Source organism: Peromyscus maniculatus, chromosome 7 (genome assembly GCF_049852395.1).
Source record: "Peromyscus maniculatus bairdii isolate BWxNUB_F1_BW_parent chromosome 7, HU_Pman_BW_mat_3.1, whole genome shotgun sequence".
Taxonomy (NCBI): Eukaryota; Metazoa; Chordata; class Mammalia; order Rodentia; family Cricetidae; genus Peromyscus; species Peromyscus maniculatus.
The window spans coordinates 51,067,573-51,182,995 of record NC_134858.1 but is presented as its reverse complement, the minus strand read 5'-3'; the positions used below and the strand labels follow the sequence as shown (position 1 = coordinate 51,182,995).

Here is a 115,423-nt window from a genome sequence, read left to right as displayed (position 1 = left end):
GAGGGGAGAAAGTGGACATACTTGATTTGTTCCTAATTTTAAAAGAAATGCTTTGAGTTTCTTCTTGGGCCCCTCCTTCTTCCTTCCTTCATAATTCTTCAGTCACACTGAGATTAAACAAAACTGAGAAGAGCCCATTAGCTTGGACTTAATTTGATTTTCAGTTTAGCTGTAATTTGTGGAGAAAGTTGAGAACAGCAAGTTCACCTACTGCAAGTTGGTTTAAGTAAGCTCCCAAACAGCACAGACGTCCAGGTATCACCAGGTACGGACTGCAAAAAACAGAGGTGCAAGGTTAGAACCATTTAAAAATGCATTAGGAGAGGCCCCAAGGAAGGGAAGACTGGACACTTAGGGAGGGACTTTGCTTTTATCTACTGCTGAAGTCTTTGGTGTCTCAGAAGAGACTCTGTGGGACTAAGAGCCAATCTGTGAGCGGAGGCATCATGCCAACCGCCTGGTGCTGGAGACACTTAGAGTCCATGATGAAGCTGGTCCGCAGCTATTAGAACAAGTACAAACTAGATTCAGCAGCTGCTGCTGAAGTGAAGAAGTGTTGCTATGGGATACGGGAGCAAACAACAGAAGAAGACTGTCTCCTCCCCGCTCGAGCCCTGCAAACGCCCTAACCGTAGAGATGGACAGGAAACCTGCCAGGGCAGACCCGTGGCTCTGGAGTTCTAATCTCAATGCCACACAACAGTGCTGAAGAGTGGCTTTGGATCTCGAAACTAATGCATTGGATGACATAGATGCACATCCACGTATATAGAGTCACCCAGTGCAGTTCATAAATGACATATTGTGTGGATAGCTAATATAAATAAACTTAAAAGTCGGGCTCTGTATGCTGTGTTCTGAGTTATTCTGTATGTTATCAATAACTAAATAGTATCAGAACATTTCTCCTTTTTTTTTTTTTTTTTTTTTTAAGTTTTTCGAGACAGGGTTTCTCTGTGTAGCTTTGCGCCTTTCCTGGAACTCACTCTGTAGACCAGGCTGGCCTCGAACTCACAGAGATCTACCTGCCTCTGCCTCCCGAGTGCTGGGATTAAAGGCGTGCGCCACCACTGCCCAGCAAATTTCTCCCTTTTAATCTTGGTCTTTGACTTACATATTAATAGATTAGTTTATACATTTTTATCTATGATAAAGTTTTCTAAGGTAATTTTTGTTGATTGAATGAAAACAGCTCACTGCTTTTGGGCTTTTGAAAGTCTCTGGTATAGTCACAAAACTGCCTCAAGACTCAGCAGAATAATAAAAACCTTACGGGATTCAAGTTTTTCAAATTTATGAACAAAATTTAATTTTTTTTTTCTTTAAAATACCCAGGGGAGAATTATTGCAGGAAGATAGCAAAGCAGAACTGAAAAAAGGAGGAGTCTGGCTAATTTTCCCATCACACAGATCACTGAGAAGAGGGAAAAGAAAGTGAATAAAACACTTAGTTCACTGCCACAGACATCCACTGACACACACACATGTACACATATGACAGAGAGCCACTAACACACACATATACACTTAACACAGCAATCCACTAACACACATGCACACACACATAACACACACACATACACACATAGACAGCCACAAACACACACATACATTTAGCACAGCAATCCACTAGCACACATGACACACACATAACACACACACACACATGCACACACATGTAACACACACATGCACACACGTGTAACACACACATGCACACACACATAACACATACATATGCACACATAGACATCCACTAACACACACACATACACTTAACACAGCAATCCACTAACACACATGCACACACACATAACACATACACATGCACACATAGATAGCCACAAACACACACACATACATTTAACACAGCAATCCACTAGCACACATGCACACACACATAACTCACACATGTCACACATGTAACATACATATGCACACATAGACAGCCACTAACACACACATATACATTTAACGCAGCAATTCACTAACACATACATGCACACACATACGCACATAAGACAGGCATCCACTAACACACATGCACACACATATACAAACAGAGACAGACACATAACACAGACACACACAAACATATACACATAATACAGACATACACAAACACAAACACACATAGACACACACACACACACTTGAACATACAAACACTTTGTAGAGGGAAGATAAAGATTTGTATCTAATTTACATATCCTTTATTTAATTTAATCAGTGCATTTACCATTAAGAAATAAAAGGCTATCACTTAAGTTATGACTTACTCATGCTTATAAAATATGTTACTTCAGAAATGTTAAAAAAAAAAAAACAACTCAAGACTTCTTGCCTAGGAGTCTATGACGTATAGTATGAAATAAAACCACAAGTTAGGTATGTGGGTTAGTAATGGCATTTGGTTACAAGTGTTTTACACTAAGTGGGGAAAGAATGCTTTGAGATTCCAAAGTCCAACTCCTCAGATACAGGGATTTTTAAAAAAATAACCTACTCTGGCCTCAAGCTTGCAGTGAGCCTTCTGCCTTGGCCTCCTGGGTGCTGGAATTATGGATGTGAGCCACTCTACCCAGGAGCACTAGTATGTAGTTCTTTAATTGATGTTAAGGAATTACTTTCTAACGGTAAGTTCCATTAGTTTTTGTCCTTCAAGATGAGGACATGGAAACATTAGCAGTGACAGAAATGCATTGGAAAATGTGAAGGGGAGAAGGAGAGAACCTTTGGCCTGGGGTACAGTCATGGCACCCCTGGAAGGAGAGTGGCTGCCCAACACCTAACTACAACACCGTTTCGAGAAAGGCTGAGCAAAGAGTGGAAACGACCCAAGATCACATTGTGGTGAGCAGAAGCCCTGAGTGAACTATATGATCACAGACATGTCAAGGACATGGGTCCAATGCCTTAGACCATGGGAAAGGCAAAGCCTTCCCCTGGTCCCTGTGTGGATATTGATAGTATGTGAAGAAATGTCAACCACAGTTTCCTCCTCCTGGGTGTTTACAGCATGGAACTCTTCCCCAACAGAAATTCCTACTAAGGTGAGCTAAATCTGCCTCCTCCTTCAGCTGTGTGCAGTAAACTCATGAGCTTGCTCAGCTGTATGTAATAAACAGGCTGGATTTCAGGCCTGGTTTTGGTGTGTCTCCATCAGAGCACATGGCCCGTCCTAGCTTTTCCTCTCTTTCTTTCTTTCTTTCTTTTTTTTTTTTTTTTTGATTTTTTGAGACAGGGTTTCTCTGTGTAGCCAGGCTGGCCTCACAAAGATCTGCCTGCCTCTGCCTCCCAAGTGCTGGGATTAAAGGTGTGCACCACCACCGCCCGGCCCAATCCTAGCTTTTCTATATGTCTGTCTGTTGTTTCTTCATTGTCCTGGTTAGGTTAATCCCTGAGCTGTGAAGGTCATGGCAGATGGAGCCAAAGTAGGGACACCTGACTGTGGGGAACTCACGTTGGTCAGGCAGAGGAGGGCTCCAGTGAGAAGCCAGCACACGAAGGTGAATGGGGAGTGCAAGTCTATGTGTGGGAACACAACATGGGACCAGGAGAATCTGTAGACAAGAACTTATATATTCATGCTTGAAGATTTTGAGGAACCTAGTAGGTAAAAAGCGTCATCACTCCATCAGTTAATTCTTAGACTGTGTTCAGGAGATATGCCCTTGGTTTCCCAAAGAAAGGATAGTAAGTTTGGCTATTTGGGAGAGGATAGGAGAAGAGTTAGGGGGTGGCTATTACGTTGAAGGACCCAAACATGCTTGCATTCTCACTTTTGGTTTAGGGAGTCACATGTGTGATTCCATAGATTTCTGGCCATTTCCATACCAAAGGGGAGTCTCTGCCTCATTGAATTGTGGGGGAGTCTGGCTTTGTAGGCCTGGCCACTTACATTACTAGGAACTGACCTCTTGTCCCTGACACAAATAGCGACAGGGATGGGTTCACATCTGAGACTCTAGTGCAACCTGCGGAGATAGAAAGGCACATTTGATGCACAGGTCATGCTCTCCCTGCCCTGCCTCATGCCTCAGATGCTGATATGGAGGAAAGTGATTCTGAGAACGAGATCACCCGACCCATGCCACAATTTCGCCTTGGGGCTGCACCACTGAGAGACTGTGGGGGAAATGCTCTCACTCCTCTGCCTAAGGAGAGAGACCTGCAGGAAGGAAGGTGCTAATGGTTTTCACTGCTTTTCCATGTTTGAGCAACCTGATCTGCAGAGTCCAAACTACATGGTATGCTATCGTGAGACTGTGCCTTTCAGCCCTTAAATGAGACCCAACAAGTCTGTACAGCCCATGGGCCTAAGGCTCCATAAACCTAAGGACCTATTCAGAGTGTCCTCAGTGACAATTCATGGATGGCCTCTTTCTGATTGGCTAAGCATAGCAAAATCTTGGCTCAACCCAAGGCATGACCTTTCATTTAGAACTGAGTTACAGAATTATATTGGGAGCAGGAACAACAACAACCATGGAGTTACTATAACCAAAGACATGCTCCTGTGTACAGGACCTTATGAAGTGACCAGCAGCCAATTACACTAACCTTTGTGAGCCTGCCGAGTTAACCTGTTAACATATTTAAGGCATGGAGAGAACTGCCCACCAAAAGGCAAACAATTCCATGGATAACTGAGATTCACCAGGGCCCAGAAGAATTGTACAGACTTTGTGGCCTGGCTCTTACAAGGGCACGTCACAGATGTCCTGAGGCAGGGGAGGTGCTCATAAAACAGCTGGCTTTTGAAGATGCTAACGAGACTTGTAAAGAGGCACTTAGGGGATTGTATCAGCACTCACATTTACAAGAGATGACTAGTGTGTGTGCAGACATAGGTCCTTGCTACCTTCAAGGCATTGCTCTCCAGCAGCCCTTGAGGAAGAAGTTACATGCCTTGGGGAGAAAGGGCACCTGTCAGACATGTGGGAAAATGGAACATTTTGCTTGTGATTACCACACGGATTTAAAATTAAAAAAAAAAAAAAAAAACAAGCAGGCCCCAGTACCATCTGGATGACCTGCATGGCCCCTTGGGTTTATGCCCACAATGTCAGAGAAGAGTCCACTGGGTTAATGAATTCCATTCACAGACAGCTAGACATGAGCAACCTCTGACAGGGCTGGCAATGGGCCTGCCCTAGCGCCATCAAATTGCCAAGGCTATTGTCTGGGTGAGGTCCTGTGAACCAACAGAGCAGATGATGAGCCTCAGCCACCATAGTCCATCATCAACCAGCTCTCACCAGCAACCTCAGGCAGTGGAGGATTGTACCTCATTTCTACCACATGTCTTAAACTAACCTCTAACATGGGACCCCAAGCCATCCCTACTGGCACAGTAGAACTCATTTTAGGAAGAAGCAACCAGATCCTGTGAGGACTACAGCTCCACTCAGGGATAATAGATAAAGATTATACATGAGAAATTAAAGTTCTGACTCAGTTGCCCCAAACTTAGTTTGATAGTATACATGAATTAAAAATGGCTCCATTAATGATATTCCCCAATGTTAAACAGGAGAAGGTGCTCCTGGCTCATCTCCATAATTTTTTTAACCTAATCTACCTGCACATTGCTTCCAATGGAAGATTCTTCTCTGGAGTATGGAAAACAGCCCTACTATGCACAAGGAATCTGTCGAAGCTATCAAGCCCATGTATGACAAAACCCTAAGGCTTGTATTACTACTATATGGATGGTATTCTAATCAGTCATCCTGACTTCTGAACTGGCAGCCCTCTGTGTCCACCTCAAAAATAGCTTTTAGACCCATGGTCTTCAAATTACTCCAGAAAAAGGTTCAAAAGACATCTCTAATCCAATAGCTAGGTATAATTATAGAGGAATATTCTCTATGCCCTCAAAATCAAGAAATTTACAAAGATTGTCTCAAAACTCTTAGTGATTCTAAAAACCGCTGGGAGATGATTATTGGCTCAGACTCTCACTTAAGCCTACTACCCAGAAACTTTCTGCATCCTTCCAAATCTTAAAAGGGAATGAATGCCAACCTCTTTTCCATGCCATTTCATTTCTGAAGCTAGGGGTGGCTTTAGCTGAAGTGGAAGCAGCTCTGACCCCTAGTGGGCTACTCCGGCAACTGCAGTGCATTTTAGAAGGGTGGCATTTGGGACATTCCACCTCCAGGCTTCGAAACTCTTACTATGATTTGGAGGTAAAATTAATCTTGAAGGGGTGCAAATGCACAGTAGAAATTCTTGGTAGAGACACAGAAATAATTATTCCCATATTCAGAAGATCAACCACGTCAGCCTTGGCAGCAGTCCACTGGCTAGCAATAATCAACTGATTACCCTGCCCAGCTTGATTTTCATTTTCCACCATCCAGGATGTTACATTTTGCATCCACTCACAGGCTTATTTTTGCCAAGGTAACACAGTCTCAAGCCCTCGTTTGGGTTAACTGTCTTTATGGATGCTTCTTTCTGCCAAAGACGAGTCTGCCTACCACATTTCCTCGGGGTCTGAAGTGCAATGCATTCTACACTTCAGCCAAACAAGCAGAACTCTTTGCAGTTCGAATGAGTTTAGAGATGTTCGCTTTTCCCCATCAATGTTAACGGTAACTGCTCTTGTGTAGTAGGAGTGACGCAAGCCTTGGAGACAGCCAGTATTGGTTGGACCCCAGATCAAGAGTTACACCGTCTTTTCCATAGGACCCGGGAACTCTTGTGTTGTCTCTAGAATCCTCACTGTGTTGTCATATTCGGTCACACTCAAGTCCCCCCGGCCATCGGCTGAAGGTTGTGTACAAGCTGATGCAGGACGCACAGCATGTGTGCTGCTCTGCAGTCTGTCTTGATAAAAGCCCATGAGAGTCATGCTCTGCCCCATCAAAACGCCTCCTCTTTGTGAAAGGAATTTGCTATTTCCCAGGAAGAAGCTGGGCAGATAGTTAAGCAATGTACCCACTGCGTTCCTTTTTGGCCTGTCATGGATGACGGCCTTAACCCTGGAGGGTTACTTCCCAATGCTCTCTGGCAGACAGATGTTATTCATGTCTCGTCTTCTGGGAGAGTGCAATCTGTACATGTTTCCATTGATACTTATTCTCATTTTGTTTATGCTTCTGCACACATGGAGGAGGCTGTAAAAATGTATCATTGCCCATTGCCTTGCTCCAGTTGATGTTATGGGGTTGTCCACAGCACCTCAAGACAGACACCACCACTTCTTATACTTCTTCTGCATTTAAAAACATTTGTGCCCAACATAAAATAGCTCATAACATGGGCATTCTTGAGCAGATGCAAGAAGGGCCTTAGAATAATGTTGTGGATCCACAGGTATCAGCTGGGGCCGTTGATTACACCCCCTGCAGCAGAAGAGCTGAAAAAAGTGCTTTTTATAGCCATCTCAATATGTAAAAATAAACTAGTCCAATCCTCGGTTGTGAGATTCATTCTGAAGGTAAGAGACGAGGCTTGTAAACTAGTTATTCTCAGCTCTGCCATTTCGCCACCACACAAATCTATATTGTGATCAGCAACGGATGAAACTCCAGCTGAAAATGAAAGACATTTATATTGTAAGACTGTAACTGCGGGTACAGATGATGTGGAAGCAGCGTTTACAAGTTTGCCAATGATTCTGAATTGAGTAAGATAATGAGATCACTGAATTTGTACCCAGAACAACTTCGCCATTTCATGACTGTGCTGGGCTCACATGATGACTGCACCTGGACACAAATCAATGGTAAATGATTCCCAGAACAAAGCACTCCAGAAAGGCATGTGTGGTAAACAGTGTTCACAATAGGCCATCCAAAATAATTCTAACATTGGGGCACAGAGTTGAAGCATCGAAATTCTAATTACACATTGAAAATGTCTCTTGTAGGGGAAGGGAGCTTCTAGCTGATTACAAATGTATTGTTTTGGAAGATTCAGTTGGGCTTGGAAACAAAACTTAATGTCTTGGTTTATAAGAACAAGTGCCACCATTCCTTGAATCTTCATGAATCAAACTCCCAAGTCTATTGTAGTGAGAAATCCTACTAGGTGAGATTCAGGGACTTCTGAAACTCTTTCACAGATATCTGTTAGGGAATTAGCTTGGTGTAGCAGTAGGGTAGCGGGTACAGTTAGCATTAGAGGTCAATTTATGGTCGTGTTTTTTAACTAATTTTAGTGTACAGGCTAGATATAGAGTTAAAGTTAGGGTTCTGAGTAGGGTTTGGTTAGGGTTAGTGTCAGGGTTAGGCTGTGAGTATTTTTTAATGTTAGTCCTGGGATTAGGTTAGAGCTAGGTTTAGTATTAGGGTTTGGGCCAGGCAGTGGTGGCTCATGCCTTTAATCCCAGTGCTTGGGAGGCAGAGGCAGGTGAATCTCTGAGTTCAAGGCAGCCTGATCTACAGAGCGAGTTCCAGGATGGCCAGGGCTACATAGAGAAACCCTGTCTCAGACGACCACACACACACACACACACACACACACACACACACACACACACACACACACACACACACACATAGCCACCATGGTATTAGGATTTGGGTTGGTGGCATTGCCAGGGTAAAGATTATGCACAAGATTGGGTTAGAGATTGGTACAAAGTTAATGTAAGAGCTATAGTTAGTGTGAGTACTAGGGTTAAGTTTAGGTTTAAGCCTAATTTTAGGGTTCTGGCTGGAGGTATGGTTGCAAGTTGGTTTAAGTCTAGGGATATAATTAGAGGTAATATCTGAGCTAGGGTTGATTTTTCTGTGATAACTAAGGTTTGGGTTAATAGTGAAGTTAGCTATCGGGTTAGACACTATATAACACTATGGGGTAGTGTTAGGTTTATGGTTAGGGCTAGGACTGGGCTATGATTAGAAGTAGGTTAGGGCTAGGGTAGAATTAGGACTATGTTTTGGGTTAGGTTTAGTGTTAAGTCTAGAGCTAGAGCCAATGCATGGATTAGGTGTATAGCTTTAGTATTATGGTTAAGTGTAGTTGTGTTTTTTTGTTTTTGTTTTTTGGGTTTTTTGTTTATTTGTTTGTTTTACTCTTTGTGGGCCACCACCCAGCTCCCAGATAACTACACAGAGACTTACTCTTACATATGAATGCCTGGCCTTAGCTTGGCTTGTTTCTAGCCAGCTTTTCTAATTTAATTGAAATTATCCCATTTCTCTTTAACTACATTTTGCCTCTGGGCTTTTTACCTTTATTTTTATATTTTTCTTTCCTTCTTACTCCATGGCTGGCTGGGTGGCTGGGTGGTTGGCCCCTGGTGTCCTCCTCTCTTTCTTTTATCACTTCTAACTCTTCTATCTTCCTCCTCTTCTTCTCTCAAATCTAGATTTCTCCTTTTTATTCTCTCTGCCTGCCAGCCCCACCTACCTTTCCTCCTGCCTCGCTATTGGCCATTCAGCTCTTTATTAGACCATCAGGTATTTTAGACAGGCGAAGTAACACAGCTTCATGGAGTTAAACAAATGCAACATAAAAGAATGCAGTACATCTTTGCATCATTAAACATATTCCACGCATAAACAAATGTAACACATCTGTAACTAGAGTTTTCCTGCCTTGCCCACAGTCAGAACAAATCTCTGTCACCCGCCAGTCCCACAGCTGCTCAGACCCAACCAAGTAAACACAGAGACTTATATTGCTTACAAACTGTATGGCCGTGGCAGGCTTCTTGCTAACTGTTCTTATAGCTTAAATTAATCCATTTCCATAAATCTATACCTTGCCATGTGGCTCGTAGCTTACCGGCATCTTCACATGCTGCTTGTCATGGCGGTGGCTGACAGTGTCTCCTGCCTCAGCCTTCCACTTCCCAGAATTCTCTTCTCTGTTAATCCCGCCTATACTTCCTGCCTGGTCACTGGCCAATCAGTGTTTTATTTGTTGATCAATCAAAGCACATACAGACCATCCCACAGCATACATCTTAAATTAATATTCTACAATAGTTAAGGTTATGTATACAGCTAGTGTTAGGGTCAAGTCATGACTATAGTGACCATTATAGTTAGGGTTTTGATTTGTGCTAGTGTTAAGGTTCATAGTAGGTCAGTGTTTGCAGTTCTGTTCAGTATTGGCTAATGTAAGTTGGCTCTAGGATTAGGATTGATGTTAGATCTGAACTTACAAACAGAGCTTTGTGTGAATTAAGTTTAGGTTTGGAGTAATGATTAACAGATCAGGGGTGAGACTTAGGACTTGGGTCGGGGAAGAGTTTGGGGGAGCATTAAGGTAAAGGATACAGTTAGTGTTAGAAATAGTTTATGGTTTTTTGAACCTAGTTTTAGTAATATGGCTAGATGAAGCATTAAGGTTTTGGATACAGTCTGATTGGAGTTACTGAAGGGTAATGTTTGTGCTAGAGTTAGTGTTAGGGTGATACTCAGGGTTATGGTTAGGGTCAGGGTTACGGTTAGGGTGATACTGGGTTAGGGTTGGGGTTAAGGTTAGAAGTTAAGGTTAGGGTTAGGGATTAGGGTTAGGCTAGGATTTAGGGTTAGGGTTAGGGATTTGGATTAGGAGTTAGGGTTAGAGGTTAGGATTAGGGGTTAAGGGTTAGAGTTAGGGCTAAGATTATGGTTAGGTTAGGGGTTAAGGTTAGGGTTAGGGATTAGGGTTAGGTTAGGATTTAGTGTTAGGGTTAGGGATTTGGATTAGGAGTTAGGGTTAGAGGTTAGGATTAGGGGTTAAGGGTTAGAGTTAGGGCTAAGATTATGGTTAGGTTAGGGGTTAAGTTTATGGGTTAGTGCTAGGGTTTTTGGTTATGGGTAGGGATTACAGTTAGGTTAGGGATTAATGTTAGTTGTTAGGGTTAGGTTAAGGGTTAGGTTTAGGGCTAGTTGTTAGGGTTTAGGGTTCAGGTTAGGTTAGGGGTTATGGTTTGGGCTAGGGCTTATGGTTAGGTTTTAGAATTGGGGTTATGTTTAGGGGTTAGGGTTAGGCTTTTAGGCTTAGGGTTAGGGGCTAGTGTTAGTGGTTAGGATTAGGGTTGATGTTAGTGGTTAGGGTTGAGGATTAGGGTTAAGGGTTAATTTAGGGCTGTGGGTTAGGTTAGGGGTTAGGGTGATACTGGGTTAGGCTTAAGGTTAAAATCAAGCTTGTCTTAATGAGAAGAAACCATGTCATTATTTCTAATGTTAGAGTTAGATTCACACTCTGGTTTCAGGTTAGAGCTTGATTTTCATTGGTAGTATATTAGTCCTGTGTTTATGGTTAGAATTTGTTTTATATTTTTGTTTTTAATTGGGTTTTGTGTTGTTGCAATACATGATTTGTTTAAGGCTAATGCTAGTATTAGGGTTTTGCTTGGACATGGTTATGGTTAGGGATACTAGCGTTAGTGTTACAGATAGAAAAGATGTTATGTTTATATCTAGATTAATGTTAGTATTAAAGGTGTTAGGGTTAGAGATAGAAAAGATGTTATGTTTATAGTTAGATCAATGTTAGTATTAAAGGTGTTAGGGTTAGGGTTAGAGATAGAAAAGATGTTATGTTTATATCTAGACTGATGTTAGAATTAAAGGTAAGGTTAGTGTTATAGTTGCACTTAGGTTGGCATTAGGACTGGACATTTTTAGGTAGATTCTAAAATTAATGTTAGAGTTAAAAGTAGGCTAAGATTAAGGACACCATTGGTGCTGTTTCTAAGGTTTGGGTTAGAGTTTATGCATATTTAGGATTAATTTAAAGTTAGATTTGTCTTTAGGGTTATTGTTAATTCTGGGGTTAGGTATAGTGCTCTCTTAGGGTTAGGTTTGGGATGTGTGGAAGATCTGGGGTTGTTAAGCTTAAGGTTCGTGTTATGCCTGGAATAGTTTTAGGACTAGGAACAGTTTTAGGTTTATTTCTAAGATTATTATTAGAGTTAGAGGTAGGTTAGGCTGTGGGTTATGGCTAAGGACGGTATTGCTATTATTTTCAAGGTTAGGGTTAATTAATCATAGGGTTATGGTTAGGAGTTGGTTTTTCATTAGGCTTAGTGTTAATACTGGGTTTATGAATAGAGTTGGTTTAGGTTTAAGTTCAGGCTTGGTAGCAGGGCCCTGGTTTGGATTATTGACAGGGGCTGGTTAGATCTTAGTATAAAGTAAGTGATAAAACTAGTATAGTATACAGTTAGTGATGGAAACTAGTGTAGTAGACAGTGATGGAACTAGTGTAGTATACAGTTTGTGATAGAACTAGTGTAGTAGACAGTTAGTGATGGAACTAGTGTAGTAGTTAGTGATGGAACTAGTGTAGTATAAGTTAGTGATAGAACTAGTGTAGTAGACAGTGATGAAACTAGTGTAGTAGACAGTTTGTGATAGAACTAGTATAAGTTAGTGATAGAACTAGTGTAGTATACAGTTAGTGGTGGAACTAGTGTAGTAGACAGTTAGTGATGGAACTAGTGATAAGGGTAGTTTAAGACTGAGATTTAGGGTTCAGGCTGGAGGTTGTCTTACACTTCCTTTTAGGTCTAGGGATACATTTAGGTCTAGTATATATGGTTAAATTTAAGGTGAGAACTAAAGTTGCGTTTGGTATTCAAGTTAGTGTAGGGTTAGAGCTAGGATTAGAGATAGGGTTTGGGGTAGGTTTAGAATTAGGACGACTGTTAGTATTCCTTTTGTGGTTAAGAGTTGGACCCAGGGGCTGGAGAGATGGCTCAGAGGTTAAGAGCACTGGCTGTTCTTCCAGAGGTCCTGAGTTCAATTTCCAGCAACCACATGGTGACTCACAACCATCTGTAATGAGGTCTGGTGCCCTCTTCTGGCCTGAAGGGACACATGCAAGCAGAACACTGTGTACATAAATAAATAAATAAATAAATAAACAAACAAACAAACAAACAAATAAATCTTAAAAAAAAAGAGTTGGACCCAGTGTTTGTGGCAGGTGTAGGGGTTTGTTTCGGGGTAAAGTTAAGATCATGGATATGTTTAGTGTTAGATCAGGATTGCTGAGGGCAATGTAGAAAAGACAGACAGACATCTGCTGATGCCAGGGTGTCATTGCTCAAGTCAACTTTCCTGTCCAGAGCTTCTCGGTCCACCTGAGGCTCTAGGTCACCAACCCTTCACTGGGGCTGGGTTAGACTATGGTTATGTTTAGCTCTTATGTTAGGATGACGACTAACTCTGACTCTAGGTTTAGGGTGAGCTGGGCTGCAGTTGTAGTTACAGTTAGTTGTAGGCTTGAGGCAATGTTAGAGCTAGAGTTAGGTTTCGGGCTAGACGTAAACCTACAAACAGAGCCCTGTAAGGTTAGGGTAAGGTTTGGAATTGTGATTAGTTTTGAAGCGAGGACTAGAAATAGTACTCCGTGTAGCACTAGGTCAAGGCTATAGTTACCATTAGAGGTTGCATTATGATTAGTTTGTGAAGGATTTAGGTTTCGATTTTGGATGTTGGCTCCTGCCTGATTGGGATGAAGGAAGGGTTTGGGTCAAGGTTAGTGTTAGACAGGATTAGGGTTAGGATTGGGGTTATCGCTTGGGTTACGGCTATGCCTATGGTTAGTGTTAGGGCTAGTGATACTTTCTTATTTGTAAGGTTATTGTTAGAGTGAAAGGTAGGGTTTTGGTTGCAGTTGGAGCTGAGGAGAGTATTGGTCCTGTTTCTAAGGTTAGTTTTCTAGTTAGGCTTGGAGTTAAGGGGGGGAGCTAGGTTTGTGCTTAACATCTGTGCTGATCCTGGAGTTACCCACTGCCGCCAGCTGCCACTTAGGGGCTGGTACTGAAAGTCGGTCTCCGGGAGAGGAGCTATTACTTACTCTTAATTCCTGAGCCATCTCTTCAGCCCCATGAAACTGGATTTTTTTCAAAGTCATTCTACAGCCTGAGTTTTTCAACATTAAGGTATTTGGTCCTCTGAATTTTGTTCTTATGTATTTTGCAAAGATGCCAACCACCCTTTATTTTCTTTTCCATGGATGTTGGATGGCATGAAAATATTTAATATTCCCTGAGTTGGGTGTGGTGGCTATGCCTTTAATGTCAGCACTCATGAGGCACATGTGGGGAGATAGGTGAATCGAGGCCAGCCTGGTCTACATAGCAACAGCTAGGTGAGTCCTCCTTGCACAGATCCTGCCTCAAAAGTGAAAACAAAGCAACAATAAAAATCTTCCTATATTTCTCTTACTGGTTGGAGATTCTCTTAGTCTGTCTAGACAAGGGATCTTCAACCTTCCCAATACTGTGACCCTTTAACACAGTTCCTCATGCTGTGGTGACCCACAACCATAAAATTATTTTTGTTGCTACTTCATAACTGTAATTTTGCTACTGTTATGAATCATAATGTAAACATCTGACATGCAGGATAATTGATATGTGACCCCTGTGAAAGAATTGTTTGACGCCCCCCTCATCCCGCCAAAGGGTTGCAACTCACAGGTTGGGAACCACTGGTCTAGACACGTGTGCCAGGACCACAGTCTGGCATCGTGTGGGCGTGGACTGTGGTGTGGAACCGCACAGATTCGATTCTGTAGGAACAGAGCGTGACCCACTCTTGCTCCCGTCTCCTCTCAGTCTGGCTCTCATTGGATTCTGCTGCCTGTGTCAAAACGTCAGCAATATTTCTCTGATGTTTATTGTATGTGGCTGGGTGGGGAAGCTGTGTGTGAGATACTTATTGGTTGTATAATGGGGAGTGGGTGGCATGCATGTCCCAGAGAGCATGGAGAGGTCAGAGGACAAACTGTCAGTTGTTTCTTCACACACACACACACACACACACACACACACACACACACACACACACTTTCCACAAGGAAAGGGTGGAGCTGTCCATCCTGTATGAGTTTGAAGTTCTGTGAATGGCAGAACTTGGCTAACCAGAAGAGGGAGACAGACATCATCTGCATACATAGAAAACCTTGGGCTTCCCAAGGCTACATAGTGTGACCTGTGAAACAATTTTTAAAAACCTATGTAAATAGAACACAAATCATTTGGTACACTTGAGTAAGGCAAATGGGTTGAGCAGTAAGCTGATACCAGATTGGCTAGTGTACAGTTCTTTGATCTTAGAATGCGTTTAAGAACAGCCTGGTGCTGTGGGATGGTCTTTCTGTATGCTGTGAATATGTGTTGCTATTATTGGTTAATAAAGAAGCTTTTGGGCCTATGGCAACACAGGATATAGCCAGGCGGGAAATCCAAGGGAGATACAGGGAGAAGAAAGGAGGAGTCGGGGAGACGCTGCAAGCTGCCAGGGGAGCAAGATGTAATAGAACACAGGTAAAGCCACGAGACACGTGGCAATATCGATGAATAGAAATGGGTTAATTTAAGATGTAATAGCTAGCTAGCAATAAGCCTGAGCCATAGACCAAACAGTTTGTAATTAATAGTAAGCCTCTGAGTGATTCTTTTGTAAAAATAGCTGCAGCCCAGGTGGGACTGGGCAGGACTGAGAAACTTTAGTTTACAGCCTGGTCTACAGATTAGCCTCCAGGATACATAGTGAGACCTTGTTTTTAAAATTAAAAATTATGAGAAGGACAGGACCCAACCTCCTCCCAGCAGACATTGAAGGAAATGGAAGACAGTTTTATCAGGAGCTGGTATTTGCATGATAGAGATGATGAGATGGACCCGTGGATGGAAGAAGCTTGTGGAACCAGAAGGCAAGAGAATCAGCAAAGGGAAACATGTATCAGTTTTTAAAGACAGTTTAGTGGTGGCGAATCAGCAGCGCTCAGGAAACCAAGAGACTCTGTCAGACATTCTCCACAACTGAGGATTCCGAGTTACCTTACAAAGGCATGCAACTTCTGTTTTCCCCAACACTACCTACCGAATTAGCTGTGTTCCCTGCAACCTGAAATGTGTGCGCTTGATTTTGTGTATAAAGTTTAATTTTTTTATTGAAACAATTTTCTCAAATTAGTGCATGCCAAGTGTAACGTTACATATCTTTAATCCCAGCACTAGGGAGTCAGAGGCAGGGGGGACCCTGTGAGCTGCAGCTTGCTGCTCTACACACGAAGACCTGTCTCAAAAATAAAAACTAAAGTAAACCAAACACATGGATGGGCCTCTAAATTGTGACTTCTTATGAAACACTATAACCCTGCTGAGCTCTACAATAGGCGTTTTCTTGTTAGAATCAGTGCAGACCCTAATAATGGGACAGAGCAATGGAGACCCAGGCATCAGCATTAAAGACACCAGAAGCCGTGACAATTATGATGTTCTTATTTTACAGACGCTGAAACAACATTTTAATTACCTTCTTGAAAAGGAGCTAATTAAAGCAAAGATAATATGCTTAGGTCATTTTCTAGGTGTTGTATAAAAACACTTTGGGGTAGGCAAGATGGCTGTGTGGATAAAGGCGCGCGCGCACACACACACACATACATACACACACACACACACACACACACACACACACACATGCTTTTCTAAATAAATCAATAAATAAATACATACGTAAGCAACAAATAGACAAATACTTGTAGGTATGAGGGGGAAAGAATACAGAATGATGTACTGGAATGTTTCTTCCAACATGAAACCCACCAATCAGAATGGAGTAAAATCATTTTCGTTCAAGGTCAATGACATTACCAAATATCAGGCACCTAGGGTGCTGTTTAAAATTTACCGTTCTTCTCTCTCTATGAGACACAGTGATACTCTGTAGACCAGGCTTGCCTGAAAATCACAGAAAGTCACAGTTTAAAGAAAATTTAAGGCTCCGAAGAATCAACAAAAGAGAAAGAAAGGACATGAGGGAGGAAGGGAGGAAAGGAAAAGAAAAAGAAAAGAGCTAGGGCTTGATGGGCCGCGTACTCCATCCCATCCTAAGGGAACTGGTGCCATCTAGTGTCCATGACACGCAGTAACTGCAAGTCATGTTTCTGATTGCTGGTTCAATGCCTAGCAGGGGTAGATAGGGAGGCCCTCTTATAGAAATGAATGCATAATGCAGAGATAAATAAACAAGAAAAACCCAGAAAAATCACAGCATGCAGATGCTGGAGGGGAAGCAGCAAAGAGGAGATTAATTCAGTACGGCCACGTTGGGAAGACGGTCTAGAGATCCTGTCAGGCCTCCCCTCCCCCCAAGTAACTTTCAGTAGTAATGTAAAGGTTAAAGAGACAGTAACACTTGCTTATTTAATAACTGACAATGATAATAATTGGAAATGATTGTGAGAGGATCACTCCTTTCCTGGCAGCGCTCAGGAGGAAGTCCTGGGGCAGGCAATGAGACAATGTGTCTGAAGTCCCAAGGGGAGGGGAGGCAGGACAGTCAGCAGGGCTTACTGGCCTCCAGAGAAAACTAAATCGTATCAAGTTAAAAATGAAGTACAATCAAATAAGCTAAAACAAACTTAAGTGTAGAGTTTCCTTTAAGAGGCTGGGTTTTAGAAGCCAGCATGGAGGCTTCTCTTCCCCCCTCCCCACCCCCCAACAAGAAAGTAAAGCTTAATGGAAGGCAAGAGCTATGACTATCCAAGCAGTACTGTCCAGCTGTGGCTCTGCCATCTTGTGCTTCCTGCAGTCTCCGGCACAGGGTCAAGGTGTTATGAATGGGTGATGGCCTTGAGCCTCTGGTCATTCTGCATCTGCCTCTCAACTGCTGGTACAATAGGCAGGTGCCACCAGGTCCTGTTTTCTCTCATTCAAGTCTGAGATAATAGAATTCCATATCACAAGACTCATTTGTCTATATTCCAGTATCCATGTAGTTGATAGGCCACGGTGGGTTAAGGAGACCTACTGTGGCATGGATCTTAAAAAGTCTTATTAATAAAAACAAACCCAGGAGCCAGATATTGGGGTGCATGCTGAAAGATCAGAGAAGCAGAACAAACCACAGCCACCTCACCTCACCAATTCCTCAGCTGACCCTGTTTCCTCAGACTGGAGGCTTCTGAGTCCTCATCCAAATGGATCTCAGCTGAACTGCTGCTCAAAAAGCCTAAAAGCTTAACCAACTCTAGTTCCTGGTTTTCATGCCTTATATACCTTTCTGTTTCCTGCCATCACTTCCTGGGATTAAAGGCGTGTGTCACCATGCGTGACTCTTTCTAGTGTGGCTTTGAACTCACAGAGATCCGGATGGATCTCTGCCTCCAGAATGCTAGGATTAAAGGTGTGTGTGCCACCATTTTCTGGCCTCTATGTCTAGTGGCTGTTCTGTTCTATGACCCCAGATAAGTTTATTAAGGTGCACAATATATTGGGGAACACAATATCACTACAACCTACAGCATAATTTAAGGAGTTTCAGGGCCTGGAGAGAGAGAGAGAGAGAGAGAGAGAGAGAGAGAGAGAGAGAGAGAGAGAGAGAGAGAGAGAGAGAAGAATGAGTGCATGTCAAGAAGGACACAGACAACACCAGGCACACATGCATGCACACCAAACACAAAAGAAAAGGAAAACACAGACTACAGCTACCACTCTCCCATGCCCACCACAAACAAGATGTTGACACCCTGTTACTGAGGACATAAGGCACTTGGGTTGCAGGGATGGAGAAATACACTTTGAAGTGATGTAAAACTCCCTCCCTTCTGCTGGCCCTCCTGCCCCTGAGAAGGTTGATCCTGGCAGCTCTCCATTTGTAACTTTTCCTTGTGGGTTATGCCAGGAGTCCCCTTCTCTAGCCTGGGCACTCGGTAGAGACAAAGGTCAGAGAGGAAGCGACAGCAATCACACCCATTGTTCTATGTGCTGCAGTAAGAGTTCAGACGCCTGCCACAGTCAGAGAGGAGAAGGCAGGCTGATCTCCACTGAGATGCATCCTGGCCCTCAGGCAGGCAGGAGGAGCAGGTAGGTGCCCTAGGAACAGATAATAATTATTTGTTAGAAATGAGGATAATTATACTAACAATAAATTAAGAATAATCATGAGGTATAGTGACTCATTCCTTTTTTTATTTTTATTTTTATGGGGCTGGGTATTTTGTCTGTATTTATGTCTGAGCACTGGGTTCCCAATGGCCCTCACAGGACTTCAATGGACATCAGGGCCCCTACAACTGGAGATTAAACAACCCATTCATTACTGCATAATGAACAGGTCAAGAAATAAATCAAAAATACAGAAATGGAAGGAGAGCTTTCAAACTCCTTCTGTGAAGCTTTTATGGCCAGTTTCAGGCTAATAAAAACCAGGTGAAGACACAGCAAGGAAGGAAGGAAGGAAGGAAGGAAGGAAGGAAGGAAGGAAGGAAGGAAGGAAGGAAGGAAGGAAGGAAGGAAGGAAGGAAGGGTGAGTGAGAGTCCTGGTGATCATAGACTTTAAAATGCTCAGTAAAATGCTTGAAAACCAAATCTGATATACATCAAATAGATTGTCCACCATGACTGAGTTGGCTTTATCTCAGAGATGCAAGGATGATTCATCACATGCAAGTCATGAACCACATGAACCATAAATGTAATGAACCACATAAGTGATCTGAAAGGGGGGGGGGGACACATGATCATTTCCATGCAGAAAAGGCCTCCCATGAAATCCTACATGTCTTTGTAATAAAAGCCCCAGAGAGGGGAAGGCTAGAGGGAACTTTTTTCTACACATTAAATCTGTAGATGGGAAACCTGAGCCCTACATCAGCCCAGATGGAGAAAAGCTTGAAGCAATGCTCCTGAAATCAGAAATCAGACAGAGTTGTCTGCTTTTCAGGACTCTGCTCAAAGCACTAGAGGGAGCAGTGAGACAAGGGAAGAAAAGTCAAGGACCACAAGTAGGAAAGGAAGAAATGGAGCATCCCTGTTTGCAGATGATGTACATGGAAGAGAGCCTGAGTCTCCTGCCAGAGAACTACAAATGATATAATTTATACAAATTTATAACCTGTCATCAGGGTGACAGGTTATAAATTCAACAGGCTAAACTCCAGAACCTGTCTATGCACCAAAAACAAACACAGGGAAGGAGATCATGAACAAACTCCCTTTTGTAATAACCTGAAAGAAATTTAAATATCTAGGAATAAACCTAACCCAAGAGGTGAAAGACCTCTACAAAGAAAACTTTAAAGTTTCTGAAGAGAGAACTAGAGAAAGATGCTGGGAAATGGAAGGGCATATTCTGCTCTTGGATCAGTGGAGTTAATAGCGTGACTGACGGACCTACATGAAGGCATGATTAGATTCAGTGCAATTCCAATCAAAAGCCCCATCTTGTTCTTTACAGCTAAAGGAAACTAACCAAAAATTATGTGGAACAACAAGACCCCAGTTAGCCAAAGCAACCACTTCAAACTTCAAGTTATAGCACAGGCCCTTGGTCATTAAAATGATATGTTCCTGGCACAAAAACAGATATATAGACAGGTGGAGCCATATCCAAGACCCCAACATGAATATGTGTAAGTATACCATATTCCACCTACTATTCCATACAGATGTCAAAAACACGCACTGGAGAAAAGACATTGTTTTCTGCAATGGTGTTGGGGAAACTGGATGCCCACATGTAGAAGATGAAATTGGATTCGTATCAATCATCAGACATAAAACTAATTCTAAATGGATAAAAGACATAAGTGTGGAACTGAGACACTGTTAGAAGAAACAGGGCAATATCTACAGGTATGGGAAAGGACCTTCTGAAGAGGACTCCATCTGCCCTGTAACACAGGCCAAGGATTTACAGATGGAGCATATAAAACAAAAAATTTCATACAGCTAAAAAGATGACCTATCAAGGTCCTCCTCCTCCTCCTCTTCTCCTCCTCCCTCCTCCCTCCTCCTTCCCTATGTAGCTCAATAGGACCTGTCAGGTCCAAAGGAAAGTCAGGACCAATGGCTAACTGTGGTGCCTTAGCACACCCAAGTGTCTGCTGGCCTCCAGGCTCTCGGCACCTGTGGCTGCTCTCAGCTCCTCTCCCTCTTCCCCTCCCCCACTAAACTTCCAGCTTTCTTTTCCCCCAGCGGCTCATTCCTATACAACCCTGACGTTTTGGCCAGGCACCCTCTTGGCACTCTTCTTGGTTCTCTTTGCCCACCCCCCCTTGGTCCTCCCTCCTCTCCTTCCTCTCCCCTTCCTCCACCTCCTCCTTCTAAATTAATTTAACTTTCTTTCATGTGCGTGGTCTTTGTAGATGTTTGCAGTTCCTTTGGAGGCCAGATGAGGGCATCAGACCCTCTGGACCGGCAGTTACAGACCCCTGCCAGCAGCCACTTAGGGTCTGGAAGCAAACCCAGGTCCTCTGGAAGCACAGCTAATGCTCTGAATCCCTGAGCCTTCTCTCCAGCCCATAAAACTGAATGTTCTCAATTCTACAGCCTGAGTTTTTCCACATGTAAATGTATGATCCTTGAAGTTAACTCTTGTGAATGTTATGAAGTAAGATGCCAATCACCCTTTATTCTCTTCTGGGTGGTTATTGGTTGGTTCAACTATATAATATTAACTTCAGCATTCAGAAGGCACATGCCAGGAGATTGGTGAGGTCCAGGCCAGTTATGGTGACCCAGACCCTGCCTCAAAAATCAAAACAGGGGTTGGGGATTTAGCTCAGTGGTAGAGTGCTTGCCTAGCAAGCACAAGGCCCTGGGTTCGATCCTCAGCTCAAAAAAAAAAAAAATCAAAACAACACAAAACACACTTCCTTGTGTTTCTGTTTCTAATTGAAGAGGCCTTTAGTCTGTCTAGACACGTGTGCCAGGACCACAGTTTGGCATCGTGTGGACGTGGACTGTGGTGTGGAACCGCACAGATTCGATTCTGTAGGAACAGAGTATGACCCGCTCTTGCGCCCGTCTCCTCTCAGTCTGGCTCTCACTGGGATTCTGCTGCCTGTGTCAAAACGTCAGCAATGTTTCTCTGATGTTTATTGTATGTGGCTGGGCGGGGAAGCCGTGTGTGAGATACTTATTGGTTATTTAATGGGGAGTGGGTGACATGTATGTCCCAGTGAGCATGGAGAGGTCTGAGGACAAACTGTAAGCTGGTTCTCTCATTTATTATCTATAATTCCAGCTCCAGTGGGTCCAACACGTTCTTCTGGCCTCCGAAGTCTGTCTCTCTGTTTCTGCCTGTCTCATTCTCTTTCTGTCTCTGTCTCTCTTACACAAACACACGCACAATCTTTTTTAAAAAGTTCAGACATGAATTGGTGTGTACACATATGTACATGTGTATGTGTGCACACATATGTGCTGTGTAAATGTGTATTTAGTTGTACATGTGATCATTCTTTTGCATGCCTGTATTCATATGTGACTGGGTGCATGGTATATTGCATATCTGTTCATATGTGCATGTCCATGTGTATCATATGTGTGTTCATATACATGTGTGAATGTTTTTGTACTCATGTATATAGGTATGTGAATTTATATGGAAATTTATGCATGTATATATGTGTGCATTTATATGTGCATGTTTCTATTCATATGTATGTGTATTTGTAATCATGTATTCATTTCTATGTTTGTACTTTCATATGTACATTTATTTTCATATGTCCATGTGTGTTTTTATATGTGTGTGCATATGTGTGTGCATGTGAATGTCTGGGTTAATATGTGCATGTGTGTGTTCATATATAAATGTATGTGTATGTGTTAATATGTTTAGGTGCAAGTTTGATTTCGTATGTGCATGCCCATGTGTGTGTTCATAAGTGCATTTGTGTGTTCACATGTGAATATATATGTGTGCACACATATGTACTTGAAGAAGTTCATATTCATATGTACATGTGTGCATTCATACGTTCATGTTTGTATATGTGCGTGGTCATGTGTGCATAACTATGTTATATGTGCATGTGGGTCATGTGTTTGCATCCATAAGTACTTGTGTGTGTGTGTGTGTGTGTGTGTGTGTGTCCCTGTTTGTAGAAATCTGGGCTCTTACGTCATTACTGGGTTGGGAGTCTCGGCTCCTCTCTGCCTCTGTCCCTCGTCTAGATGTCCAATGGGGACAGTAACAGACTTACCTCCTGGGCTGTTATGAAGATGGAATTAGATGCTGTGGAATGTTTGGGATGCGGCCTGCCGTGAGGTAGGCTCTGTGGATGTTTGATGTTAATTTTTAAATGCGTCACTTGAAGGTTCTTCCCCGTCTCTGTCACCTACATCATGTTCCCTCAAGTGAACTGTCTCCGTCCCTTGAGACCTTACCATGCCTACCACAGCCTCATACATAAATGGTACAGAGAGGCGAGCGTTTGGGGACAGCTGGCTTCTCTCTGTGGTGTGCCTATCAAATGCTCTCACTATCGCGCTAACACTGACCTGGCTTCACGTTGGCAAAGGAAGGAAATAATGCAGAGAAGGCCTGCTTAGAAGGTTCCACCTGGGGCAACATCTAAACTTTATTATTTCATTTCAGTATGAAGCAAGTGAGTCTCAGCTGATACTTCTGGAGAACGAGGTTCGTACCCTGTGTGTTTCTTAATTAGCAACACACACCAGAATCACCTGGGGGAGTTTGCACACGACACAGGCCTGGGTCCACACCTCAAGGATTCTGATTCAAGGCATCCAGGTGGTGTTTGGAACACATTTATCCAGATAATTCTGAATCCAATCTCCTGGTCCAACCTTTCCTGTTTCCTTTCTACCCATTAAAAAAGAAAACAAAAAACAAACAAATAAATAAAAACCCTGCTTCAACCGGAATATGCCCTATCCAGTTTTGATGGCACTTTCATATAACTAGGTGTAGCATTAATAGACATTTCTTCTCCAGTTTTCTACTCACAAAAGAAAACCCTCTCTTGTTTGAATATCCCATGTGACTATGGTGATGCTCTGTGAGGACTGAGTGGCCAGAAGACTTTCCAGCGAATGTCCTGCGGTCTGGATGAGAGCAGCACCAGGAACCCTGGAGTTGTGTTCCGGGACTGACTTCTCTGACGGCAGACGATGCTGCACCAGGATGCTGAGCACGTGGTGGTGTTGCTGCTGCTGCAGTATTTAATTTGCTCCTGGATGCTTGCTCACAACTTGTAAATTGTAGGGTAGCTGTCTGCCTTCCCATTAGAGGGACTCAAGTCACTCAGAACTTTAGATGGGAGATAAGAGCAGGGGAAGAACAGGAAAGTGCAATTCAATTCTATCCATGTAAATGAGTCGTGCTTTTAATATTTTTACTTTTTTAAGATTTTTTTTAACTTTTATTTATGTGTCTGAGTACCCACAGAGCTCTGGCAGAAGAGCGGGTCAAATCCCTGGAAGCTGGAGCTACAGTCAGTTGCCTGATGTGGGAGGGAACTGAACTCAGGTCCTCTGGAGGAGCAGTGTGTGTTCCTAACCACTGAGCCATCTCTCTCAGCCTAAACCACGCTTTTCAGTTCCACAGAAGGATAGAAATTGTAAACAAACAAACCAAAGCCAGATGTTCCTAATGCTCCAAAGCTCCCTGTACCTTCACTGAATACTTTCCTGCCTCTCTAAACACTGTTGACTGGGAACGTAGCTCAGTGGCAGAGCAGTAACCTAGTATAGATGAGGTCCTGGATTCAATCCCAGCACTGCAAATAATAATCATAATTATACCTCAAAATAAATTGTCGCCGATTCTGCAATCTGTTGTCCTTTCTATATGTGCTCTAAGGAAATCATGGCTGAGTGATCTATCAAATTAAAAAAAAGGAGGGAATATGTAAACATTATGTAACACACACACAGGATATATATATATCCCTGAGCTCCAACTGTTTCAGAAACTGAATAGAAATCTTCCCTAGAAACCAGTCTCATTTATAGCAAGCTCTTGAAAACTGCCTGTTGAGTTGAAGTAAAGAATGTTCACAGCGCTGAGCTCCTGACGCTGTCCTTCAGAGGTGCTTCATAGAAGAAATGCTCTTTCCACAGGACAAAAGAAAAGAACAAGTACTCTAAGCTCAGCTCTTATGTGGGATTCCAAGAGCTGAAAGGTCAGACTTCCAAAAGTGCATCACTCCAGGCTATTCAGTATTGTAATTAATACATTTAAATAAGATGCGAAGCCACTGACTTTTACAGGAACCACAGAACGGCACTGTGGGGAGCACAGGATGCTGCCACAGCAGACATGAAGCTACAGTTGACCCGCTTTTGAGTGGAGAATTGCCATTGTGTGTAGGAAATGCCTGTACATACTTAAGGTCATAGACATTCACTCCAAGGGATTCCATCAGAAAAATGATCTAATCTCCAGTCCACAGCTTTCTCTTTTGCTTGAAGTTGATCTCTTTCTATTTATCTTTTTCTATTAGACTATGAACCCTTTGAGGGCACATTCCATGTGTTCATCTGCATGTTCTTAGTGGCCACCAGAGCCAAGCATATAGCACCCCAAAGCGCGGAACAGCAGCAGGATGTTAAAGTAATCCTCTCTTGTTTAGTTTTAGAATTAAGTTACTAGTAATGTATATATATGTGTGTGTGTATCAGATGTGTACATTATAAAGATAGATGTGCATGAGTGTGTGTGTGTGTGTGTGTGTGTGTGTGTGTGTGTGTGTGTGTGTTCCTAGGGATCCAACCCAGTACTCAGGAGGCAGAGGCAGACAGATCTCTGTAGGTTTAAGGCCCTCTGGTCTACATAGAGAGTTATAGTCCAGCCAATGCTATACAGTGAGACCCTGGCTTAAGAGAGAGAGAGAGAGAGAGAGAGAGAGAGAGAGAGAGAGAGAGAGAGAGAGAGAGAGAGATGTCATCTGGAACACAGACAATGAAACAAAATATTTGAAATCCGAATAGTCTCAGGACGTTCTAGACAGAGGAGCACCTGTCCATGGATTGGCTGTGTCGTTCACTCACCCTGCCCTCTTCCCCATCACTTACTCATCTGCATGTCTGTCTCTCATTGTCTAATACTTAGTTAGTGTATGCTACCAACCCATAGTTCCGAAAATATGGATAAGTATGTTACTTTGACTTATTAAAATAATTAAGGCTGGGCTGGAGGTCATTTGGTGATTAAAATCACTTGCTTCTCTCCCGAAGGACCCAGACTTGGTTCCCAGCACCCACATGGTAAATCACAACCATCTCTAACTCAAGTTCCAGTGGGTCAGGTGCCCTTATCCGGCCTCCTCGAGCAACTAGCACACGTTCAGCGCATATGCATGCATGTAGGTAAAATACCCATACCCATGCGTGCACACACACACACACACACACACACACACACACACACACCAAGGCTAGCATGATGGCTCAGCAGGTAAAGGCATCTGCTTCGAAGACTCAAGATGTAAGTTTAATTCTTGAAGCAAGTTGTCCTCTGACTTCTACATGGGTGCCATGGCCAATGCATTTCTGTACACACACACACACACACACACACACACACACACACACACACACCACTCATCAGCAGCAGCAGCATAAAGTGAGACTTAAATACAAAAATTGTATCTTTCTGGTCTTAGTATAATATTTTGTAGCTCATATGAGGTGGTCTTTTAATTACATTTGCAGACATACTTTAAAACCTTTATGAAATTTTGAACAAAAACCCAAATCAAATTTTCTCTCCACCTAAACAACTCCCATGGCAAAAAATGTATATTCTTATCCCATTTCATGTCTTCCTACCTCAAGCTGACAAGAAAAAAGAAATTCAAGGCCCCAATATCTATAACAAACTTGGCCTTCAATGTTTCCTCACCTAAAAGGAAATTAATTACATAGATATTCAAAAGAATCAGAAATCTTCTGTTTCAATTTTTTTTTAAAAAAATGAAAAACTCCTGATTCTGCCTAAGTCGAAGGCTGCCATCTCAGTACTTGGACTGTAGGGCCAAAATGATGGAGAGTTTGAGGCCTCCTCAGACTGCAGAGGAAGACTTTATCTCAAAAATAAACAAGCCGGGTATGAACCATGCTCTAATCCTGCTGAGGCAGGAGGATTGTTTTGAGTTCAAGTCCAGCCTGTGATGCATAGTGAGTTCCTGGCCAGGCTGGGCCACAGGGTGAAATCTTGTTTCAAACAAACAAACACACATAGTACTTCTCTTCCCACAGACACACTGGCAGGCTTTACATTGATTGTGAAGCAAAGAAGGCCTTCAACATGGAGGCAAACGATACAATACTGCACTGGTTATTTTAACTTCCTGTCTTTGCTCAATACCTGCACAAAATGTATAGCTGTATAAATATTAATCTTATATTTAAAAATATTTAGAGAGAATCAACATTCCCCCCCCCCAAAAAAAAAAAGAAGTCATAACATCGTTTGGAATAAACTGCCAAGTGAAGGAATGTATATGTGTTAGTCTCCTTCAGGAATGCTCTTCCAGTATTTTATATGACCACATATGTAATTTTGCATGAGGTTTTGTTGTAACTTTTCTTTGTTCTGAACTAAATGTCCGTCAGAATTCTCCCAAGAAAGCTGACTCAATTTTTCATAATATCTATGTCGTGGGACCATATAGATTGATCTCTAAAGCCAACAAAGTTTATTGTGACAGAAAACACAAGGGAGCTGGGGAAGGACATGATGTTCATGAAGACAGTATGTGACAGCAGGATTATTGAGACTATTCGGGTATCCATTCCTGAAAAAGGACCAGCTATGGTATTTTGTGTTACTGATTACTGACTCTCTTCCACAACTCCTCTTTTTCCTGTCTTCCAAATGGATAACTGTTTTCTTCCCAGGTGTGAGATCTACCTTTTCTCTAGGGTGGAGAGTTCTTCCCCAGTGTATTAGAAAGGAACCATTTCTTTCCATGTTGATCACATCCTACTTAAGTCTCTGACTGGAGTAAATGAAGAGCCCAATGTCCTTCAAACCTGACCATCTGGGGCTCCAGGACTATCCTTGATGATACTTACAGATATTCACAGACACACTAAGTCCAGCCACCACTTAAGCTTTGTACCCAGAGCTCCGCCAGTCTGTAAAATCCACTACTGCAAAGCACGGTGACCTTCTTCTATTCACTTACCAACATTACACAACTGAGAAACTTAGACAAGACCCAAAACATTTGAAATCCATTGATTTCCTTTTTACTAAGAAAATTCATCAATGAATTCTCTCCCGATTCCTAGTTCTCCGAGTCACAATACAGGCTAGCCTGAGACTCAACAAATGGGCCTTGGCATCCACCCCGCCTACACAGTGATCCAGATGAGACATTCCTCCTTGCTTGTTGCTCAATCTAATCTTGCTAAAGAAAGAAGCCTTGGGTGGGGAACGTTCTTAGTCAAATAAATTCCTGAAGAGAATGTTCAGTCAGTGATGGCATCCAGGAAGTGTATCCATTATCCCAGAGAGACCTGAGCTCTGCATCCCTAAGGTGAATCAACAGGATCCTGAGTAGATGCCAGAGCCCAGCAGCCTCCAGTTCTTCCCCTTCCTCTTCAGCTCTCCAGCTGTGACTCTGGTACAGTCCTCCTCTGTGGATTCTTTATGCGTTGTTTATAAATGATAAAGCGTACGATCTCAATCTCTTTGCTGTTGATTGCATGTTAATCTTCTGAGCAGATTTTTTTTTTTCTTTTTGAGACAAGGTCTAACTATGTAATCCTAGCTGGCTTGGAACTCCTTATGTAGACCAAGCTGTCCTCAAACTCATGGAGACATTTGCCTGCTTCTGCCTCCCAAGTGCTAAGATTAAAGGTGTGCATCAATCACTGCACTTGGCTTCATCTTTTTTAATCCAAAAGCAACTCATAACCCGAAGCAAAACCATGTAGATGTGGCTAATTGGAAATTCATAGTCCAGGCAAAGGACAAATTAAGTTGCATGATGGTGAATTCATCCCAGGGTTAGTAGGAAGACCCCTTAAAAAGAAATATGGTCTGAGGAACCAGCATTCCTGTAGTTGGTAAACTCACTAAGGATCCACTGCATATCAGTCATCTGCTAAATTCCATAATAAAAAGATGAATAAGACCTTACTCTGGAGGTGTCCACATTATACAGTGTCAAGGTGATTAGTCATTAATCACCGTGGATACCCATATACAAACATGCTTCAGGAATGCTGGTTCTCAGGCTCAGACGACAACAGGATCAGGATGAAATACTGAAATCATCCAGACAGCAGGAAGATACAAAGAATCAGATATATGTTGTAGAGTAACTATTGCCATAAATACAAGACATAGGTGGTGTGAGAAGTCTGGGGGTTAAAAGTGATACAGGAGTCTGGAAGATGTGTGGGACTCAGGAGATCTGGGAATCTAGGTTGTCTTTGGCCATTTGGCAAACACTGTCACTTAAATTAGATGATAGATATAATAGTGTGGAGACTGAATGCTCCGTCTCCCCCCACCACACACCTCCTACTCATCCCTTGGTGATGACAGGTTCTTTCTACAAATAATTTGCAATTAGAACAATTTTAGCCAATGGAATCAAGTGAAAGGAGCAAAAATCGATGGTGCAAAAACAAACTAGCAGGGATCCATAGAGTTTGGCCAGCCTTGGGTCGTTATTAATACTTTTATCCATTGTTTTCGAGGAGTCAAGTCTCTGTAGAGTCGTGACCACTTGGCTTCTGTCCTTGGTGATGATTTCTATTTTAGGTATTTACTGCCTGTTTGTTTGTTTGTTTGTTGTTGTTGTTGTTGTTGGACTCGCTATGTAGACCAGGCTAGCCTCAAACTCAGGAAACCCACCTGCTTCTGCCTCCCAAGTGCTACCATTACAGATTGTGAGTTCTCCGAGGAGGAAAACCTTGTCTGTCTTGATTGTTACTTTCCCGGCACATTGTTTCAGTGCCCGCACAAAATAATTGGCTCCGCTGTTTTACCTTCTTTTAGAGCAGTCGCTGACTGTGGTAAGCACTGTTACAGTGGTGTGCATGCGTGATCTCTGACAACCGGGACAGCATTGATCACAGTGAGTAGGTCTTCGTGAAGTGGAACAGGAAGATAAACGTATACCACAAGGAACAGAACACCACGAGCAAAAACAAAGCCTTATGAAGAACAGTCAATTTCAAAGGCCATGCTGTTTCTCTGGGTTATCCAGAAACTCTTATCTATGAAGATATTCTTCATAAAACAGAAATGCAACTGAGAGAAAAGGGATGGGGTGGGTGTTTAGGAGTTAGGCAGTGTTTCCCAAATAACTGCAAGCCAGGGTGTATATAATTCATCCCATTATAATTAAGCCTGGGATAAGGTGTTGTTTCTGAAGCCCTGGTTGAAATACAGGTATGGACCTGGGAAGACTGGCCTGAGCTTTCAGTTACACCTAATTAAAGAGCTGGTTCTTTGACAACTTGACCTGACCTGTCCAAAAATCAGGAGAGGCAGGGGATGCCTGGGAGGCAGAGCACAAGGAAAGCAAGTGAAGGTTGTGTTATCTGGAGTGGGGGGAGGTTGACGATGAGCTAAAAACAAACTTTGACTTCTGGGCAATCCTCCGCGGAGTGGAGAAATACGCCTTGTCCTAGATTCTTGAGGAATCCCATTGACAGGCCTCCCCAGGTTCACAGCCCTGGACTTCTTTAGGGGTGGTCGACTCCTGGGCAATGAAACTGGGCCACTGCGGGCAACTCCGCAGTTTTAACCCCTTCCTCCCAGATTCAGTCTCGGGCCCTGCTCTCATTCCTCCCCGCCGCGCCCGCGCCCGGGGTTTCCGGGACTGAGCATGCTCAGTAGCCGCCCGCGTCTAGCTCCCAGGGAAACCTCTGCACGCCCTCCCCAGCTGCTCTCGGTCGCCTCCTCGCCGCCGGCCGCCCAGGGTGCATCCCGGCTTGCAGGGCTCCACGCGACCCAGATTCCCGCCCCTCCCCCGCCCCTCCCGCGCCCGCAGCCAGTGCGGCAGCCGCGGCCGCCTCTGTCCAGCTTCCGAGCGGGGACCAGCCAGGGTGGTCACGGTCGCCAGCGCGTAGCCGGAGCGAAGTCGGAGATGGAGATCACACTGGCGCTCTCCCGGAGCTGCTGAGCCCACCGCTGTCCCTGTCCCGGTGAGTCGCGACCCTAGGGGAGGCGAGGGGCGAATGCCCTTGGAGAAGAGAGAGAGGCGGCTGCTGAGCTGTGTAGGGTACCGCAGAAATGCTCGGGGGTTGGGGGACGGTGAAGGGACGTGAATGAAAGTGCGCACTACCTGGGTGCAGGAGCGCCGGGGTCACCCAAGACTATAAATCCTCTTTCTCACCCTGCGCCGGGAAATTAACACCCGCGGCGCTGCGGGTCAGCGCTGGAAGCTGTTTGCGTCCCGGGGGCGCGGGTCGCCTAGCGACTGAACGCCACTGCAGGTGCCTAGGGAGGGATCCTAAGCGGGGACAAAGGGCGGCCTGACTGGGACAAGTGGAGGGGTCCTGGCCCCCGGGGAGCCCTCTGTCCTGCCGGTCAGGCCCCAGGGCGGTGCCAGGCGGCAGAGGGGCAGCGCTGTAGACCGGAGGTCTCGGAGCCTCCACCCCGAGCCAGGTCCGCCAGGCTGGCGCGCTGCATCTCCTCCCACTGTGGGAAACTCCACTCTTGGAGCATCTCCGGGGCAGGTGCAGTTGAACAGGCGGGCGGAGAACAACAGCCCCGGGAGCTGTGAAAGCCAGAACAGTGGAGTGAGGCATGCTGTTTTTCCAAGTGGCTTTATTTCCAAGTGTGGGCACCGACTACTCCCCCTCTTGGTGTGTCTGCTCAACCTCTAAGTGGCGAGTCCGGTAACACACCTTATGAATATTTCAGAAACGACCTCACAGACTCGCTTGCTTCAGATCAAGTTTAATGAATATGTGTGGGAGCCTTTCTGCCCCGCACACACACAGATGGAAGCCTCAGTCACTGCTTGGAGCTTTCCAAATTTCATCTCTTCCTCCCCGCTAAACCGTGAAAAAAAGACGTCACAAATCCCCGCGAGCTCTAGATTGGTGTCATAAAACTGAGGCTGTCATTTGGAGAGACCGATTTTAGGCAGGCTTTCCGCCTTTGTTCTGCGTCTCAGCAACGTGCGTGTGCGTGTTGTGTGGGTCGCTTGACAACCGTCCTTAACTGGTATTACCAATATGGTGGAAAGCAGGTAGCATGCCCACATTGGGATAAACGTCATAATTTCTTGTTGTCTTATGACAACACGGAGTAACAGCGGTCTTAGTCATTCTCTCCCTAGAAGTTTCCTTTTGAGGTCAATCTAGTTGAAATGTTGCCAAAGGCACACATTCTTATTATTCCTCACTATTGGGAGATACTCCTTCCTGACCTCTCTCTTATGGGAAAAACGAATGCGAACGCTTTCTCTGTAAGACGTCACTGTCAAGAACAGCAGCAGCATGTTTTATAGCAGGGAACTTCCTGGGTTGTAGCAGACTTACACTTCGAGCTATATACCTCTCATTGTACCATTCAATTAACCAATAAACTGACATACTGTGTAGCTGTCAGTACTCCAAGATGGTACTCGTTTGCAGACAAAGTCAGTCAGCGCCCCCTCACCCGCCCCCCCATGTGAGAGACAGGTAGGTAATCTTGACCCATCTCTAATGAATTCTTTTGTTGACCAAAAGCTCAAGATTCCCTGTGAAGAGTAATGAGGCAATAATTCTCTCTTGCAAGTCCGCTCCTATAAGGAAGAGGCTGAGGTGCTTCAGTTTACAGATGTTGCACATTTAGGAAAGGCTTTTCCAACAAAGACTACCGCAGTGGCATCACGGGCTCCACCTTTGCCTGCCAGACTGCTTCTCCCAGTCTGAGGACAGTGAGTGCTGCTGGGCTCGATTAATGAAGGAAAACAGCACCGAAATGGAATTTTGCTCATTTTCTCCATTGTGTCTTGCTGATTCGACTAAAAATATGTGAATGTTAGCTTTTTAAGAGATTGTTGAAGACAGCATTAGAGTATCTTCTGAGCTAAAAACTGTTGATGGTATTATAAAGGAATTCTATGGAATTAACAAAATAAGGGAAATATTATGTAACAAGCAACATTTCCTAAAGCATGTCAGCAAATCGCTCAGGAATAAACCCAGCTGTGTTCACAGATGTAAAATCTGGCTAGTTGAGAAGTTTGCAGAGCTCAGACACAAACTTCCAGGTGTGTCGAGGAAGCAGACCCCATGTCCTCCAAGAATCTTTTAAAAACATTTTTAGAATTGTTGTATTTAGCAAATTAAAATTCAAGCTGCCTCACTAAGTTTGAATTTCAAATAAACAGCAAACACTTAATTTAAATATGTCATGTGTGATATTTGGACTTATACTTTAAAAAATTATTAGTTGTTTCTCTGAAATTTAGTTTGGACTGGGCAGACTCCTCCCGCCCCCTCGGAAACCCATAATGGAAACGTTTCTTTCCTCCTTTTTTGGGTCGCCTATGGGTTGAGAAAACAAAGTGGAACAGAAGTCATATGCTGCTCTGCAGACAATCTGGGGCAAGCTCAGCTCTTGAGCTATTGAGAATAACTCAGGCCTGAAAGTGAGGATTCTCGGTTCCGCACATATTTATTGAATAGTTCTACTTGTTGGGCTCTGAGGGAGTTTGCCAAAAATCCAAAGATGAGAAGAAGCGGGGGCTGGAGATGGATTTACATCAACCAATGTAGGGCCTGCTTTGTCGGAAGTGTGGGGCATGTATTTGTCGGGAGGAGCGGGGTAATGTAAGAGCCTGGAGGAAGACACAGGATTCTGCTAGGTGTCTCCGTCAAGGAATGAGACAGTCAGCTCCCCAGCAGTGTTGACTGGGCTGGCCTCAGATGTGAGAACGAATTCTTATCATGGGAGAAGAGGTGTAAAGAAATTGTCATGGGAACAGAATGAAGCTAGAAGTTTCAGAATTTTTAGCTGATAGCCTCAGTTAGAAAAAGAGAACAGCCCTATCATGTCCTGAAGTACTCCTCCTCATCTTCCAACTTTTCCATTGCCCCCCCCCCCAAAAGAAAGACTTTGAAATAGTTGCTGATGGGAATGAAGAGGGCTCTGAGATGAGGCAAGTGTAGAGACTGGCAAGTGGCTGTTAGGCAAAGGGATCTCTACATTAAAAAAAAAAGCTTTAAAAACTGTTTTGAATGTATGAAGGTGTTTTGCCTGTAGGTCTGTGCAGCATGTGTGTACTTGGTGCCCTTGGAGGCCAGAAGAGGGCAATGGATCCTCCAGAACTGGAATCTCAGATGGTTGTGAGCTGTCACGTGGGTGCTGGGAACTGAACCTGGGTCCTCTGAAAGAGCAGCCAGTGCTCTTGACCAGTGAGCCATCTCTCCAGGCCCTCCCGTTGCATTTTACAAAGCAGGTCACCTGCCTTTGATTAACATCATGGGGTGCTTTTCACTACTCCACTGCCCTCCTGGTCTCTTCGGATAAAAAGCCGCCACACAGTATCGGAGTACACTGTTTCTTTACATTTTTACTTTTATATAAGTGCAGATACTTAAATGTCTCATATGAGGTGCCGATCAATATTCGGTTTCTTTTGGTACACTTTCTTGAAATAAGAGAAGCGTATGTTTAAGTTTCAGCAAATCTGTTGCTCCAAGTGGGAAAAGACATTACATTGCTATCACTTCGTTTCGGCTGAGTTGTCTTGAAGGAGGCAGATGCTGGTGATGGAAAGAAAGCATATTTTACAGAAATAGCACCGTGTGAAAATGACCATATGCTTGTAGTATCAGAGAGTACCTACTTGGTGTTCGGAAGGAAATTAATTCCCAAACAATACTGCAGCGAACACAACTGTGTCTGCAGAGATGCTGGAAGTATCGCTGAGGATCAGTGGAGGGTGCTGCCCGGAAGTTGAAGGTTAAACCCATGAAAGTCCTGTAGAGACCATCACTTGCCTTTTCCTGATTCTAGTTGGCAAAACTGCAATGCCCCGTAATAGAATGCCAATCTAGATTACCCTTCTGTCAAGAAACCTATCTATCTTAGCAATCATCTTTCAGAAGAGCCTCAAATGTTTAATTATCCATATGTGTGGCTAATTTTTACTTTAGTTTTTCTTTTTTTTAAAAAAAAAAAAAGGTGTTGGGGAGTGTACCTAAGGTTTTATGGGTGCCAGGCAAGCACTCTAGTACTGAGCTGTATTACATCCCGGGGGGGGGGCATTTTTTTTTTGAGACAGTCTCACTAAGTTATTCAGTATGGCCTTGAACTTTCTCTGTAGTCAAGGAAGGTCCAGAACCTGTGATCCTCCTGCCTCAGCTTCTTGAGTCACTGGGATCAACAGGTCTGACCCTTGAGGCCCAGCTCATATTCTTCTATAAATTGTCAAAAATCCTAAGAACTACCCTACACTGAAGTCTAGTGAAATAGTCTTATCAAATAAACGATCATCCACTAAGATAGAGCAGAAAACAGTTTAGTTCAGGAACTTATGCCAGTCCTTTTTGCAGAAGGTCAAACATCTTCTTGCCTTATAATTCTGAGCTTATGTGAGAGGAAAAAAAACTGACCAAGGAACATAATGAAATCATTTAAGTTCAAGGCAATTAGAGCCTAGGTCTTGTTTTCATCGAGGTTTCACATGGACGCACACAGCTTTATTACAGGAAAGCTTTGCTGCAATGGTCCCCAGTGACAACTCATGTGGACTATCACCCAGAGAGCTTCGGGTGATGCCAGATGCTCATTCTCTAAGTCCTTAGTAAACATCCTGGATCCAAACATTCTGCTTACAGGATGTCCTTGCATCCCATGAGCACGTAACCTTCCAGCCCCTCATGCTGACAGTGGGCAAATAGCATCATACCTTACTTCAGTTTCTCTGCTGTAAAGTGGAAGGCACGAGAGTTAAAAAATAATGATATGATGCCAGCCCTGATGTCTGTATCTACAAAATAAACCGAGGCCTTGCTGTGGTTTCAATAGATGAATAGTTTTGTTCTTAAAGAAATGAGAAACTTATATAAAGTGAATATACTCTATATGATGTTTCCCATGCTGTTGAAACAATTACACAGATTGGATTTTTTTTTTAATTTTTACATTTTGGAGGTGAAGCAGTTTGGTTGTTGATTAAGAAGAATTTATTAAGCTGCTTTTAAAGATCAGTCTCAGCTGGAGGTGGTGGTGCGTGCACCTTTAGTCCCAGCATTTAGGAGGCAGAAGCAGGCAAATCTCCATTTGTTCATGACCAGCCTAGTGTACATAATGAGTTTCTGTCCAGGCAGGGACCCTACTTCTAAAAAAAATCAGTCTCAAGCAGAGAAACAAAGAAAGAAAGGAAGGAAGGAAGGAAGGAAGGAAGGAAGGAAGGAAGGAAGAAAGAAAGAAAGAAAGAAAGAAAGAAAGAAAGAAAGAAAGAAAGAAAGAAAGAAAGAAAGAAAGAAAGAAAGATCACCCCTGCAGTTGAGATAGCTCAGACAGTGAAGCCACTCACCTTCAAGCCTGATGACCTGACTTTGACCCTGGGAAGATGAGAACCCACTCCAACAGGCTGTCCTCTGTGCTCCACATACTCTATGGTGCAGACCTGCACGTGCGCACGCACGCACGCGCGTGCGCACACACACACACACACACACACACACACACACACACACACACACCCCACAAACTAAAGAAATAATAAGTGTAATTTTAAAGACCAGTCACAAGCAAGCTAATGATGCAGATTGGGAGTTCCTCACATACTCTTGCAATGAAGTTTCCATTTTAATTATTAAGCTGAACTTATTAATTAAAAGTCTGATGTAAGAGCTGATTTAAGTCACTGTACCCCTCCTTCCTATTTTCCCGTGTGCAACGAGGTGGTAGAAAGCTGACTTTTTAACAATATGTGTGTCTGTGTATACATGTGAGTGCCAGTGTCCTCCAAGGCCAGGAGAGGACGTCAGATCTCCTGGAGCTAAAGACTGTTTGTGTGACCCTTGAGATGGGTCAAAGAATTGAACCATGGTCCTCTGGAAGAGTAGTATGTGCCATGGACCATCTCTCCAGCCATCTCTCCAGCCCCTGCCATATGTTTTGAAGGTTTTATTCATGATGAAGCTAATCATTTATTTATCTCATAGATGTTTTGATTTTTTGTTTTAGTTTAACAGAGATCATCAATGACATGAATTCTGTTCCCTACATCTTTTTTTTCTCCACCAACTGGCACTGTCAATATTTGAAGTGTAAACCATTTATTGTATACTTTTCTTGTAAATGAAGCAGAGAGCTATCCTATCAAAATCTGAAAGATAAATTTTCTAAAAGTTGTATAGTGTAGTAGACCCTTTACTTTTTGTTGGTTTGTTTTGAGAAAGGGTCTCTCTATTATTAAGGAACTCTGGCTGTCCTGGAACTCACTATGTAGACCAAACCGGCCTCTAACTCACAGAGTTTCCCCTACCTCTGCCTTCCAAGTGCTAGAATTAAAGGCATGAGCCACCATGCCCAACTTTGACCCCTATATTTTGTTTTCTTTTGTTTTGTTTTTCAAGACAGGGTTTCTCTGTGTAGCTTTGTGCCTTTCCTGGAAATCGCTTTGGAGACTAGGCTGGCCTCGAACTCACAGAGATCCACCTGGCTCTGCATCCTGAATGCTGGGATTAAAGGCGTGTGCCACCACTGCCCAGCGACCCCTATATTTTTAACATAATATTTTATTTATTCTTTGAGAATTTCACACAAGCATACAATAGGTTTTGATAATCCACCTTTCCTCCTTCCTCCAACCTCTACCAAACCCCACCAACACATCCTCTCCCAAGTTCATTCTCTCTCTCTCTCTCTCTCTCTCTCTCTCTCTCTCTCTCTCTCTCTCTCTCTCTTTCTCTCTCTCTCTCACTCACTTGTTAATAATCCACTGAATCAAATTAGTGCTATGCATTTGCCCATGGATAGGGGGCCATCCCCTGGAGCATGGGCAGCCAATCAGTGGCTATACCCCAAAAGAAAAATTATTCTGTCTCCTCCAGTAGTCATTAACTGCCAGTAGCTCCTTAGCTAGAGATGAGGCCATCTGAGCTCTGCCCATATGCATCCTGGAATTTTGACTGTCTTGATCCGGTGTAGGCGCTGTGAGTTCAGGAGCGTAGTGATGATGGCATGTCTAGAAGACAGTGTTTTACAACTCTCTTCCCCATCCTCCAGCGACTGCATCCTTTCTGCTCTCCCCTCCATGATATTTCCTGAGTCTGGAGAGGGGAGCAGTTGATACAGCTGTCTGATTAGGCCCGAGCACCCACAAGCACTTAGTCCCAGCACTTGGACCAGTTTTGAGTCTCTATGTTAACTGATGCCCAATACAAAAAGAAGCTCCTCTGACCAAGGTTGAGAGCGGCACTAATCAATGGGCATAACGTAAATATTTAGAATGCAGTTAGATAACATGACCACTTAGCAACACAACAGTGATGGATTCCTCCTGTGGCCTACGACCCTCTCAGAGACAGGCGTGAAATCCCTCTTGTGAGCAGGCCTAAAGTCCAATTAGAAAGCGGTTGGTTAGCTGCAGAAGAATCACACTACTATTGTACCAGCAGCACATCTTGCCTGGCAGGTTGGTTTTGTACTATGCAGGATCCAGTGCTGGGTAGGACTAGTGTCTCCTGAGCTCTTGTGGTGGCTTGCAAAACACCTTCTAGCACTACAAAAGCTGGCCAGCAGGGAAGAAATTAACTGGTCAGGTCCAGATTGATTTCTCTAGATCCTGCAACTAATGTGGGACACTTAGGTTTTAGTTTTAAAGTGTCTTAAACCTAAAGGGCCATTTAAATTAGCTTTAAAAGATGTAAGCAGTTATTTTTAGTTATGAAGCTTAATCATAGGTTCTCCTAAAGTGATAAACACTCATTAAAACTGTGTTAATTGAGATGCATATTACATGTATCATTAGTCATAATTTTAAAAGCCTTTATTAAAATGCCTAATGTGGAATGCCTTCATATTCTATCCTGTGTATAATGTGTGCATGGCCCAATGTGTGAACACAATAAATAAGATCAAGATTTGACAATACAGATGATTGTGTCTTAGCTGTCCTAGACAGTACCAGATGTTTCCTCCACTATTCCTTTAAATGATAGCGCATCTAGAAACATATAATAGATTCATAAAAAAATACATGTACATTTAGAATCCTTCTGGAACACAGCTTATCAGTGGGGCCCTTGAATAATCTCAGAATATAATACAGAATTGAAATCTGAGATGTGGTCTCGTGTGAACCAACTATGTTGAGAGAATGCGGAAGCCAGCATAGAAGGTGGGTTTTGCTGGTTTTCTTTAGAATTCTTTATTAGCCATAATATTTTTAACAACTTTATTAATGATCCAAATCTACATAGGTCATCACAAACATCTCAAAAAATAGAGAACTTGGATAATAATCGGGATTCAAGTTGATATTCCTTGGCCCAGAAAAAAAAATCAAGAGTAAGATTATGTTTTTAAAGGGATGGCTGTGAGGTTCATTTAGGACCTAAAATCAATTCCCAAGACCAGAATGTGGAAGTACCAGTTTTTCTACTGTTGGATTATGTAAACATTTTTTTCCTTGAATATGAACAGAAGAACTTCTGGTTGGATTCATCAACGATCTAAGCTCAAATCAAAGAGGTCAGAAACAAAACATTCATCACACTATCTGTAAAGTGGCACACTTGAGACCACCTGTGGGAGTGTAAGAAGAATGATTTCCCCGAGTACAACTTTGGCTCAGACGACCTAAAAATCACCACCTAAATGTGATTGTAGACTTTAAATTGAGTTCCTAGGTGTTTACACATGGATCTGCCACTGTCCAATTCAATTTAATAAACTATATGTAACAGATAACTAGTGTACTTCTGTCCTTTGTTTTAAAATGAATGTATAACTTCATTATTTTATACTTAATTATTGCCTAGGCAACTAACAATCACAAACTAATCGCTTAAAAGTCAAATAAGTGCATCTGTTCTGCGACTACCACTGGGTTATTTCCAGAATATTCTTTAATTACATAAGCTCATATTTGAAATTGTTCTTTCTGAATGATGATCACACTAGGCATGTGTCTTAAGTTGTACATCTAATTGAGCATGACAGTAGGGGTGCTGTCTCTGGCCTCACTCTGCATCATGTTTTGGCTTTCAGAGACATCTGTTTATACTATAGGATGGACATTTGTTACTCTTTTTTTAAACACTGCCTTCAAAATTCCTGTCCTCTGTTGGGGACTGTATTCATTGTTGTACACAGAAACAGAACCAACAGGAAAGAGGCACATTTGTGCACACACATCCACCCGGTGTGTGTGTGTGTGTGTGTGTGTGTGTGTGTGTGTGTGTGTGCGTGAAGAGACTTATTACAAAAGATGGGCTCTTTTAATTGTGTCCATAATCTGTTGTCTGCAAACTAAAGACCCAGAAAAGTTGTTGTGATTCTACCAAAGAGCCAGAAGACACCAGTTCCTCCTCCCACCTCTGCCCCGTTCAGGCCCACTGCAGACTGGATAGTGCTGGCCACACTGGGAAGGGAAATACATGTTATCCAGTCCAGGGGTTCAAACACTGATCTTACCCAGAAACTACATTCAGACATACCCAGAAATAATGTACCTGGGACTCCTTGGGCCAGTGAAGTTGACATGTGAAATCAACCATCACAAGACTGCCCTGCGTTACAAAACAGATCCGCTTCCCACAACACGCGTGCAAAGTGCCAGAGGTTCCTTTTTTTCACACACCTTTGAATCTGAGACCTGTTCCTGGCATCCAAATTCCATTGCGGGGTTCCAGCCATTAAAGCCCCTCTACCAACGCCAGACAGTGCCGAAGCAGTACCAGCCTGGATCTGGTGGTGGCGGTAGAGGTTTCTTTCCTCTGGGGCTTCTATGTCACGTGTTAAGCTTTTTCTTTCTTTCTTTCCTTCCTTCCTTCCTCCCTCCCTCCCTTCTTTCCTTCCTTTCTTTCTTTCTGGCTCTACAGCCTTGGTCCAAACCTAATTTCCTTTCTCACCTGGAAATCTGGGGATTACTTTCATGACAAATGCATTTTCTACTTAAATAGGAGAGAGAGTTTGTTTGGTTTGAGGTTTGGTTTTTTGAGACAGTAGCCCAGACTGGCCTTGAGCTCTTGGAGATCTTCCTGCCTTAGTCTCTGAAATGTTGGGGTTCTGGGAATGATCCATTATGGCCCACTAGTTTCTGTTTCTGCAGTAGCAAGCCCTGCTTAGCACAGGACTAATCCCAGGCTAATGGAGGGGCAGTCATCAGCCACTGAGTGCACAACATTCTGAAAGGCGCGAGATGGGGAGATGTTTATTTGTTCTCTTGGTGTTTGTGAGACAAGTCACCTTGCCTGGCCTAAGCTAGTGGTCTGGGGACCCCAATGGCAAACCTAGGTGGAGATATGTGAACCTAGGAGTATAATGATTTTAAAGATTGCTTTAGGGTGAAATGGGGGGTTGGTGTAAGAAAGGATACTTGTCAGGACAAAAAATATTATGTTTCAACTAGTTTAAGAGGCAACATTTTTTAACATGTAAAGTTTAGAAGTGTCTAGAGTGTATCATGTCTTAATCACCATTCTGTTCCAGGTCAGCCCATCTATATTTCACTGAACCTAGGATGTCATTGATAAAAACTATCATATTCTGAGTAAAAAGCTCAATAAGGAACTGGGGAGGTGGCTCAGTCTGTAAAGTGCTTACCACGCAACCATGAGGACCTGAGCCTGATCCCCATGGGGAAAGCCAGGTGCAGGGGCATGTGCTGTAGTCCCAGAGCAGAGGGATGAGATAAGAGGGCGTCTGGGGCCAGTCTTGCCAAATCAGTGAGATCTAGGTTCAGTGAGAAACCCTAGCTCAGGAAATAAGGCAGTGAGCAATAGAGAACGCCTCTGACTCCCATGGCCACCTGCACTGATGTACATACACACGTTCCAGCCACAAACAGGCACAAGTACCCAGACACACACACACACACACACACACACACACACACACACACACACACTATATATATATATATCCCACACACATATATCACACACACACACTCATCCATAGACACACACATACCCATACATACACACACACACACACACACACACACACACACACACACACTACACAAAACTAGAAAAAGGTAAGAAAGTAAATACATGAAATAAAAGGTTTGTTTACACCAGGGTGATAATTTCACATTACTTAAGACATCATAATAGTAAGACTTGGCACTCCAGTCCCTGAGAGCCCATCTTTCTTCACTCCAGATATGTGTTTCTCAGGAAAGCACATTTACTTTTAATGTGAGAAACTGTGGCCACATTTTTCCTGCGTTTTACAGTGGTTTTTATCTAGCATTTTGATTTTCAAAACTAAAATATTGAGGACATTTTGTGTCAAATGAACCATTACTTTTTAAATTTTCCATAGTCATTTAAAGGTCAGAGGCGTAGCTCATCAACTGTGCTCGCCCACCGTTCCCTGCCTGGAAAGGCAGACAACCATGGGCTTTTGAAGCAGGTCAGAAGTAAACTGATGGGCAGCCTTGACTTCTACGGTGAACATGGACTGCTGCCATTGATGAAAATCACAAAATCACCCCCGATGAGTGTTCATGTCTGAGGAGGGGAAAAGGCTTCCTGCTTGTCATGTTAGGGCATGTCAGCGGGTCGGTTTTAAAGATAATTGCTGAGGAAGAAGAAAGGAGAGACTCTGGGACGTGGCCTCGGGGAGATGGTTATCCGTGAGCGTTACATCTCTAGTGGGATATGCTGGGTGGCATGTGTGAACGGTAACTGTACAATCTCAAAGACTTTTTCATTCTCCGGGTGGTCATTTTTCATATTGCTAGTTTTCTGTCATCGTGTGAATACCTTAAACCCAAAATTACATTTTAACCATACTTCAAATGCTCACAGCCTTAGGAATTTTTTTTCTTTTCTTCCCCCCTTTTCCCCATTCCATCTCATCCCTCCATCATCTTACTGATTCCTTCCATTTTCTGTCTTTTTATTCAATTTGATATTTTATTGCATTGTATCTTTTTGGGTTTTGTTTTTTGTTTGTTTTTAGTCTTTTGAGACAGGGTTTCTCTGTGTAACAGTCCTGCCTGTCCTGGAACTCACTCTGTAGACCAGGCTGGCCTCAAACTCACAGAGATCTGCCCACCTCTGCCTCCTGAGTGCTGGAATTAAAAGCGTGCACCACCACGCACAAGTCTCTCATCTTTCTTTATATAGATTTGTTACTTCTTAGGACTTGCTCAAATATAAAGCAGGTTGAAAATATAGACATTATCTGAATTTGCTAATTGTGTTAGTTAAGGATTCCTATTACTGTGAGGAGACACCATGACCAGGGCAACTCTTACAAAGAACATTTAATGGAGGTGACAGTTTGCAGTTTCAGAGGTTCTGTCCATTACAATCATGAAGGGGAGCATAGCGGCGTCCAGGTAGACACGGTGCTGGATCCAAGAGTGCTACATCTTGCAGGCAACAGGAAGTCAACTGACTGTCACACTGAGTGAAGCTTGAGGAAAAAAAAAAAAAAAAACCTCAAAGCTCGTCCCCACAGTGACACACTTCCTCCAACAAAGCCACGCCTCCTAATAGTGCCATTCCCTTTGGGGGCCATTTTCTTTGGAACCACCACACTAATTTAGACCTATCTGCTCACCCAACATAAGGCCGATTCATGGCCCATTTGATCTGAAAGGACCGATGAGAGCACCTGTCTTCGGTTTGTGGCTCTGCCCAGGCAGAGTCCGGCAGTTCAAGAAGTTGTTTTTACCCAGCTCCTTTACCCACAATCTGTGCCCTCGGTTAGTGTCCTGTGTTCCTTGATGGCATGCTCATTTGGGGTAGGGTTTTTCTTTTCTAATGAATTGGAAATCATCTGAAGATAGGCATACATGCAAAGCATAATAAAGGATTAATGTGAGCTGAGTTCGTCTGACCTTTAAACTCCATCAGCTTCAGTTATTTGTTAGTGTGAGCCTTTTCTAGAGTGCTCATGTTTTCCTTCTGTTTTGCCTTCTCCATGCAAATATATCATCACTGAGGAAGGGGTGGGTGAAAAAGAAACACATCTATTTCTTTTTTAAAATATTTATTTTGTATTCACTTTGTTATGCATGTATATCTGTGCACCACATGTGTGCAGTGCCTCTGGAGGCCAAAAGAGGGCCTTGGGCCAGGCAGTGGTGGTGCACACCTTTAATCCCAGCACTCGGGAGGCAGAGGCAGGTGGATCTCTGTGAGTTTGAGGCCAGACTGGTCTACAAAGCGAGTTCCAGGACAGCTAGGGTTATTTCACAAAGAAACCCTGTCTCAAAAAATAAAAATTAAAATAAAATAAAAAAGAGGGTGTTGGGTCCCCTGGGGCTGGCACTACACAAGATTGTCAGGCTGAGCCACCATGTGGGTGCTGGGAGCCCAAGCCGGTCCTCTGGAAGGGCAGCCAGTGCTCCTAACCACTGAGCCATCCCTCTGGGCCCCCTTACATCTATTTCTAGTAGATTCCCAAGTCTCCACCTGCCTGAGGAATGTCATCTCTAGTCTTATTTCATTACATTCTACAAGGGCCACAAGCATCATAAGATAAGGTCAGAGGTGCCTGGAAGGCGGTCGGTCTCCCGGGTAGCTCCCCAAGGATGCCATGAAGCTTGGGGTACAGGTGCAGACTCACACCTTAATGGCTTCCTAGCTTTGCACTTTAGTGTCAGTTAGATGGGAGTTTTCATTCTCTTTTCCATGTCTGTCTGGAATTTTTGTTCCAGTGGCTTCTAGGGGGAGCACAGAAGAGAGCCGAGAGCCACTGCCTCCTGAATCTCAACTCTGCCTCGTGCTAACCACAGACCTTCCTCGGAAGATCCCTTAACCTCTCTAGCTCAGTGTCCCCCAAAAGGAGACAAACTTAATGACTCACTTCAGGAAGTGGCTAGGATTGAGTTTATATAAACAAAACCCACTGGTTGTTGCCCAACTCTTAGCAGCGCGTATATAAATATTAGCAGTTATTAATCCCACCAAACCTTAAACTGAGATTTAATTCTTCAGGTTGAATTTTATTTTTGTTATTTATTTATTTATTTGTTTGTTTATTTTGGTTTTTTTTTGAGACAGGGGTTCTTTGTGTAACAGAGCCCTGACTGTCCCGGAACTCACTTTGTAGAGCAGGCTGGTCTCGAACCCACAGAGACTGCCTGCCTCTGCCTCCTGAGTGCTGGGATTAGAACTTTATTTTTAAATGTACTCTATACAACTTTTTAAAATACTGGGATAATCACAAGTTGGACAGATGTTAAAAGGAAATAGCACTCACCTTGTGGGTTGCTTTTTTTTTTTTTTTTTTTTTTTTGAGCTGAGGATCGAACCCAGGGCCTTGTGCTTGCTAGGCAAGCACTCTACCACTGAGCTAAATCCCCAACCCACTGGGTTGCTTTTTATGTATGTGTAAGCATCACGTGCCCACAAACATTTTGGTTGTTAGAGGATACAGTCAGTTAAATTTTAAAGACTGTACAGGAAGTAGCTTCTCTCTCTCTCTCTCTCTCTCTCTCTCTCTCTCTCTCTCTCTCTCTCTCTCTCTCTCTCTCTCTTTCGTAGAGTAAGATTTTGAAGAAAGGAGCTTTGCTTCCTCTAGTGGAGGAGTCTCTAACTCATTCCCTGGGGTGTTCAAGGGCTGGATGGAAGAGATGGGGTTACACTGTGGTACTTTATAAAGAACCTCCGGGAGCTTCATGCTCAAAGAAGGCAGGGCAAGTCCACTGATGTTGGGAATGAGGAGCCTTTCAGAAGTCTTGGACCACTCATCGCTATCCCTTCCTTCCCAGCTGGAAAAAGAGGGAAGAGGCAGATAACAGCACAGCCCCATACCGAAGTGCCAACTCCTCTCAGGGTGTTTGATCAGCAAGCCCAATCATTTGATCTTCCCCTTTGGATCCGTTCATCTCTGTACACATGGAGACAAATCACTGCCATGCCCTACCATGCTTAACAAGCCTGGTTTATAATCGTATTCTTTATTGTAGGGAAGGTAAGAGCTATGTTTTTTTTTTTCTTCCAGGTGGGACATTTAGAGTTTGTTTTACTAGCGTTATTATCGATTGATGTTTTAAAAGTGCATTTTCCTAAGAAAAAGATAGCATTCCCTGACAAATGGAACAGTGAGTTTTCAACATACCAGGCATCATACAGTTTAGGATCCTGGGCAGGTGGTGGATAAAAAGACGGCTTAGTGGATAGGAGTGCTTGCTGCTCAGCATCAGGACCAGAGTCCAGATGCCTTGTACCCACATGCTGTGCTCTTGCTGGGCATAGATGCAGGCACCTGAAGCTCCAACATTGGTTGGGGCAGAGATGGGAGGATTTCTGGGGCTTGTTTCCAGGGAATAAGTAAGAGAGTCATAGAGCAGAATTTGGCATTTGGCATTCTCCTTTGGCCTTCAGGCAAGCACATGGGTGTGACACACACACACACATTTGAAAAATTTTTTCTTTAAGTTTTGGAACACTATTAAGGATGCAGAAGACAACAGAAAATTCTGGTGTCCACCCCTGAGTTACCTCCATCTAGAGGGAAAGTCAAGGTAAGGGACAGTGCACAGAATGACTTTTCTCTTTCTATGTTCTCCTTGAAAGAGGTGGCAGTAACATCTAGCCAGAAAACTGGTGAGCTTTTTCTGTGTCAGCGAGTAAAGTAGCTATAACCAAGCAGGGAACTGACATCTAATCACTAAACTTAGTAGCCTGATGTGCACAGACACTCGAGATGTCTGTTGTGACAGTGGTGACGGCGAGGAGACACCCAGAAAGTGCGAACTTGGCCACAAAAGAGGACTATGGCACTTGGCACCCTGGCAGAAAAGCAGCCAAAGGATACTCCCTGTCAACAGCAGCTCAGAGCGTCATCGATCCTGCCCCATCACGTCCGGCCGTTGTTGATGTTTCTTTTGTGGGGGTGTGTGTACATAAATTAGATCTAATTGCTGTGTTTTCCTTCTATTTGGAGGGCAGATGACTAGAACGGATGACTCTTGTTTCCGTCACTTTTGTCCACCAATAAGTGGACCCAGCTGATTCTGTCTGATAAATGCTCCTCACCTATTCGCTTCTCTCTCGTATCACCGTCATTGCCTCAACGCGGGTCACCAAAACCAGAACTCATTTTAACAGTTTCTCAAGTGACCCTTGACAAAATCATCTTTTACTTTAGTTGAAGACATGATAATGATGGCAAGGTAATAACGCCATGGGTGCTCAGGTCCTGGGTGTCCATTATGCACCTGTAAGTATACAAAGCATCTGCATGCTTTGCTCCATTCAGTCCTTGGAACTACCTTGCAAAGTAACTACAATTGCCCTTCCCACTGAACCCTACACAGATTAAGCAACTTGACTAAAGCTATCAGCTGGCTAGTTGTAGATTCAAGCTATGAACTTCCTCTCCAAAAGTTTCGCTCATGACCACCAGTACCCTCCCTACCACATTGGCGACTTTTCCTGTGGAGAGTAAGTCTTCCTCATAGTTCCAAACTGTGTTGCACTATCCAGTGCAGTGCTGGCCACATCCACACTTGAGAAGTTTCTTCCCCAGGGGTAAATTCAGGGACTATGGTGTCAGCACAGAAAGGTTTTGCTTTAGCACTTCTTTAGTGTTAGTGTTGCATTGTTTCATTTTTCCTGTGTTGTTATGAGTTGACGTCTATATATTTTCATTTTATCTTATAAAGTTTTATTAGTTCTTTGAGAATTGCAGACAATGTGTTTTGATTGCATCCACCCCTCTCTCAGTGTCTCCCTGATCCAACCCTCTTCCCTCACCACCCATCTTGGTGTCCAGCCAAGAGTTTGTGACTAGACAGGTAGTCTCTAGGGCAGAACTTACTATTATTCTGCTAACTGGACATAAAAGGGTTTTTTGTTTGTTTAGATAAACCAAATTTGTAGCCCCATGAAATTGAACTGCTTGAGGATAAAATTGTCTGTTAAGTCTGACAGCATATTCCTGGCTATAATTCATTCTTTACCATCTCTGTCTTATGAGAAGTCCAATTTAGTTTCATCCTCATGAAGAACAGTTGTCATGGATATGGATTGTGTATCTGGCTTGTTTAGTAATTCCTCCTGGACTATGGTACTAATTATATTCTAAGTGTTTATCTAGAATTTTGACTGATCTCTTAACCTTCAAATCCATCTGTCTCCATACCATCACTTGGCCCTAAAAACTTAGAATGTCCTAGATTCCCAAGTCCAGTTCTCCAAAGTTCTGTATCTCAGTGAACTCTCTATCCAGTTGCCATCCACAAACAGGGACGTGTGTTGGGCTCCTCCTTTTCCTTCACCAACCCCAACAACAACAACTGGTCAGATCACAAAAATCCTGCCAACTCCACCTGCTAAGTATCTCTCAAATTCTTCACCCTGTATCTCCATCCACTGCCTTCCTATACCACTGTCAGGATCATCACAGCAAGCTTGTTGGTTTCACCACCTGTAATTTCACCCCAGTACAACTCATTCTTTGTACTACAATCAGAGTATGTTTTTAAATTTCACTGTGATTTTATGTGTATGAATGGTTTACATGCATGCATTCTGTGCACCATTTGCATGCCCCATGTACACATCAGCTCCCCTAGAACTGGAGTTACAGATGGTTCCAAGCCACCACGTGGGTGCTGGGAATCAAATCCAGGTCCTCTGGAAGAGTAGCCAACGCCCTTAATCACAAGCCATCTCTCCAGCCCCTGGAGTATTTTTTAACCAATAATAAAGCTGTGCTACATACCAACTTGAAAACTTGCATTAGTTCTCACTGCTCATGTGAGATGCTTCAAAGCCTTCCGACACGACCTTATTCACCTTTTCACCTCCTGCTGCCTTCTCCCTGAGGGCTGCCTTCCATCACAGGAACATCCTCTCTAGACACATTGTGCCTTCTTTCACTTCTGAGGTGTTGCGTGTGCTCTTTGGGGAGCCCCCAACCTCCTACATTTCAGCTGGTCGTCTCTCTTACTTGGTGTCTCAGGAGACATTTCCCCTTGTAGTTCTGTGCCTATCTGCTTTCCTGTGTCAGCCTGTCACTCAAGATTGTTAGGTCTGAAGGATGCAGCCACGCCCCTCTAATTCACCCTGTATCCTTATTGCCTAACTCTGTGTCTAAGGTATAAGAAGCATTACATCTCCCTAAACACACGAGTTTAGAATGATATTTGTTTACAGAGACATCACAAAAGCAGTGCAGATAGTTCCTTTATACTACCACCCAGTTTCCAGTGTTAATATCTTGCATTGGTGCAATATACTTGCCACAGCTAACAGATATGTGTTGGTATCTCATTATTAACCCAAGTCCATTCCATATTTTCTCTTTTAAATAGTATTTTATAGGTGTTTTCAGTTTTGTTTTATTATTATTACTCTCTGGGTATGTGCATGGTGTGTGTGTGTGTGTGTGTGTGTGTGTGTGTGTGTGTGTGTGTGTGTGTGTGTGTAAATGCAAGCATGCACATGCCACCCTCGTGTGTGTGGAGGTCAGAGGACAGCTTCCAGGGGTTTGTTCTCTCCTTCCATCATGGGTTCAAGTAACTGAGTTCAGGTCACCATGCACAGCCAGTGCCTTCACCCACTGAACTATGACACTCAGGACTGTTCTCTCGTCACATGTCCTTAGCTTTTACCGCATATCCATCCCTTTTCTGCTTCAGGACCCTGCCTAGGACACCTCCTTTAATGGACCAATCTAGGCACACGCCTCTTGGCTTCCATACTTCTTGGGACTTTCCTTATGTCTAATTACCTTAAGCGTTTTGAGAAGTCTAGTTATGTATTCTACGGCATGTCCTCCCTCTGGGGTTTGTCTGATGCTTCTCTCCTGATTGCACTGGGGTGATAGCATTGAGGGGAACCACGGGAACAAGTATCATTTACATGTGGCTCTGTGCTGTCCGTGCGACTTCTCGCTGGTGGCATTTGCCTCTAGCCCCTGACCTGTGCTTGTCAAGTTTCTCTGTATAACTTCCTCCTTTCTCTGTCTTTTTATACTATATCAGGAAGACACTAGATCTAGCCTTCCTTTAAGAGGTAAGAGTTATGTAGCCTCCTCCTTGTGTTTACTGATTCAGTCATCCAGTACTGACAGAGTACTGATACAGAACCTTGGATCTTCATTATCCATGGGTTCTGATTCAATACTGCTTTATTTTGTCACCCAGATTGTTCCTTCTTTGGCCATTGGGGGCTCTTTCCATGTTTATCTGTTGTTTATTTTGTTTGTCTTAAACATGTCCCTTTCTGGTACAACATGATGTTTCTCATTATGTCCCAGCCTTAGACTGACCATTTCTCAAAGACTCCCTGGCTCCTTTCAAAGGTGAGTAGTGAGAAAACGTAAGACCTCTTGAGGTACTACATAATTCAATTAAAGATTTGATTCATTTAGAAGCCACATATGTGCAAAGAATGATGTAGTAGTCCCACCATCCAAAATGAACAAGTATTTTTAATTTTGCTTCTGACATAGTTTATGAAAAAAAAAAAAAACCACTTAAAAGGTTAAAGGTCATTTCTCTCCTCTCTATCTTGGCAAAAGCGATCAACCACAGTCTCCATGCGTAAATTTTCAAACATGTAGACTCTGCACTGTAGAGAGTACTTGCAGAAGCAAATACATGTTAAGGTGAAGACTGGACTTTAATTGCGCTGTGTCTCTGACTTTTGGGCTGGGACTCTTCCCTCCTCCACTGCGGCACTCACTCCTCCTGAAGCTGGGCTTCCCCCTTGCCCCTCCTTCAGGGCTGTCTTCTCTCTGCTCTCATTTGCAGCCAAGTCTGTCTCATCCATCTCACCCATCCTCGATTCTCCATAGGCTGCCCCATGTGTCATCCTTCCCAGAAGAAAGAGGATTGTCTTACTTAGGGTTTCTATTGCTGTGAAGAGACACCATGGCCATGGCAACTCTTATAAATAAAGGAAAGCATTTAAGTGGGGTGGCCTGCTTACAGTTTCAGAGGTTCAGTCCATTATCATCATGGTGGGAAGCATGGCAGCATGCAGGCAGACATGGTCCTTACATCTTGATCCAAAGGCAACAGGAAGTGAACTGACTCACTGGGTGTGGCTTGAGCATATATGAGACCTCAAAGCCCGCCTCCACAGTGACATGCTTCCTCCAACAAGACCACACCTACTCCCACAAGGTCACACCTCCTAGTAGTGTCACTCCCTTTGGGGGGCCATTTTCTTTCAAAGCACCACAGAGAATGTGCTAGATGTTGTAGGCTTTGTGAAGCAAACATTTTGAGACTTTTAAAGATTAAATTGGTTGTTTGACAATTTTATATGTGCCTATAGTGCATTCTAATTAGTTTCACACTCACCCTCTCCTTCTCCCCTGTCAACCCACTTCCTCCCTCCGAATCCCTTTCTCACATTCATGGCTTCCTATCTTATTTTGTTACCCACTGACTTTAACCAGGGTGTCTGTTGGGACTTGGTGGCCTCACCAATGGATACACAACCAAAAACAATGACTTCTCCTCTCCTAGAATCCATCAGCAGTCCAATAGTTCAGTGTTGCCGGGTGTGGATCCCCCCCCCCCACTCATAACTGACTGTTGACAGGACCAGTCCTGCACAGGCCAAGTGCATGTGACCACACCTGCTGTGCATCCGTCCGTGACTGTCATGGCCACGTCATGTCCAGAAGATGGCGTTTCACAGTCTTTCGCCCTGTCTTCTGCTCTTACATTCTTTCTACTCCCTCCTCTACTGTATCCACTCCCTGAGCCTTAGAGAAGCTTGAACTGCAAAGAGCTGTGTACTGTGAACTGTTACTTCTCTATTCATTGTGGGGGGGGGGGGGCGCGGACCAAAAACTTGAACTTGGCACTTGGCACATCACTTATTTGTTCAGAGTTCCTGACTCTTAAACAACTATTTAAAATCTTCTTTTAGCATATACTAGTTGTACTGATTCTGAGCTTAGCAATAATATCAGTTCCCTCCAGTTCTTTCTGAATTGTGCTTGTGGAAGGCTGAGGCTGCCAGGCTGGAGGCCATGGGATATCCATCCGGAAATCATGATAGTAATTTTTATGGTTCTTTATTTTATTTTTCTTATATGTATTGGCCCTCAAAATGTAGAAAAAAGGAGAAAAGGCTTATTATTGAAGCTCATAAGACCATCTGCAGCAAATGACTTCAAATGGAAAGTTAACTGTCCAGCTGTAAGGCGAAAGGCTGCGGCTTTCATCTCCAGCCCTTGAATCCCCTTTGTGGGTGGCCCTAGGAATGGTGTTCTGGGCATGGGGCATAGTGTCTTACTCCAGCAAAGCAGATGGTTTTTGGAAATCCTGGTAACTCTAATTTTTCCCCCGTAGCCCACATTTACTTTGGCAAAAGAAAATTTGGAAGCAGTTGCTTGAAGACAGTTGGCATCACATCTGGAGAGTCCACAGCAGCACAATGAAGCACTTCCTGAGGTAAGTGACTGAGGCTCCCTGGGTGAGCCCTCTCAAGTGGAGAAACTCCCTTGCCAGTTAGAAAGCTGTTTCCTCTGCTCCTCAGTTGTGGTCCCGAGACAGGGTCGTTGGACTTGCATTTTGAATGAGGGTAACCTGTGCATGAGGCTCCTCTCTTACCCTGTCCACACTTTGGTGTTGAGAGAGCACTTGGAGATGACAGGCGAGCCTGAGCCCAAGCGCATGAATGCTCTTCACAACCTTGGAGACTTGGGTCCCTAAGAATGATATGCAGCCGCCTGAAAGTTGAGAACTATGAATCAGCTATTAAGGGATCGATTAATGCAGTTTGTGTAAAATCATTGTTCTGAGAGAAAGAATTTTAAATCTCTAAAATGTGGGGCTTGGCTGACACACCAGTGCACACCAGTGCACACCAGTGCCTCTCCCTGCTCACAGTTGCTGTTGGCTTGTTCCTGCTGTCCAGTGATGTCTCTGCAACGTCTAGTGACAGCTCTACACTGACATGCAGGGTACCTGTGATAGGTTCTCTGGACAGTCCTGCTGTTCGGAAACCACTGGCTGGACCTCATGACTAACTCCAAGATTACTAATTACCATCAGCTTTCTATTAATGAAATATATTGAACATACTAAAATATGACAAATAAAGTCAGTATGAGTGTTAGAAAGGTCAACACGTTTTCCAACGTGATCTTCTTTCCCTCGAGATAACGACCTCTGTCTGTGACTCATTCCTTGTCCTGCTCTGGTCACCCTCTAACCAAGTTGTAGGTGGGCTTGCTTCTTTGAGGAAATTATTTGACTCTGTCGGGGGCAGTCTAAGGCTCTCTTCTCCCCTCGGGTTTTGTTTCCATCGTTGTTTCTGGAGGCCTAAGTAGGGGAGTGAGGGATTCACTGTGCTTTGGTATGGTCACTGGTGACTACCGGGTGATCGTGCAAACTATCTGGAGGCCACAGTTAAACCATTTCCAGATGCCAGAGTTTGTTGTTGAACAAAATATTCACTAACCTGTTTATCTCAGCTATGTGAAAAAAATAGTACTTGAAGTATCACTAGTGCATTTATTTGACCCGATATGTTTTTGGTTGCTATGGTTATTAACCCACCTATTTATACAAACAAGGAAAACTGGTATTTATGACTATCTCCTGAACACAAATGTGGATCCTTTAGCTGTAGACTCATGCTAACAGGAAGCTTCCATGTGATATTAAGCTTAGCATTCAGGAGCTTCCTGCGTCACAGGGGTTATGTGATGTGACAGTGAGGTTTGTGTCAAGCCTGTACTGATGAACTTTTTCTACAGTGTCTCAATGTGTTTCAGAAAAACTTGATCCCAAACACACACATGCACAAAGCACGTACACACACACACACACACACACACACACACACACACACACAGTTTCCATTGATTATTTTGAAATAACAAAAGGAGATTCATTACCCATTCTTAGTTGATTATTGATTTTTTGCTTTAGATTTTGTTTTTAATACTTTTAACTGTTATATTGTTTCAGTTCATTTCATATTAATATATATGGAATGTGAACAGGTAGAGATGAAGAGATTTACAAACTCTATGTTAGGTTATATGACTGTTTATTCCCCCAAATAGTCCATTCTCATAGCTGTTGGGCAACTTCGGAAATCCTTTCATTTCAACCAAAAAGAAGGTCACATAAACACAGCCTGAATGAATCAGGTATTGATTCCTGAACATTCCACATTATGTCGAATGAGGAGCTGACTAAGGAGAATTCCAGCATTATTTAAAAGGCCACAGAGAGATTAATCTGTCAACTCCTGAAATGTTCTGGAATGAAATGCTCCATTCCTAGACCAGAAGAAACTAAATGAACTTTGAGGAATCCAGATCGTAAGAAAGGATGAATTTTAACTCACATTTAAAGTATGTGACATCAGCTTAGTCCTTTTCTTCCTAACTGCCTCAACCCAGGCAATTTATAAGAAAGGGTTTATTTAGCTTATGATTCTGGAAGGTCCAAGATTGAGGGAGTGCATCTGGAAAGGACCTTCTTGCTGTCAGAGACCCTGAAGAATCTCAAGACTTCACAAAGGCCTATGTGGTGAGGGGGCACTTGAAAGACACCCAAACCAGATTACATAACAGCCCCACTCCAAGATCATAAATGGATTGATCCACCAACCCATAAATGGACTCACCCATGAGGGTGGCACATCCCTGGCCTAGTCATTTCTGAAAGGCGTCCCCGGCCCCACCCCTAACACTTTACAATGGAGGTCAGTTTGAGCCTGCGTTCTGCACAGGGCAGTCAAAGCATGGCCGTGGCTGCCTCTTGCGCTGCTGCCCTCGAGTACAGCAACTGTGGAGCTATTCAGAGCATAACAGAATAGAGAAAATGTCTTATGTATGTTTTTTAATACACCAGGGATAACAAATAATTGCTGCAGAGTGAGTACACCCAGCTAGAGGATATGTTGTCATTGGATGCAGTTGTGGACTATTGACTAGGTACCTCTCCATGGTCACTCAATCAGACGTTAGCCACAGTTGCATAAGAAGAAAGCAAAGGATACAGTGAATGGGAAAATGTGCCTCTGAGATCTCAAAAAGAGGTCAGTGTGTTTTATACTCCAAGTGAAACCAAGGCTTAGGGTTTAGTTTTTATAATATGCCTTATTTATTTTAATTCAATTGATAGATTCAGTAATAAGGGGCTCAAGACTCACACTGAAGATCTTTTCCCTCACTAGAATTTCATTATTTTGAGATCAGATTTTTTAAAAGTCATCAGAACATTATTTTGAAAACTTCTGATGAAGGGAATTTTAAAGTCACCCTTCACAAATAATCGCCAGTGACTTTTCCCAGCCTTGGTGTCTCCCTTGTCCACTGTGAACCTTCCTGTGTGTGTTTGTCCTGTGGTAAATAAGGAAAGGCAAGCCAGGTGGTAGTGGAGCACACCTTTAATCCCAGCACTCGGGGAGGCAGAGCCAGGCAGATCTCTGTGAGTTCGAGGCCAGCCTGGACTACCAAGTGAGTTCCAGGAAAGGTGCAAAGCTACACACAGAGAAACCCTGTCTCAAAAAACCAAAAAAAAAAAAAAAAAAAAAAGCAAGAATCGGGCAAGTTCAACCCTCCATGAGAGAAACTGAGCGACTCAGCAGACCTGTCTGTCCCTCCTTCCAGGTTTCAAAGTAATTGGAGAAAGTATGTTACCATTCTGATTGGCTAAATCACTCACAAATGTGACTGTTTGGGGCTTTGTAAGTCATTCGCGCTTGGCTAACAGTTTGGTCCACTGATTCTTTCAGTCAGAGTTGGCTGTGATGGCACCCATGTTACGGAGTTTTTCCTCTCAGAGCAACTGTGATAGAGGACTGAATGGGCCATCTTACAGAGGCAGACCAGGGAGCTCATTAGGTGGGTGGCTTGTTCAAAGGCACTCAGATATTCGAACCCAGACCTATTTCTGATAGCTTCTGCATTATGTGCCTGCTTCCTGGGTGCCACTGTGAGTCTTTGTGGGTGAGATGAATGGATGAGAGATGGTCTCTGCACCCAAGCAACAGGCAATGCCAAGCTAAGATAGAAAGAAGGGTGTGGCCCGCGGCGGGTGGCAGGCTTTCTGTGAAGGGATGTTCACAGAAGTCTTCATTAAGGTGATACTGACAAAGGGAGGTTGGAACATTGTGGTTTGGAGCTGGGAGCCAAACTCTGGGCCGTCATGGTCTAAGCATGTGCTTGGTCACAGAGTGCCATCTCCAGAGCCCAGGACAGTAGACGTTTAGAATAAGGACAGCAGGTGTACGAGATGGAAAAGCAACTGTGAGCAAAGCGAAGTGAGTATAAGGGAGCACCACAGCACCAGCGGTCCACTTCAGGAGATGTGGGCTCCGTTTAGAGTGAGCAGAGGATAAGTAAAGGGATGTAGAGACAGTCTGTGGACACATCTGCAAGTGGAGCATCCAACAGGCCAGTTGGGAGTTCATTCCACTGTGTATGTGTTTAGTTCCACAAGGGAAGAAGTCCACTGCTGAGGGCAATGTTTGCTTCCCCTGAACTCAGTCTCTGTCCTCCAAGCCCTCAACGTCTTTAACCCAACAGAAATTGGGTTATTCACAATAATAATATGATCCTCTGACCTAGTCTCAAAATTTTTAATTATATTATACATCAACTTAATAATAAGAGGCCATTTTTTTACCTCCTATAAGAACATTTTGAGACCTATAATGAATGATAAAGAATCAATGTTACCTTTAGATGGTGTCTTAGTTAGGGTTTCTATTGCTGTGAAGAGACACCATGACCACAGCAACTCTTACAAGGAAAACATTTAATTGGGGCTGGCCTACAGCGTCAGAGTAGGCATCTGGCAGGGTGCAGGCAGACATGGTACTGGCTACATCTTGATCAGAAGGCAACAGGAAATGGACTGTAACACTGTTGGAAAACTTAAGCACAAAAGAGATCTCAAAGCCTGGTCCACAGTGACACACTTCCTTCAACAAGGCCACACCTCCCAATAGTGCCACTTCCTATGAGCTTAGGGAGGCCAATTACATTCACACTACCACAGGTGACTATACTGTATTTGTTTAATTTTGATGATTTGAGAGATACTTTTGTGTGGATGTGTTTGTGTGAACATGTGTGGTACGTGTATGTGGAGGCCAAAGGTCAGTACTGGATGTTTTCCTCAGTCACTCTCCACCTCATTTGAGAGCCAGAGTCTCTCCCTAAACCTAGAGCTCACTGATTGGCTAGAGCAGCTGAGGAGCGGGCCAGAGATCGTCCTGTTTCCGCCTCTTCATCACCAGTGTTTCAGGAGCCCAGTGCCACACCCGGCTCTTTATGTGGGTGCTCGGGCTTGAACTCTGGTCCTCACACTTGTGAAGAAAGCACTTAGTGAGTCACCTCCCCCGACCCTAGTTTAAAAAAAAGAAAAAAACCTTTAATTTACCAATAAAAGTTTAGAGTTGAGATGACATTGAAGTATTTCTGAATGTCAATATGTAGTGTTTGCTGTTTTCCCTCATACGTGGTATACACAGAACAAAAAGATTGTGACTTTCAAAAAAAAGTGAATCTTGTAAAAGGAAGGCTTTTACGCTTCAGATTTTTAATTTGGGTAATGATGCCGTTAATAAATTGGATTAAACCTCCATCCCCTTCTCCTTGGATGGAAGAGGATGAGCCATTAATTAATTAATTAATTATCTCACTGACCGTGATCACTGCTCGGGCTCTAAACCCACAAACAAAATTTCTCCGAATTTCAACACGATGCCTGTCACCATGGCAACAGAATTAGCGATAGCATCAAACCATGGAAGATAGCTGCCCACCAGCCCCTTTAATTTTTACTTTTTTGGAAGGCAGGACGGTCTCTTCAGACAACGAATGTTAAGAAAGACTGTGGGTCCCACTCCACCTGGTGACAGGGCCGGGGACTCTCCCCTGCTCTATCAGAGGGGAACATTTTCCACATGTGATTTCACATTCCAGTTCACATATCAAATCATCTGAATCTCTCTTCCCTTTTGAAGTCTTACATAGGAAAGGGTCCCCTTCGCTAGGTCAAACACCTTTTGCCACCTCAATTCCACACCAACTGCCAGTACCTCTACTTAAGAACTCCAAGAGACCAACCACAGATTTCTTCAGTCGTTTTAGAGTGTGTATGTGATGCTGGGAACGTTGAGAGGCTTGCTGGGCTAAATGTTCATTTCCAAGAGAAATATTTCATTTGGGGAAACTATGATTTGAGCCAAGCACTGATTTCCCTTTTGGGCATCTCTTTTTCTCACCAAGAGTCTACTTCTTGTTTATTGCAGGATTTCTTCAAACAAGAATTGACTTTCATTAGCATATTCAATGAAACTAGATTTTTTTTTTTTTTTTTTTTTTGGTTTTTCGAGACAGGGTTTCTCTGTGTAGCTTTGCGCCTCTCCTGGGACTCACTTGGTAGTCCAGGCTGGCCTCGAACTCACAGAGATCCTCCTGGCTCTGCCTCCCGAGTGCTGGGATTAAAGGCGTGCGCCACCACCGCCCGGCGAAACTAGATTTTTAAAGCCTGTTTTCTCTTATTATTTCAAATGAAAATGCCAGATCCCCAAATTTAAGATGATGGAGTAGTGTGCAACACAGATACCCACCCCTCACCCTCAGAGTGAGGTACAACCTGGCTCTAGTTGAATCCCCTTTTTCTGAGTCCCCCTGTCCCTCCTGACAGTGTCCCTCTAATGAAGCAGCCTAGACAGGAGTTCACTTTTATTTGGTGACAGGGAAATGATTCATTTTCAATAATTTACACCAGATAGCTATTCTGGTTCAGGCTAGAGAGTGAATTTCCATACTAAACATAGTCATAACTATTTTATGGAAGAACATTGCTGTGAACTCAGCCATAACCCGCACTATACGGTGTGTTAATAAACAGCAGAAAATGTTGGAAACGAGAGGAGTATAGTAGCTCTTACTACTGAGTCAGAGTTCCCTGTGCTTCGGCAAGGCATCCCTGCTCAGAAGCTGCCGCTCCTCATTCTGGAGCATGATCAGAAAGACAAGATCAGAAGCAGGTGCAAAACCCTGCCTGTGCACGGGTGATCACCAGAGGCTTTGCCTTCCAGTCCTGAGAATTCCTACCAAATCTAACAGACTTAGCAGTAGTGAATGGAGGAAAGAAAATGTTCTCAAAACTAAGCTTTTATCAGTGGCGGATTCAGGCTGGGAGAAGTTGCCCTGAGCATGGGTCATCAGTGGAAGGGGTGTGAGATGAAAGAGCAGGATGGGGGCAGTGAATGAGAAAGCCAGCGAGGTCTGCTCCACGAGTGTGTTTGCAATGCCTCCTCTCAAACCCAAGGGCACAAACCACAACGGGAAACGGCCAAGAATGAATCTGAGAGTCCTCCACCCTGAGGACTAGACAGACCCTTCCTCCCTCACCCCTTCCCTCTCTCCCTCTCTTTCCTTCCTCAGTCAAAAAGGAAAAAACATATTCACTAATCTGTTTCTTAATTTCTTCCTTCTCGGAGTAATATGTCAAAACAGTTAAGAATCTCACAGAACTTGCCACCATGTTAAAATTTGTTTTGCTCTCGACCACCCAGAGCATCTCTTTGGGACTTGAAGCCATGCATATGGGAGTTTTTGCCTATCTGGTCCTTCTGCCCGGTAGACAGTCGGATATAGTTTCTGTCCTCAAAATAGGACTGCCAATGTAGGAAGGGACTCAGAGCTTCTACCTTCAAGTATGCCTTGCCTAGACCAGGCCTACACACTAAACACAAAGTAGATTATGTTTAACAAAATATTGAAAGATCCGGTGATTTTTTTTCTTTTAAAGATAGTACTTAGCATGGCAAACTGATCTTTAAGTGAAATGTCTGTATGTTGGCTCATTAGAAAAATAAGGGAAGGACTGGAAAGATGGCTTAGCAGTTATGAACACTTGTAGCTCTTGCAGAGGACATGGGTCTGGCTCCCAGCACCCACACAGCGTCTCACAAATATTCCTAACTCCAGTTCCAGGGGATCCAACTCCCTCTTCTGAACTCGCAGATACTAGGCACATGTGTGGTATACATACATACATGCTGGCACAACACTCACACACATAAATAAATAGTCTTTAAAGCAAACTTCCCTTCTTTCAAAAAAAAAAAACAGAAAAATAAGGGGAAATTTAAATTCACCTTGGATAACAAGTAGTGTTACAAAGACTGCAAGTATGAAGCTTACAAACGAGTAGGTAGTATGTGAGTGCCATTTCATCTGGGAGTCTGTCACTGGTGTTTCATGGTGTGGTTTATGTGACTATGGGCTGTCACAGACATCTGCACACCTTCAGAGTAACGCTTCTGTCCTAAGCCCCACCATGACGTTTCGACTGCATTTCATTACTTTTGACAGTGTAAATATCCTTGTTGGTATGAAAAAAAAGAGAGAGAAAGAAAAACAAACAGACTGTGATGTCTTTTTTCTCCTCTTCTGTAAAATTATCTGCTTATGAAAGCCACATGGGTGTTTCTCCTCCAATGCAAGACCTGGGGAAGAAATGATACCCGGGCTCTAAGTCACTGCACAGATAGACACTTCCTGACACAGAGGAGGACACTTCTAAGGCTCAAGCCACACCTCTACGTAGGCCTGATGCCGCAGTCACAGGGGAGACATTCTGGAGCTTAATTCAAGCTGTAGAATGGTTGGTACCTTTACCCTGGGTAGAGTGGCGATGAAGGAGCTCCACGTGTTAATAAGTGTCTCTTGCTTTAATCAATACCTGAGAGCAACCTCAAATGAGATTTCCTTGACTCATAATTTTGAAGTTACTACTGTGTCCTGTCACTCTAGGCCTGGGGTAAGGCTGCACTTCAGGTTGGAAGTACTCAAGGAGCAAGTTGCTCACCTCCTGACCACACAGAAAAGGAAGAGGAGAGGGACAGAGGAGAGGGGCAGGGTCCCACAGTCCCCTCCACAGACAGGCACCTGTGACCTATAAAGCCTTCCTGCTATGTCCCAGTAGTTCCTTCCTAGGGACCAAGGCTTTAACACACGGGCCTTTGGAGTATGTTCAAGTTCGAAACCATAGCACTCCATAAGCAATTCTCAGAGCCTTTTAACTCTTGGGAGATTAAATTCTACAAGGACCCAAAGATCCTGTGGCCAAGTCCCGATGCACGGATTGAAAGGGTGCTTCATTTGGACATTGATCCATTTTCTGAGGCCTTTTATCATTGAAAACTGGACACAGAACAGACATGATGGCTTTCCCCCCTTACTGTATAACAGGACAATGCTTCCCAAGACTACTGCCATTGCCATTTGGCTGGAGACCAGTCAAAGAAGATATAACTCCATTTTTTTCTTGGAGAGTCATGCAACAGTCAGAAAATAGCATTCATTTTCCAAATGAACGCACTGAGGTTTCATAATCTTCTCACTTGCCTAATTAAAATGTTCCACCAACTTTATTCTTTAGGGTAACTTTTCTTTTTGAAATCTGTTAACCCAAATCCTACCAGAGCTTAGAATACATTTGACTTGAACACTTAAATGTCAGATTTAATTAACATAGTAAGTGCAGCAGCCAGTCACTTTCATAGTAACTGGCTGTACACAGGAAAAGCATATCCTATAATGACTTCTGGTTATCACTTTATACGTGTTAGGGCTTTTATCATTTCCATGTTTCTTAAGGTAATATTTAGAAGCCAGGAGGTGGTGGTGCACACCTTTAATCCTAGCACTCGGGAGGCAGAGCCAGGTGGATCTCTGTGAGTTCGAGGACAACTTGGGCTACCAAGTGAGTTCCAGGAAAGGCGCAAAGCTACACAGAGAAACCCTGTCTTGAAAAAACAAAATAATAATAATAATAATAATAATAATAATAATAATAAGAAGAAGAAGAAGAAGAAGAAGAAGAAGATTTAGGAAAAAGAAAATGTGTCCAGTAAATCAAGAAGAAATTATTGCTGATGACTTCAGTAATTAGCAATACCATTATTAACATTTTCATCATGTAGACTGCCAGCCCCCTCCAGTTGTTTATGTATCACTATTAAGACTGTTTTACTTCTTAGAGAAAAGTTAGGTCATGGCTTGTGCATCTGTGAGCAGTTTTTTCTATCGAGTAAATATCATGAGCGTTTTCATGCTATGAAGCTCTCCTGGGGTGTGATTTTCTCGCCTGTGGAGTTCACCACTGTGTCTTCCTTGTGGGGAGGTCTGGCTGCTGTGCTCTTCCCTGTCACCCCTTCCTCTGTGTTTATAAAATCTAAACGCTGTGCCTTTGTACACATTACACTACCTTTAACAAAGGCTGTGGGTGATATTAGGACCAGACCAATGCAAACACATGAATGGAGCCAAAGAATTAGTTGACTAATCGGCCAACTAAATGAGTCACATTGTTAAGGATGCTAACCACTGTAATTGATCCAAATAGCCCTAAACACCTTATTTTGGAACAAGAGAGAATCAGAGAACATTTGAGGAAAAAAAAACTCGTAGAAATGACACCAATGGGAAGTAATAGAATAATCGTCTCCTAGGAACACAATGTGAAGAGGGGCTGAACAGAACATTCCGGGTGACAGGTTGTCATTGTCTCTAAAGCACGAGTCACTGTGAGATTCTGAACAATAGCATAAAGTAGCAGGCAATTCCATCTCTAAATCAAAAAATACATAAAAAAACAAAGTCACAAGTTCAGTTACATGTGAATACATGCATGCTTGGAGTGAGTTGGGATGTATGGTAAAGAATGTGTTGCTTTGTCATGGTGTCCAGAAAAGACTCCCATAAAGTTTCTGAAAAATTTAAATCACAGAACATTGTCCTCTTGGAGGAAGAAAGAAAGGTCAAAAATGCCTCTTCTGCAAATTGATAAGGAAGCCTTCGGGCAGAACAAAGCATGCTGGGATTGGTCAGCAAGGAAGGCAGTAGCCACACAACCAACAGAGAAGAGCAGAGGAAGACAGTGTAGGGAGACAGGAAAGGAGAAAATGCTGGTAGTGGGCATGAGTGGAGGGCATTGAGGAATTAATGGAGGCGGGGTGGGGGTGGGAGGTGGGCAAGTGGAGGGTGAATAGCCATTCATCTAGGCAAGAGGGGCCACCCCCACCCTATGTCTCAGGCAGAGGCCATATTAACACTGAATGGTTTCCAAAATATTTGGACAAAGGTGGGAGAAACAGAACCCCAGGGTTTTCCCCTCCGCTGGCTGGAGTTGTGTAACCATGGTGACTGTCCCTCTCAGGAGTGGAGTGATGAACACCTGTGGATGCTGAGATCTAACGGTTGGTTCTCTTCCCGGCTTCTTTTCTTGCTGGTGGTGGCTGCCTTCTCTTCTCTGCCAGCTTTCTATGGGGAGGGCGCTGTCTTTTGTTCCCCACAGGATGTTGATCCAGGTGTGCCTGTATTTTTACTGTAAATTTTTGTGGCGCTGCATGAAGTTCGTAATGCGGAAGCTCACAGGAAGGTGTGAACTGCAAAGGATTTGCTACAGCACCAAGCCTGGAGCTTCAAGAACCATGAAAATCGGTGAGCCAGGAGTGGGAGGGAGGGAGGAATTCACAGTTGGTGGGATTGAGAATGCAATATAATATTTAAGTGAGTAATATTCAAACACTCATAGCTCATTGTATCTAATGGCATTTGTGTGTGTGCTAATTGCTTTAACAGAAACGTCGCTGAGGGACTCGAAAAGCAAGGTAAATAAATAGTTTCCTTATTTTTCAGTAACTTTTCACTGAGGGGCTTACCTCAGTCATAAAACATAAAAGTTGTGGAACAGCGAGACGGCTCAGCTGGTAAAGATGGCGGCCACCAAGCCTGGGTTTGGTCCCCAGGTCCCACGTGGAGGAACTGACTTCTCAGGCTGCCCTCTGACTTCCGCTCACGCTGTGCCGTGTGTGTGCCCCACACAGATATGTACACAATGTAATAAAATACTTTTTAAGACAATAAAAACTAAAATTAAAGTTGTAAGAACCAAACTGTATCACTAACAAAAAGCTAAGGTAAACAGAAAGTGGTTAGCTCATGGCTAACGTACATTTTTACATATATGACAGTTTCTAGGCAGACTTGTAAAGTTTAGTCTAGTGTTGAATTGACTTATTTCATACCACCTCTTAAATCATAAAATAAGAATATAATATCCAGGTGGTGGTGGTGTACACCTTTAATCCCAGCACTTGGGAGGGAGAGGCAGGCAGATCTCTGAGTTCAAGGCCAGTCTGGTCTACAGAGTTCCAAGACAGTCAGGGCTACACAGAAAAACTCTGTCTCAAAAATTCAAAAGGAAAAAAAAATGTAATAGCAGCATTGGCTACCTAGTATTTCCACGGTAATCAAACCACCTAACTTTATACTTGAGATTTTCCAATAAAATAAGGGAAGACACTCTATTAGCTGTAAAAATAGTACTCGGGGCTGGAGAGAGGGCTCAGTGATTAGAAGCTCTTCAGAGAACCTAAGTTGGATTCCCAGCACCCACATGGGCTCACAACCATCAGTAATTCCAGTCTGAGGTCGGGGCTCTGACACCCTCTTCTGACCTCCAAGTGCACTGCACACACATGATGCACAGACATACACACAGGCAGAAGACCCATACCTATAGAAAAAAATAAATAGTTTTTAAAGTAGTACACAGTTGACTATCTACATAAGAGAAAAATATGCTTTACTTTGCAAAATTTTTTGGTAATTTTATCTTATCCTCTTTTAACTTTGGCAACTTCTAGACTATGTCCCCAGGGCCTCATTCTATCAGATGAAAAAGAAACTATACCAGTGTAATATAAATAGCTTAAAACAAATGACAAGGCAAAGAAAGAGGCAAAGCGCAAAGCTTGAATGTGCCTGCTTTATGTCAAATACCTCGACTGGGAAAATGGCCCTACCCCAGCTGTGGGAACGCGGGACGCACTCCATCAGTCTGTTTTTAGCACCTACTTCCAGACGGAAGTGCAGTACTTGAAGCCTCTGTCCCCGGAGGCCTTAGTCAAGCCACTGATGCTAATGAGAGAAGCTGACTGAAAGGTGTTCTCCAGCTGTTGCAGACATCAGTGAGTGTCCACCCCGATGCCATCGAAAAGACTATTGACGACATCATGGAACTGAAAAAAATTAACCCCGACATCAACCCACAGTAAGAATTGGACTTGCATGTGAGAAATACAAAGCACAAATCATATAGCTGTGTCTGTCTGTCTGTCTCTCTCTCTCTCTTTCTTTTTCTCTGTCTCTCTCCCCCTCCCCTCTCTCTTTAAAAATAATTATCTGCAGTGTCTTGACTTTCAGATGAATAATAAGTAAAACAGAGGTGCTTCGTGTTTGTAAATAGCAGTGACCTTAGGCTTCTGGTTTGTAAGCTTGTGTCCCTCTGGCCGTGAATGGGAAAAAGGGGTGTGCAAGCTAATATCAAAATGTGAGATCAAAGAAGGACGGTCATCAACAGGACATTACTTGATTTCTGTGCTTTACATTAATTGCACATGTTCAAATCATAAATGGTTTATACTGATTCTGCTCCATCTAGAATATTCCTTCAGTTCCCTCATGAATATTCCATCCATCATGCTGGGCTGATAATCTTGGAGAAAGTTCCTACCTGCTTGTCAAGAAGACAGGCGTGTGTGGGAGGAAGAGATAGTTTTTATATGAATACTTTAGAACTTTATAATTTATTCCTCTCATTTTGGAAGTATTAAAATGCACTTGGCAATGTTCGTGACATTTAAAATTAGCCTTATATTTTCCACTGGGTGCAGCAATTTTTCAGTAAAATTTGGACCTTAAAGACATTAAGGAGAAAAAATTCTAAATGCAGGTATATTTAGAGACAGCTTAAGGTTGGTAACAATCAAACTGTCTCATAGATCTATGTACATGAGGACTTCAGAGTCACTACTGAGAAAGACTGTTAATAACAAAGATGGAGGCAGAGCTGAAGGGAATTACAGAGTATGCTAGGCGCTGCTCTTGATCTATCCAGGAGCTCAGTCAAAAAAACTCCATTTCCTCCTAGTCTCTACAGCATCTTTCTATAGTCTCATGAGCTAGGAGGCTGTGCCTTTGCCTCATTCAGACATTAAGGTTGATTTAATTATGTAGCAAATTAAGTTTTAAAATCTTCTCATGGGCTGGAGAGATAGTTCAACAGTTAAGAGCACTTAATGCTCCTGCAGAGAACCTGGGTTTGGTTCTCAGGACCCAAATGGCAACTCACAGCTGCCTATAATTCCAGTTCTAAGGGATCTAATGCCCTCTTCTGGCTGCACATAAACTCACGCAGCCACACACGCACAAATTAATAAATCAATCTTTATTAAAATTTAAAAATTGGCTTTAATTTTTATTTTTTTAATTAAAATATAATTACATCATTTCCCCCTTCCTCTCCTCCCTTCCAGCCCTCCCATGCTCTGCCCCCGATCCCTCTCAAATTCTTGTCTTCCTTTTCTTTAATTATTATTGTTACCGGGCGGTGGTGGCGCACGCCTTTAATCCCAGCACTCGGGAGGCAGAGCCAGGTGGATCTCTGTGAGTTCAAGGCCAGCCTGGGCTACCAAGTGAGTCCCAGGAATGGCGCAAAGCTACACAGAGAAACCCTGTCTCAAAAAACCAAAATATATTGTTACATATATATGCATAGATACAGATATATTCAACATCATATGCATTCACAGCAGAATGTGTACCATATGAATCAGAAGCTATACCCCGTGAGAGGGAATTGAAAGAATAGGGCTTTTTTTTTTTTTTCTAGAACAGCAGTTCTCAACCTGTGGGTCTTGACCATTTGGGGGTTGAATGACCCTTTCACAAGGGTCACATACCAGATACTCTGCATATCAGATATTTCTGATATTATGATTCATACAAGCATCAGGTGAGCAAATGCCAACAGCACCTGGGTCTGTTTCTCCTCACACTGGATTCTTCTGTACTTTAGGCTGGGAATCTCTCTTCAGGCTTGCCTTCTGCAAATTGTGGGTTACAGAAACCTCATTGCAGATGTGGAAAAACTACGCAGAGAGCCCTACGACTCCGACAACCCTCAGCACGAAGAGATGCTTTTGAAGGTGAGTCCCTTCCCTAACATCACCTGATGGCTGCCAAGCGCTCAGGCTAGGCATTCTCTGTACATTGAGGATACAAAGATGAGTAGGACATGGGCGCTGTGACGGATTGGCCAGGCTGAGTTCTCTTGCCGGTTGGGGGTAAATTTTTCATCAGAAAACTCATATGAGAAATTAACTTTAAAGCCAGTTGACTTACAGTCTGAGAAAACATCAGAGGTTATTTCTGTGGGGGAGGGGCACTTCACACTTGGCTCGGGTTTGGATTGTTTCAAATGTATTGAAAGCTACAGGAGAAACGAGACAGCATTTGTCAGTGTGTCATGGGGTTTTTACTTACGACTTTAATACACATCAAAGACAATGATGTTGACTTCTGCCTCAGCAATAGCCCTCTGGGGAAATTACCCGAGATCCTCATGCTGATTATTTATTCATGTGACTTGGCAAATATTCAAAGAGGAGGTAAAGGTTTATACTTGGCACATTAAGACTGCCAGGAAAGTAATATGGACTTGTAAGTACTCCTTGCTTCAAATCCTATGAGTGCTGATGCTGCATCATCATCAAACAGCCATGAAACTTCCCACAAAACACCAAAGTATGAGATAATAAAGTCCAAAGAATAAAATTCAGACCCACATTTGGAAGTACTAACTAAATTAGAAAGCTTTAGACCTTCACTTCTGAAAATAGATCCTCCACTGGCATCAGGTACGTCTCTTTCTCTTCCTAAATTTCAAGTAGGCTGTGACAGAATGAGGAGAGAGAGAGGGGGGGGCTGGAGAGACGGCCCAGGCAAGAGAGCAAAGTGCCCAGAAAGTGGTGGCTCCCAGCCGCCCATCACTTCAGTGCCAGGGGATCTGATGCCCTCTGCTGGCCTCTTCAGGCACCTGCAGTCTTGTAAGTGTATACACTAATACACACATATACGTAATTAAAAATAAATCTCAAAAAAAAAAAAGAAGGAAGCATTGGTTTGTCTGCCTTGCCTTTGTTTAACTGAAAATGTCAGCAGATGTAATTGTTTTTTAACGCATCTCGTATTTTGTGAGAAAGAGTGCATGTTTTTGTGTATGCAAGTACTCAAGCTGGTGATTCATTTGTCACTACTAATTAGTGCTGGATCTGAGGTGATCACTAAAAACTGAAGAAACCTCATTCTTGGCAATAGCATGCCTTCTTCTCTTTCCCTCCTGTTAACCTTAGCTAGCTTTCTAGCTGAGTTCTACCTTCTCCTGTTGTCGGTCGCCCTGACCATTTGCTGATGGAGGCCGTCAAACTCATCAAAATGATTTAATAGCTAGGATCAAGGTGAATAAAAATGAAATGAATCAGTACAATTAACAGCCTGCTTAGACGTGTCTGAAATGCTTCACAATGGCTGAAATTAAACTCAAAATTAGCTAATGGTATTTGGATGCTTGCTATGTGGTTTGTCTGGTGTGTGAGCTGGCTTATAGTAGGTGTCCAATGAAAAGGGGAATAGGGGGTGAATGCATGATTTACTGAAATTCTTTAGTGTATCAGTCAGGGTTCTTTAAGTCACAGAACTGACAGGATGCATATATACATTAAAAGGGGGTTTATTAGAGTGACTTACCAACTATGGTTCCAGTAGCCCACCAATGGCTGTCTCCTAATGGAGCCTGTGGCTGTTTAATCCACAAGACTGGATGCCTCATCAGTTCCAATCCGGGGCATGGGATGCCAGGGAATTCCCAGAGAGCTGCCAGTTCTCAGTCTGTGTTGAAGTCCTGAAGCAGCCGATAGAACTGGTGGTTCTAGAAAGGCCCAGGAGCAGGACAGATGGACTCACCAGTGAGAGCGGGGATAAGCAGGCAGAAGCAAAAGCATCCTTCTCCCATGCCCTTCTTGTGGAGGCTGCCACAGAAGGTGTGGCCCAGATTTAGGATGGGTCTTCCCATCTCAAGTAATCCACCCGAGGAAAATCCCTCACAGTCGTTCCCAGCTGCTTGGGTTTCTGTTCATTCCAGATGTGGTCAAGTAACAACCAAGATTAGCCATCACGCTTAGCTGTGTGTTAAGAACAGCTAAAGATGGCCCATGGCAGGCATCCAAATCCTATTTGTTAACTTTGAGTTTATCTCAGCCAGTGTAATGCACTCACTTCAGACACATGTGATGACTTCAGTGGTTCTCAACCAGTGGGTCACGACTCCTTTGGGGGGACAAACAACTTTTTCACAGGGTCACATATCAGACATCCTGCATATCAGATATTTCTGATATTACAATTCACAACAGCAAAATTACTGTTATAAAGTAGCAATGAAAACAATTTTATGGTTGGGAGTCACCACAACATGAGGAACTCTATTAAAAGACCACAGCATTTGGAAGGATGAGAACCTCTGGATCAGTCTGTTAACGTTTATCAGTGGTTATGATTTGAGTATGTATATACTATCATTCTGATGTCATGGCTCAGGAGTCAGGGTAGTGATTATTTTAGAGGTGAGAAAACTACATTTCTTTTAGTTTAGGCTGTCTGTCTGACTATCACATAGCTAGGAAATAATAAAGCCAGATCTCTTTACCATCAGATTTGGCACTTTTTGCTTTTTATTGTTTTGAGACAAAAGCTCACTATGTTTTTGTGAGTTGGTCCTGAACTCACTGTGTAGCCAAGTTTGTCTTTAACTTTGTGGCTATCCTCCTGCCTCAGCTTCCAAAATGCTGAGACTACAGGTGTGAGCCACCACGCCTGGCTCTGAGTTCAGCCCTTTTATGACCGGCTTTTCCCTTTTACCCTACATGGTTTGAACTCTAATCGGGACATGATCTGCACCTACAGAAATCCTGAACTCTTATCCATATGACTCACTGAAATGTCTCCTGTGGGTCCGTGCCCATGCTCCTGTTCTTACCATCTTCTCCAGCGTGGCCGCTACGGTTTTTCAGTCCTGAATCTGGCCGTTAGCAGCTCCCCTTCCATCTTCTAACTGACAGAGAAGTTTTTATGAGACAAGTCCAGCCATTAAGATAGATTAACATCCCTAGACACCTGAATCCCAGCACCAGGGAGGCTGAAGTAAAGATGCCTGCGACTTAAAGGCCAGTCTGGGCGATAGGCAAGATGTTTTCTCCAGCAAATCAAAACACCTTCAAACTTCCCAAGCACCACAGCAGAGTCCATACTGCTCAGAGCAGCGCTGCAGCCCCTTCCTGATGCATCTCTCTCGGCTCTATCTGCTGCATCCCCATCCATCACATACGGAGGACTGCACCACAACGCAGGCCAGGCTGTGACAACCACGTGCCAGGAATTTGCTCATGCTCTTCCCATTGCTATTTGTTGTCCTCACAGAAGAAGCCACCTGGCTTTCTTAATCCATACTCACTGGATTTTGAAATAGTCTCTAGCTTCCCCAAATACACAGAGGTGAGATCTTTATTCTACCCTTCTAGGCATTTGAATTCCAATTACAAGAACAATAAAGTCATAATAATGAAACACTTGCTGAATGTTTGCTGTGTTCCAGTCACTAACAAACTCTGCAGAGTTCTCCATTTTGATTCTCACAGTAACCTTGTGCTGATGTGCTCTCCATTTGGAGAGGAGGGTGAGAAACCCGAGGCTGAGAAAGCGCTCCCATCACAGCACTGCACTGTTTCTTCAGAGGAAGCTGTGCCGAGTCTACCCCTGTATCCGCAGAGCCTGGCCAGGGCTGGTGTATAACTGCCCCAGTTCAAGCCCCATTTTTAGGATGTGTGATGATACCCCTGCTTCCTACATCACAAAATTGTTTAGGACAAGAGTCAGCAAGCAAAAACACATGGGCCAAATTTGGCCCACCACCCATTTTTATTAGTGTTTTATGGTCACCTAACCATATGCAAGTGTTTCTGTTGTCCCAGGCGGCGATCCCACTACAAAGACAAAAGGAAGAAACTGCTGCAGAGCACACACAGCTCACTGCCTGAAGTAGCTACAGAGATCTTGCACAGAGTTTGCTGACCCAGTTTATAAGTTCAGCTAACCCAGGCTAGCCTTTAATTCACTGTGTCACCAGGCTGACCTTGAACTCTGGATCCACCTGCCTCTACCTCCCATGTCCCATGATTTCAGGCACATACCACCATGCCCGATATCTCTGTGTCTCTATACCTCTAGATAAGTTGAAGTGGCATGCTGTGACACCAACACAGATATTGTATCTTATTAAGAAGTAATATTAGAGTCACATCTATAATAACCACAATATATGAAAATGAACTGCAGGATGGGGGGCACACACAAGTGGGGCACATGTGCACATTTATGCATGTGACTGTAGAGGTGAGAAGTCAACCTCAGGTGTCACTACTCAGAGTCCATCCACCTTGCTTTTGGAGATTGTGTTTCTCATAGACCTAGAGCTCGCAAATTCCAGAGTTTCTCCTCTCCCTCTACATCCTCAGAACTGGAATTCGAGGCAGGACCCACCACTCCAAGCTTTTGTACAGAATTCTGAGAGGCGACCTCAGGTCGCCATGCTTGGGTAACCAGCACTCTACCTGCTGAGCTATCTCTAACTCTGAACTGCAAATTTTTACCTCTGTGGTTTTTGCTACTAAATATTAGACTTTACACTGTGCCTGATACATGAAAATTCACAATAAAGGAAGATAACTGTACATTACTGTTCTGTTGAAACTTTAAAATTCCCATAATATAAAATAAAAATTTGGAAGGTTAACCATTTCTGAAATAGTCAGAAGAAAACAAAATCTTTGGGCTTGGGAGAAAGGCTGTTGGCAAAGTGCTTACTATAAAACATGAGGACCTACAGTTTGAATCTGCAGCGCCCTACAAAAGTCAACTGGGATGGCATGTTTCTGCAGCCACAAACCAGGGAAGGCAGAGACAGAAGGCTTGCTGGAGCTCATCGGCCAGCCAGGCTAGATGAATTGGTGAGCTCCAGGTTAAAAACATAAAATAAGATAAAGAGCAATTGAAGTAGACCCTTAAGACCAAACTCCAGCTGCACTCAAATGGACAGGTGCACACATGTACACACACACACACACACACACACACACACACACACACACATACACACACACAAACACACCACACACTAACACATACATACACAGAATACACACACAAAGAAATAAAATATAATGTTTACATTTATATAATATTTGTGGGGCTGGAGAGATGGCTCAGCAGTTAAGAGTGCTTTCTGTTCTTCCCTCCAGAGGACCCAAACTCAATTCCCAGCACCCGAGTCAGGAGGTTCAGAGCTGCATTCACCTCTAAGCATTACGTATTATACAGAACCATGGCTCACATTTCCTGCCATCAGTCTACCTATCTCTATCATCATGATGTGTGCTAAACCTAGTGCTCTACGGAAAACAAACTAAATGTATAAAACAGAGAAGTGTATAATGTTGATTTTGAATGAAATTAATTTAGGCGACTCTTCAAGATGATGTTGTGTTTTGAGGCTTACTCGTGAACACTGCTGATGTTTCTTTATCTAGCTGTATGATATTTGCTCTCACTTCCGTCGCAGGTGAGACCTAAGAAATGTTTTTTATTAATGGTGCTCATGCTAAGCATGTTAATGGAATGTTAGAAAAAGGTTCCTGTGGAGTTGAACAAGAGGTGACCTTAACACTTTGCTTTTCTTTTGTAGTCTTAAATATCTTAGAGACCCCCTTCTCCTGAAGAGAGCCTTGTTGTAGGATATTATTTATCTCTTTATCTCATTGGTTAAGAACAAAAGTATAAAGATTTAAAACACTGGGATATACATGTATGCATTCCATTGCCTTCAAAACAACAGCTCCATAACAGCATTCTACAGCTCACTCTTGAGATGAGCGTAGAGGCCCATAACCTCTTGCTTTTATTATGAAGTAACGTTTTTGCTTTTTTATCATCCAACCCTGTTGGGTCACCTTTGAGAACTGCTATTGTAATATATGTGCATATACTTATTTTTGCAACTCCCTGTAGTCAGAAGGTTTCTCCAGTCCCGTCCAACCCCACAGTCCCACAGCTGCTTATAAAATAATCACTCAGAGGCTTAATATTATTTACAAACTGTATGGTCTAAGGCAGGCCTCTTTCTAGCTAGCTCTTATATCTTAAATTAACCCATTTCTATTCATCTATGTTTTGCCTCGTGTACTGTGGTGTTACCTGAGTCTCCTTGGGTGGCGGCTGGCATCTCTCTTGCCTTTGCCTTTCTTCTTCCTGTCTCTCTCTCTTGGATTTCCTGCCTGGCTATAACCTGACTTGCCATAGGCCAGAGCAGCTTATTTATTAACCAATCAGAGCAACACATATTCACAGCATACAGAAAGACATCCCACAGCAACTCCCCTTGTCAGAATGCAGCTCACAGCATCTGAACCAATAAGACAGGAAGCTTGTGTGTGCACACCCAACAGTGGTTCTCTTTTCTTCTGCTGCAGCTATGGGAGTTCCTGAAGCCCAACACACCACTGGAAGCTCGGATTTCTAAGCAGTGGTGTGAGATTGGTTTCCAAGGTGATGATCCGAAAACGGATTTCCGAGGAATGGGTCTCCTGGGACTTTATAATTTACAGTGAGTAAAATAAAGACTAGTTAACCATTAGAGCAATTCTCTGGTCAGAGGGCATTAAAATGGCATAGTAGAGTGAGCACTTTCAAAAGCCACTGCCCAAAAGATGCCACAAGATCATTTAATCCTCTAAGGGGCAACTTGGCTTCATACAGTTTTAAAACTTGTATTTCAACAGACTTCATAGAAATTTTAAAGCGGCTCTTAAATATGTTTTTTTTTTATTTTTTATTATGAAAAACTTCAAGCATATGCAAAAACATACCCTCTTATATTGATGAATATAATTTATCATCTGAATTCAATATTCAGAAATTGCAACATTATTTTTAGACAAAAAAAGTTAATGAAAAATCCTTTACTATTTGCCATTTCGCCTCTCATATTTCAATATGTACCTATAAAAAATATCAATACTGGGCCTTGAAATGGCTCAGCAGGGAAAATTGCCCTCTGCCACATGCAGTGGCCTGGGTTTGAGCCTGGGAATCTGCATAGCGAAGGGCAAGAACTGACTCCATTAAGTTCTCCTCTGACCAACACATGTGCACAGACACACAAAATAAACAAATCTAAAATTGCTGCTTTGAATTTTCCTGTATCCCCCTCCTTATATTTGTGTAATAAATTATATAGACATATATTAGCAATTTTGTTATAGTTTTATTATTGCTTGTGTTAAATACTTTTTATGAAGTGCTTTTGAGGTTGTGTGAGTTTTTACGTTTATTCTGAAAGTTCATTGCCAATTTCTCCCAGGTAGCAATTTCATTGTATTAACATCCCTAAGTTCTGTGAGATGTTTTCTAATCATCAAGAATTCAAATACAATGAGACTGCTTTCTAAGAAAGATGCATTTGATCTGGGCATTGTGGCTCACATCTGTAATCCTAACTCTTGGGAAACAGAAGCAAGGGGTCAGGACTCATCCTTGTCTATCTAATTGGGATCAGTGCTAATCTGAGCTGCAGGACACACTGTCTTAGGAAAAAACAGGAAGAAAGGAAGGATGGAAGGGAGAAAGAGGGGGTAAGGGAGAGGTGAGGAAGGGAAGGAAGGGAAGGAACCTAGAGTTCTCTCTCCCCTTCCCCCATGTTGCTTCTCTCAGGCTTCTGGGGGGGGGGGCTCCCATCACTGAGTCACCTGACCCCTTATCTATAATGCTTGATTATATATTTGGCTCTCTGGGTAGTAATGAAGTTCATAATTAAGTTTTCAAGTCTGTTGGCTCTGGAAGAGTGATGAGCTCATGCCAGTGTCTACCACTGGGTGCCAAGTGGCCTTCCACCAGATAAGGGTGGCTGTCTTGCAGACAGTGAAATCATGGTGTTCTTCCCTCTGCCTGCAGATATTTTGCAGAACGGGATGCCACAGTGGCTCAGCAGGTCCTCTCTGACTCTCTTCATCCAAAATGCAGGTAATTGCTCCAAATAAAAGATGGGTTAGTTTTGTTGTTGTTGTTGTTGTTGTTGTTGTTGTTGTTTGTTTTGTTTTGGGGGGATCAGTAAAATACCATTTCCCACATGGATCTATAGAGAAGTGTTATCAGGAGAGCCAGTTCACTGGGAACTAGCCCTTTTGACGGAAGCTAGCCCTTTTGATGGGCGCTAAACAGGAAGGTTAATACTTCAGATACTCACGTCAGGACTAACAAGGTAGAGAGGTGCCCTTCAAGCAAGATGTGTGGCAAGAGTGTCTAGGAAGATTAAAAGGTGAGCGTGGAGGGCCGGATATGGAGGAAAGAATTCAGAGACAAGAGAGTGTGGTGTGGGCATCAGGAAGCTTGGAAGACAAAGACCCACAGAGAAAGCTGGACTTTCTAAAGCTCTTTTGTTTTAAAGTTCAAAACTGCATTTGCATTTATGTTTACTTGATTTCTTTTCTTTGACTGAACACATGAAGGGATATCACTAAAGAGGAAATAAGGTATTTTTCTTTGCTTTTGTGTTTTGTTGTTTTTATTCTGTATTAGAATGAATAGGATAAGAATTTCTAAAATAAATAGATTTGTGAAAAACACTTTCAAAGGCAAACATTCACCAAATTTTAATCTGATATGGTTGATTATTTGTGGGCTGCATTTTTATTAGCTAAAAGCCAGATTGATCTAATCTAATGAAAGAGTCAAAAAGCCAGAACTATACCCAGTTGAGGGATGTTTAATCCCTTCCCTAGAGAGGTGACCATCTCACACACATAACCTAATCCCCTCAAGGGACATTTTACTTGTGAATTTTCTTACATAGTGAAAATTTGATCTTTGATTAATATTTTTTTGAGACATAGTCTTATTACATAGCCATAGATGGCCTGGAGCTCACTCTGTAGACCAGGCTGGCCTCAAACTCACAGAGATCCACCTGCCTTTACCTCCCTAGAGCTGGGATTAAAAGTGTGCCCCACCACTTCTAGCCTTGACTGGTGTATTTCCAATTTGTTAACTATAAATGGGAGTTAATGTGTGAGTCAGTGGCTCTTCTGAGAATTCCTCCTATTTTACTGTCCTGATCCCAGTAGATTTTTTTTGTCCCCTACCTAATAGCACTTAGTTATTACTGGCTAAATACACCTAGAGTTTTATTGTAGCAGTCTTAAGATTCAGGAATCAGTTGACTTGGGTTTATTTCACTGACATTACTATATCCTCCTAGCTCCATTTGACTAAGGTTCATTAAGTTACATTACTTTCCCAGACTTAGATTTACAGTCTTTTATGAGATTAAAAATTCATCTCCTTTACTTTTATTCATTTCAAGAAAAACATCAAAATCATCTCGCTGTTTCTGGATAGATTGCATGCTCAAACTCAAGCTATTTTGACTTTTCAACTGTATCTTCTGGATTGCATAGTTCTGCATTGTGGAGCCTCTGAACCCCTCCTAAGTAAAGTTTGCTGAGAGTTTACATGTGTTTCCAAGTGGTGTTTCCTGGATCAGAACCAGGAGTCATGGATACTCCATGATCCTGGGAAAGTAACAATAAGCTTCAAATATTGTTTGAATAATGATTGAAGGGAGATTAATTTTGTCAGTGAGCCATCCTCAAGAAAGGGGAAAATAGACAGAGGCTCCACAATTGTGGCTCCTTCAACGGCCATCAGAGAGGCCTTGAGGGTCTGTGGACCACTCTTAAGGAGGGTGACCTTCATGTGTGTGCTGTGTGGGAACCTAGGGTATCCCTCAAGCTACAATCCAGTCAAAGAGGAAGAAGCTTTTGTATTAGTTGCTTCAAATTGATGGTGAAGGTCACCAAGTGTGAATCAGAATGTCTCGAAAACATTCTGATTTCTTTCTCATCTATTTCTTAGGTAATTGTCTGAAGGAGGTATAGTTTGACCCATTATGGTAACATCATAGCTTCTATCAGACCCTACACATTTCAGGAATTCAACAGCGAGGCATGAGTATATGTACTAAGGACATGCTCCCAGCTGTTCCTCAGCAAGCATGATATATTTCTGCCTTTGTGACTATTCATGGGGTCCTGAAGTAACTTGAGGGATAAAGGTAGATGTAATTTTAAGAGAATTCTGCCTGTCAATTTCTGTTGTTTGCTTGGGGGCTATCTTATAAGTTATCAAATGAGGGGAAGCCACTTGGCCTTTTCTTGTATTTCAAATGCAAAGATTTCATTTAGCAAATATAGACATAAGATTTCATTTAACACATATAGACATGCTGCTGACTTTTGAAGCTCTGTTAAAGAGAAAGTGGATACTTAGAAAAAATTTTCAATTTCACATGCAATTCAACTCATTTTGAAAAGGAATCTTCTAGAGGCAAAACTGTCCTGGTGTCTCTTTAGTTTCCTTTGTTGGTTAGAAATTATACTTTGAAAAGTAGGTGGGATATTTTAACATGAATTCCAGCAGTTACTTGGCATCGTAGCTGGTCATTCACAGAGTAGGAAGCACATTTGTTTAAATATTCATTATGTACTGTTTCTGTGACTGTGTGCTGTGGTATTCTGTGAGCGTTTGTAGTGTGCCATTTGCCATCTGTTCTAGAAAATTCTCCTTTTCCATGCTTAGATGAATTTAAATATCGTATGCAGCACCAATGCTAAAGTTTGTTTTTGAGACAAGGTCTTACTATGTAGCCCAGGCTGGCCTAGAACTCAACGTCTTCTTGCATTGGCTTATGTTAAAACTGTTACCTGTATGTATATGTACGCTACCTAACACTAATCAGTTTGAATGTATCAACTCTAAAAGCAACAATACATATGGGGATTGATGGGATTCCAGGGGTGTTATCATACCAAGCTTGTACTACTGCCTTTAGCAGTGATCTATTCAGACCGATTAGTGTAATAATAGAGTTACATGTATCCCTATGTGTAGTTATTGGTTGAATATACGCATCCAAAGGGAGTAAGAACAAATTAAATATTAAATGTTCATTTATTTATTCATTCTTTCTTTCAGCAAATTCAGCAAAGCAGAATGGGAAAAGAAAAGGATGGATAAAGCAATTGGGTAAGTGTGGGATCATACATGAAGACTGTCAGCCCTAGCCCAGGGACAACAAAACTGGATTTGATTCCCAGCACCCACATGATAACTCACAACCATCTTTAACAACAGTTCCAGGAGAACCAAAGCTCCTCCATCAGTACTAGGCACTCACATGGTACACAGATATACATGTGGACAAAACATCAATACTCATAAAATAATGAAATAAAATTTTAAAATTGTTTCACATTTTTACATTAGATACCTGACAACATGGCTAAGGAGGTAAACAAACTTGCCACCAAGGCTGATGACCTGAGTTTGATCCCCAGAACCTATATGTAGAAGGAAAGATGCTACAATGTCTTGACCTACACACACACACACACACACACACACACACACACATACACACACACACACACACACACACACACACACACACACGCACGCGTGCGAGAGCAGATGCACACACACAAACAAGTAAACAAACAATTTAATAAATGTTGTTAATGGCCTATTCAAAATATATTTCAAAATATTTCTATACTGGATTTATAAAAACAGAGAGAATTTAAGAATTCTATTCCCTTCTCTGTAGAAGAGGGACATAAAATATACTTTGTGGTAATACCTTAAATCTTTCTCACATAAAATTTAAATTTAGAAAAACACAAGAATGAAGACCAGAACTCAATCCATCAGCCCATCTATCACTTGTGCATACCCATAGTAAGAACTTACAGCTTTTCATTCTAGATGTTTCTCTCTGCACCCATGTGCACCTATACTAAATCTTGGCTTGTTCTTCACAGGCCTTAAAGTCTCTAAGAATGCAACTTTAGTTATCTATAAAATTATCATAATTTAATAAACACAAAAATTACCATAATTAATTTCTCTAGGAGTCTTTTGAGCATATTTGAGTGGTTTCTATGTCTTGCCATGATAAATAATGCTGTAATAAATATTGTTATGCATGAAGTTTTGTCCACTTCAAACACTGACCTAGCATATGTTTGGAAATGGAATCACCAACTCAAAGCAGGTGGACTCTCAGTTCTCTTAGCATGTGCTACCAAAACTTTGTGATAGATTTAGAGGACAAGACTTTGATATGATAGAGATGGATAGATGGCTTGCCACTCTGATGGTTTAAAGGAATTTAGAACTCAGGTATCAATTTTTGAAGTGTTTATGTCTCTCATGTGCAACATTTTTTGTTTTTGTGGGTCCTGCCTGCAGGTACTCCTTTGCAATTGTGGGCATCAATATCACCGATCTGGCATATAATCTGCTCGTGAGTGGTGCTCTCAAAACCCATTTCTACAACATCGCCCCCGAAGCACCAACACTGTCTCACTTCCAACAAACGTTCTGTAAGTATCTTGTTTAATTTTCAGTATGGATTTCTACAGAGCAGACAAGGGTCAAAGCTGAGAAATCATTGTGTCAAAGCTACGCTAGGCCCTGGGAAGAAGTTCCTTTGGGTTTAACTTCATTGTTTGTTTATTTTCTCATTTCAACACCCACGCTTACATTTCTGGGCATCATGGATTTTTCTTTTTCTCGGCTCTTATGTGATATGCAATGTGTCAACTTCAGGTCTGACTATGTCTGTCTCCCTTTCATCTAGCACAGCTTAACACTGAAGAATGCAACTCTAAAGACAGCCTGTGTTGACTGCCAGGTCCTATGTTTTGACAGAAATGAAATTCACAAGAAGATTAGAAAGTAAGGTTGAAAGACTTGCCTAGAAAGTAGGTCAAAGAGGTATTGATGAAAAGTAAAAAAAATAAAGGTTGAAACATGAAAGGGCCATTGTGAGACATCTCCTATCTGAAGTGGGGGGGGGGTGTCACAAAAAGGAGAAACTCAGGGAAAGGACACAAATCTATAAATCAAGAAGAAAAAATCAGGCCAGCAAGATGGCTCTGTGGGTGAAGGCACTTGCTGCCACGCCTGAAGATCTGAGTTTGATCCTCAAGGCCTACATGGTGGAAAGCAAGGGTCAAGTCCTACAAGTTGTCCTCTGACTTCTTCACACACACACACACACACACACACACACACACACACACACGCGCGCGCGCGCACGTAAAGTAAATAAATAAATGCGATAAAACTTTAGGCCTGAAGAGCAGATTTTCATATTTTAAGTTCCAAGCACCCACATAATAGATTCAAATCTACCAAACCAAAGTCTGTATCACTGTGAGATACTACGACTCTGTAAAGAGATGATGCCGAAAATTTCTAGAACTGTCACACAATATCTTTGGAATCAAGAATACACTGGACTTCTCCAGAGCAGCATTTTATTCCAAAACACAATGAAATAATGACTACAGAAACTTAAGATGGCACAAAGGGGATATGATTTACAATTTCAAATTATATTCCCAGGCTAACTTATCAACTGAGTATTGAGTATCAGGACAGACATTTTTTTTTATAAATACAAGGTCTTAAATATTTTGCTTCTCCATAACTTGACAAGGAAACTCCTGAAAAATATGATGTTTCTACAAAATAAGAGAGTAATTCCAGAAAGAATAAATGAACCTGGACAACAGGAAGTCTTTCCGGGAGGAAAGAGAAGGGAATCCTCAGGTGAGGGAAAGGGGCCCTCCCAAAGCAGATCCCACACAACAGGCTCAGAAGAATCGATCTGGATTTTGACAAAGCTCTGAAACTGAGCAAACATCTACCATGGTTGAACACATCTAGGACGCATTTGGCATCCTTAGGGAAGGTAGTTTGTGGTTAAATTAAATGGAAAACTAAGTAAATGAACAAAGTAGGCAATTAGTCTTAGATTAAAAAACAGTAAGGAACTGAGTATGGTTGAGCTGGTGAACAGGGCCTAGACCTGTATCTTCTGTAAATAGGGGTTTAGAAAACAGCCCAGAAATGGAATGCAGCATGCGTGGGGCTATAGAGTTTGGCAGTCAGAAGGCTCAGCCAGAGCGACTTTAGAGCAAGGACTAGGATAGGAGAGGCCACTGCCTTCATGGTGCTTCGTTTTCCCATTAAAATGTATTAAACTATCTGATGCTGAACAATGCAAGATCACTGGCAAAAATGAAAACAATATTCAAAGTATTTACTTTATAACTTGTTAGTAGAAAATCTAAGGTCTTCACATGACATTTTATAGCTCCCATTTTGACCCGTGGGTGATTATATTCACTCCTGTAACAACTCCATTCCCAACAAATATCACTGGGATTTTACTGCAAATCAGGGTCTATCCTGAGGAAGACCGGCATTGAAACCATTAAGAACAACATACTCTTAAAGCACTGCAAAGGCATATGGCCGTCATCACCCACTGAGTCTGAAGCAGAGAGAGCTCCCTAAAGCAAATGCCATTCTCAGTGAAAACCTAAGGCTGAAGAGCAGAACACAAAGCAATGGGTGCTGAGGGACCTAGCCAGAGAAGTGGTAAGGACACAGGCCACAAGATGGGAGTGTACAGCAGATCCAAACAGTATAGTAGAGAGGGTACGATTAGATACGATACTGAGAGGGTATGGTTAGATATGATGCAGGAAGTTTAAGAGAAGAATTTGGAATGGACCCTGAAGAGCTTTGAGCCATGCTGGAGAGTATGAACATAGCTGTTAACAAACAAAATCTCTTGCACTATGTTTTTGTTAGCCCTTTGTAAGTTGCTCTGTTCTATAGTTTCCATCTTTCTTGGGTAAATCAGGGACGCTCTTGCAAGGGAAAATAGGATGAGTTTAATTTGAGGCGAACTGGAGGTAAATTCTTTTGGGGAAATCTATTCAAAGCCACAAAAAATGGGCATTCCTGTAAGAAGCCACAGAGCTCTGATGGGCTAGAAGGGCTCTGCCTCCAGACTCGTGATTCATCTGCTTGGAGTTAAAAATCAGAACCACACAGCAACCGACGTCTCCCGTGTTTAAACTGAAAAGAATTGATATCTAAGGGTAGGATGAGATGTTTTGTTATTGCTAAATGCTCAGCCTAGTAGAGAGTTTAGTAACTATATATTGGATGGATGGATGGATGGATGGATGGATGGATGGATGGATGGATGGATGGATGGACTGACAGATAAGATAACTATAATACTGAATGATATTCTTTTCAGGGAAAAAGAGGGTGTAGCTGATCTGGAAATGTTTTAGCCTTACCCAATTGATAGGTTTTTCAGGAGAGTCCTAGCCCAGATACGTAAGCATGAAGCAGTGTATCTTATTTTCCAGGACACTCTTCGGGTTTCAGAAAGAGCAGCAATCACCAACGGATTAGGTTATGGTCAAAGAGACTGGGTGAACATAGAAGAGGTGAACCATGCCCTGGATTCATTGCCCCTCCAGTGGGCACGGTCACTTCTGCAATCTCCCCTGTGATGTTCTTACAATTATCTGTGTCCTTGCACATGTCTCTGCTCTCTAGCAACAGGGTGCAGTGAAGCAAAACCAAGACACATTTGAGCAGCAATAAATATGCATCAGGCTTCAGATGGCAAGCCAAATTAGTATTCAAAACAAGTATTTCATCTAGAGGGAAGGAAATAAGAATGTAATGGCTCTATCGTCCTGACTTTACAGTCTTAGTCAGTGAACGTAGCGCTGCCAAGGCTTGTTGTTGCAAAAATGCCAGCCAATCTAAAGCTCCACTGAACACACAGCCCGACTGTAATGGGGTAAAGTTAAGGAAGGGACAAGCACAAAAGACAGAGCGGATTATCTGTTCTTTGACCTTCAAGAGAGAGAACCGTTAACATAGAAATAAGCACCAGAGGAAGCAGCCTGTAGCAACGATGGGAAGACCGCCTGTTTCAGCTCAGGCTTTCCGCTGTCAACTGTGTGAGCATGCCCTGTTTGAGCTTCCTGGCTGAACCCAGTGTCCACATCTGTAAGGTAGAGACATAAAGTCTGGTTGGCCAACCCACAGCACTGGGGCATGAATGAAACTGAAGACTAGAAGCAATGGATTGACTCCGTTTTCTCCCTCCCTTTCCACACTCCTTTGTTAGCGTTCTCAGCTAACAAATCATTGTCAGAAATTAAATACCCATCTCTCTCTCTCTCTCTCTCTCTCTCTCTCTCTCCAAGAGACAGAAAATTAGGAAACATGAGAACTCTTACCTTTTTCTCCATCTTCAGTGCCCAACAGTGTATCTGTTACATACATAATTGGTAGATAGGTTGACCAGACAACTGGCCAATGAATATTTGAATGCTGTGTAATAATACATAAATGAGTGGAGTTTTATGATTATAATATGTACTTTGGAAGCCAGATCACCATTTCTGTATTTTTATTACAATCATGTTATATGGTCTCTACTCATTTTCCTGATAAGATAGGGAGAGTCCCAGGGAATCTGTTTACAGGATTTACAGTTTACATTTGTGCTTATCAAGGAAGTACCATGAAAATGGTGTCAGATTATGAAGCTCCCCCACCCTCCAAGATGGTCCTCTGCAATTGTGTATCAAATAGAAAAATGAGGGAAACAACTGTGTCTGAGTTCTCCTAGAACTCTGAGATATACTACATCCCCTTCAGAGTCAGATGCCAGGGTGTCTGCACACTGTAGGAAAGTGGGCATCTTTATGTGTAAGTTAATATATTCATTAAATTATTCATTAAAAGGAGATCAACATGCTACATATTCTGATTTGATAGTCCATATCACACTCATGGACCAAATTTTCACATTGTACCATATAAATACATCAAAAACTCAAATTAAAAAAAATTAGTTTCCACAGTACCTGTTTTATTGATGTCAATGGAAGTATGCCAATGAGATGAATGCATCATGGATGATTTTAATTCATAATAATATAAATCTGACTCTCCTAGCAAAACAACTCAAGTATGCTTTTTTGAGCTCAAAGACCAGTTGGAAAAAGTATATGTGTGTTTTATATATTAAGAAGAGAAGAAATTATGAATTCTCATTTATTTCTTTTATAACCATATCAATTGAAACATTCCTAGAAGGAGGCCAGGGAGGGATGTAAAAAGATGGAGTCTTCTAGATCTTAGGTTTTAAACTTCAGAGATAGAGATTCATCTGGCTGAATCTGGGTGGATCTGCATGTTTAACAAATTACCCCAGGCTATTCCTGAGATGTTTTAGGAACTTTTTCCACTCACTGAAATGGACAGAGGGTTGAGTTCCTGTGGGCCAGTAAGATGCAGGGGTCAGAAGAGACAGCGCTGTCATCACACATTGAAGCAAGTAGGACCAACACTGCACATGAGCTGTGATGGAGAGGCCAGACGCTTAACCTGGAGAAGAGATGCGTGCTGGGCACAAAGCACACTGCAAGTGTCAGAGAAGGATTAGATTTGTTCCATGAAGTACAGGCCAACAGCTTCCTACCCAGGAACCTTCTAAGAATCTTGGGCTGAAGCAGGAGGATTACACATTGAAGACTAACTAACCAGGACTCCATACCACGGCCTTTTAAAAATACAAAACAAAACAAAACAAAACAAAACAAATCATCCCCTCATCTGTGTCACTCCAGTGCTGCTCCTAGAGATGCCCAAGGCTGGACTCAGCCTTGGGCCCCCTCAGGGAACCCAAGGGTAGCATGAGTGGAAATAGAGAAGACAGTCCTGGCGTGATGGTGGACCTGATTTGCAGTTTTCCTAGTAGTCAACTTTTGTGTAGCCCCAAGGCCAGCTGGATAAGGGGAGTGAATGCCTCCATTAGAAATGTTAAGAAGCAGTCTTGTCCATTGCCCTGGAAGAAATGGAATAGGGATGGGGATGTGGTTCACTTGGTAGAATGCTCTCCTGGCACACATCGGCCATAAGTTTGATCCCTAATCACACATAAACCAGGTGTGGTAATGCACTGGGAGGTAGAAGTAGGAGAATCAGTGTCCAAGGTCCTCTGTAACACAATGAGTTCAAGGGCAGACTGGGCTGTGAGAGACCTTGTCAAGAGAGAGAGAGAGAGAGAGAGAGAGAGAGAGAGAGAGAGAGAGAGAGAGAGAGAGAGAGAGAGAGAGAAGAAATGGAACAGAATAGACAACCCAAAATCAATGTAAAATAATTACTCCATCAACCTTTTCTCCTACACTTGAGTGACTGAGTTCTTAGAAGTGTCTAAGTGTGCCTACATATGCTGTGAGAGGAGTAATGAAGGTGTGTTTGTGTAAACGGGTCATCATCAAGCAGTGTGTGTTGTGAAAGGACACCTCCAATACTGTGTTATAATGAAACATAAATATGATGTTTTAAAACTGTTGTAGAATTATGTTGAAGCTATTTCCACACATTGTTAGTTACCAGAAGAAAAGCTGTTTCCTTAGTTGTTCCATTGAGTATGTTTTTTCCCAGTTCTCTTCTATTTCCGCATTTCTTCCCTTGCTCATTCTTCCTAGATTCTCTTTATACACGAAAGTAGAAGTTCTGAGAGCCCAACCAGGATCCTCTCCAGCATTCCGTCTGGATTTGCTTGCACCTTCTAAAGTTAGAACAAAGAACAACTCGTATAGCATTCACTTCTTTTTTTAAACTGGGATTCTTTTCTTTTTTCTTTTTTCTTTTTTCTAATTTATAGAGAGACCTGCAGTTGCATTGGGGTTTACTACATACAAACAAATAAAATACTTTCTTTTAAAGGAAGTATTCACATTTCAGTTATTTTAGATGTGTGTAAAAACGAGCAATTTGATGGAAGAGAGGGGAAATGGGGAAGGAAAAATAAACAATAAACAGATTCTTCCTTCAAATGCTTAACACTTATTCCAAGAACATTTCCACTCCAGAGTGTTCATAAACATCAACTTTGAGACACAAAAGCTTTTGAATATGGAATTTTACTTTGGAAGGAAGTATTATTAGCAATTACATGAAACTGATCACGAGTCTGTATAGCTTATTTGATTTATAGTTCTTACTGCCTCATACTAGATGGTTAAATGCATTTGTCTGATGTGTTGGGGCAATTTAAAATTTTAGTTAAATTGAATACCAAGAGGAAAAAGGGCAGAGTGGAGTACTTTTGAAGGACTGGATCGTTGTGTTGATTTAGTTGGGAGGGAGGATGAAGGAGTCATTGTTGGTCTTTTGGAATAAGTTCAGGGGAGGGGAGGTGGCTCACTGGGTAATCACTTGCCTTGCAAGCAAGACCAGAGCTCAGATTCCCAGAAGCCATATAAATACCAAGCAGACATGACGGCCCATCGCAATCACGGTGCTCAGGAGGCATAGAGGGGTGACCCCCAGAACAAGCTAGTTAGCTAGACTAACTGAAGTGGCAAGTTCTGGGTTCAAGCGAGAGGCTCCACCTCAATATGTAAGATGGAGAGAGATGCCCAATAGTATCCCCTGGCCTCTACAAACGTGTGCTCACATGTGCACTCACATGTGTACTCACATGGGCACACACCTATATACCTGAATACAAGCATAGGTAAATAAACATAATTTTAAGAATTTGAAAATATTTTTGAAATATTTGAAAATAAAGGCATTGTAATGCATGCCTTTAGTCCCAACATTTGGGAGGCAGAGGCTAGTCTATAGAGCAAGTTCCAGGCTACATAGAGAAACCTTGCCTTGAAAGAAGGGGGAGAGAGAGAGACAGAGACGGAGAGAGAAAGGAAGGAAACCAAAAATCCAAGTTGAGCTGATGAGATTGCTCATTGGTTAAGAGCTCTGACTGCTTGCTCTTCCAAAGGATCCAGATTGGATTCCCAGCACCCAAGTAGCGCTCACAACTGTAACTCCAGTTCCAGGGGATCCAGTGCCCCTTCTGGCCTCCAAGGGAACTGCACAATGTGGTGTACAGCCATACATAACAGGCCAACACTCAGAAACAAACAAAAAAAAAATTAAGAAAAGAGAGTATGTTCCCAGTGTGATTCATATTCAAGAGGTGACAGAATTGATTTGCCCTCCTGCTTTGTGGAGCTGAAAATGTCTCTGATACTAGCTGCAAAAGAGGAAACAGAATAGGCAGCTTGGCAGCTTCTACTCCACTGGTCATACTTGAAATCTTGGTGTTTCCTGTGAACTCCATGGAGACTGATGCTTCGGTCTGACTCCTCCATGGTGGTTTGGAAGGTGGCTAAGGACTGTTTTCTTGCGGTCTTCTCACTGTCTTGTCCCTAACAGGCTATCTGATGCACGAGTTTCACAAGTTTTGGATTGAGGAGGACCCCATGGACATAATGGAATTTAATCGCGTGCGGGAGAAATTCCGCAAGAGGATCATAAAACAGCTACAGAACCCAGACATGGCGCTGTGCCCACATTTTGCTGCATCTGAGGGCTTAATCAACATGTAGTGCCCACGCCGGTTTCAACGGATCCTCAGAACACTGCCTCATTGTTGTCTTAGATCTCTGCTTAGGTGACAGCTCACACACCGAATGCACATAGTGATTATACATATACATATATATATATATATGCATGCCTTTTGGTACAGTATTTTCATCTCTTGGTCATAATTCCAAGATCCCCCAAATACCACGATGTCTGGAGTATCTGCCCTCCAGTGACTGCTCAGATTGTGGCATTATGCAGTGTTAACATCTGTCCTTGACCCAGGTATGAAGAAAGTTTTATATTTTTTTAGATTTTTTCCCTCCTCCTCATCATTCAATATTAAAAATGTATAATAATTCCCTAGCTGTAATTTGTATGAAAGAGATTTAACTGAATCTCATTCTGTGTTCCTATTTATTAAAATGTTTCATCAGGACTGCGGCTAGCTTCTCACACTGGGTTCATGCTTGGACCTCATTCTGGGAAAGTGTAAGACTTTAAAATAACGCAGACAGACACATGATAAGCCAAACTCTTCCTGCACATACAGCTGCACTTCACCAAAATGGAATGAGGCTGTAAGAAATTAGCTTAAATAGGAGCCGTCCTTGTGTGAAACCCTGCAGACCTGTAGCCTAACGTAACCACAGTTGCAACTGTGTCGCAGTCGTCAGGATAGAAGCTTACTTTATCCCCATCACTTCATGGCTTGGATGTCTAAATATGTGTATGATGCTTGGAGCTACAGAAAAGAGCCATATCTTTCCAAGGCTGCAAAGGGTTTCTCACTGCCTGCCCCTTGCTGAACCCAGAGTTAGCACTACCCCAATTCAAGCATCTTCGCTTTAGGGGGTTGGGGGCTGACTGGTTTGTTTTCTATGTTGAGGGGCAATATTTTTAATTTTTTGCAAGAAAACGTGTTACAACACAGAAACCCGAGCAATGATACCATGCACTATTCCTTGAAATTAGCATCCTTATAACAGTGGAAGAAGTTGCTTGGGAGAAGAAAAAAATGAAATTATCCTCAAACTGCTAAGAATCATCTTCTTCAAAATGTGATTTAGTTTGGAATTATGATCGTAGTCTGTTGAATAGTATTTACCATGGTATTTCATACCCATGGTATTTTATACTTTGGGACTATCGATTTTAGTATTACTAGATGTTTGTGTAATCACTTGCTTATTTAAATGAATTTTGAGTACTGCCTAACTGTCGGTATATGAATAAATTACATATCATTCTACAGTAATGGAGAGTGGGTTTCATTCGGATGTCTTTGTGCTCTATGGGTCTTAAGATATGCAAATCTGTGAGTGGGTGGAATGTCAAAGACAAACAATTGCTTATAAATTACTGTCTTTCAGAGTAGCCAGGTGTAATTTAGAAGGTGTTATGGCTGAGAGATTTCCTTGATCTTAAGGTCTGATGATGCTTTAATGAGTAAGATCTTTTTATTTATTTATTTATTTATTTATTTATTTATTTATTTATTTATTTAATTTTTGACAGACTCTCACTATGTAACCCTGCCTGACCTGGAACTCACTGTGTAGCTTAGGCTGGCCTGGAATTCAGATATTCACCTGCCTCCATCATCAGTTAAATTAAGATTAAAGGCATGTATCACCATTCCTTACCCTCTTACTTTTTCTTCATTGCTTTCTATAAAATCTCCCATGATTATCGCAAGACGTCTGATTTTTTAAAAACCCTCAGCTGCCTGTTGTTGCCCGGTAGGATTCCTCCACTCCAGGTTTGTCATTTTTCTCTCTCAGTCCTGGAGTCAGGTGGTAGCATTTCTACTACCTCTCCAGCAACCCGTGCCCTCTGTTAGACAGTGAGAAGGGGAGAGTCAGTCAATGCTTACTGCGTACCAGGAACAATGTCTCCAGAAGGGAAAGCCACGAGCCGAGTAGATGGTCTCTGTCTTGAGCACACAGTACTTCTACCTGCAGATCCAAGCACTGCTCCATATGCAAGACAGACCTTACCAACTGCATATGTACACTGCCTCTTCCTATTTACTGTAGTCCTGCATCGGCAATGCAGCATGATGGCATGTGGTTCTCTTCTGCTCAGGTAGAGGTAGCTCACGTTACCAAGCTAAGACATTCCCCTCGCGGCTCCTTGGATGCTTTCGGTAGTATCTAAACACGGCTGTACAGTTTTAGGATGAACAGTCGCTGCCAGCTCCTCCAAGGTATTATTAGCCTTCTCATTCACACCTCTTTGTAGGAGATGCAGTCTACCCAGTAACACAGAGCGAGGTGAGAAAAAGAAAAGGAGAAGATTTCAAGAGCATCAGAGACGTGGGATGTATGCTGTGTGTGTGTATGTGGTTCCCCAGGGTATTCTTAGCATGCTCATATTTATTCCCCTGAGCAAGGGTTGACCACATAAAATGTAAATTGTGTAGCACATTCCCTTCAAGTTTTCCAAAACACTACTTGATATATGATTTTTAAAACATTTCTAGTTTGCACTACAAGGAAAGAAATAAAAAAATACTCTTTGAAGCATCGTTTCTGAAACGAGACTTTGGGTAGATTTGCCTTCCACAGTTGTTGTTATTGTGCTGAGGTGAAAAGCATTTCCTGGTAATCCATCATCTTGTCTGTATTTGTAAAGAAGCCTAGATAGGCATCATTCCAAAGACGGGAGGAGATGGCTTTACAATACATATTCCAAATCAGGGAATGTTTTAGAGAGAAAGAGGATGCTGTTGACTGCTTTGGTACAACAGACTAAACCGGGGCAGTTTAAGGAACGAGATGTTACATGACCGAAGTAGACCAAAAGACAGATATAAATACGAACTGTCTGCTCGTAACTCACTGATGCAGATACAAGTGCATCTCTTTGCTTTCCTGCTCTAGCAGAAGTGCATCATGGGATCCTGTCATAAATACTGTCATCATTACATCAGAGGTATGTCATAAATACATCAGAGGTATGGGTCTTTTTTGATACATCATTTTTTGAGTTGAGAATTTCAACCACAAAGAATGGGCCTAAAATGTGATGGGCAAATGAAACCTGACAATCAAATTCCATGGGCACAATCCATACTGATCTGCAAATAGAGGAGGCCAGGTCCAGAATAAATAGGAGGAACAGTGGGACCAGAGTTGGAAGAGCAAGAGTGAAGGAAATAGAAGGTGCCAGAGAAAAGAGGAAAAGGATAGAGGAAATGAAAAGCAGAAATTCTCAGTTCACTGAGCCCAGAGCCACGGAGGAACCTGGGGCACAGTAATACATCCTCTGCAAAAGCATTGACTCCAGTCCTCCTGGGAGCATAATCGGGAATGTTCTAGTTCAGAAATGGGGCAGAAAAGCAGAACCAAGTGCAACATCAAGGCCTGGGAAGAGGTTCCAGCTTGGATTCTATTTCTAATGCTAGCTTTTAGTGAGCTCCAGCACCATGTGTGGGACCCAGCTAGCCCTAAACTTGCATGGTTTCAGCTCCTTGACAGCATCAGAAGTCCAGGAGCTTTTGTTTGCTTCTTACTTGCTCTTATTTTCTTTTTTTTTAATTACTAGAATTATTCATTTTACTTTATGTGTGAGTGTTTTGCATGCATGTATGTATGTGTACCACATGCGTGCTTGATGCCCATGTATATCAGAAGAGGGTATCAGATAGTTGTAAACCACCATGTGGTGGCTGGGAATTGAACCCAAGTCCTCTAAAGAGCAACCGGTGCTCTTAACCTCTGAGCCATCTCTCCAGCCCACACACCATGTTCCCCCTTCCCTGCCCCTCCCCGGCTTTTCTTGACAAGCAGGCCTATAGGATTTCAATGCGGTGCAAAGAACTCAAGACAGGGAAGGAAATGAATCGGGCATAGTGGCTCACACCCATAATCTCTGTGCTGAGGAGGCTGAGGCAGGAAAATCACAAGTTCCAAGCCAGCCTGTGCTACCACATGTGATCCTATCTCAAAATCCAAAAGTATCCAGCATCCAGGCAGTGGGACCGGGTCCTGTGCTCATTACATGAGTTGGCTGTTTGAAACCTGGGGCTTATGCAGGGTTGCTTGGCTCAGCCTGGGAGGAGGGGACTGGACCTGCCTGGACTGAGTCTACCAGGTTGATCTCAGTCCTCTGGGGAGGTTTTGGCATGGAGGAGGTGGGAATAGGGGGTGTGCTGGGGGGAAGGGGAGGGGGGTGGAAACAAGGAATTCCGTGGCTGATATGTAGAACTGAATTATATTGTAAAATAAAATAAAATAAAGAAAATTTCTTAATAAAGAAAAATGAAAAAAAAATCCAAAAGTATCGACAGAAGAAGAGGAGAAGGAAGAAGAGGAAGGGAAGAGAAAAGTGGAAGAAGATGGGGGTGGGGGGCAGGGGGTGCTAAACTAACCCTTGAACTTCAAGGCCCTAAGCCAAGACTTCTAATCATTATATCCTCTGTCTTAGGATTTCTATTGCTGTAAAGAGACACCATGACCATGGCAACTCTTACAAAGGAAAACATTTCATTGTGGTGGCTTGCTTACAGTTCAGAGGATTAGTCCATTATCATCATGGCGGGGAGCAAGGCACCATGCAGGCAGACATGTTCTAGGGAAGGAGCTGAGAGTTCTTATGTCTTGACTCACAGGGAACAGAAAGTGGTCTGGGTCACTGGGAGTGGCTTGAGCATGCATATATGAGACCTCAAAGCCCACCCCTACAGTGACACACCTCCTCCAACAAGGCTACACCTACTCCAACAAGACCACACCCCCTAACAGTTCGCTCCCTTTGGGGGCCATTTTCTCTCAAACCACCACACCTTCCACTTAGAATTCTACCCTACTGCCCAAGCTTCTGGTGGATTATAAACATCCATAGATGCTCACACCTTGCTCCTAGGTGATAACAAGTTAGTATTTCCCACTCAGATATCTGCAAGGTAAATTCATACCTATAAATGCTGTTGAATTTTCCCATTTCCCATTTGCCTTTGGAGAATTCCCTGCTTTGATACACAAACAATTGGGGCAGTCTCTTGAGTTCTTTCTCGCCTGTCTCCCTGGGGAAGGAAGTTGGCTCTCCTTCTTACTGCTTCCCAGTGGAAGCCTCAGCAAGATGGATTTGCAGAGCCTGGGCTGGGTCATGTTCAGGTCAGATGCTACCGTGCATGTCTGTGGAAAAAGAAATATGTGAGACGGTTAACATGTGGACTCTTCATTAATAATACATCTCCCTCCCCCACCTATCCCACTGACCTTGTGTAGCCTCCAGAACCCTGCTGCTTACAGACACTCTAACGAGTATGATGTCATCCATTAATATCCTTGGAATATTTCACAGATACACAAGACAAGGTAAGGAAAGAAGTCAGAGCAAGCTACTTTTTATCTAAATACCTAGGACTGCATTATGCTTTCAGGGGGAGCCATAGAAGAAAATTCATGACAATTTATGAAGCATAGCAAAGATGGGAGAAACTAAGATTAAATTTGGAAAAACCAGGCCTCGAGAGATGGCTGAGTGAGTAAGAGCCTTGTTCTACAGACATGAGGACTTGAGTTTGAACCCCAGAACTCATGTAAAAAGTTGCACGCATGCTTGTAACCTCAGCCTCAGTGGATGAAGACAGGGGGACCCGGAGAACTCACTGGCCAAGCTAGCCTAGCTGAATGGTGAGCTCCTGGTTCAGAGGGCATAGAAGAGGACGTCTGGTATCCTGCCCAGGCTTCTGCATATTTGCATACAAGCATACACACCTGCACACCCATGTGAGCATACATCTCACACACACACACACACACACACACACACACACACACACACACACACACGATCACTTAAAAAGAAAAAAGTTAACCCCTCCCTACACTGCAAGTGAATGTGTCCCTTGATGGTTGCTGCCTACAGTGCGTACAAAGGTCAGATGAACTGGTTTTATTCAGGACATTTCTAATTCCAGAATCCAGAAATGAGGAAAGCATAAGAATTGAATTCAGATGTAGAGAGCCTCTCCCCTTGTTTTTTGGTTTTTGTTTTTTCTTTTCTTTTAGAACAAGCAAGGAAACAACGGTCAGAGCTATAGAGAACCAGGCAGGCTGGACCTGGTTGCCCACTGGGCTAAACTCCGCCTGGAGAGCCTGGCGTCTGCAGGATGTTGTTCTGGGCAAGCAAATACATCTCAGGGCTTGGGAGAAGCTAAAAGGAGATGAAAGTGTTCTGTTAGGACAGCGAGGGGTCACCAGTGGCCCCTGATTTGCCCAAGTCTCCCAAACAGAGCTTAACAAAGTTTTTTTGAGAAACTCCTTCCTATCACACCACATTACATTTTTGTCATGGTGGTGCCTCTGTGCTGAGTGTATTCCAAACACAGAGAAGCGGGGGCATCACCGGTCTCAAGCTGACAAGGGATTCCTTATGTTTTTACTTTCTCTAGAATATAGCAGGAAAACTCCTGGCAACTGGAAGGTCAATTTTCTAGTGCCCATGCTGCTAGCCTTCCTTAGGGCAATGACTCAGCCTGTCTGACTTTTATACACGTAACAAACTAATAATGACCATTCCTTCTGGGAGGATTACAGAAAGCATGAGAATCAAATAAGTCATTATTAATTAAAGCGCTTGGAGACTTCCAAGTAATAAACACATGTTTAATTGTGGTTTGGTTTGTATCTATTTGGGTTTTGGCTAGGCGCTAACACCAAGAGAAATGGACAATTTCCCCATTCATTCACTTAGGCAAATATTTATTGAGAAATTATTCCCGTGCTGGGCATCAGGCCAACTCTGGAGATCAAACGGAAGCAAGATGGTAGCTTCGCTCTCAGGTGCCTCCAAGTCTAAAACTAGGAACTTTTCCAAATCCAGCGTGGGACCCCAACCATAAACGCTGAGAGAAAGGACCAACCTAGGGCCCCCCTCAGACTGCTGAATGAGACTGTCCTGGTAACTCCCTCTCTGGGTGATTTGTGTACACACAAAGCTGAGAAGCTCCACTCTGGAGGTATTGATCCGGTGGCTCTCCATGAAACCCGACAAGGTCTGGCTTCAATTGTGAATGATCCAGAAAAGCAGCAATCATTCCGTTTCCCTTCCACTCCTGTCAGAACTTGACTCTATGCCTCCCTCAGCAAGGTAGCTATCTCCTCAGACCCGGAAGATCCTCTCCTGGGAGCAGGGAGGGGGTTTCATAAGACTTAGCTGGTAAAGAAGACTTACCAGACTCCCAGTGCTGAAGAAATTATAATATTCACAAGGCTTCTCCCGGCGGCTATATAAGCAGTAACAATAACTGAATAAAGGAGACTCTGGCAGACTGAGCTGCCTGCAGATTATACATGGAGCTCTAGCAATGCAGCTTTCTGGGAGTCGTCAGCCATTCTGGGGTGGGCTTTTTGGTGCTACAGCTGTCATTGAGTCACCCATGTTCCTGCAAGCAACCTTCCACCTCTGATCCTGTAAGTAACGTCAGTGAACTCACCAGTTCACTAAGCTAGATTTTGGTGGGATCACATACGGAGTCCGTGTCTGTAGGCTTTGTTCACATCACACAGAAAAACTCACACAAGAACCACTACCATAAAAAGATTGTGTATTCTGTTGTCTCTCCTCTCGTGGTACAAACAAGTGGGGATGGTGAAGGGAGGGGGAGGGGACATCACCAGAACAAGTACTTGCTTTCTGTTGGCTCCATCACCACAGATCTCATCTTAAAGGGAATAAGAGATAGTCTTTCTCTGGAACCATTTTGAGTGACCATGGCCTCGGAACACAGATTTGGGTTACCCCATATTCCATGTTCCAATGTGGAAGCAGTTTCATCAAGTTAGTTTTCTAGAACAGAGAAAGTTATAAATCGTGGCAAGTTTAAAATACATTGTCAGAGAGACAAATATAGTGGATGGGGCAAGATTTTATATAGGTCCAAGACAGTATCTGATGACTTTCTTAGCTTTTGGGTTGACAGAAGCTAGTCAACCGCTAAATTAATAGATTCCGAAAGGTTTTAAACTACTAGTCACAAGATTTTAGCACCAACACAGAGGTGGGCAAGGAATGGCTGTTCCAGAGGGCTAGAACTAGCCCAAGCTAGGCTAACTGGCCTTTGCACCTGCAGCATGCCCGCCCCTCCACAGCACTGACATTCTGATCAGCCAATCGGTCTCTGCAGACACAGCTTCTTCAGGAGACTGTGTTCACACTTCCTTCTGGTACACTCCCCAGGGTGTTTCCTGCAGTCGGCAAGGCTGGTGCAGCGGGCACAGACCCCCACTGGAGGGCTTTCTTTGAGTGTCCTTCTCTCAAGACGTCTGCCAGGATGGGCAGCCTCCTAGCTGCTGGTAAACACAAGGAGACTCTACATTTTAACCATTGTAATGAAACCATCCAGTTGTAGCTTGGCAACTGTTTTCATCAACTTGGACCATAGACAGTACCATAGACAGGGGGGCTTAATTCTCCTGGATTTGGAGACTTGAAGTCCAAAATCAGCATGTCAGGACAACCATGTCTTGGTGATGGCCACCTTCTAATTTGTGCTCATTTGGCCTGCTTAGTGTGTTCACATGGAGTGATAGTTATCAATATTTTATTACAAGGACACTAATCCTGTTGGATTAAGGCCCCACCCTTACAAACTCTTCAACCTTAATTATTTCCAGATACAGTTACATTAGATATTAGGCCTTCTGTGTATGAATGGGTGTGGGGCACACACAATTCCATCTTTAGCAGTAATTTTGTATAGAAGTTACTTGAAGTCTGAGCCTTGTACTTCCTGGAGTGGATCCAGAACCTTGAAGTCACCAATTCTACCAGAACAATGAACTCTGCTTATTCTACTGACCCTGTTTTAAGAGAGCACCAAAATATTTTACCAATAAGATAGAATCAATATTTAAAACAAAAGACTAGCAATGATCTGATTTTTTTGTGATCTCTAATATGATGTGTGTAAATTCAACTTAAAGTACCATCCAATTACAGGAAAGCTATTCCAATGCTCTTATCTAACTGTAGGTTTGGGGTTACATTTATCTGTACTGTAAGCCACATAGATGAATTAATGGGTGTGAATACACAAATGTGTGAGGCTCTCTCTTCTTAATTACACCTATTTACCCAAGTGTAAGTCTGCATGAATGGCCTAAATAGGATTTTTCAAAAACACTCCTGATTTTCTGTGGGTTTATTTTTTTTATTTATTAACACTTTTATATCATATAATTGTTTTTAAACCCAGCATTTTTATGAAACCTCTAAGAATCTTGTAACAAATAACTTTCATGAATGATATGAACAGATCATTTCTATGTTCTCTTCCTGCCATGATGTGATATGTAATTACAGTGCAAAATGGCAATCAGAAAACCAACATTGATACAATCCACCTACCTTACTCGATTCTCCCAGTTTTTACATGAACCAAAGTGTCTGTTGTTTAATTTTATGTAATTTTAACGTGAAGGCGGGTTTGCATCATCACCAACAGTGACAATATTTAGAACAATTCCATCACCATAACAATTCTCTGTAATAAGAATACTACGCAAAATGTAGTTGCTTTTTATGGATATTGTGGATAAAATGAATTAATTTGGGGGAGAAAGCTGTTTTGTGCTTTTTTTTTTATAACCACACTCACTTTCCATCCCAACCCCAGTCTCAAGCCCTAGCAGTCACTAATCTATATCCACTGTTCGATCATCTCAAGAGTTAAAAATGGGGTTACACAGTATGTATGAGGTTTTATTTTCTTTTAGTGTTTTGTTATTTTATATTATGAATGTGTATGTGTGTTTGTGTGTGTGTGTGTGTGTGTGTGTGTGTGTGTGTGTGTGTGTGTGTGTGTGTAGATAGGAGCTTGTGAGAGTGTGTGCCCATGGAGGCATTGGATCCCCAGGAACTGGAGTTACAGGCCGCCATAAGGCACCTGACATGGGTACCAGGACTCCCACTCTGATAGACCAGCCAGCACTCAACTCCTGAGCCATCTCTCCAGCCCTGATTTAAAAAACAAAACAAAACTTGTTTTATAGCTCAGTATAATTCCCTTCAGATCCATCCCATTCATGCTTTAATATACATCAATAGTTCACTCCTTGTTAGAACTGCTGGGTGGTAGTCCTTGGGATAATGAAGTGCCCAGTGACTGTCATAGGAATATGATACGGTCAGATCACATTTAAGAAATTCTCCTGCTTCCTGCATGATCAATAATTGGGAAGTGAGTAGAAAAAGAAGCAAAAGGAATGGGGTACCCAAGCAAGAAACCCCGAGGGCCTAAACCAAAGCAGACACAGGGGGTGGATTAAATAAAGCATCTTATCTCCTCCAGGAAGGCAATGGTATTTGAACAGTGTGAAATATGTAAGATCATCAGGGTTTGGAAACTGGATGCAGCAGTTAGCTATGGAGAGGGGGCCAGAATGACTTCAGGGAAGTTATAATAGCAACAGCTCCCAGTCACTAGCAACCTACTCCATGCTATTCTTTGAGCCAGGTTATTTCCATCCATTCTCTCATTCTCTTCAGAACTAACTCTGGGGAATGCTGTTTCAACTGATCCTTTACAGACTGAGAAACTGAGGCAAGGCTGAGTGCTTCCCTCCAAGCTTTCCAATTCCTACCTGGCAAACACACTTGTTCTTCAGGTCTTCATTAGGCAACCAGAGAGTATATCCCACTTGCTAAGCTTTACTCTGTATTTTTGAGAAAATGATTTGAACAAAAATATGACAAAATTATTGTGTTGGAGTAATAGGATTAGGAGTTACTTTTACTGTATACATATCTTATATTTTCCATGTTTCCTTCCATGAGCACATATGGTATCCATAATCTGAAGAAATTTATAGTTTCATTTGAATAATAAAATAATATTCTCTGAGAAAGCAAGCATAGCCTTGGGAGTCTAAATTTATGCATGTTCTTTGGCAAGGAAGGAACTGTCTTCAGCAATCAGGCCTAGGAGTGCGAGCCAAGCCTGAGGATATTCCCAATAAAAGTCTTGGCAGACAGGAGCCCTGGGCGGGTGCTCACCCAAATCTGCCTCTGCTCAGCCATTTCCATTACCTTGAGTTTCTCATCATCTCGTTGGCTCACAGAGACCACTGGGTTTTGCTTTGTTGGGTTTTGTTATTACTGTTATTTCATCAGTAATAATTTCAGGCAATGAAGCGAAAATTCCAGCAAAGTTCATCCTCTGCCAACACCTCATAAAGTCTCAGGATAATGACATCATGAATATGTATGCCTTGTTATTGTCACTGCTTTGTGGAATGACAGTTTCAAGTGACTGTGTTCATTTCCCTCTCGCTGCTCAATCCTGCATATTCTACTTTAGTTCGACCCCGAATATCCTGCCTAGGTCCTCTCAGGCATGAGTTCCACCCACCCTAGAGCAGACTTGCTTCTGTCTCTATTGTGGAGGTGGAATATCCCTCCAGGAAATGCTCATGTTCCCTGCTCCTCTGCAGTAGAGATATAGGGAGCTATTTATTCTTTCATCTATTCATCAGTAAACCCTCACAAAGTCATACCATGTACCAAACACGGTGCCAGTTTATCAAGGTGAGTAAGATGTATTTCTTAAGTCAAGTTGAGAGATAGATGTATGAACAAGCCTAGCTGTTACTGAACCATGGATGGTGTTGGGAAAGCTAATCTTGAGGACATGCACAGTGACACAGAAGTGAGGAAAGGTGATCAGAGCAGAGTATTACAAACCATTGAGAGCTATCAGAGAAAAGGAACATAGGATAAGAAGGGAGACAAGATAATGGTGGCTTTCGCTGCTTTGTTAAAAAGCTGGTGAATCTGAACGTGGCAGCAAGACTGCTGAGGGATTAACAGTGCAATGCAGTCCGGGTTTATAGAGGCCTAAACTGGAAGTGTGGAGGTGGGTGTGTAGAAGAAACAGATTCAGAAAATATGCATATGACCAGCATGGAAGGAAATAGTGCGTGGTTGTCTTAGTTACTTTTCCATCACCAAGGCAACCTATAGAAGAAACCATTTAATTGTGGGGCTCATGGCTACAGAGTTAGAGTCCATGATCAACAGTGCAGGAAGCATGGTAGCAGGCAGGCATGGCTCTGGAGCAATAGCTGAGAGCTTACATCTTGATCCACAAACTAGAGGCAGAGAAACAAAGAAAAAAAACTGGGAATGGTACAAGATTTTGCAACCTTAAAACCCAGTGACACACCTCCTCCAACAAGGCCACACATCCTAATCCTTCCCTAGCAGTTCCACCAACTGGGGACCAAGCATTCAAATATATGAGCCTATAGGGGCCATTCTCATTCAAACCACAACAGTGATTACAGGAGAAGTGTGCCCATTTGGAAGGATGAGGGAAGGGTATTAGAATGTGGGAGTGGGGGTTAGGTGGAGTGAGAACCCATGAAGAGAAATATTTATAGATAATTTTAGGGAAATCTAATCCATTTAAATATGGCATCTTTCCATCCAGGCTCTGATTGTTTCTTTTCAAATATTCAGAACTTCTTAAGATCACTTAATAAAATTAAGTTGTTTTCTTCACGTGTATCTCTCTTATTTCTTAGGTCAGTAACTACAGATCTGGCTTGGTTTTTTGTTTTGTTTTGTTTTGCTATTTTAATTTCCCCTATTGCTACTGTAAATGGGTTCTTTTGCCATCTTATTTTCTTCTCAGTTGTATCAATTAGGATTCTTTTTATTGCAAAGGACAGAAAACACAACTTGAATTAGTATAAACAAATAATAGCAGATATTTGAGTATTCCCTGAAGACATTGATCTAAGTATTTGATATGTACAAACCTTGAATTCATTTAAATAAAAATAAATGATGTATTGTCTCGTGTGACTGAAAAAAAAATGAGTCATATGTCTGTATCACATGACATAAGTGACTCTAGCAGCTCAAATAATCAGCAACTGGATTAAGTCAGCCCCCATCCATTGGTTCCACAGTGACAAAAGCAGCCCCCACTCTGTATACTGTGAGATTTGTGGTCCACCAGGACAAGGGGGAGACTGCTTCATACAAAGACTAAAGGGTCTTAGCCCAGTTTGGGATATGCCCATCCCTGAGCAATCACCATTGCTAGGAGAGCATGGTGCTTTGATTGGCTACACATCATTTTGAAAACATCTCCCACTTACACAGGGAGAGTTATGCACCACTAAAGAAATCAGGTTCCTTTGCAAGAAGTTGTAGAAATGGAAAGAAAGGGGTAGATGCCTAAAATCAGCTCCTACTCACTCTATTGGTAGGTTAAAGACTACACACACACACACACACACACACACACACACACGCACGCACGCACGCACGCACGCACGCACGCACGCACGCGCACACACACTATTAACAACCAACCAACTTAGACAGTTTTAAACTACTTTAATTTGAATATTGTACTGTTCCTGGAGTTGGTAGAGTCAGAGCCCAGGCTCTGGCAGTCCTTACAAGCCAGGCTCAGACACTCACCCTCAACAAACCAATGAGAGACAGGTAACAGTAAAAGTAGAGAGTGGAGATTTATTCTATGTGATCGCATCGAGAAGAGGACCAAAAGAGGTTCCATGATGCTTCCTCCAAGTCTGTCTTTTGGGTCCTAACATGAGGTCCAGATTTAAATAGAGGACAATAGGTAAACAATCCTGGTCAAGATGTAGCTTGCCTGCTCCATCCCCAGTCAGTCACTGAGCCATCTTTGTCTCAGCTCCAGGATCTCAGGGAAGGTAGCCTTACAAGTTATGAGAATTGGGTGGAAACAAGTTCCCCTCCCCCCGTCAGGTTGACAACAGGCTCCAGCCTTCTCCTTGTCCCAGCATGAGATTCTTGGGGGGAAATTCCACTTTCTTGGGATCCATTATCCCACAGTCTGAGAGTCAAAGGAAGGGACGCAAATGTCTCTCCTTAGAACATCACTCCAGCTAGGATGAGTTAGACCAGTCATCCCAAATGTCGCCCTTTCCTTTAATATAATCTCTCTGTTCTTCCCACTGATGCTGGGCATGCCTGGTGCCTTCCTCTTGGCCAATAGACAAGATTGACTTGACACAGGCAAAGACTTGAAGATGTTTTGAATTCCCTGCTGTTCCTTCTGCTTGAACTTGGCCGCCACCAGGAGAGCAAGCTTGAGTTGGCCTGCTGGAAGACTAAAGACTTTCCCATGTAGGGAAAGCCAAGCTGTGCATGTCAGAGCTCTTTTAGATCAGCCAGTCTCCAGCTGGCTTGTGAACTAAGCACAGAAGCTTCCACAAGCCTTGCCAAGAGCAGTCGAGCCTGATGCTGAGCAGCATGTACCCAGCCACAGACTCATGAAAAACAATATGTAGCTGTCACCTGTCACTAAGCTTTAGGGTTTATAAAGCACCAATCAGTATCAAAAGGAGACTAATGAAACGATGATCAAAGGTAGCTAAGCCTAAGATACTCACAGGTTGTTTTGTTGGCTGGGAACAGAGCAAGAGATGAACGTGTGACTGCTGCCTACGTAGATTGCTGAAGTGGGCACATGGGCAGCCTAAGGCTTTCAAGTGTTAAGAGCTGGAAGAAAAGAAGAAAGTGGTCGGCAAACCAAACCAATCAATCTTCAAGTTTCCATTCACACATTTATTGAAATACTGTTAGGTGGTACACTGTAATGTGGGTGAAGATAAAGGGAGCAGGAGAAAGGACATTAATGACTAAGAATGTATGGGGCTGGGGCTGGGGCTGGGGCTGAGTGGCAGAGCCCTTGCCTGGCATGTGTGAGACTCTGAGTTTGAACCCCCGTAATTATTCTATATACACCATGGGTGCAAGTATATAATGTTATATAATAGGGTGCGTGCGTGCGTGCGTGCGTGCGTGCGTTCGTGCGTGCGTGCGTGCGTGCGTATACACACAGGGAACATAAGCATCCTTCTGACATGACCAAGTATATATTATAACCATCCTCCTATAAGACCAAGGGTACAAGAACTAAATGAGGTAGAAAGTAAAGTTACAGTTATGGGATGCAGGAAAAATGAAGGCGAGACACCAACCCAGTTTACTATCTAGAAAGAATAGAATTCTTAGACATTTGGAAGCTTGCATGATTTGCCAAAAATCTGAACAATGGTATAAACTGTTTCTGAAAACCTGGAAGAAAATCAGCTCATTCAAGCTGTTCTCTGGAATGAGCAGGCAGAGTATTAACCAGTCACCTGACTTTTACTTCCACCTGTCTTGGGCTCGGTCAGAAGTATTTGGGTCTCAGTTTCCTCATCTCATAAAGTGAAGACGGTAGCTAATCTCCGATATTTCCTCTGCTTCCATAATCTCCTAATTGCTTCTGAGAAAGAAGAGCCCTCTTTAAAGAAGAAATATAGATTCTGGGGATCCTTGTCTGCCTTCCTTTGGGTCAGGGAATCCACTCCTCACCAGGGAGCTGTCAGAGGGGAGAAAAAAGGAGCAAAGTCTCATTCCCAAGCCGAAGGCAAGGTAGCTACACGCGTCAGGCTTCAACTCCATGATGAACAGAATGGTCTCTGAGCTGTTAACTTTTTTCCAGAAACGTTTCAAATCTCCCAAGAGTAATGAGGCCAAAGACTACTTTTTTTTACTCTAAGGAAAAAATGATCAAATGTCTTCCTTTCCTCCGAACACAGAGCCTTGGGGTTCAAATAAATACTCATTTGATGACGTGGAAGTGATACCTCTGGATCAATTGTCAACACTTTCTTAATATAAGTAACCGATCAAGACATCAACAAGCTTCTAACATCTACCACCATTCAAAGAGCGTACCTGTTTTCTGATGGGGAAAAAGCCCACCTTCAGTGTGTGTTCAGGAAACCAGCTACCCGGGCGGCCCTTCTCTGTCCTTACTACATATTACTAAGGTTGGCCAATGGGATGTTCTCTGAAGACTTCAGGTTTTGGGTATTCTTTCTAGGTGCTTCTCATTAATTTTTTCCTTCCTTGGTGCAGCGTCTGTAAGTTTCCATGAATTCCACATGTTTCTAAAGCCTCCAAATCTCTGTCTGAGCATGCTCACTGGCATGGCTAGAAGGCCATCTTGCTTTTAAGCTGTTGTTGGCAGATCAAAGTCCCAACTGACACCCTGGCAGAAGCAGTCTCATGCATAAGTCACAGAGTCAGGATGCTTCTCACTTCCTGTCCTCTAACATGTTGTTTCCTCTGCATCCTTCCGTTTTTCTTCTACTCATCACAACTCACTGTATTTGACACTTTTTTTAAGGCAGAGTCTGTACAGCCCAGGCTGCCCTTGATCTTCCTGCTCCTGTCTCCCAGTGCTAGAATTACAGATGCGCTACACCACATGCAGTTTATATTTTTTCACTTTTTAAAATTTAGGAGAGTGGTACCAGCCTAAATCATATTTCATTGAATTGATGTAGCTATGGGAAATCTTGGAGGTATATTTAGTTTGTATAATAAGTATGGGTTTTAGTTTAGGATTGCTGCTTTTTACTTTCATTTTTTCTTTTTCTTTTTTTTTTTCCGAGAAGGGCATGTTAAAGCCATTTTAGGATTAAAAGGGAAGTTGAGAACTTAATTTACATGTGTGTGTGTGTGTCCAGTGTCCATGGGCACATGGTCATAGGCCAGAGCAGGATGCTGGGTGCCCTGCTCTGTCACTCTCCACCTTATTCCCTTGAGACAGGGTCTCTGACTAAACCTGTAGCTAAGCTGGAAGCCAGCAAACCCCAGAGGTCCTCTCCTGTCTCTACCTCCCACAGCACTGCCCATGTCCAACTTGTGGGTGAGAGGTATTTAATCTTAGATCCTCAGGCTTCTTCAACAATCCCTCTTACCACTGAGCCATTCTACCCCAGCCAAAGTGATCAATTTAAGGGAACTCTAGGGTAACAATCAAAAATTCAGATTAACAACCCTGCCTTATCTACTTAGAAATAGTGCCACAAATATGTCTTAGGTGTCTTCATGTGTAAAGAGTAGAATAGAAAAAGTCGTTATGACTATTCAGTGAATAACGGTGCCTGAGTGTGTTTGAATAGGAATGACCCCCATAGGCTCGTGTATTTGAATGCTTAGTCATCAAGGAATGGCATTACTTGAGAGGGATTAGGAAGTATGGCCTTGTTGGAGGAAGTGTGTCACTGGGGGGTGGGCTTTAGGGTTTCCAAAGCCCAGCCAGTCCTGTGTCACTCTCTTCCTACTGCCTGTGGATCCAGGTGTATAACTCTCAGCTACTTCTCCAGCACCATGTCTGCCTGCCGCCACCATGTTCCCCACCATGATGATAATGGACTGAACCTCTGAAACTGTAAGCCAGCCTCAATTGAACGTTTTCCTTTCTAAGAGTTGATGTAGTCAGGGTGTCTCTTCACAGCAATAGAACAATGACTCACACACTGAGAACAAGTGCTTAGGAAATTCAATAATGTATTGAATGAGAGTCGTGTCCATCATTTGGTGACTGCCATTGTGTACCAAGTACTTCATAGACAATTACTTGTGCCTGCTACAATATTTTTTAGAATAGGCACAATCATACCCATTTTAAATAAAAGTAAACCGAGACTCAAAGAAGTTGAAGACTTAAGTCTTATATCTAGCAACAGTGGCAGGGTCAGTTTCATGTCAGTGTCCGGCTGTCTGTCTCACCTTGAATTTATTTCCTCCAGAAAGCCTTGACATCCCAAGGCTTAGTTGGAGAAGCCCTCTTCTCCGTTAGCTTTGTTCAAGACCTGTCCTACTCAAACAATATAACCAAATTGTAATTGGGCCTCTGAACTACACATTCCTTCAAAGTGAGGTCTAGGCTTCCTTTGCCTACACAGATCTCAGAACGGAGTCTTTTTTTTTTTTCAATTTAAATAGCATTTTTCCCATTTATTTTACATACCAACAGCAGTTTCCCCTCCTTCCTCTCATCCTGGTCCCTAGTCCCCTGTCCTCTACCCCTCCTCCCCTTCCACTCCTCCTCCTTCCATGGGCTTGAACAAAGCATGGCACATCAAGTTGAGGCAGGACCAGCTCCTCCCCCTGCATCAAGCCTGGACAAGGTAATCCAGCATGGGGAACAGGTTCCCAAAAGCCAGCTAAGCGCCAGGGACAGGTCCTGATCTTACTGCTAGGAGCCAAGCTATGCAACTGTCACACACACACATGCAAAAGGCCTAGATCGGTCCCATACAGGCTCCCTAACTGTTGGTCCAAAGACCATGAACTCCCACAAGCTCAGGTCTGCCTCTCTGTGGGTTCCCCTGTCCTGACCTCCCTGCTCAAACAATCCCTCCTCCCTTTCTTCAGCAAGACTCCCGGAGCTCAGCCCAGTGCTTGGCTGTGGATATCTGCATCTGCTTCCATCAGTTACTGAATAGAGTATCTCTCGATGACAATTAAGGTAGTCACCAGTCTGATTACAGTAGATGGCCAGTTTAGGCACCCTCTCCACTGTTGCTAGGAGTCTGAGCTGGGATTATTCTTGTGGATTCCCGGGGGTTTCCCTGGTGCCAGGTTTCTCTCAGACCCTAAAATACCACCCCCATCAAGACATCTCCTTTGTTATTCTCCCCCTCAGTCCACCCCAACCTGCTCCCTCAATTTCCCACCCCTCCATCCCTCACTCCCCCCCCCACACACACTTTAACCAGGAGATATCTTCTATTTTCCCTTCCAAGAAAAATCCATGCATCCCTCTTTGGGCCCTCCTTGTTATCTAGCCTCTCTTGGGCTGTGAATTGCAGGTTGGTTATCCTATGCTTTACTCCTAATACCTATTTGTGAGTGAGTATATACCATGGTTGTCTTTCTGGGTCTGGATTACCTCACTCAGAATGATTTTTTTCTAATTCCATCCATTTGCATGCAAATTTCATGAGGTGATTATTTTTTAGAGCTGAGTAATACTCCATTGTATAAAATGAACCAAGTTTTACTTTATCCGTTCTTCAGTTGAGGGACATCTAGGTTGTTTCCACATTCTGGCGATTATGAATAATGCTGCTATGGACATAGTTGAACAAGTGTCCTTGTGGTATGATTGAGTATCCTTTGGGTATATGTCCTAGATTGGTATTGCTGTATCTTGAGGTAGATTGATTCCCAATTTTCTGAGAAACTGCCATGTTGATTTCCAAAGTGGCTGTACAAGTTTGCACTCCCACCAATAGTGGAGGAGTGTTCCCTTTGCTCCACATCCTCTCCAACATAAGCTATCACCAATGTTTTTTATCTAAGCCATTCTGACAGGTGTGAGATGGTATCTCAGAGTCGTTTTGATTTGCACTTCCCTGATGACTAAAGATGTTGAGTAATTCCTTTAATGTCTTTTGGGCATTTGAGATTCTTCTGTTGAGAATTCTCTATTTAGATCTGTACCCTATTAAATCGCATTATTTGGTATTTTGATGTCTAGTTTCTTGAATTCTCTATATGTTTTGGGAGATCAGCCCTCTGACAGATGTGGAGTTGATGAAAATCTTTTCCTATTCTGTAGGTTGCTGTTTTGTCTTATTTACTGTGTCCTTTGCCTTGCAGAAGCTTTATAGTTTCAGGAGGTCCCATTTATTAGTTGTTGATCTCAGTGTCTATGCTACTGGTGTTATATTCAGGAAGTAGTCTCCTGTGTCAATGCATTCAAGGCTATTTTCTATTTTTCTCTTCTATCAGGTTAGCGTAACTGAATTTATATTGAGGTCTTTGATCCACTTGGACTTGAGTTTTGTGCAGGGTGGTAGATATGGATCTATTTGTATTCTTCTCCATGTCAACATCCAGTTATGCCAGCACCATTTGTTGAAGATGCTTTCTTTTTTCCATTGTATTATTTTGGCTTCTTTGTCAAAAATTAGGTGTTCACAGGTGTGTGGATTAATGCCAGGGTCTTCAATTCAATTCCATTGGTCCACCATATCATCTGCCAATAGCAAAACTTTGTTTTTGCTGGGCTGCGGTAGCACACACTTTTAATCCCAGCACTCAGGAGGCAGAGCCAGGCAGATCTCTATGAGTTTGAGGTCAGCCTGGTCTACAGAGCGAGATCCAGGACAGGCACCAAAACTACACAGAGAAACCCTATCTTGAAAAAAGAAAAAAAAAGTTTGACTTCTTCCTTTCCAAATTGTATCCCTTTGATCTCCTTTTGTTGTCTTATTGCTCTAGCTAGAACTTTGAGTACTATATTGAATAGAAATGGAGAGAGTGGACAGTCTTGTCTTGTTCCTGATTTTAATGGAATCACTTTGAGTTTCTCCTCGTTTAATTTGATGTTGGCTGATGGCTTGCTGTATATTGCTTTTATTATGTTTAGGTACGTTCCTTGTATCTCTGATTTCTCCAAGACCTTTATCATGAAGGGGTGTTGGATTTTGTCGAAGGCTTTTTCAGCATCTCATGAGATAATCATGTGTTTTATTCTTTCAGTTTATTTGTATGGTGGATTACATTGACAGATTTTTGTATGTTGAACCATCCTTGCATCTCTGGGATGAAGCCAACTTGGTCATGATGGTTGATTTTTTTTTATGTGTTCTTGGATTCGGTTTGCCAGTTTTTATTGAATATTTTTGCATCTATGTTCAGGAGGGAGATTGATCTATAATTCTCTTTCTTTTTTTGCATCTTTGTGTTTGGGCACCAGGGTAACTGTAGCCTCATAAAAAAAAAGAGTTTGGTAATGTTTCTTCTGTTTCTGTTGTGTGGAACAATTTGAGAAATATTGGTATTAGTTCTTCTTTAAAATCTGGTAGAATTCTGTGCTGAAGCCATCTGGCCCCAGGTTTTTTGTTTTTATTTTTGTTTTTTTGGTTTTTTGTTTTGTTTTTTTGGTTGGGGGATTTTTTTAATGACTGCTTCTATTTCCTTAGGGGTAATAGGTCTGTTTAAATTTTTTTATCTGGACTTGATTTAACTTTGGTGCATGGTGCCTCTCAAGAAAATTGTCCATTTCATTTAGATTTTCCAATTTTGTTGAGTACAAGTTTTTGAAGTATGACCTAATGATTCTCTGGATTTCCTCAGTGTCTGTTGTTATGTCCCCCTTTTCTTTTCTATTTTTGTTAATTTGGATATTCTCTCTGCTTGGGTTAGTTTAGATAAGGGTTTATCTATCTTGTTGATTTTCTCAAAGAATCAACTCTGTTTCATTGATTTTTTTTGTATTGTTCTCTTTCTTTCTATTTTATTGATTTCAGCCCCAAGTTTGATTATTTCCTGCCATCTACTCCTGCTGGGTGAGTTTGCTTCTTTTTGTTCTAGAGCTTTTCAGGTGTGCTGTTAAGTTGCTAGTGTGAGGTTTCTCCAAATTCTTTATGTAGGCATTTAGTGCTGTGAACTTTCCTATTAGCACTGCTTTCATTGTGTCCCATTAGTTTGGGTATGTTATGCATTCATTTTCATTGGATTCTAGGATGTCTTTAATTTCTTTCTTTATTTTTTCCTTGATTCAGTGGTGATTTAGTTGAGAGTTGTTCAGTTTCCATGAGTTTATAGGATTTCTGTAGTTTGTGTTGTTGTTGAATTCTAACTTTATCCCATGGTAATCCAATAATATGCATGGGGTTATTTCAATTTTTTTGTATCTGTTTAGATATGCTTTATGACCATTTATGTGGTCAATTCTAGAGAAGGTTTCATGAAGTGCTGAGAAGAAGGTATATTCTTTTGTGTTTGGGTGAAATGTTCTGTAGATATCTGTTAAGTCTATTTGAGTCATAACATCTGTTAATTCCCTTATTTCTCTGTTAAGTTTCTGTCTGGCAGACCTGTCCATTGCTAAGAGTGAGGTGTTGAAGTCTCCCACTTTTATGTGTGGAGTTTTATGTGTAATTTAAGCTTCAGAAATGTTTCTTTTACAAATGTGGGTGCCTTTGTATTTGTGCATACATGTTCAGAATTAAGACTTCATCTTGATGGCTTTTTTTCTGTGATGGATATGAAATGTCCTTCTTATCTCCTTTGATTAATTTTAATTTGAAGTCTATTTTGTTAGATGCTACACCAGCCTGCTTCTTAGGTTTATTTGATTGGAAAATCTTTTCCCAACCCTTTACTCTGAGGTAGTGTCTGTCTTTCAAGTTGAGCTGTGTTTCTTGTATGCAGCAGAAGTATGGATCCTGGTTTGTTTGTGTGTTTGTTTGTTTGTTTTGTTTATCCATTCTATTAGCTTGTGTGTTTTTATAGGTGAATTAAGTACATTGATGTTAAGAGATATTAATGACCAGTGATTGTTAATTATTATTATTTTTTGGTTTTGGTGATGGTTTTGTGTGTGTGTGTGTGTGTGTGTGTGTGTGTGTGTGTGTGTGTGTGTGTGTGTTACCTTTCTTTGGGTTTTGTTGATGTGAGATTATCTATCGCCTGTGTTTTCATAGGTGCAGCTAACTTCCTTGGGTTGGAGTTTTCCTTCTAGTACTTTCTGTAGGGCTGGATAGTTATGGTTTAAATCTGGTTTTGTCATGGAATATCTTGTTTTCTCCTTCAATGGTGATTGAAAGTTTTGTTTGGTATAGTCATCTGGGCTGGCATCCGTGGTCTCTTAGTATCTGCAAAATGTCTGTCTTTCAGAGTTTCCATTGAGAAGTTGAGTTTAATTCTGATGGATCTGCCTTTACATGCTACTTGGCTTTTTTCCTTTGCAGCTCTTAATATTCTTTCTTTAATGTATATCTTCAGTGTTTTGATTATTATGTGACAAGGAGACTATTTATTTATTTATTTAGTCTTTTTTGGTCCAGTCTATTGGTGTTCTGTAAGCTTCTTATATCTTCATAGGCATGTCCTTCTTTAGGTTGGGAAAGTTTTCTTCTATAATTTTGTTGAATATATTTTCTGTGCCTTTTGGGCTAGAATTCTTCTCCTTCTTCTATCCCTATTATTCTTAGATTTGGTCTTTTCGTGGTGTCCCAGATTTCAAGGATGTTTTCTGTTAAGAATTTGTTGGAATTAACATTTTCTTTGACCAATGAATCTATTTCCTCTATCACATCTTCATTACCTGAGATTCTTCTCTCTTGCATCTGTTGGTGATGCTTGCAACTATAGTTCCTGTTTGCTTATCCAGATTTTCCATATCCAGAATTCCCTTGGTTTGTGTTTTTTTTTATTGCCTCTATTTCAATTTTCAAGTCTTGAACTGTTTCCTTCACCTGTCTGATTTTTTTTCTTGACTTTCTTTAAGGGATTTATTGATTTTTTTTCCAATTTTTGTTTGTCTTTTCCTCAATTTCTTTAAGAGAATTTTTCATTTCCTTTTTAAGGGTCTCTATCATCTTCATAAAGTTACTTTAAGGTCATTTTCTTCTGTTTCATCTGCGTTGGGATGTTCAGGTCTTGCTGTTGTAGGACCACTGAGTTCTGGTGGTGCCATATTTCTTTATGTTGTTGAATGTTACACTGCCATTTACCCATCTAGGTTTGGGGCAATTATAGGTGCAGGTGTTGATTCTTGTGATGTCTTTTTGGATGGGTCTTTTGTTCCTGTATTGTCTGTTTCCTTTATTGTCTTTTGGGCTGAATGGCCAAGGGTTCTGGTTGTTGGCTGGTCCTCAGGTCCAGTGGGGTTGTCTCAGCTGAGGCTTGGGGGTGCCTAAATGCAGCACATTCTCCAGTTCTTCTGGCTTAGGTGGGCTTTACTTGTGTCTATGGAGACTCTTCTTCCTACTAGTGTGGGTTGTGCCTGTGTGAATGAAGATTGTTCTTCCAGCTGGTGTAGGTGGTGCTGGTGCCTATAGGATTCAAACCACCACATTCTGCAAACATTGCCCCCCAGTCACAACTTCCTCAATGAGTGTGCCCCATTTCCTTTGTGAAATTTGACCTATCAAAGGTGGAGCTCATTGTGTTATTGACTGAGTCAAAGCCTGCCTCGGTTCCACACAAGCTGTGTTTATTTTATGTAAAATAATACTTCTTAGACACAGCTTATCCTCAGTCTTTTGCAATAATCATAGACAAGACTCTTCCTAGGCTGATGAGAACAACATAGGGGCAACATTTAGACATCTAAATTATTTTCTAGACCCATAGGATCAAACTCACTTTTTTTCAGGTTTATTGATTTATTATGTATACCATGTTCTGCCTGCATTGCCTTTATGCTAGAAGAGGGCACCAGATCCTATTATAGATGGTTGTGAGCCACCATGTGGTTGCTGGGAATTGAACTCAGGTCCTCTGAAAGAGCAGTCAGTGCTTTTAACATCTGAGCCATCTCTCCAGCCTTAAACTCACTTCTTACTCACTTCTTCAAATTGCTGTGCAAAGTGAATCAGTAGCAGTGGAGAATATAACAGAGGACGTGGCCTTGATGAACTTGGTGCCTTAGTCACTGGTCTATTGCTGTGAAGAGACACCATGACCAAAGCAACTCTTAGAAAAGAAAGAGGAGGGCTTGCTTACAGTTTTACAGGGTCAGTCCAATATCATCATGATGGCAATCATGGTGGCAGGCAGGCATAGTGCTGCAGAAGCAGTTCAGAGCTTTACACACTGATTTACAAGCAGCAGCAGCAGCAGCAGCAGAGAGAGAGACAGAGAGAGAAACAGAGACAGAGAGAGAGAGAGAGAGAGAGAGAGAGAGAGAGAGAGAGAGAGAGAGAGAGAGAGAAATTGGACCTGGTGGGGTTTTTTTAAACTGAAAGCCTACCACAAGCAACATGCTTCCTCCAACATACTTCCTAATGTCTCTAATCCTTCTCAAGCAGTTCCACTTTCTGATAACTAAGCATTCAAATATATAAGCCTATGGGGCCATTCTCATTCAAACTACCACATTCTACTCCCTGGAATGGAATAGACTTATAGCCACATCATAATGCAAAATATATTTAGTCCAGCTTCCAAAGTCCCTTATAGTCTTTCATGGTTTCAACACTGTTTAAAAGCCAAAGACTCTTCTAAGATTCAAGGCTACCTCTTAACTATAACCCCTGTAAAATCAAAGAAACATGTATAGACACAGAAACACACACATTTGCACACAAGAAATCCCATAAAAAAAACCCCAAACCAGAAACCATAATATATAAGCAAAAGACCTGTAAGGGAGAAAAATACACCCAGACAAAGCATTGTGAAACAGACAAACAAATAAAACTCCAAAAATACCATTGAGCTTGTTTTCTGTTGGCTGTCAACTGCTAGGCGTGGAGCCTATACTTGCATGGTTTGTACATCCAGTGAGACTCCATTGGAGAAAATGAATTTTTCCTTTGTGAACAGTTACCAATTGGAGACAGTTTCTGGGTGAGGGATGGGGGTTTGTGTCGACTTCTCTTCTCAGTGCTGGGACCCCATCTGGCTTACACCTGTGCAGGCCCTGTGTATGCTCCTACAGTCTCTATGAGTTCCTATGTGCATTTGTCCTGCTGTGTTTAGAAGGCCTGGTTTTCTTGGTGTCCTCCATCCCCTCTGGCTCTTACAATCTTTCCACCTCATTTTTCCACAGGGTGCCCTGAGTCCTGAGGGGAGGGACTTGATGGCAGCATCCCACTTAGGACTGAGTGTTCCAAGGTCTCTCACTCTGCACATTGTCCCGCTGTGGATCTCTGTATTTGTTCCCATCTGCTGCAGGAGGAAGCTTCTCTGATGATGGCTGAGAAAGACATTGGTCTATGAGTACAGCATAGTAAACCTTCCTCGTACAAAACCAGACTTCCTCCAACAAGGCCACAATTCCTAATCCTTCTCAAACAGTTCCATCCCCTGGTGACTAAGCATTCAAATGCATGACCCTTCTTGAACAACCGTACTTGGCTAACTAGATGAAATAAATTATCATAGGTTTTGTTCAAACCCCCATTTGCAGACTGTTACAGTAACTTTCCCAAAGGATCGTTAGCTTCAAGCTTCTCCTCCCTCCAAACTTTTTATGATGCCACTAACAGAGGAAGATCTCTTTAAAACCCAAACCTGCATCGTGACTTTTAGTGTCCGCCATCCTTACAGGATAAAGTCCAAACCCGGCATTCGGAAAGTGATAACCCCGTGTTTTCTGACCTCAACTGAATAGCTTCGATGAAAACATGTCTCCTCTTCTGCTCTCCTCTCCGTTCCCCACCTTTGCAATTTGACTTCGTATCTCTTCCCAACCAGGAGGGAGGACTATCTCCCCACCTTTGAATCTAGGCTGTGGGTGTTGGTCTCTCTGACCAATAATAAAGAGTAAAAACACTCCAGTCTGGCCAATGTTTGCCTGGAAACTTCTCATGGTCAAGAATAACTTCTGGCCCAGACAGATCTTATCTGAAACTGCAGAGGTAGAGCTGAAGCCAGAAAATTAGCCACTGAGCCCCCACCCCGATATACCCTTTCCCTTCCCCCCTTCATACCTACAGAACCTCAAGCCCCCAGAGCCACAGCACAGCCTCAACTTCCTCAAAGAGACTGTGGCCCTTCCATTGTTCTGGTTAAAGAATGATTTTGCGGGCTGGAGAGATGGCTCAGAGGTTAAGAGCACTGACTGCTCTTCCAGAGGTCCTGAGTTCAACTCCCAGCAACCACATGGTGGCTCACAACCCTCTGTAATGAGATCTCGTGCCCTCTTCTGACCTGCAGTCATACATGCTGTATACATAATAAATAAATAAATCTTTTTTTAAAAAAAAAAAAAGGAAAGGGGTATTACATTAAAAAAAAAAAAAGAATGATTTTGCTCCTGGAAATGCCCATCTTTTGTCTTTTATTTCTACGTTGCCTCCATCAAATCCATTGTAACAAATAACACATGGCTGAAATGACAGAGTACCAAGTCTAAACCAAGGTCTGTAGGGACCTTGCCCACATCCACTCCTTTTTATAGAACACACACACATGAACAAGTCCGGGGTACTCTGCTAAATGCTAAGAACCACACAGCCCCATCAATCCACCCAGCCAATGTCCAACCAACCACACAGCCTAGGCAAGCCAGCTCCCAGCCTACCCACCAGGCCACCACCTACTTATGATCAACCCCAGCTGAAATCAGCCAAGTCTGGCCCTGTTCAGCAGAAAATCTGAGCTAGCCTACACATCTTCCACAATAAAAAATGCTCTCCATTTAGGATGATTTGTTATATAATAATTGCTCTCTGAGACATCAATGTATCATCCAACTTCTTCCCCATCTCCCTTCATTCAACTCAAACTATTTAATATTTCCTGAGTCTCACAGTCATATTTCAGTGCCTTGGCATGCTGTACCCTCTGCCTAGGAGGCTTGTTGCTCTTTCTTATCTTGTGTTTCTACTCATCCTTCAAGATCTGTCAACAAACATGATCATCCATTCATCAGTTATTTATTGAGACAAGGCACTGAGATGTCAGAAGTGAATGTGGCCATCTGTACACTCCCTAGATTACTGGTGAATGAAAGTCAACTAGTTAATTATGCTACTCTCCTCTTTCTTTCTCTAAACACTGATCTTTTCCCCCTTACTTTTTCCATGATCTTTCTATGCAGCCTTGGCTGGCCTGGAACTCACTGTCTAAGCCAGGTTAGCTTTGAACTTATACAGATCCACCTGCCTCTGCTTCCCAAGTGCTGCGTTTAAAGACGTGTGCCACCATGCCTGGCTCCTATTGTTTTTATTTCTCCCTAAGCACTATCTTTCCTCAATTAGAACATCTCTCAGCATGACTAAAGAATAGTAATAGTCTTATTTATGAGGAGCAGATGAGATCTTGAAGGTCAAGCACTGAACTGAGTGCCTTTGGAAAAGCCCCACACTCGCTGGAACCACAGGGCTCTTGTGTTGTACCGGGGCGCCCTCTGCTGTGTGTACATGTGTCTTGTGCACACTACTAGGGAATGAGTTTCCAGAATGTCTCATTCCAGGCAAAGGGCCCATTTCCTTAATCATGGGTGTCCTGGGCCTCCCTGTAAGGCCATAATCAGGGTCAGTTCCTTTTATAGCTGCCACTAATGTATACTTGCTCCTTGGTAGAAAAATAAAGCCACTATTTAATGAGGAATAAGAAGGAGCTGTCCCAGCTGTAATGGGTTAAGGTGTCAGAGAACAGCCAGTCAGCCCCCTGCTGACCATGTTGCCCCTATGTGTGGTTTGAATCAACAAAACATTTTGGTTTAGGCTTTGTATCTTATTTAGATTATAAATAATCCCTTCAGAAATAGCGAAGGATAACTAGAGACAGCATGGCAGATGAAACGTAGAACACTTGTCATGCTTGAGAGACAGAAAGCAGTTATACATAAAGGAGTTCACCTACAGCATCTGAGTGCAGTGTTTCCATTGATGGAATAAAGAAATCCACAGATTACCACATAAAGATACCATATAAACCAGATTATGTGCCATCGTTACTAATCATATCACTGCTACAATATCAACACAGCAAAGATAAAATAAAAATTAACAAATCACCTATATTTGCTGTGATGAAACTTGGCCAGGTTTAGAATC

At 42.6% G+C, this 115,423-nt stretch overlaps 1 protein-coding gene across 2 annotated transcripts; it reads left to right on the top strand.

Moving 5' to 3' along the window:
• Positions 1–30,507: 30,507 nt before the first annotated feature.
• Positions 30,508–88,359, top strand: Elmod1 (ELMO domain containing 1). Of its 2 annotated transcripts, none has more exons than XM_042280951.2 (11): positions 30,508–30,844; positions 52,111–52,212; positions 63,106–63,251; positions 63,393–63,421; positions 64,769–64,866; positions 66,673–66,802; positions 73,235–73,368; positions 74,715–74,783; positions 77,793–77,843; positions 79,068–79,201; positions 86,946–88,359. In XM_042280951.2, the coding sequence occupies exons 2-11, from the start codon at positions 52,196–52,198 to the stop codon at positions 87,116–87,118; spliced, it is 981 nt and encodes a 326-aa protein (XP_042136885.2). In that variant the 5' UTR covers positions 30,508–30,844; positions 52,111–52,195; the 3' UTR covers positions 87,119–88,359. The 2 variants fall into 2 exon arrangements, with proteins under 2 accessions (XP_042136885.2, XP_076432403.1); XM_076576288.1 differs by having other exon boundaries at positions 30,736–30,844; positions 63,068–63,251; positions 86,946–88,354.
• The last annotated feature ends 27,064 nt before the right edge of the window (positions 88,360–115,423 follow it).

What these genes read in the sequence shown, in the direction of transcription:
- Elmod1 (XM_076576288.1), top strand. Translation starts at nt 63,074, where the DNA reads ATGGGGAGGGCGCTGTCTTTTGTTCCCCACAGGATGTTGATCCAGGTG. An exon ending in ACGAAGAGATGCTTTTGAAG is followed by an intron (nt 66,803 to 73,234) that starts GTGAGTCCCTTC and finishes CTTCTGCTGCAG; the next exon opens with CTATGGGAGTTCCTGAAGCC. An exon ending in TCTCTTCATCCAAAATGCAG is followed by an intron (nt 74,784 to 77,792) that starts GTAATTGCTCCA and finishes TCTTTCTTTCAG; the next exon opens with CAAATTCAGCAAAGCAGAAT.